This window comes from Carassius carassius, chromosome 46, assembly GCF_963082965.1.
Source record: "Carassius carassius chromosome 46, fCarCar2.1, whole genome shotgun sequence".
In the NCBI taxonomy this organism is placed as follows: Eukaryota; Metazoa; Chordata; class Actinopteri; order Cypriniformes; family Cyprinidae; genus Carassius; species Carassius carassius.
Window position 1 is genome coordinate 17,585,797 of NC_081800.1, and position 144,179 is coordinate 17,729,975.

At 39.2% G+C, this 144,179-nt stretch overlaps 2 protein-coding genes across 5 annotated transcripts; both read right to left on the reverse strand.

Moving 5' to 3' along the window:
• Positions 1–9,812: 9,812 nt before the first annotated feature.
• On the reverse strand, positions 9,813–116,468 carry LOC132129378 (zinc finger protein 385A-like). 4 transcript variants are annotated; one of them, XM_059540957.1, is made up of 8 exons: positions 116,299–116,468; positions 45,738–45,883; positions 37,940–38,050; positions 32,764–32,935; positions 18,402–18,731; positions 12,410–12,594; positions 10,715–10,807; positions 9,813–10,588 (listed from the first exon to the last, which is right to left on the reverse strand). In XM_059540957.1, exons 1-8 carry the CDS (start codon positions 116,303–116,305, stop codon positions 10,361–10,363), a joined length of 1,272 nt encoding a protein of 423 aa, XP_059396940.1. In that variant the 5' UTR covers positions 116,306–116,468; the 3' UTR covers positions 9,813–10,360. The 4 variants fall into 4 exon arrangements, with proteins under 4 accessions (XP_059396940.1, XP_059396939.1, XP_059396938.1 ...); XM_059540956.1 differs by having other exon boundaries at positions 116,293–116,468; XM_059540955.1 differs by lacking the exon at positions 116,299–116,468 and adding an exon at positions 93,548–94,056.
• Positions 116,469–128,512: 12,044 nt separating this feature from the next.
• On the reverse strand, positions 128,513–131,897 carry LOC132129513 (neurogenic differentiation factor 4-like). Its single transcript, XM_059541143.1, has 2 exons — positions 131,671–131,897; positions 128,513–130,336 (listed from the first exon to the last, which is right to left on the reverse strand). Exon 2 carries the CDS (start codon positions 130,328–130,330, stop codon positions 129,287–129,289), a length of 1,044 nt encoding a protein of 347 aa, XP_059397126.1. The 5' UTR covers positions 130,331–130,336; positions 131,671–131,897; the 3' UTR covers positions 128,513–129,286.
• Between the last annotated feature and the right edge of the window lie 12,282 nt (positions 131,898–144,179).

Genomic DNA, 144,179 nt, shown 5'->3' on the forward strand with positions numbered 1-144,179 from the left:
CATCTCAATGACACTGAGCCTCATCCTTTGTATATATTTTCTGTTTCGGATCCAATATCCTAAAGGACTGAAAAAGACACTGACCTTCCTGGAGTGCGTTGTCTTAAAAATTAAGGATGCAGCCGGACTTCCTGTCACAATTAAAAGAGTGTACAATTCAATCTGTGCATAGAGTCTCTCTCTCTCTCTCTCTCTCTCTCTCTCTCTCTCTCTCTCTCTCTTTCTCTCTCTCTTTTTCTCTTTCTGGGGCCTATTCCAATTTCAAATTTTTTTCCTTGTATTTTTTTAAACTCCTTTAGCCAGTGTTGTTAATGTTAAAAAGCACTGATTATATTTGAAACTAAAAGAAATGTATTAAACTATTTTAAAAATGTAATGTATTTTGTTTATCAGTAAGCTTTTAGTACAGGATTTTGAATCTTTCAATCCACGATTTGGTATAAAAGCGTCATTTAGAAGCATATGACTCAAACATTTTAGTATATGGCATGATAATGGCCTACTACCTAAAAAAAAGGTTCTATAAAGGACTATTTGACAAATGTTCTGTGAAGCTTAAGTGCCATTAATTCCAAAAGAGGTTCCCCTATAACAAGCAAAAGAACCACTGTTGAGCACCATTTTTGTTGAAGAAATTGTAAACAATCAAGGTGCTTTATGGCACCTCTTATGGTTCTACATAGCACCATTTGACAAAGGTGTTGTACACTTAAAGTGGTTCCCCTATGATTACGAGCCAAAGAACCACCTTTAGTGCTATTTAGCACCTATTGCTATTTTTTTTAGAGTGCAGAGTATGTACAGTACCAAATCAGTAATTTCTTAGAAATTATATTTCATTCAATAACCAGTTTTACAGAAAGTCCTGTGAGGCTGAACCACATTAATATATTTGCACTTGGATCTAGCTTTGAGATTTTATTTGACCATTGTTGTCCATTGTTGTAAGCTACACGTTGCAACCTATGAATGCTAAAGCAAATCTATAATTATGTGACTACATCCCTCCAGCTGTGCATGTCTACATCTATCAGTTTTCCCATTTAATCCCCACTTGGATTGTAGTCAGTTGTTTAGAGCCAAACAGACAAATGAATCTATTACAGGCTGATTCATTTGAGGCTTTGAGAAGAAAAGGACTACAACTGTTTGTGTCCGACTATAGTTTCTCTTGTGACGTGATGTGTATAGGGAGATTGGTCTAATTATCAGTATGATGCGCTCACACCTGAACCTGCCAGCTTTTGTTCAGGGGAAGCATCATTGGGAAATTGAGACAGATTATAATGTCTTCTTTATTGGAAACATCTGGAAGCACACGAATGTGCATGTACAAACTCCCCTTTCTGAATCTGGGTTTTAAGTCCAATGTAAGTTCGTGTTCCAAAACTATAAAACACAATCAATCAATCAATCAAAACAAACAAACACACACACACACACACACACACAAATAGGTAAAGATAGATAGATAGATAGATAGATAGATAGATAGATAGATAGATAGATAGATAGATAGATAGATAGACAGACAGACAGACAGACAGACAGACAGACAGACACACACACACACACACACACAAAACATTAATTGTCAATTTTTCAAAATTGAGATTTATACATAATGTGAAAGCTGAAAAAAATAAGCATTCCATTGAGTTGGCCGAGAAACAACTATTTGAAAATCTGGAATCTGAGGGTGCAACAAAATAAAAATACTGAGAAAATTAATTCTTAGCGATGCATATTACTAATCAAAAATTACGTTTTGATATATTTACGTTAGAAAATTTACAAAATATCTTTATGGAACATCTTTACTTTATATCCTAATGATTTTTGACATAAAAGAATAATCTATCATTTTGACCTATACAATGCTTTTGTGGTCCAGGGTCACATATGTTTTTATATTATTATATTTTATAGAACCATACTGTTAAAACCATGTCACGTGGAAGTATCACAAAGTTCATATGTTTTGCAACTATTATTTCCAAAATAAGGCTATTTTTTAATATATTCAACTTCTTTTCAAATAGCATGATGGTCACAGACATGAATGTGGTTCTTAAAATCATTATTTCAAGTATTTGTTTTTACATTAATTTTGACTTTGACAACAGAGATGCTGCCTTATTCTGAAGCTTTACCAATTTTTGTATCCAGAGAATAATAATTTATATATTTAATTTACATATTTTATATAATTGATATATTTTGCAATAATTATTTTCCTATTGTCATAATTTTCACAAGTTTTCGTAAAGGGATGCAACATTGTTTTAATCTATTTAAAAATCTATATGCAAAATCTATTTAATCAAGAGCCTGCATTTTGGTTATTCAATTATATGTAACCCTCATGCAGTAGCTACTTGAGGCAGCGCGAGCCTGGGATATTAATTTGTTTAGAGGAGTAGAGTTATTATATCATCCAATATAATTTATTTTTTATTATATATCAAATTGCACCCTTTCCTATTATCAGGATTGTTTGCTTTCCTTTGAAGTCAGATAGCAAGATACACACCTGTTCTGAATTGTATTTTGAGGTAGCGTCCTAAATAATCATGACTGGGGAAAGAAAAGCTGTCAAATGTCCTTTCAAACAGACATCAGAACAATAACCGCCCCCAACCCCCAGCCCCTCAGGGACGCGAGTTATCAGTTATCTGTTGCTCTCTCTCTTAGATGGGTGTCACACAGAGAGGTTGAAAGCTCCAGAGAAGTGTAGCCTCCAGCATTCACTCTACATGTATGATGCCACTGCTGGGATGTGGATGGGCTTCATAAAGCCAGGCTCTCTCACACAGATGCGTTCAACTGGAGCATCATGGCAAAGAGAGGCACATCTCTATGGGAATGATGAAGAGGTGTGGGTGAAGGGGTGGGAAAATCAATATGTTAGTATTTAGGCAGTTAGAGAACATAGTGAACTGCACAAATAATACAAGAAGTATTTGCACACAAAATAAAAATAACTTTTTTTATTCAAATATATTTTAAAATATGATGTATTCCTGTGATGGCAAAAGTTTATTTTTTTGTTGTTGTTGTTGCAGCCATTACTCCAATCTTTAGTGTCACATGATCCTTTAGAAATAATTTAGCTTTTTTTTCAATAGAAATCTTTTGTCTACACTTACAAGTATTATTATTATTTTTTAATCTTTTCCCAATCTATTTTTTTTGATTGATTTGCGCGAGTAGATTACATACAAAGTCAATGCAAAGACGCGATCAGACTATGGATCAGACGCATCCTCACGCGGGTTTAGAGACGCGATGCCCCGCGTTTGGCGTGTATTGCCCATAATACTAATCTTGTTGATCGTTATAATAGCATACGTTTTCTGTAAAGATACGAATCAAATCCACTCACCTGTCGAGTAAAACACAAGTTTACAGGAGCTGTCCTTGTTGCCCGAACCAGCGGTAGGCGGTAAACAGTAATTATGTTCTATAAATAAGTAACACCATAAAACGTGCAAGAAGAAGTAAATAAGGAACTGCTTGAAGTAAGCTAGTGGTTTGCTGGACGCTAGACACTACTTCCGCATTTGTCCACGACACTGTTGTCATGTGGTTTCTACGTCAGTAAAGACGTAACAAAGGGTAACTATTGTCATTGACAGGCGACTGCACTGCCCCGTCCGTGTCACTGTTTAAAATGGGAATTTTCTCATGATTTACAAGTAGATGAAAACATTAGAGATATTGTTAGTAATCAGCTGGACAAAATATATAACACTAGCCTAGTGGTATTTTACTTCAAATATCTTACAAATTGTACCTTTAACTGTGGGTCAGACAGTGGATTTCAGCTTTTTACAGTGGCACACTATGAGGGCTCAGTTTCCTTGTAATTACTGAATGTGCAAAGATTTTCGAACAGAAACTATAATTAAATCCCCTACTTGTTTGTGAATAATCTCAAAGTATACCCAAAGAACCTTATTAAGTTCAGCGCTGTCACTGGTGTGTTTTGATTTGTCAGCATAAGAATATTTCATTGGTGTCAAGTATGTGAAAGTGCATTAATCACCATACTCACTTTTTTTTCTGTCTCCTCTGCATGTCTTTCACCTTTCACAATTTGCTGTTGTTGGATGTATGTGTTATTTTGCTGTGTAATTACCCCCACAGACCTGTTAGGTTAGTGCTAAAATCTTTTGTAAAAGCACAGGCACATATTTCAGCTAATGGAGTTCCCCATTTGCAGAGTGCGACGCGTGAACCTTTCAAACCCTGACACCGTGTCCTTATGAGAAATGTGTGTCTGCCACAGCTTTCCTGTCTCCTCTTCTCTGCACCCATCCTCTCTACCCCAGTGTATGTACTTCAGCTGTGCTCCGTCCTGCTCTCAAGTGTCATGGAGAAGAGTATAGAACTAATGACACTCAGATTTCAGTTCTGAACTGCTCATGTTACTTGATTTTGGATGATACTGTTCTGAAATTTTGGGAACAGACTGGTTCCACTTTAAAAGGGTGGATATTATGAAAAACTGAATTTGCCTTGATCTTTAGAGATAAAAGAGACTACATAAAACTGAACTGAAAGGTTCTTGCTCAGTTCAAAAAGACCACTTTTTGCAACTGTACAATGTATAAAAAAACCCAAAAACCCTTGGACTGCTGATATTAATTAATTAACATATGATCATATAAATGTACATGCCAACATCTGGAGAGAGCTATGTGTTATTATTCCTTTTCAATAGCAGTTGCATGGTTACTTTTTAAATAATGATTAATGACACTATATTAGAAGTCCTTGCAGATTTTATTTTATTGATAGGCATTAATAAAAACAATAATCATTGGTGTGTAGCTGATGACACTGTCATTGTAGGTCTATTTTATATTACCAGTGTTTCAACATAGAACATTACATTTAACACAAATAATAATAACCACAAAAAAGTGCCTAAATGTTTATCATCATATAAACATTATTATACCCAATATTAATGTGATTCCTTGAAAATACAAATGTAATCTAGATTGGGAAATTCCACATAAACTGAGTGCGAACTACTTGATTGAATAATTTTGAATTATGTATCTAATTAAAATGTTATTCCACAAGGTCAGAGTGAGATCAAAGTGATAATGTGCTGTCAGGCAGTATCGACTAACCATGGACTGAAATGTGTTCACAGAGCAACAGATGAGGACGGGTAAACAAGTTCAGACAGACACATCCTGTCCCCATATTTTGTGTGATATGATGTATATTGGCATATTAAAGAAATCAGCATTCAAATTTTAAAAGTGCATTAAGTTTACAACTAAAACATGAACACATCACAGCAGGTGTTAGTTCATATAAAGCCTGTTTATTAGCTGTTAACTCAGTAATTGTTTTAGTATTTTGCAGCAGGCAGACGGTGTATAAAATCCACGGCGGACCCAGTCGCCTGATGCACTGTGAGTATATCAGTCCTACAGCGCCATCTAGTGCGCGAAATTGATTTTCCACAATTGTGAGCTGGGATGTAATTCCTCACTTTCTGTGTAATGTACTGTTGAAACAACGAACAGAAACGAAAGATTTACTTTTAAAATCCTGTAAAAATGGTACGTTTCCTTACTATATACAGGGAAAACTGTAAAATTATAAATTGACAGTGACAAAACATAAACTTACATTACCAGAATTCCCTGTGTGACACTTTACAATCAATGTTGTTTAAATAATTGTTTCCCAATATTTTTTTAATCAGTTATTTTTAATCCCTTTATTCACACACACACACACACACACACACACACACACACACACACACACACACACACACACACACACACACACACACACACACACACACACACACACACACACACAATTACCATAAGACGTATTTATTTTATTTTGTATGGCTTCCTTTGGCCTTGATAACAGCTTGCATTGTTTTTAGGTACTTTTCAAAAGTCTCTGTTGTTATTGACTTCCACATAATTTCTAGTTGTTCCCAAAGACACAGTTTTGATGAAACTTTTGTGCAATCTATCTTTGAATCAATCAAATTCTAATTATATATTTTTTAGCATTAGAAACACTACTGTGACTAAAGAGCTTACACATACTGATGTGGATTAACCACAGAAACATAGAAAAATGAAAATTTTTGTTTATGCTGTTTAATTTATTTTTAGTGCATTATTTTTGTTATGTGTTTTACCATGATGGTGTTTTTAAATTTCTTTTTACCACATGTGTTATAATGTTGGTTAAAGGATACAAAACTGAATGAAGCAGAAAAGTGCTGTTGGATTGAGTGTTTTTTTAGTGTTGTTGTTTTTTTAAACTTAAAAATGACAGGGCATTCTGTAATATGTTTATATTTTTACTGTATTTTTACATATTTTATCTGGCAACCACAACTGGAAGTTTATTTTAATTTTTTAGTTAATGTTTTAAATAATTTGACTTTTTTATTAATTAGAAAATTTCATAAAATATAGCTATGAAAAAAATAAGCATGAGACATCAGTTTTAATATTCTTTATTGATTTATAGACATTGATTTTTTTTTTCTCCCCGCCCCTGTGGTAACTCCAAGTTTCTCTGGTACCAAGTATTTCCATAATTTTCTGTGTTTGATTTAAATTACATCTATAATATTTTACATATGCATCTATTGGTTGATGTCCTTATTGCAATAAACAAGAGTAGCCAGTTTTGCTACGTATTGCTACGTTCCATCACACATACTGTTTTCCCATCTGACAGTTAATTCAAAAATAAATTTATTGGCAAGACGAGGTTTGACCGAAGCTTCTCTGTCCACATCCGTTCCTGGAGAGGCCTGGGGTGGAGTAAGGCTAAGGCTAAAATAGACTTCACCAACTAACATTACACCTGCCCTGAAAGGTTGAATAAAACTACCAAAGACAATTCTGTACAGTGACGACATTATTCTGACTACAGGATGAATGTGGTCTTTACAGTGTTGACAGATGGGACTAAGCGATCCTGCCTCAAGCATCAAGAGTGTATTAGCTGTGATGGCTTTATCACCTCACAAGGTTTCAATAGGGCACTGGACACCTAGTTTCAAACTACAGCATGTGTCAGTGCGCTTAGTGTTACCCCAAAATGCTCATCTGAAATCAGCTGAGAACACTGTCCACTGATTGTTTTAATAATTAAGTTTGGGATAGAAACAGCTGATTGCAAATGTGCAGTTTAAAGGAATGGGTCATCTAAAAAATAAAAACTTCATTTTATACTCACCCTTATGTAGTTCCAAACCCATATATTATTATTTTATTTATTTATTTATTGTTTTCCCCCACAGAACACAAAAAAAAAAAAAAATATATATATATATATATATATATATATATATATATATATATATATATATATATATATATATATATTTAAAGAATCAATATGCTTGTTTACAGAATGAAAAAAAAAACATTAGAATCAGCAATCAAAATCATTTCTGAAAATTCTGATATAAAAAAAAAACTACATTTTGTTTAGGTGGTAATGCTTTGAAACCAATCCAAAATATCCTGTAAAATATCTTGATGAAAACAATTTAACTGTTAAAAGTTTTTGCAAAAGTTGAAAAAAAGGTTAAATAAGAAAAAAAGAAAAAGAGAGATAAATTTGTGTAAACCAAAATGACATATGGGCTAAATGAAATTTCTAATTCGCTCTCTGACAGTAGGTGGCGCTTCCCACCCAAAAAATACAACAAAAAATAAATAAAATGGAGTTTCACTAATGATGTGAATTTCAATGTCAATTGTGAATTTCAAACTGCAATGAGTTTGCAGTTATTATTTAAATCGTTATTTCTTCAAAAGACTTCACATAAGAGTCATAAACACTTTCTTGCTTTTTTGTTCCCTAGTCACTAGAAACTGTTTTTTATTTTATTTTATTTTATTTTTTAGAAATCTCTCTTTCTTTGTCCTGTTGAAAAAGGTTTGAAATGACACAAGGGTGAGTAAATGACAACAGAAGTTAAATTTTTTGGTGAAGTATCATTAATTCGCAAGTTTCCCAGAACCGGAATCTATACGTACACACACGACACTGCACTATACACACCAACATGAAACTACAGCACCCATACTAGTGCCTCTGTAACTAATGAGAAATAGAGGTAAAGTTCCATCAAAGCACAATGGTGGGTGCTAACCACAGTTAGCTTGAAGTGATGGCATTATCATGACATTTCTCACACAATGCAAACAATGCCACGAACAAACAAAAAAGTGACTACACATTGTTTGTGTTCAGATATACCCCATCTACCACTCAGAGATGAGAAAAGACCCTTTAATATGAAGGGCCCGTCCCCGTGGGTGCCCCTTTCTTGTTTAAAACGCCCAGCTTTTGTACTGAAAAGGCTAATTTATCTCTGTGGAAGAACATGGAGGCCTATTAGCAGCCGTACAGATCCATTTATAAATTCTCTTCTACAACAAATGACAATTGCTTATTGCATTGCAATATCCAAACAATGTTAAGACAGTGTCGCACCTTGCTTATTAGTGGACCGTCACATATCTCCATCAACACGACAGGCCCTAGTTTGATGTTTATGATTATGTGTATTTTACATCCTCCAGATATGATTTCTACAACACGTAGTTCCCACCCGAGTGCAGGTTTTCAATTTCCATAGAAATTTTTTTTTTTCTTTTGTTAAATTTTTTTGTTTTTGTCAGAATTTCCACAATATTTGTTCAACGTAACAGTGTGCTATGAAAATGAACCCCCCAAAAAATAAAAACTAACTACATCAAAACAATTAATTGATCATGATAAAAGAACAAAAAAATTATATGCATTGCATGGCTTTAGATTCAAGACCTCTGTGACCTCCTCTGCGTCTTCTCTCTGTTCATTTTTGTAGACTCTTGGGCATCCGCTGGAGTGGCTGACCTGTGGTGTCCGTCCTTGTGGGATGCAGGCTCAGGCTGTCTTGTGAGACTGAATGCGGAAGTCAGACAGAAGGGGGCCGTATTGCTTTGGGTTGCATAATGTCTACCGAACATAACAGTGAAAGAATGAACAGAGTAGCCTGTATGTACTGTAAGTCCAAGAGTGTGCTTAGGTTTCCTGCCTTTCTCTGAGATTCAAAGTACCCGTCCATGTCATTTCAGGATCTATCAGCAGTTACATAACCCTCTATGTACACTTCTGAATATTTTCTAAAGTCAACCAGCTTGGATGTTCTGAACTAAACTATCCCTTATGAAACAAAAATAGATTGCAGTATATTGGAAAATATCATGTAATATATTAAGCATATATTCTTATATATATTTATTTTTTCCAATATATTGCAATATATTGAAAGCGGCAATCATTTGTATATTTTCCAATATATTATGTAATATATGTATCATCAATATATTATTAAATGTATTCAAATATATAATATATTAGAAAATAAAAAGGGAAAATAATATATTACAATATATCACAATATATTTTAAGAAATATATTGGTAAATATATTTTCCTTTCATAAGGGATGCTACACAATAGAATAAATAGATGTCTACTGATTTTCTAAAATCTAAGACAGGGGTCTTGGGGTTTTTCTGTCAACCGCTCCTAGCGCTAACGGATGTAAAAAGTGATACACAAAAGGAATCTTGAGTATCTCTTCTGAATCCCTCCTTTTCCCTAGAGAAATTTTACTGAATGAAGTCAGGCTTTTCGCCGCCGCCATCTAATCTTCGAGCCAGCATTCAAAAAGTATTGGAAATCCTTAGACCTTCTCCACAATCCCCTGCTCTGAGTCTTGTCGTGGTGGAACTGCAATGCTATTGCAAAGATGCCAAAGCCAGACAAGACTAGTTGAATACAGTGAATACTTTGAGAAGCATACTGATGGTTTCTCAAGGTGCATAGGGTTAAGGGTGCATTTTTTTCAGAACAACATTTATCTGTAGTCTTTGTGTGTTGGGTTGTGTGTTTTGGGTGTCCAGAAAGAACTCATTCCAGCATGTCTGGCTACCACGTGACTGCTGCTACCTCACAGTATGAGTAGAAATAGAGGGAAGGTACAAGGACGTCAGATGCACTCAGCGTACAATATTGCTCTATTCCAACAATCTCCGCATTTGACCATTCATAAATCACTCGATCCGAACAAACAGAGACAGAGATGGAAAGAGGGTTGGAACGCCAGTCGCACCCTCCTTCATGGATGCGCCCCCTTCTGCTTGAGTTAATAATTGACGTTATTGTTGATGGGCCGATTTTTGTCATTGCTGTGGTGTTTCACTATTTTTTTGTCTTCACAGTGTGCTTTTGGAGGTGAGGCTCCAGACTGGCTGTGATTGGACAAAGGGGGGGGGGGGGTGAGGGCGAAGTCAGTATGGTGAGAACAGAATAGGACCATGCGATGTGCGTATGGGCCCTGGAGCTGGTCTCAAGATGGTGTGGCTGAGAGGCGGACCCTGCAGGATGTGATGATGTGGATGGTGGGTGGGGGCTGCTGCGCGGAGAGCAAGCTGATTGGAGGAGGCGGCTGCTGCCATTGCTGCAGCAATAGCCAGAGGACTTGGCAAGAGGCCAGCGCCCAACGCTTTGGTGAGATCCTGCATGAAGAGAAAAATGCCCCAACAATATCATACTGTAACTTGATATCCATTCATCAAAGATAACTTGTTGTGTATGCAACAACATTTAAATTGTAACTAATATCGTAATTGTTTACCACTTACTGCAAAGTCAGCTCCCCTGTGCTTCTTGTGTCGGCTCAAAAGGGGGTTTGGCTTTCCTGCCACACCATCTCGGTGCCTTCGACTTGATATATGCTGCAAACATATCAAACATACAGGTGCATCTCAATAAATTAGAATGTCGTGGAAAAGTTTGTTTATTTCAGTAATTCAACTCAAATTGAGATATTTGTGTATTAAATAAATTTAATGCACGCAGTCTGAAGTAGTTTAAGTCCTTGGTACTTCTAATTGTGATGATTTTGGCTCACATTTAACAAAACCCCACCAATTCTTAACAAATTAGAATACTTCATAAGACCAATATGGCCATCTGGAAAGAATGTTTATTTACTCTACTTGTACTCAATACTTGGTAGAGGCTCCTTTTGCTTTAATTACTGCCTCAGGTCGGCGTGGCATGTAGGTGATCAGTTTGTGGCACTACTGTGGTCTGGAAGCCCAGGTTTCTTTGACAGTGGCCTTCAGCTCATATGCATTTTTTGGTCTCTTGTTTTTCATTTTCCTTTTGACAATATCCCAGAGATTCTCTATGGGGTTCAGGTCTGGAGAGTTTGCTGGCCAGTCAAGCACACCAACACCATGGTCATTTAACCAACTTTTGGTGCTTTTGGCAGTGTGGGCAGGTGCCAAATCCTGCTGGAAAATGAAATCAGCATCTTCAAAAAGCTGGTCAGCAGAAGAAAGCATGAAGTGCTCCAAAATTTCTTGGTAAACTGGTACAGTAACTTTGGTTTTCAAAAAAACACAATGGACTGACACCAGCAGATGACATTGCACCCCAAATCATCACAGACTGTGGAAACTTAACACTGGACTTCAATCAACTTGTGCTATGAGCTTCTCCACCATTCCTCCAGACTCTAGGACCTTTGGTTTCAAAATGAAATACAAAACTTGCTGTCATCTGAAAAGAGGAACCAGTTCTTCTTTCTGCTAGGTAAGCCTAGGTAAGACGCCTCTGACGTTGTCTGTGGTTGAGGAGTGGCTTAACAAGAGGAATACAACAACTGTAGCCAAATTCCTTGGCAAGTCTGTATGCCTTGACCCCAGTCTCAGTCCATTCCTTGTGAAGTTCACTCAAATTCTTGAATCGATTTCGCTTGACAATTATCATGAGGCTGCGGTTCTCTCGGTTGATTGTGCATCTTTTTCTTCCTCACTTTTTCCTTCCACTCAACTTTCTGTTAACATGCTTGGATACAGCACTCTGTGAACAGCCAGCTTCTTTGGCAATGAATGTTTGTGGCTTACCCTCCTTGTGAAGGGTGTCATTGATTGTCTTCTGGACAACTGTCAGATCAGCAGTCTTCCCCATGATTGTGTAGCCTAGTGAACCAAACTGAGAGACCATTTTGAAGGCTCAGGAAACCTTTGCAGTTGTTTTGATTTGATTATCTGGTTGGCATGTCAAAATCATCACAATTAAAAGAACCATTGACTTAAACTACTTCAGTCTGTGTGCATTTAATTTATTTAATACACGAGTTTCACAATTTGAGTTGAATTACTGAAATAAATGAATTTTTCCATGACATTCTAATTTATTGAGATGCACCTGTACCAATTTTGAAACAAATTTAATTTAGTATTTGTCGCTCATTACAATATATATGTAAAAACAACATGACAAGCATTTAAAAGAAAAAAATGATGAACACCATGACCCTCGCTCACCTGTTTAAGTTGCAGTTCTGAGTTGACCCGCACATTGCAGATCTCACAGTGGAAGGTGCGTTCCTGAGTATTGGGGTCTGTGGCCCCGCCTCCCTGCTCCCCACTGGGCTTTGGACCCAAACGAGGGTACGCCTTAATGGGGCCCAATCCGCTGCGGGCTTCCAGAATGGTTTTGTGTTTAGTGCCTAAGGAGTGCAGAGAAATACGAGTGTACAAAATCATATATATATATATATATATATTGTGTAAATTGTTATACATTTTTCAGGTTTCTTTGATAAAGATCAGAAGAACAGCATTAAGAAAAAAAAAAACAACGGAAATCTTTTGTATTATTATAAATGTCTTTTTTGATTATTGAATTTTGTCTTTTTAGGTATTTCTGATGTCTTTTAACCCCAATTAAAAAAATCTATAACATAATAAATAAGTAATAATAATATTAGTAACAACGATAATACAAAATTTAAGAATATTGTATTTTGATAAAAAAAATAAATAAATAACATTTACTTTAAAGGTGCCATGTGCAAAAATTGAGGTAAAAATATACAAAAAATGACCTACAGGCATCAAAAGTATGAGAAGAAATAAGGGCGATGATGTCATTAAAAAAATGTCAAGTTATAGTGCTGCAGAGATATCAACCTTAATTAGCAGTAGCATTACTAGCCCCGGCCCGACAGGTGTCGTAATACCAGTTTTGGCCATGGGAGGCGGTATGCGGGCAACATAACCACCAGCCAACCTGCAATACACGAATAACTCGCACGGCCTTGTGGGCGTACCTGAACCTGATGTCAATCGTGTGGAAAGTACAGCCCACTACTTCATTTCAGTTCAGGGAAGAGAGCGGAAGGATGACTTAAGCCCTTGGCAAGAGACCACCACCCGCTACAGGGAAACAACCGCGCTCGGAATCACAAATCAAATCCGATAAGAAAAGGAGCCGAACCAGAGTAAACATCGGCACTGCTTTCAATCGCTGGAGACAACTGATGGACCTGAAAGAAACGAGGTTCGACACCGAACTTGCAACATTTCTTTTGGATTGGTAAGTTAGATGCTGTTAGTATTTCGCTAGAAGTTTGTTTTATATGTTTGTGTATTTTTTTTCCGGGAAGTTATAACATAGAAATGTATCGAAGGCTGTTCTATAAACGTGCTAATGTTAGCGATGGCTAACCGTAGCTGCGTTTGATAATTAGCTAGCTATAACTTACCCTTTTTTTTATATCATAAGTAACCTGCTCTGTCTGTTGGTCTCCGTGTCCTCTTTGCTTTGTGGTTTTTCTGTACGTGAGAAAATTGATGTGTGGCGTGAAAGCGTGTGAAAAGAGTCAATTGCGTGTGTCTCACAGTGAATGCTTGAGAGTTGGCAGCTCTGGTTACGTTGGTTGGCGCTAGCTTGGTCAACATCAGCTGTCTGATGTTGACCAATGATGTTGACAGAATGCTGTCTGTCAAATTAATTTAATTCAAATAATGTGTATATACAACTCAATGTAATATGAACAAAACGAATATGAACATATTCACTGGTAAAGGTGAAGGGGAGTAGCTTGAAGTTGTCATGTTTCAAAATCACTTGACATCATCCAACGTTCCTCTGGAGGCAAAACGTCCTCTTATAGCAGCGGTTCTCAATTCCAGTCCTCGCGCCCCATTGCTCTGCATATTTTGCACGTTTCTCTTTGTTAACACACCTGATTCAGATAATCAGCTCGTTAGAAATGAACTCCGTGCATGAACTGTTTTTCAAATGTTCATTGCTCCCTACTCTCTGAGCAGGGGAAATCTGTTTACCTCACATCGAAACATTCATTCACTGATTTGTGCTGTGCAGCGTCTTTAAACATGGACAGCTGTGACATCATATACCTCTGTAAATCAATACAATTTAAATTCACGTCTTGCACACTTCAATGCACTTTGATTGGAACATATAGCTATGTTCACTTCGAACTGGAATCATGGCTGAATATCCCGTGATGTCCACTTCGCAGGGCACTTATGTTCGAATAGAACAAATGTCTGAAGCGCTAAGAGAAACGTTCAAAATGTGCAGAGCAGTGGGGCGCGAGGTCTGCAATTGAGAACCGCTGTCTTATAGGCTTCAGCTATGCTCTAGGGTTGTTGTGAAGGTAGGGGCGGAGCATAGAGACTGCCGTTTCTCGTTTGTTACTCTAGAAAAGACCAATTCACTTTATTGAGGCATACTGCCCCCATCTGGTATGGAATGTGGAGTATGACTTGATTTTTTTGCCAGATATGACAGATGGCACCTTTAATATAAGCTACCCGCTGTATTGTAATACCCAGTCATGACCACTAGGCTCTTGAATCTTCCACTTTGAGTTATCGTCAAGTGCAGCTGCTCATGCCAGGGATGTTTCTTTTTTCTGTCCAGTGTCCACATGTAGGCAGTCACACAATTCTTTTTTTGGAATGCTTTGCACTTGTGAATCATATCCTTTTTGAATTTCATTCAGGTTACATTACTGTACTGTACTATTCATTAATCAAGTAGGCTTATACTGCCTGGCTTTTTAAAATATTGAAAAACTTACATTTAAATTGGGCTGTCCTCATTACAACAAAGCTCATCATTTATCCGTTTCCTGTGATTGGAGCTGTGCAACACATGGTTCTCCTTAAATGTTTTGCCGTCATGTTCCTGGCCTCACAATGTCAATGAAAACACAGCTAAGATATGGACAAAAAACACGTGACGTCTACATGCTTGGGTTCATAGAACTAAAGTTTTTGTTTTGCTCTTAACATCAGGAATGTCCACACATTCTCTTGCCAAACCAAAAGCAAAATTAAATTCTCTCATATGACCAAAAGTTCATCTTAAGTTTGTGTTTGAACAGACAAAGCAAAAAATAAGAATAAAAAATAAGAATAAGCACGAATGGCATTTGTACTCTTCAAAAATGCACTCTGGCAATATTTAGTCTCACTGTGTAGCAGTCACTTGTAAATCCCATCTGAGAAATACAAAGATAAACAGGAATTGACAGCGGTGTCTGGACATACAACTACAGAAATAAAGTAAGCTAAAACACTCCCTTCACCTCTCAACTTATATATCTGTGGTTGTTAGCACAACATATGATTAGATTTTGACTGTGGTTTAGATAATTAATTTAGGGAATGGACTGTACTGATTCCAGATAGCTTGCTTAAACCCAGACTAAGACTTAAAATTTGCCCCTCCGTTGGCAACAATGCCCTGATATCACTCATAACTTGTGAAGTTTACTTTAAAACATGGTTGTGTTTCAAGAGGAAGGACTTTAATGTGTCTTCCCTGTATCCAAATGAATGTGTGCCTTTTAATTTTCAGACCACATAAACAGTTATCAAATACTTCATGTAAAGGCATTACTTTCTTTTGGCCTGGGGAAAACAGACCATTTAATCAACAGGCTCAACATGAGAAATTCCTAATCTGACCAAATAAACACACTGAAACTATGACTGCAGTTTTCCCTGATAAATAGAAAAGAGGAGATCTATAATAAATAGAGTTGTGTATACCTTTGCGGAAAAATCTCCTCAACATCCACCTTCATCTCTTCAAACAGGATTGTGTGTTGACACAAAGTAAATAATAGAGCAGAACGAGATATGCTCAGGCATTCGATATACCACGAGAAATCAAACACTCTCTGAAATACTACAAGCTGCACTGCAGTACAAAAACCGATAAACTGTTCGTTTTGTGCACACCAAGAGGGCAATTGCCACTGTAAATTTGTGTCTAAATCATGAGAGAGTGAAAGCTTCTAAAGATGCCTGTTTGAGAAGTTTAAAGGGATTTTCAGCAATGGATGTAATTGCTTGAGTTCCTCTGTGAGCTGCTTTGAGCCACGCAAAGCATATTTCTGCTGTTCACAGAACAAGATAAATCTTGCAGACTGTTCTTAAATTGTCTTAAAATAAAAATGTAATTTGAGCAAGTACTGAGAAAGACAACATTTAAAATGTAACATCTGCATGTGGAAAATTAAAGTAAAAGCTAAAAAAGGATTGTAAAAATCCTGTGAATTATATTATTTTCTTGTTTGTCTGCAGCTTTATTAGGAACAGCAACATCAGTAACTCTGATCTACAGTAACCCGCATCTGTGCCAGCCCTCACCTCATGTTTGCGGCTGACTGCAAATGATCATAATTGAATCACAACTATGTCTGGAAAAAAGACATCAGCAGTCCGGCAACAAGAAAAGATAAAGGTAAAAAGCCCAAGATGAAGCCTGTGTATCATTTTCATGTACATTCATAATCTTTTTTTGTCTGTTGACGACGACGTTGACGTGTTTTGATGTCAGTAGTAATTTCACCAGCAGCAATGCATCTGCCTTAATATTCTCTTTTAGTTTCCATGTTCCCTTATTTAAAAAAATGAACTGTGGTTTTACTATGGAAAAAATAAGGGTTCTTGTAGCCATGGTAACCACAAATTAACCATGCTTTTGTTTTCTTAAAATAATAATTAACAAAGTAGTACTTTGAAGATACTCTTTGCTGTTGTTACACGATCAAATCCTTGTTTAACATTGACCAAATATTTCATTCAAATATCCACTTAATCTTTCATTTTTGGCCACACTTTTGTGATAGAATTTCTACAGCCTCTATAATTTCTTCAACAAAAACATATGGACATCACAACCCTTACAAAAATGAATGGTTTTATCATAGTAAAATTGTTTAATTTGATTAGACAACTATATTAACAAAATCATAGCCATGAGGTAACTGTGACTGCTCTTAAAGGGTTAGTTCACCCAGATAGCAAAATTATGTAATTAATAACTTACCCTCATGTTGTTTCAAACCCGTAAGACCTCCGTTTATTTTTGGAACACAGTTTAAGATATTTTAGATTTAGTCCGAGAGCTCTCAGTCCCTCCTTTGAAGCTGTGTGTACGGTATACTGTCCATGTCCAGAAAGGTAAGAAAAACATCATCAAAGTAGTCCATGTGACATCAGAGGGTCAGTTAGAATTTTTTGAAGCATCGAAAATACATTTTGGTCCAAAAATAGCAAAAACGACGACTTTATTCAGCATTGTCTTCTCTTCCGTGTCTGTTGTGTGAGAGAGTTCAAAACAAAGCAGTCTGGATATCCGGTTCGCGAATGAATCATTCAGTTCACCAAATCGAACTGAATCGTTTGAAGCGGTTCTCGTCTCCAATACGCATTAATCCACAAATGACTTAAGCTGTTAACTTTTTTAATGTGGCTGACACTCCCTCTGAGTTCAAACAAACCAATATCCCGGAGTAATTCATGTACTCAAACAGTACACTGACTGAACTGCTGTGAAGAGAGAACTGAAGATGAACGGAGGTCTTACGGGTTTGAAACAACATGAGGGTAAGTTATTAATTACATAATATTGCTATCTGGGTGAACTAACCCTTGAATTTATTAATGTTTTTTTTTTACTAATAACTGTTTATTGTGCAACATGGTTGTTAAATCACAACTTCTGCATAAGAAAGGTATCTACAGTAGGATGTGTATTCTATGAAAAAAATATCTAATACTAAAATCTTCTATAATTTAATACAATATATATATATATATATATATATATAATATATATATATTTAAATAAATATTTATGGTTGGTTAATTTCCTAAATGCACCTGCCATTGGCAAATGTTTGCATTTTCAGTTTTTCTGTAATGAAAAGTGATTTCTTCAGCATATTATTGCTGCATATGATGTTGTGTTGTGGAGACTTGAAATGGCTTTTGAGAGTTTTAAAATAATAGCAGTACAAAGTCACAGGTACAGACTAGTGAGTCCCTTAAACAAGAAAATACACAGGGAGCATTTGTTATTATGTATAATTCATACACCTGTTAGCACTCATAGGAGACTCTTTACTCCAGTGACGGATGTTTTGTGTAATCAGACAGCACAGTAAGTTATTGAGTTTAGAAGTGCTGTCGCTAAATGAGTTTTCACCTTTATTGTGGGCCTCCAACTGGGAGAGTGAATTGACGGCCACTTTGCACAGTGAGCAGTAAAGTAGCTTCTTGGCTTTGTCCTCTTCGGTCTCAGGGTTGCTGGGAGTTACTGATGGTGCCCCAGGGGTCCCGGTGCCAGTCTGCTCTGGGTTAGAAGAGCCACAGCCAGGAGATGAGGAGGTGGCCGGAGATGGTTGAGGGGTAGTGGGGGTGGGCAGAAGAGGACAGGCAGAAGGACCGGGGGATTCTGGGGTAGGGGGAGCAGAAATGGCCATGGGCTCTGGGGCCACCGAAGGTCCATTTAACTGTGGAGCTGACTGTGTCTCATCTGCAAAACAAAACAAACAACAAAATAATATTTAAATGGAGTATTTATAGAAGTTAATGGCCTCTGCTGATTCATTTTTAAAACAATAACAAAGCTGCTATGCAGGAATTCAATAGTTTTCATGCCTCAGAAACGTGTTTTCCTGTAAACCTCAAACCAGGCATACAGTAATTCAAATACCTTGTCTGAGCAACCCCAGCTTTTATAGACCACACAAAAAAAGTTTGCAAAAAAATTGACTTTCGTCAAATAAAATTATATACATATGTTTGTATTTTTATGAGCTTTCACATGTTGTTTATTTTAATATGACAAGTAAAATGGGAGATGCTTAGCAATATGTAACCAAACAGTTTGGAAATGTTCAGGACTTAAAATAGTAATCTTTGTTGACAGAAACATGTTTCTGTTGACAGAGACTAGGGAGAAAAGAAAACCCATGATAACTACCTCAGATAAGGCTATTTTATGTACAACAAAGTGCAAGAAACATTTTTTTGAAAAAAGTCTTATGCTCAAAAAGACTGCATTAATTTGATCAAAATGCAGTAAAAACAGTAATATTGCGAAATGTGTCTCCAGTGTCACATGATCACAGACATCTTTCTAATATGCTTATTTGGTGCTCAAGAAACATTTCTTATTATTATTAATGTTGAAAACAGTTAGGCTGCTTAAAGGGATAGTTCACTCAAAAATGAAAATTAGCCCATGATTTACTCACCCTCAGGGCATCCTAGAAGTATCTGACATTCCTCTTTCAGACTAACACAATCGCATTCATATTCAAAAACGTCCTGGCTTTTCCAATCTGTATATGGCAGTGAATGGTGACCTTGTTATTGATGGCAAAAAAGTGCATCCATCCATCATAAAAATGCATTGGTGTTAGAGCTTACGTTGTGCCTTCCGCCATGCCTGCATTATACTCTCGAGCACCTTGTCGTGAACGCGCCTGCTTGAGACCGGAAGCTGGAGATTACAGTTTATACATTTTTAAAAATGTATATTTTTCTTTAATAGGCAACCAAACGTTAGTTAACCAGACTAAATTTTATTATTCGCTTAGTCAAAACATTTTTTTATATATATATATATAAAATTAACCAGGTCACACAGATCTTTAACGGTTGTAATACATCAGGAAGAGTGAAATATAAAATGTTAGAATACCAATTCAAATGGAAGACAAATATTCTCAGATTATGTAATCCATATGAAACATACAGGCACATGACTACTGCAGAGATGACGAGTCAGTGTCGTCGACTTCATCTCTTAAATGAGAACAAAGAAAGCACTAGTTTATCAGTGAATTATTAAATTGTTAATGTATACTCTTTACTGTTTTTTCCCGACACATTCGTAATCATTACTTCTGCCAGTGAACTGTGGCAAGCTTTATGCGTGCACTTGAGCATTTATTAGACTATGTATGCAATTAAAGGGCCATATGATTAAAATGGTTTATTTATAAATGTGCGATTAGTCGGCTAATGCTTCAAATGAATGATTACTAGTCGACCAAAAAAATCTAGTCGAAGGTAGCCCTATTTTTCTTACACTAACGCATCGTTTCGCTTCAGAAGGTCCTTTTTAACACCCCAGCGCCCAGAGGTGGAAAGTAACGAATTACATTTACTCGCGTTACTGTAATTGAGTAGCTTTTTTGTGTACTAATACTTTTTAAAGTAATTTTTTTAATCTGTAATTTTACTTTTACTTAAGTATATTTAGTTTGAAGTATTGTACTTCGCTACATTTTAAAACACATTAATTACTGAGTAAAAAAAATAAAAAATAAAAAAATAAATCGCTCCCTGGAAACTACGGCATAATGGGCAGGAGGGCAAACTGGCGCTAAAATCACAAGAAAGATGCAGACGGACAAAACAGGCGTTAGTGGTGCAGACACCGCTGAAAACGAAACCCCGTCATATTCTGAAGTTGAACTCGAAGGAAATGAAGTGAACCCCTGGCCATATGTATGCTCTATTATGCAGTGTAAGCTGTACTTGTCTAGGAAGACCAAACTAGCAGCTTATAAAATCTCGACAAGACATCAACCCTTCGCAAGAATGTAGAGGTAAGCTAAATAATTGCATCGTTGCATTGGTGGTTAAAATGAAGCTTTGACATTTTAGCAAGAGGTTTTGCACAAATTAGCTAAAAAGACCGTGGTGAGGAGTGTGCTATTTTTGTTTTAATGATGTGCGCGCGCATTTATAGTTCGTTCTTTCACTGTGTGATTCAGTCTCCTAAAATGCATTTAGAATGATCACAAAATTGAAGATATAGGGGCAGAAAATTCACATATTTATATAATTTCATATATTAAATCAAAATCACACAAAGAATGCCATCGTTTCCTCCAAAAATCATCATGAATATATACATACATATATATATATATAACAGTTCAGTAAACAAGTTAATTAAGAGACTTGCGTTTTAGACACCATATTGCCTTTTTAGCTCTATTCCTACAACAGAAAATAATTCCAAACACAGCCACCAAAGCAGTTTTGCGTCTCTGAGCAACGTGACAGTGTTTCGTTCCTGAATGAATCAACCGTTTAAATGATTCGGTTCAATCGCAATGACTCACTTATTAACAGTGACTTGCTGACACATACTGGCCATTTTAATTTCACATTTAAAGTATCTTTTGATTTTTTTAAATAATTAATTTCTTATCATTTCAAATGAGTATTCAACATTTTATGTCTTGTATATCAAAACATTATTCATGCATTTGTAACTGCAGGTTAAATGCATTCTTGTCCTGCACTAAACAGTGTAATACATCTAAATGCCACTTCCAATGAATTTTCTGCATTTCCTCTGCATTAAAAGATGAGTTTGTTGATACTGATTTGCCTGGTAACAACCCAAATGTTTTATTATTCTAAATAACTGATTCCTTTAATTAAAAACAACTAGTTTGAGATTAATAGACCTATCCCAGGGGTGTCAAACTCAGTTCCTGGAGGGCCGTAGCCCTGCAGAGTTTAGTTCTAACCCTGCTCCAGCACACATATCATGTAGTTTTCAAATAAACCTAAATGATTAGATTAGCTGGATCAGGTGTGTTTAATTAGGGTTATATCTAAACTGTGCAGGACTGTGGCCCTCCAGGAACTGAGTTTGACACCCTTGGTCTGTCCCATTTTGACTCCCTCCAACTGTTAAAATGTAACTAAGTAATTTTTACTCTGAGTAAAGTTTAAATGAGCTACTTTTTACTTTTACTTGAGTAGATTTTTAGACTGGTACTTTTACTTGTACTTAAGTAAAATTTCATTAATGTAATGGTACTTTTACTTGAGTAGAATATTTTTGTACTCTTTCCACCTCTGCCAGCGCCATGTAAAGTAGTTTTATGATGGATAGATGCACTTTCTCAGCTTTAAAAACAGGGGCACCATTCACTGCCATTATACAGCTTCAAAGAGCCAGGACATTTTTTTATATTGCAATATAAATATATCATGGGCTAATTTTCATTTTTGGGTGAACTATCCCTTTACATTTTTCTATTCAACCTCATTTATCTGAAACATAAATCTTTTGTAACATCATAAAACATGTCTTTACTGTCAATGCATTCTTGCTGAATAAAATTATTAATTTCTCTCTTAAAAATATATCACAGTCCATGTGTCACTGAAAATCAAACCCATGAGCCTGGCATTGCTAGAAACCATTAGTCCATAAAGAGAACATGTTTTGTCAATCACCCTATTTGGTACATATAAAAAAAACACTCAAATTGGGAGTGGGGTGTTACACAGTTCCGGCTGTCATTTTCAGTTTAAATAACTGACATCCAAAAAATATCCAGCATACAGATTATGACAAGGAAAAGGTATCTCTTGGGGGGAAAAGTAAGCAGTGACTTCACTAATGTATTTCCTTACAAAGATTATGTATTTTTTTGTAATTTTACAAACATTTAACCACAACGGCTTACATAAACTCTTAGTCATTCCAATTCAACGTCCCTCCCCTTAAGAAACACAGTGTTCAGGGTTTTATTCACCATGACATTTGAAGTTTAACAGCCTCTGCTGTGGTGGCAAATCCTGAATGGCAGGTTGATACGACCTGATAAGAAGCAACAAGACCCCTCGATTTACAGAAAATAGTCCTCTCTCTCTACATTGGAAGTTTGCAGGACGATTTCCTCTAGATGAGAGTGTGCTCTATATTTCTTTGGGTTTGAGCTCCTGTCAGAGCCTTATAAAGATCATCTGGATCAAAGTACAAACTGCTTTTTTGAAAGATATAGGATGTTACATAAAACTATGTGACCCTTCAAAAAAACACCAAATATTGACCAACGCATCATCCAATAGTTATTATAGCATTAGAATGGATGGACCGGACTATGTGTCTTGTACTTGATGCAAGTTTGGTTCTGAATAGCCTGAACTTTTAACTCTGAGTTAATATTCCCAGGGCTCTTTTCCACAACACACCCATTCCTTTACAGGCCCCCACCCTCCAACAAACACACATACACACACACACACACACACACACACACACACACACTCACACACTGTGCGTGTGTGGTTAAAAAAAAGTGGGTTTGGTCATGTGCTTGTGGTTTGAGTTAGTAGATTGCAGTTTGGGGGTGGAGGAGAGTGTGTAATGGGGGATTTCAAAATTCTCCATCCTCTGGATGCCATCCACCACCATAACTGACATGCCCTCCATGTTCGCTGCAATGTGTTCCCGTCTGCCCTCCATTTATTCTTGCTCTGCATATTTGAAAGTGCAGTTACACAACATGCACTCTCAGAGGACTCATCTTTAATGCTTAAATTAGCACATGCCTTCCTTCAACTGCTGGAGTCAGCTGCTGAAAATACTAGCTAGTAATGATGTAAATATTTTCAAGAAAGTTCAGAGGTCCAAAAGAACCCCTAAATATTATGTTCTGTTATTGCTTTAAGCATGCAATTGTTGCAAACCAATAGTGAGCATAAAATCATGGGCATCACTTTGTATTTAAAAAGCAGTGGGGACACTGCTAGTTATGATCACCAAAGCTGCATTTATTTGATGAAAACATTCAGTAAAAATAGTCATATTGTGAAATATTATAACATTTTTAAATAACAGTTTGCTATTTTAAATTTTTTTTAAAATTGCATTTTCTTTTTGTGTGATGGCAAAGCTGAATTTTCAGCAGTCATTACTCCAGTCTTCGGTGTTACAAGACCAATCAGAAATCATTCTAATATGCTGATTTGGTGCTCAAGAAACATTACTTTTTATTATCAATGTTGAAAACAGTTATGCTGCTTAATAATTTTGCAATGTTTTTCTTTGAAGAATAGAACAGAATTTATTTGAAATATAAATCTTTTTTAACATTATAAATGTTTATTAAGTGAATTAATTATTGCTATGAAATATATATATACTACTTTTGCTATATATATATATATATATATGTGTGTGTGGGGGGGGGGGTGTACATAATCATTTAGGGAACAGTTAAACATTCAAATGAACTTAAAATACTTAGAATAATATTTTAAATATTACATCTGCCAGATTTTACTTTTTAGTATCACTTATCACTTTAAACGTGATCTTCTGTTTTCTAATTCACCATAATATAGGATTTGTAAGACTATATATGTACTGTATAGGTATGCAATAATACAGTTAGCCCATGGTTTAATACATACCTCGGTTTTTCAGCCACAGTTTTCTGTTTGGTTCGCTTGTCACATCAGTGTTTGCAATTTAAAATGAAATGTAATTTTTAAAACAAATTAACAACAAAAACACTCCTGTATGCTTCAGTACACTGGAGAAAGACATGGATTATTATAAATATACTTAACATTTATTTTTATATAACTATTTTACCCCAAATAATCTGGATTGGCTATAATTGAGCACTATAAACACATGTAACATCTGTTTCATTCATACTGGAAGCCAGAGGGTGCACTCACGCAGAAACTCCACATATGCATCACAGAAGTAAAAGAACCTAGACACTCCAGAAAATTGCTAATTGGAGAAAAAGCATTGGAAAAAGGCATCCAGCTATCACTGTAATGTGTATGTGGCCGTACCCACAATGGAGGTCCACTATGTCCAGACCTTGGTATTTTTCCAATAACAAAAGCTGCTTTGGTGCTGCAAGGATAAAAAGCAGAGATAACAGATCTTATCATCTAAGATGACTTAGTGGTCTTACAGCACTCATCAATGTCAAAGTGTTTGTGATGGTGGCCAATAAAATTAAAGTAGGCAGGGTTTATGTTCACAGGTGCTGAATGTAAAAATTCCAGCTTTTAAGTAGCTAAACCAAATATTTCATATTTGTTTTACGATATAAATGTTAAATGACCAACAGAAATATTCAGGGATGTAAGCTAATAAACTTTTGTATAATTTCGCTATTTAGAATCATGTACATGATTAGGCTAATGTACTATTTTGTAATTGTCAATGTGACGATGCAAGAGACATTAACAAATCTGTTTTCATCATATTAGGCATAGGATTAATGATGTCTGTGCACAAATTGTGAATGAATTTAATAAACTCAGTAATAATTATCCTGGTAGGCTGTAACTGAATAAAAAAACATTTTGCGACAAACTGCAACAACATAGTTTATCTGTGTTCTTCAAGCCATTTTGGATATTTAAATATTAATTAAGTACATTTATAGTATAATCCATTGCTAATCGATATAGCCTTTTTTTACAACAAATAAAACGCACATAAATTATTTAAAGGCAAAACCAAAAAATAGCAATTCACAAGCATCTATTGAACCATGAATGTTGTATTGAACAGTTCAATATTATTAGGGCTGTCACTTTTGTGAAAAAATCATTTTCGATTTTTAAGACATAAGTGTTCATTGAATCGATTGTAAAATCGATTTACCATGTCTAAAAAAAAAGACATTTCCTTTTTCAACGCCAAATAATGGACGAACATAAAGAGAGCACTGAAAACGCACAAGTCAGCAATATTTCTTATTTATTGGCATGAAGTTTCGTGCAGAATAACAAACAGCAACAGGAGTGCAACATTCTCGAAAAAAAAATATGCAGAGGATACTGCTGCCATTACATAAACGAAAAACATCACTGCAGGCTTCAACCCGGCTGCATTTATGATTTAGGCAATTAAAAAATCTCCAATATTTTAAATAAGAATTCAATCCATTTCAAACAACTGTTCAAAAAATGAAACTTTAAATTACTTGAAGTTGAGAACAGGCCTTGTGTGTAGGGCTGCACCATCAGTAAATGCGCATCTCGTCAGTAAAGCTCTAATCAGCGGTAAATTCCATCAGGTGCATGATTTCACATAGAAGCAGCTGTTACTACACAGAGTCGTTGTTAACTGACTAGCTGCGCAAATAAACGCTGAAAATGAACGTGGATTTGCACAGCTAGTTAACAACGGCTCTGTGTAGTAACAGCTGCTCTATGTGAAATCACGCACCTGATGGAATTTACCGCTAGAGCTTTACTGACGAGAAGCGCATTAACGATCGGCCGATCGTGATCGGTGCACCCCTACTTGTCTTGTGTGTTTTTTATTGAATGAAACCGACACTTAGGGCGCTTTCACATCTCTAGTTCGATTCATTTGGTCCGAACCAAGGGCAAACAATTATACATTGTAGCATTTTTCAGCTTTTTTGGTTCCTTTTCACACCACACTGATTTCTTTGGTCCGTAGTACCAGTTGAAACGAACCAATATGCAGTCACATGACAACATCTACATCACTCATTGGCAATGACGTATTTCCTAAACTGCTTTTCGATTGGTCAGAATTTACGTGCGGGAAAATTCCAACATGAGGAAAAGCCAGCAAACACCATGGAGACAACACGACTGCGCAGGCTGGTTTTGTACCTGGCCATAATCTATTACATTGTTTGTATACACCACAATATGTAAAAAATACATTTCTAAAATGAAGCGCGGATGCGGCTTGAAAACAACGTTCTAATGCACTGCAAACGGCGAGCGGGAATCACTCGTAACTTCAAGCGGAGGCGTGCATTAATTCTTCTTAACTCTGACATGCTCATGGTCATCTTACCAAATTTCTATGAGGCTCCGCACCTCCTCACTACTCCAAGTTTGTCCACGAGCTGCCATGCTAAAGTGCAAACTGTCAACAAACACTTCCTCATCCCATAATGCACAACGCAGCTGACTACGGCAGCTGGTTTAGTCCAAAAATGATCAGTACTTTTTGCAGTTGGGTCTGTTCGAGGTCGGATCACATTCTCACCACAAACGAACCGCTCCAGAGTTCGTTTGAAAGCGTACCGAGACCACCTCTTCAAGCAGGTCTCGGTAAGCTTGTTTGGTCCGCTTTTGGTGCGCACCCGAGTGCGATTGCTGCTTTCTCACCTGCCCAATCGAACCGTTCCAAAGGGGGAAACGAACTTTGGTACGATTCAACCGAACTAAATGAGGCAGGTGTGAAAGCACCCTTAGTCTAGGCGGCACTAGGCAGGCATAATGAAATGCGCAAAAAGGCTAGGGCCATTACAAATTTATTGGACAGGAAAACAAGTCGATCAACATTTTCGGGGTCCAGAGCAGAGCGTTTTTTATTCACTATATGTCCAGCTGTTGAGAAGACGCGCTCCTATCCCAGGGACACTCCGGTACTTCATTGCCAGCTGCGCAAGGTGAGGGTATTACTGCCAATCTTCCACCACAAAAGCCGGTCGCTATCAGCTGGTAATGGTGGCTCCTTCTCATAACTCATCATCTCCTGTAAGAGGTCGCTTTCGACATCACTGGGTCTTATAGGCGCGTAAAATTGCTGTTATTTTCTGTCTAGCTTTTGCAATGCCTACATGAACTTTCGGATTTCTTTATTTTCTTTATCTGCTTTTTTGTGAGTTTTGTTACATCTATATTTTTTAATTGTTTAATTCTTTTAAAATTAATAGTGTACATATTTGGTTAAAATCGATTCCCTATTTTCATTTTCGAATTTTTTTTTGGTTGGTCCAATCGATTGTGCAATCGATTTTCGAACGAAAAGTGACAGCCCTAAATATTATATTGAGGATTGTGGCATCCCTAAGGTATCACCAGCAGGAGTAGTTGTTGTTGTTTTCTGATTTAACTGTGATACAGTGGTAGTAAAAAGCAAATGGGAGGTGAAGAGCACATCAAAGCAACCACAGCAAACACAAAATCTAACAAGTTATAACAAATTCTAGTGGGCTGTCACTTAATTATAACACACAACAGCTTGTAAACTCATGCTGGACAATTGGAAACAGCTTCGTATGTATTAGTTTCATCAAGTGGTTGGTGCTAAATCGGCCATGACAGAAAGCTTAAATGATGCCTGTGTGTTTAGCAGAATTATGATAACTTACAGACTCCACACACAAAACATGAACCCACAAGAACAATCTCCCAGTTTCCAGACAGTAAACTAAACCCGCTATTAAAGCTGCTCCGGTTTCACAGTCGCTGACAGCTGTAGTGGAGAAGATGGTGTGTGAATTGGTGAAGGAGGGGTCTGGTTGTGACCCGTACAGGTGGATCAGATGCTCTAGAGGTCAGGTAGAAGAGGCCAGCTTTTACTCCACTTCTACCCTGCCCATCATCAATGATTAATGATCCCTGAAACAAGACGCCTCATTGAGCTTTGGGACTTATTAATTACAGAGTCGGGAGCATTCATTTGCCTCGCTCACAGTGCTGTTTACCAGATGCATCTTCCATCCATTACAGCAGCCCTGTTTACCAAACCATTCTAGTCATTTTTATAGAATCTGCATGTTAGAGTTGTGATTCTGCCAGTGTAGCTCAATAGAACAGTGCTGTCGGAGATGGAGAAAGATCTAGCTGGAAATTTAATGGCACTTCAAGCTTATGCTATGAAATAAGGAGACCTAGACGAGTGTCCTGCAGCCTTCTGTCTCTATACAATCTCCAGATGTGTAGAAGACTGCTGGAGATGTATGGCTTCATTAAACAGAGTGACTGTGCAGAAGTGGATCTTAGGGACAAACAAAGTGCTAAAGCAGTTCAATGACAAACCTCCCGCGCATTCTGCCAAGTCTCCATAATTTTACAGGCCCTGTTAGCCGCATTAAACCATAACAGATCCTCACTGGGATAAAAGTCTTCCTACAACAGGAAATGTAAAAAAAAAAGTTAAATATAAAGAATAAGCAAACATCATAATTAGACAAACCACAGCTGAAATTCCTTGTAAAAAAGCTAAGAATGCATCACAAACTATATTAGGTGGGTATTGATTTTCAGCTTAAAGGGATAGTTCACCAAACAATTCATGTCTGTATTTATTTAATCAGGAATACAGTAGTGTGAAATATTACTGTAATTTAAAATATTTGTTTTCTATTTTAATGATTATAAAGTTTTTACTGCAACTTTTGATCAATTCATCCAGGATGATTAAATGTTTTCATTTCTAAAAATAAAAAATATCTGCCCCCAAACTTGAACAGCTGTGTATAAAGTATATATATTGGGGGGTGAATTATCACTATAAATTATCACTGGTTCAGAAGATAGTCAAGGAAACATGCAGAAGGCAACTGAAACTCTATAACCACTGTAAAGGTGACTCCATAGGCCTGAGTATTGTACATGCTGGGATTGCAATATCCGGATGGAACAGCAGCTGTCAGTACTCTAGGGGTTGGCAGCTCAATGAAGGCTCTGTTGTGAAACTAGTATTATGGGAAGGCATTAAAACAAAGCAATTGACGGGATATACAAACAAGCAAGCCACTGGCTTGCTAAGGGTTGGGGTCACTGGAGTGAGCTTTGGATGGAAAACACATTCTTTCATATGTATCTGGTTTCACATTTAGATCATGGCCAGTTTGTCTTGGCTCTCTCCCGCTGGAATTCTTTCTAGGCCTGAGGAGTATAGACAGTTTTCTCTGGACAGGCAAATCCCTCAGTGAGAGACATGGCTATACTGTACTCATTCATCCTCAGTGACAGAGACAGTAAGCAGGACATGGGGGAGGTGGAAAAAGGCAATCATTCTGTATATGATACTGTATGTTATTTATGTGAAACTTAAAAAATGAACATGTATTTTTTGGATTTATTGTCTCATTTAAATGTCTTTACTCAAATTAACGGCAATTTTCCTTATTCCTAAATATCTGCCATTATTTTAACAATTACCTGTATGGTAAAGGTTTCTATTTTAAAAGATTCTGCTCTTTTGAGCCTGTCTAGTTATCAGAATTCTGGAAAATGTATCATGGTTTCCACAAAAATATTAAGAAGCACAGTTTTCAACATAAAATAATAACAAATGTTTCTGCATATTAGAATGATTTCTGAACTATCATGTGACATTGAAGACTGGAATAATGGCTGCTGAAAATAAAGCTTTGCCATGACAGGAATAAAATACATTAACAATATATTACAACGGAAAATCGTTCTTTTAAAATGTAGTAATATTTCTGGTACTGTAGTTTATGATCAAATACATGCAGCCTTGGTAAGCGTAAGAGACTACTTCCAAACTAAAATCTCACTGACTCCAAACTTTTGAAAGGTATTGTATTTGGATTAAATAACTATACAAATGGTTTCAATATTATGTACTTCACAATGAGAATTGTTCAATGAGAAATGCAAAGTGTTATTTGTCTTGAATTATTGACAGCCTCACATGAATATTAATCTCACACTCATGAGACAAACAAGGCTCATAAAATACCTTAAAGGGGTCATAAGACATTGCTTAAAAAGAACATTATTTTGTATATTTGGTGTAATGAAATGCGTTTAAGCGTTTTAAGGTTCTAAAACACATTATTTTCCACACACTGTACACTATTGTTGCTCCTCTTTGCCTGCCTTTATGATTTTGAATTTAGATTTTTACAAAGCTCATCGTTCTGAAAAGCGAGTTGTATGTTGATTGGCCAGCTATCCAGTGTGTTGTGATTGGCCGAATACCTAAAGCGTGTGACGGAAATGTTACGTCCCTTACCATATTGTCTCATACCGTGTGATGAGACAAAAACAGTACAACCCATTACAAAAGAGGCATTTGAAGCATCCAGTGGGGACATTACTGATTATAATGACTTATACACTGCTCAAAACTCGCATTTGGCAAATACTTTAAATATGAAAATGTGCTTACAGGCTGTGAGTCAGCATTATTTGTCAGAACCCCAGCATTGTGGGCTACTCTCCCAGGAAACAGTCCTCCACCACTGTAAAATGTGTTATACACATCTGAATTTTTGGTTTGAACTATTCTGGAACAGTGTTGTAAATGCAACTGAACTACTGATTCCACATTCTAGTTGTGTCCTCTTTTTGACAGCCAAACAAAGTAGTTTGCTTTCAATGAAACAAACAGTGTCTTCATGACATGGCGGTGGTGGCATCAGTACTACAGCGAGATTTAAAAGTTACGCTTTCTTTCTTTGCATGAACATTTGGCCGGTGTTATGCAAATCTTCTCACACAGTAACGTAGACGTGGAAGGGTGTTTAAACCTGCAGTTTTAGGAGCGCGTGGACGAGTCTTAACTTTTATAAAGAATATCTCTTTGGGTTTGAGACTTTAGTGTTTGTAACTTTAGGGATCTTATCTATCCACAAACAGCTTGTAACAATCTAAAGAGAAAGGAAAACTTGAAATCGCATAATCTGACCCCTTTAAAATGCCACTCTCAGACCATAAGACTGTGACTAGGGTAACAATCAACTAAGCAAACACTTTGAGAAAAAAACACATCCTGATGTCACTAAACAGTAAATTATTTAACCTTACAACAAACTCAACAACAGTGTAAATTGGACTGGTATCCATCTAGATATCCACAAATACATACAAGAGAGACTTATGGAGGGGAAAGCATTTTAATGGTGCCGACTTACAGGGAACTTTAAATAAGAGCTAAAAACTTGCTCTTAAGAGAAGATAGACAACGAATCCATGGTTCTTCAGGTGTCTTTTTTAATTATTTTTTTATGGATTTCTTTTGCCGTTCAAGAATGTAGTTTAAAAACTGCAATCCAAAGCGTGTTTTAAGCCAGTTGTGTTAGATGTTTTTTTTTTTCTTATTTCTGACAGTTTGATCCAGATTGACATTGGCAATAACTGGCGCATGAAAAGAGCAGGGAGCACAGGCATAAAAAGACCGGGGAAAGAAAACCAGCAAATAACAGGCACAAGAGGGAGTCACCCACCCTTTGGCAGTATATAATCTTCATCATTATGATCTGCCAATGTTTAATCACTTCTCATTAAAGCAAGATCAGCTGTGATGTTTCCCTTCTGCCCTCTTATCTAATCCTCAGACCTCTGAACTTTTTTATATCCACGCTATGTCTCACCAGCTCTCACTCACTGCTCATCCTCTGCTCCTAATCCCAAAGTTTATTCTGATACAAAGACAAATGGGCTTCTAATACCAAATAGTCTTGCACACAGCTCCATAAACACATCAGCTAGGCTTTCCTAATAAAGCAGTGACGGTCAAAGTCATGCCACTTTAGTAAAATTAGACTGTGAATGAAGTGGTCCATGTTTGAGACCTTCATCCAAACTTCCCCAAAATGTTTCAACAAGATAAACAAGTAATGCATCATATTTCATACGCTGGCTATTATAAATCTTGTGCTGGGACTGAGGGATGTTGTTTTTGCCTCTTTCTGTTATTGTATGATTGGGGCTGTAATTGCCCTGTGAAAGACCCCAGACCTTCAGCATTGGAAATGTTCAATTGGCTGCTCCTTAAAGAGTGAGGTCGGACCACACACTTGGAGAAGACTGAATATTTGTGGCATCTTTATGTCCCAGTTTTGACTCATAGGGTGAATTAAGTGTCCTAGCTTTTCAGTCATATCTTTTGAGGATTTTGTAGCAGAGTAATGTCTCTTGTGTGCAAACATATTTTCTTCTCAAATGTTCTTTGTGAGTGAGCATAGAAGACCAGATGTACATGTTTTACCATAACACTATTTAGAAGCTCTTACCTGTTTTGCTGGGGTCAGTATCAGAGATGGCCGGTAAGGGTCCCGTAGGTGAGGGTGACGAGACGGGTCCGGGAGGAGGTTTGTCACTGTCTTGTGGGCGGCTCTTGGAGGTCTCAATGCCTTTGACTCTCCTAGCATGACGGTTCCCCTTGTAGTGGGCTTCTGCCTGACTCTGAAATGAACACAAAGACTACATTCTGTAAGCTCATTTTTCAAAATCCACAAGGGGTTACACACAAACAAAAGCTACAAAGTTTTTAAAGCTCAAGACACAGGTCGTATTTGACATCTGGCACTGGATGTCCTGTCCAGGAGTCATAAAATGGTCTTATTCCCACATGCTTGTCTCAGGACACTGATGTGGCATGGCTTCTATTTGCTGTGACTAACACTGTGTTAATGTGCCTGCTTTTATTTGTGCAAAAGCAAAGAAAATAAATTAAATAAAATGTTATTTCATTTGTATATTAAATAGTTGACAATATAAATTTAGTTATTATTAAATTTATATTATTATATGTATATAATATAATAGATGTAATTGTTATTGTTGTTGTTATTTATAATACTTTTATGTCTAATTTAAGCTATTTCAACATTATTTTAAAACAATTTCATTATAATCATTTTACATAATGTAGTTTTACTATTATTATTATTATTATTATTATTATGTACAATTTTAAGTTACTATAATAGTAAGTTATTTTTATATTATTTTTATAAACTTAAATAATAATAATGTATAATAATAATTATAATTATTATTATTATAAATTACATAACATTTTTATAACATGAGACATGACAATGAATATGTGGTCTTTTTCCTTGATTTTACTATTAACACTGTCAAGAAGAAGAGACACAACTGAAAATGTGTGGTCAATGCATAAACAGCACAAAACCAATGGAAACAGTTGACCACTGCTCTTATCTGCACAAACAATTCCACTTCTCTGATGTGCCACAATCTAGTCCAGTCATCAAAAATACTGACTTGACCTCTAGCAGGAACACACAAAGAGATATTTCCAGACACATTCACTCAGGAGCTGTCGCCTGTAGTCTGCATCCTTGTTACTCCCTGTAGAGGGCTCCCAAAACAGTGATGGCTTTAGAATGCATCCCATCAAGACAAACTATGATGATTATTAAGTTGCTGGATTATCTGTTGTGTGAAACCAAGATTGAGTTGACAACAGTTGCAGCAGGCACTGGGAGCAGGACCAAGAGACTCATACCAGAGTGTCATCCAGGGCTCAGACACTCACAACATTAGAAGAGGCATGGAACCCCAGCAGAGATTCATGGGAACAGAAAAGAGATTAAGACTGCTATGATAGGCCCTAAGAGACAGTTAGGGAACACTTGCAGTGAGGGAATGGCATTAGGTTGGCCCTTCCTGTCTGTTGTGGCAGGTTGTGGTTTGTAATTGGTGATGACAGAGCCTTATATGACTGGTGGTCTGTAATCGAAGCCTTCAGGGGAGCTGCCTGTCTAAAGCACATAGGAAATTGATGAGGATGTGGGAAGGAAGCACTAAAAGAGCACTGATCCCTTGGATTAAGGAGGAAAGAGGAGAAGATAGCGAAGTGGCTCTGGCAGAAACCAACAGCAAGCTCAGTGGAAATGGGGCTAAGCACAGGTGGAGACAGAGATCACACAGATAAAATGAATGTAAAACAACATTTATGAGTTAAGAATGTAAAACAGATCGAACTTGCAGAAGAGTGAAGATGAATGCAGAAAACATTAACATTAACATCCAAGAACAAATGAGAAACACGAGTAACATGGTTTACAGAGATGTCAATACTGGAGATTCCAAATATTTTTTTAACAGTCTGTGAAAAGGACTGAGAATCAAAAAGAATTTAACTAGCAACAGCCTGTCTGATAAAATTCCATTGGTTGCACTTTATTTTACAGTACGTGTACTTACATGTACTTATATTGTACTTACAGTGTATTTATCTCAGAAAGTTCTGGTAATACAAGGTAACTACATGGGGTAGGGTAAGGTTTAGGGGTAGGTTCAGGGTTAGCACCTAGTTACTACATAGTTATTGTAATTACTATAATAAGTACATAGTATGTTCACGGGGAACAGGACTGTAAAATAAAGTGCTACCATTCCATTATCATCCATACAGTACATAGTACTTGTTTTTAACAACCAGCTTGTATCTAAGTTGTTTTAGCCAGTTCAAAACTTTAAGATAAGCAGACCACTTTTAGCAATCCAAACTCAATTTTCATGTTCAAACTATTTGAAACCATATACTGAATTCATTGAAATTCTCAGTGAATGCTTTCTTAATGGAGTGACTTACAAGACAGAGGATACATTATGTGTAAAGAATACCTCAGCCAATAGATATGAATACAAATCAAGTACCAAGCCAAATCAATGAGATTGAAGTGCTCTTATGAAAGCAGTGCTATCTATAAAATAAGGATATGAAGAAAGTTCTCGCCCAGATGGCACAGAGTTTTACAAGACAGATGAGATGATTTTGAGAGCACAAGAAAAATACTTTAATCACAATGATGGAAAATAGGGAGAACAGAAAGAACTTTTCAAAGGACAAATTAGGACACAGATTGTCCCAGTCTCATCAAACCACATGTGAATGGTAAGTAACATCAAATACGCCAAAATAAAAATACAATTACAACAACAAAATAGGAAAGGGCTGCATAATGAGGATTGACAGCTGTGGCTATTCCCACAGCTCAACACGCACATGGAAGGTTAATTTGCCCTAGTGATGGAAACCCAGTTAGTTAATGACAGAAATTGTACGACTGCGGCGGGCTACTGCAGCTCTGGCAGGGAGAGGGACGTGGAGTCAACCCTGTCCTGCAGCAACAATGACACAATATGGTGACATCACTTCTGCAGCATGGCAAGGTTATACCTCCATCATGCGCTAGAGTGAAAGGGACAGAGCGACACTGGCAGCGCAGCATACAATGCTGAGTCCCTAGTTTGATGAATGCATCAGATAACACACGCTGGCAGCCAATAGTCTGCTTTTTCCACTATAAATGTCCTCCGATATCATCACTGGGGGTTAGGAATCTATGAATCCATAATGAAGCGTGAAATGATGATGGGAATGAGGCGAGGAAATAGATATTTTCAAGGAACAAAAGCATTGCTTTATTCAGCATAGAGTAGAGGAAGAAAATGTAGACCCATTGCTCTGTGTAACCATTTAATGAAATATGGCATTGTATAATTTAATCTCTTAACGTAGCTGAATCACTTCCAGTGCTTCCACATTATTCTGCTTCAAAATGACAAAAATCATAATTGTCGATTATTCCCTTGAAATTGTAATTACGATAATTAATTACGATTAAATGATGTTTATACCATTGTTTGATGCAACTAACTGCATGCCGTATTTTTAACCTAACCCTAAGCTGAAAACAACTGATAAACTCTAACTGATAAACCTTTAGTGCTTTTCTATAGTATTAGCCTCAAATGTCAACTATACATCGGATTGGTTTGTTCTTTAAATTATACAACAGTAAAAATATGTATGGTATATAATGTTATACTAAAACTAAGATTAAAATAATGGGAAAAACCCTTAAGATAACATTTAGAAAGAAAAAACGCATATTAAGCACACCAAATAACATAAGTGGACATAAGTGGATGCTTTGAATGATTACGTAATTGTGGCAACCATCATTGTAATCGTGATTAGACATTTGATTTATTGTGCAGGGATGCTCTGATTAATTAGCCGGAGATCATATTTTATGACTCTAGGGTTGTCGAGCAATTACATTTTTGAATCTAATACACTCTAATCAGAAGTGGCATGAATGCAGTTACAATTTCATAAATAATGCCATGAGAATAATGGGTTTTAAATGGATATTAAAGGAATATTTCACCCAAAATTTTAATTCTGTCATCATTTACCCACCCTTAAGTTGTTTTAAATCTGGATGACTTACTTTCTTCAACATAACAGATCATTTGAGTCATGTCTGTGTTTTTGTTTATTTTTTTTCTTCAAACTATTTAAATCAAAGGTAACCAAAACAGTTGGGTTACAAGTAATACAGGTTAGAGGCGACATGAGATTCTAATGAGTAAATTAACATTTTCAATTAAACAAAAGACATGTTTGGATGGCACTCTGGGATGTGGAATATATAGCTGAACTACAAACCGTCTCGGAAATTTACTGTGAACCAAAATTAGATGATGAAAATAACTGTAAACGTCAATCTAATCTTCTCCTCCATGAAATATCACCTCCCCTTCAACTAACTACAACTCTTAAGTCCATGTGTTTCACAGAATTGCTGAATTGTCTCAAATTCTCTCTCCGTAAATTTTTAAAAGCGAGCTGGGCTAACAGCTAATTTCGCAGGTCTCTGAAGGCAGGCTAGGCCTCTCCATCTTCTCCCTGTATTTCATTGTCTGTGGCTGTGGAGGAGGCCATACATCTGCTCAACTGGAGGGCTGAGATTACAGGCTCACACCAAGAAAGCCACTTTCTGCCCATGATTATAGTTCTCCTCTGTAAAAAGAGAGCAGGCTAGCAGGGCACTCCCAGGTCCTGCTCTGTTACTAATCTCACAAATGTCACAATGTCTACCACAGCTGCATCTGAATTCAGACCAGAATATTTCAGGCTAAAGTTTCTCCCCCAACAAGCGTAGCAGCAATTTGGTGCATAAACAACTAACATAATTGCTTTCATTGATGCGCGAGGAATATTGGAACGTCGAAATGCATGATTCGGATCTTGCAATAAATGACTGTGGCAAGTCTGAAATGGAAAAGTTGAGCTTTCGTAGGAAGTTCTTGCTTGTGGAGAAATCTTAATTAAGACTATGTCAAGAGAGATTTTCTTAAAACTAATTTTAATCGTCAAAGGAAAGGAAAAAACACTTCATGCTGTCAGCTTGCACTCTGACGTGCTTTGCAGACACAGTACTTGAAGAGGATTTGCCATTGGCTATTTCCAGACTAGAAAGCAGAGTGTACAAAATATCTCAGCAGTATAAACATAGCTCTCACCTTACATAGAAAACTCACTCTAAGAGCACTATATACAATTTAATGTCTTCAATAAAAAAAGCCATTGGAGCAAGACACCAAACATGAAGTCAAACAGTCCAATATCAGATACCTTACCTCAGAGTTGAAACGGATCTGACAGACATTACAGGAAATGATTGGCCGTTTGGTCTTCACCAGTGGGACTCCAAAGGTGTGGTTGATCACTGCCTTCTGAACAGGATCCATCTGAATACAGAACGGGAGAAAGAGAAAGAGGGAAAGGGAAAAGAGAAAGGACATGTGAAACTAAACTCTGGTCTGACTCCCATTAGACAGAAAATGTTGTTAATCATGATGATGGAAAGATCTAGGTGACAGTATAGTGGCAGTAGAACATGGTTCAGGGCAGCCATATTGTTTTAAAGAGTCAGGACACCTGTGAGATCAAGTCAGTACGAGCAGCAAATTTCAGCAAATAATATATAATACATATATATGGATTAAATCTAACTAAATATGATTATAAATATAATGGTAATTAAAATATAATTAAATAAAACTTGATTATTAGAAATATATATTGGTAACACTATAAAGGTCCCTTAAGCTAACGTTATTTAATCCACAACTAACATTAAGTAACAATGAGCAAATGCATTTGTTACAGTACTTTAATATTAGTGTTAATGTTAGCTCAGGTCTATTGAACAGATACAACTTTATTCATTGTTAATAATTACTATTTCTTATAATATAATTACTTAAACATTATTTAAACAATTATTCAAGCCACATATTATATTTATGTTCATAACACAAATGCGCACAAACACACACACACACACACACACACACACACACACACACACACACACACACACACACACACACACACACACACACGTTATCCTTCAAACTGTTTCTATTAAATAAGTGTCCACCATGTAAGAGGTCAGATTTTTAAATAAATTTAACTGGCTATCCTGAGTACCACATCCTATAGCGCCAATGTCTAAGCCTCCGTTTTTGATCAGCTTAATGTACAAAGCATGATGGTCACAGTCCAAAAATCTTTTGGCTCTGTGGTCTGCATTCACTGCTCTATTGTCATATGATTCCTATCATTATTATTTGCATGAAATAGTTTGAATATTTTGACATTTTATACAATATGATTCAGCTCATTTTCATGCATTTACAACAAATTCATCAACACTGTCTTTCTGACAAACTTGAAAGTGCCATGAGAAAATGTTAGAAAGAAGTTAGAAATGCTAGAAAGAACCTTTGTTAAACTTTTCAAAAACACTTATAATGGTTATGCTTTTTACTCCAGCTTCTAAAAACAATAGTGTAAGATGGGCCAGTGTGGAATATATTTTCTTGGCTGGAAAAGACAGGGATAGGCTGAAATGAATATTCTTAGTCAAACAAAAACATTTTTAGAATCTGCAAATGGATTGTTTCCAGACAGCCCACCATCCCGATTCCCACCCCTACCATTTGTGGGTTGCACCGGACTTCCTCAGAATCATTCCTCTTATCTCTTTTAGCTTGGGCCCGAAAACTTGTTTCTGTTCTGTGCCACAGTAACCATCGAGTGCCCTGATGCCGTTGTGCATGTGCAAAGTCCACACTACATCAGTCAGACAGGCACTGGATTAGCCTCAATGATGTTGTTCTATGGCTTTGCCTTTATGAATCTCCAGAGAATTAAGTGAAGCTGGCAGTTAGCTGGGTAATCAGAACACTTCCAGCTAGAACACCATCAATAGATACAACTGTCAGTAGTAACAGCCTCAGCAATGAAACGGACAAGGGAGGGGCTCCGACAGGCTGCACGGAAAAAATATCAAAGCTCTGTGAAGGCCTCTCATAAGAAAAAGATTACTTTTAAAAGCTCATGTCTTTTTTTAAAAGTCTGCAGGCTGTTATTTTAACTCAGAACGCCCTTCTAATCAAGATTTTATCAATCAGGAAGTTAACATGCATCTATCGACCAAAATCCTGGGTGTTGGTCCATCAGGCTTCACATCTTGAAGTAAAAATAGCACAGCACTGAAGTGGTCTTCTGCTGGTGGTGATTTATTTCTCCAAATTTCTCAGACTAGAGATATCTTGGCTCATGACTATCCCAATAAATTTCCTTCAACACAAATTATGTTATGATACAGTTTATGATGGTGCTACAATAACCTAAAGAAACCACCAAACCACAGCTGAAAGACGCCTTAAAGGCATAGCTCAACCCGAAAATGTATTTTCATTATCTATTCACCCTCATCTCATTCCATGGCTTATTTTCTTCTGCAGAACACAAAAGAAGATATTCTAAAGAACTGTTTTTGTCCATACATGTTTAACATTTTCCACTTTTTTAAACTTTCATTGTAAGTCAGTAGGTTCTTAAAAGGATAGGCTTTATTTCTTATGTGGAACATAAAACCATATTTTATATAACACACAAAAATATATATATATTTGTTTTCCATACAATGTTAGTCAGTGGAATCCGGTTTTGTTTAAAGGCCGTTATGTGAAATAGTGCTTGTTTTATCAATGCCTCTCTAACATGCTGTTTTTATGTTTTTGGCAGACACTGGATCTATGCTAATTATCAAAGTGAGCAATTAACAGTGCATGTTACATTTATCCATTTGGAAAGCACAGTGTCTGTGAAATGACAACCCGTTGCTCCCTCTGGAAAACCACATCCCACAGACTGATAACTGTAATAAAAAATAGCCAGATTCTTCTCACTATAAAAACATATCTTTTAATGACCCCTTAAAGGAATAGTTTACACAGAAATGAAAATTATGCCATCATTTACTCACCCTCATGTGCTTCGAACCCTTTATGATTTTATTTTGTCTGTGGAACATACTGTATAGTGTTTGAAAGACCATTGTATAAAAGTGGGATCCAATGTTGTTTTGGACCCCATTAACTTTCACTGCATGGGCAAAAACACATGAAACATTCTTCAAAATAAAGTCATACCAGTTTGAGACGGGTAAATGATTGTGGGTGAACTATACTTTTTAAGAAAATATGCCCATGTGTCATGATGTAATTTTTTTTATTGTCTAATTCAATTCCCAAGAGTCTCCCTTTACTTTCAAAACAAGATCCCATGATATTTTTTTACAAACCATGGAGTGTTTCAGTATGCTGAACACTGCAAGACCAAAATGCACTGCATTCAAATACAGATGAAGGTGCAATGCCAGGTAAAACATCCTACAAAGCTAATGAAAGCTGTTCGATGTCCAGGGCTTTACACAGAGAAAAGTACCCAGCTTTGTTACGTCTCTGCCTGAGCTAGCTGGAGGACACTCACCTTCGTATCTTCAGAAGCGCTTGGATCTCTTGGCTACATTGGATTCTTTGTGAGGAAGCTCGTGTTTGTGTGTGAGAGTGTCACTCATCCAGAAAGGATCCTAGCTATCCCACCACACCACCTGATTCTCCCACATTCACAAGCTTCTGGGCCCCCTTCTTTTGATGTCAATGAGCGATTTGTGCGTTTGCAGGTCCAGGATATGATTACTTGATGTCTTATCTTCCTAGTTTTGCTTCTTCTTTTCCAACAGTCCGTCGTCGCTCTTGCCGTTATGGTTTGGTTTCTTGTTCTCCGTTGTTTAATCTCATCCACCTTCCTTCCATTCCTCCCTCCATCCTTCCTAACACTTCACAGCAAGCCAAGACTACGTTCCTGGTTGGATGCTCTCTCTTCATTTTCCTCTGCCTCTTTTTTGCTGTTCTTTCCTTTCCTTCCCATTTTACTACAATAATATTTTTGTCTTCCTTTCCTATGCTCTCTTTCAATGATCTCCTTCCTCTTTCTGTTTTATATGCTCACTCGCTGACTGCTCACTTTGCCCAGATGCACTAAGAATGTCATGCACTCCCTCCGCTGTTTTTTTTTCTTTTCACTTTCTCACTCCCCAAATCACTTGCCTCCACTCCCTCATTCTATCAAAAGCACAAGCTGCAGAATTCAGCCCTCCTCCAGCTCCCCCATCATGACGGTCCTCTTGCACTTGCCAATACATCTAAAACACATGTGGATCCAATGCAGCGTTGACCCAGACTCAATTAATAAAGCTTCTAAAAATATTTGAACACATAATGCCTTGTGATTAAGGTCGGAAATTACAGTTTTTTGAGGGGTCATCAGAGGTAAAATGCATGCAGTCAAAAGATTTCAACTCTAAAAGTCCACGTGGAGTTACATTACTCAGCGAGGAATATTGGCAAGCTGTGAGCATAAACGTTGCCTTTTGCGAGTGAAAGAAAGCGAGGCTTTTCTCGAAAATGGCTGCAGGTGAGCTGCAACAAGTTGGTGCATGAGTTGCCTGATTTAACATCTCCAAAATTCCTGATTCTGCAGAAAAAGCGAGTGTCTTGGGGCGGTTTTCTGCACTTCCACACCACAACCAGCTGCTTGGCATAAAATATTCAGGTGCATCAGTGCCTGCAGGCACATTGTCTCAGACAGGCAGGTAGAGGCCAAATCACATTAAAGACAAATTACAGCTGGAGCCCCGCTCTATCTTCAGCTGATCAAAGCATCTGATATTGGTAAAATTTACTCAGGAAAGTAACTATTTGGCCAAACCCACATATTTTTGATTACAGCTATGATCAAGTCATTGCATTCCCACAACGATGCGATTCCAGACAGAAAAACTTGAGCACAGCTGACACACTGCATGTTTAGAACCAGTGCTGGGGAAGCTACTTTGAAGCTGTATACTTGCCAGGCAAAGCTAATCATAATTTTAATGACTTTAAAAAGTAGTTTTTAGCAACCCTCAAACAAGAAATAGTAAAAAGTAACTACATTACAGGTACATAAGGCGTAATATGTTTTTATAAATTAATCAAATTTAACTCTAAATAAAAAGATTTAATTATCCAAGAATATAATTTTTGAGTCAATCAGACCTGTATATTTGGTGTAACAAAAAATATATTTGGTTTGAATGAACAAACATAACAGCGACTTGAATCAGTGAATCATTTTATGAATCTGTTGATTTAATCAATCTATTTGACCTAACAGATTCATTAGAATGAATTGCATTTTCCAGTGCTACATATGACTCAGAGAACTTCTTGGGATGAACTGATTCAATGAACTGAAACACAACAAAGAGAGGACTGTTTAGAGCAAACAATTCACTAGAATGAGTTGGACTTTCAAACAATAGTATATATGAAAGAGTACATTTGATTATCATCATAAGTTCTAATTTAATTTATGAAAATTCTGCTAAATTAATAAATAGTGATTAACAATTTTTATATTATTTATTTATTTTATGCATTTGGCAGACGTTATAATATTTTATAATATTATAAAACGAATAAATATAAATTTAAAGTGAAGCTAGGGTTCTGTTCTGTGTATGCTCAACTTTAATTTATCATATTCAAATGTCAAAACGTACTTTATTAAATCACACAACTGATGACTGTTTAATACCTCAGTAGAAGCCTATATATTATGACCTGTGTGAGGGAATTCTTATAAATGTCTGCATGCCATTAGGCGATGGCGTAAACACTGCAGTGTCCTAGAGAGAGAGGTCAGCCTGTCCTTCCAGCCTCTACAACATCGCCCCTTACTGGGCATCAGGAGAACTTCCCCATCGGACATCCGGTCACTCTCACATCGAGTCTTTAACCATTGTGATTAATAGCCTGCTGCAATGCTAAAACTGCCTCAATCTAAAGATTACTGCTCAGTGTCTGAATATATATAATAAATGGCATTAAGTACACGAGACAGTAGTTAAGCTCTTAGATGCTGACTCTTTCATGAGCTCATGCATGTTTCAAAATATTTAAACATCCCTTGGCTTTTACTAAAAAGATAATAATGTGGCAGAATTGGAAGGCAATATGTGATGTGGATTTATTGAGCTGGCATGGAGAGAGTGTTTTTTCCTTCTCAGTGTTACGAGACTGTGCCAAAGGGCAGGACATCTTTCACACTGGCAACAAGTGCAGGCAAATACAGGGAATTTTAGGAGAGAGAATACATACAGTACAACAAACACTTCAGACATGGCTGGACCACACGACTAACCTTTCCCATTCAATTTGCTGACCAGCATCCTCATTTACATAACAGAATGCAATCTGGGAAATGCACGGAACAGTATCGGAGTAAAAGTGCTGAGAGAGTGAAACGACCTGCATGCTAATCAAAATGATTAGCTTTAAGTCACGATGACATGAAAGAACTCATACAGCATTACATTGTCCAACGGACAGCAGTCAGGCAAATTTCAATATACAAACCAACCAGCTGTTATATTTAAGGTTATCCTTACATAATCAGATCCCTATTTGAAAGTAATGATGAGAATGTATTAATGTATTACAATGTAATAATACATCAGATCTAAATGGTGGAGAGGAATATTTTCAGGAAATATAGTGCACATAAAAATGTAATTGTTATCATTTACTCACCATAAAGTTGTTCAAAACGGGTATGACTTTATTTTTTGCTGTAGACATAATTTTGTGGAATGTTGTTAGCCAAAATGTTTTGGTGACCACTGGTTTGGTTTGGAATGTCATATGGGTGGGTGATTAAAAATGACAAAATATTCATTTTTGGCTGAACTATCCCTTTAAATATGGCTTTAGAAAACTTTATGATATTTGTATGTGCTTTAAATAGCTTGACAGTTACAATCCCTCACTGCCCACCCCACCTTGTGTTCCACAGAAGAAAAATCAATAATAGCAATAAGGATCTGGAATTACATGAAAATGTTTCATTTTTTGCTTGCTTTCAGTATTATTCCTGCAAAGCAGTATCACTTTTTATTTATTCAAGTATATCCGAATATTTAAAAGCCATTTCCTTTCTTTATTATTTGTTTAAAGGTTTGAGGTCAGAAATATTTTGTAATGATTTTAAAAGAAGTCTCTTCTGCCCAGTAAGGCTACAATTATCTGACCAAAAATACAATAATATTGTGAAAATTATTACATTTTAAAATAACTTTCTATTTCAAAATAATTTACTTATTCCTGTAATGGCAAAGCTGTTTTTTTTTTAGCATCATTACTTCAGTTTTTAGTGTCACATATTCCTTGAGAAATCATTCTAATATGATGATTTTGTGCTCAGAAACATTTCTTACTACTATCAGTGTTGAAAACAGTTGTGCTGATTACTTTTTCGGACTATAAGTCGCACCTAAGTATAAGTCGCATCAGTCGAAAAATACGTCAAGACGAGGAAAAAAACATATATAAGTCGCACTGGACTATAAGTCGCATTTATTTAGAACCAAGAACCAAGAACCAAGAGAAAACATTACCGTCTACAGCCGCGAGAGGAGCTGTGAGCACTGAGCTGTATAGAGCGCCCTCTCGCCGCTGTAGACGGTAATGTTTTCACTTGGTTCATTTCTCTTGGTTCATTTCTCTTGGTTCATGTCAAATCAGTTTTGATAAATAAGTTGCACCTGACTATAAGTCGCAGGACCAGCCAAACTATGAAAAGAAGTGCGACTTATAGTCCGGAAAATACTATCATTTTGTAAACTATGATGTTTTTTTTATCATTCTTTGATGAATAGAAAGTTCCATAGCATGTTTTTGAGATAGAAATGAAAATACTGTCACCTTTGATCAGTTTAATGTGTACTTGCTGAATAAAAGTATCAGTATCTTTAAAAAAAAAGGGTAGTGTATTTGTCCAAATGTATTTGTTACAGAATTCACCAGTAAGAACAGAACAATGTGGGCCTTGAACAAGTTAATTTGATCTGGTAATTCAAGATCATTTATGTGTAACTTTTCATTTTCTGTTACTGTATTGTATTATACAGTAACAGATAATGTTGTGAAATACTGTAGGCAGCACTGTTAACAGAGGTTTTCAGTGGCCTAATCTCACCGCATTGAAGTTGTGGAAGAGCCCAACACTGTGTGGAGAAGGAGTCTCCATTGGAAACTGTAGAAAGGGCTTCATATCCAGATGAGGCTGGATGACTGTGGGTGTCCGCAGAAATGTAGGGACAGCCCCTGTTCGGTTGATGCTTCCTGCAGAGACAAGAAAAATAGAAGTTTAAGAAACCGAATGCACTAATTCTTCCTTTAAAATTTCCAAATGAGCTTAGAATCCTGTCACCGGGTTAAATTTTTTACATCAAGCCTGAATAAAGTGCCTTTGCTCACATTTTTTGTCAGCGCAAAACTCATCAGAGAGATGTCAACCTTTGGTTATGAAACAGCCCTCTCTCTCTCTCTCTCTCTCTCTCTCTTTCTGTCTCCCAATCCACGTCACTGAGTCTCTGTTCCCTGCCAGCATGTCTTCTCTTATCCTTTACAGCACGCGCAACCTCTTGCATGAGACCGTGCGAGGACCCTCTCATTAGTATTAAGCTTTAGCGAGCAGTTACTTTAAGCTGCTTAATTTCTGCTGCTGGATTTTCCTTGCCTCAAATTCCCTGCAGTCTTAAATCTGTTCCCTTCTATCTCTCTCCCTCTTCCTCATGCTGCATGTCTCCTTCTTAATCTTGGATGATTTTTCGCCCTTCTCTGCTTCTATTTCTAGATTGCTCATCAAGCCTCCACTCTCTCCTGATTTCTCCAGCTCTTCTGAGTGCAGTTGAGATGGTTTCCTGACGTAGGAGATGTCATTACACTGTGCTGCTGTGGGCACACATGTCAGGATGCGCGGGGAGAAAGAATGAAGGAGAAATTTTTGATTTGAGAGATATGCTGTCTCAGCTTGGTCACAGCTGTTCCTCCTGCTGGAGCCTTAGGCCTGGCCGAGCCCTGGCATCATTAACTCAAATTAGGCATGCAAGACTCCTCACTGGCTGCACAGCACACAGGGAGATAAAGAGCGAGAACAGCAATAATAAGGAGGCAGACTGGTTGTAAGATTGCTGGTGAGAAAGTGAGAGAAAGAGAGAGGAAGAGGGAGAAAGTGCCAGTGGGCACTGCTGGTCCCTGATGCAATGCTCAACAAATGTCACATGACTCACACTCTAAATACTCCCTTTTGCTGCAAACAGTTTTCTTCAAAAGTGCCGCAGTGTGCCTTAAAGAGACAGTTCATCCGAAAATGAAAAATGTGCATTTTAATCATCCTCAGATGTTGTTATTTGTTCCAAGAGAGAGACACGAAATAATTTTTATATAGTATATAGTTATCAGGGGATTTCAAGCTCCTACAAAACAGCCATAAAAACCATAGACACCAAGACACCATAAAAACACCATCAAATCATAAAAGCATACAAACACCATTAAAGAATAATAAGATATCAAGAAAGAGATGCTTAAGACTCATTCACTGTATTTCAAGTCTTCTGATGCCATATACACTTAAATTCAAATCATTATTTATTGCCCTCCATCATCACCACAGCAAACATAACACATTCGTTTTAAATTTATGTGACACTCTAGACTGAAGTAATGGCTGATGAAAATTCAGCTTTGTCATCACTGGAATAAATTACATTTTAACATATTAAAACATGAAATAGTTATTTTAAATTCTAATAATATTTCATCATATTTGCTTTAACTGCAGTTTTGATCAAATAAATGCAGCCCAGGTGAGCATAAGAGGCTTCTTACAAAAATATTAGAAAGCATTACTATCTTGTAGTTCACGTCTCAAATTCATTTTGGCATGCCATGTTTGGATACTATGAATGCGATGCGAGCTTAATTAAAGAATATTAATGGATTACATCTTTTACATTTCAATGGTTTTAAAGCCATTGTCACTATGTGAATGTAAAGTGATTAAAACAACAAAAAAATACACTTTACATAATGACTGTTATGAGTCTGGTTCTCCTCTCTGTCTCTCCTTTCCTTTTCCTCCCTCTGCTGGTCATTACCTCGCTCTTTCCCTTTCCCTCTTCAGCTGTTTCTCATTTGTAGCCTTTTCGCTGATCCTTTCCACCTGTTCCCTCTCTAACTCACTTGCTATTTAATGTCCTCTGTTTTTCTTGCCAGTTGTCAGATTATTTCATCGGAGTATGATGCTGGTGGCTTTCTACAAACCCTGCTGTATCCGTCTTGTCTTGTCACAGTCCTGTCTACAGTCAGGTTCAGGTCAGCTACACCTTATCACTGCCTATTAACCTCTCTTCTACTGTGTCCAGCCCTCCCGCTGTCGAGGATCTACCTGAGCAGCGCTCAGAGCATTGCGGCCGCCCAATACGTGGGAACGAGAGGTCAAGGCTCCGCTAGCCGGTCTCCCTGTTAACCTGCTGCATTCCTGCCGTTCACTAATTCAGAGAGAGCCCTTGACCCATTCATCGAGGACCCTCTACGGAGACCGTCCCGTGATCTATCCTTTGTTCTTAGCCATTTGCCGTTTCTGTTCTGAGTGACCTTTTCCCTGCATAACCTGCAGCAACCTGTGTTCCCGTTTTACAGAGACTTGTGTCGTCGCTCTCTCTCAATAAACTCTTTCATTGCACTTGGATCCTAGCTCTTCCTTATTACAGAATAATCCGACCATTATGGATCCAGCTAAGGAAAGAACCATTCACACGGCTGTCGAACTGCAAGGAGCGATGTTAGGAAGACATGATGAGGAACTTACCGCTACTCGTCGTGTGGTCGAGACGCTGGCCGCTCAGCTATCTGATTTATCCACCCAGGTTCAGCTGCTCCGGAGAGCTACTCCGCCCTCTCCTGGGACGCCTGAGACACCGGAGCCGCGTGTGAATAACCCCCCGTGCTATAGTGGAGAGCCCACTCAGTGTCGTCCGTTTCTCACGCAGTGTGAGGTGGTTTTCTCTCTCCAACCAGCTACCTATGCCCATGAGCGAGCCCGGGTTGCCTATGTCATCTCCCTTCTGACTGGGCGTGCACGCAATTGGGGAGCAGCGGCGTGGGAGGCGAGGGCGGAATATACCATGCGCTTCGATACTTTCAAGGGAGAGATGTTGCGGGTATTCGACCATTCGGCCCATGGTGAAGAGGCCTCCCGTCAGCTTTCCTCACTCCGTCAGGGAGGACGATCCGTGGTGGATTATTCCATAGAGTTCCGTACTCTCGCGACCACCTGCGGGTGGAACGAAACCGCCCTCACGGCTCGCTTTCTGGAGGGACTGAGCGCTCAGGTCAAGGATGAGGTCATTGCCCGCGAGCTACCTACGAGTCTCGACCAACTCATTGATCTCGCTATCCGGGTGGAGAAGAGGTTTGATCAACGCCGCCGCGTCAGAGGTGCCGACTCCACCTCCCGTTCTACGGCTGCAGCGGCTTCTCCTCCCCGCTCTACTCCGGTTCCAGAGCCGATGCAGCTGGGCGGTCTGCGTATATCAGCGAAGGAGAGAGAACGGCGCCTTATCCATCGACTTTGCCTGTACTGCGGATCGGCCAGTCACTTTGTTTTGAACTGCCCCGTAAAAGCCAACGCTTGCCAGTAGAAGAGGGGGTACTGGCGAGCGCAACTTCCTTGATCTCCTCGTCCACGTCCTGCACATCCATTCCTATAACCTTGAGCTGGGCTGGTACCACCGTTTCATGCAAGGCTTTAATAGATTCTGGAGCGGAGGAGAATTTCCTCGACGAAGCTTGGGCACGTAGACAAGGTATTCCGTTGAGGAGCCGTAAGCAGACCACACCCCTTTTTGCTTTAGATGGTAGTCCTCTGCCCAGTATCGACCTTCAGTCTATCCCGTTAGCTCTAACCGTTTCTGGTAACCATCATGAGACCCTTTCCTTCCTAATTTTTCATTCCCCTTACGCCCCGGTAGTTCTAGGTCACCCCTGGTTAGCCAGACACAATCCTCACCTCGATTGGTCTAGTAATAGTATTCTGTCATGGAACCTGTCTTGCCATGTCAATTGTCTGTTATCCGCTAATCCTTCTGTCTCTCCCATCTCTGTCTTTCAGGAGGAGCCGGCCGATTTGACTGGGGTCCCGGAGGTGTATCACGATCTGAGGGCGGTCTTTAGTCGGTCCCGGGCCACTTCTCTTCCTCCACACCGTCCCTATGATTGTAGTATTGATCTGTTGCCCGGTACTTCGCCCCCTCGTGGTAGTTTGTATTCTCTAACGGGTCCAGAACGCAAAGCTCTAGAGAGTTATCTGTCAGACTCGTTAGCCGCGGGAACAATTGTCGCATCGTCTTCGCCTGCAGGTGCGGGGTTTTTCTTTGTAAAGAAAAAAGACGGCTCTCTTCGGCCCTGTATCGATTACCGGGGGCTAAACAAGATTACTGTTAAGAATCGTTATCCCCTGCCGCTTATGGCATCCGCGTTCGAGCTTTTACAGGGGGCTAGGGTCTTCACTAAGTTAGATTTGCGTAGTGCCTATCATCTGATCCGCATAAGGGAGGGGGACGAATGGAAGACCGCTTTCAATACCCCTCTTGGGCACTTTGAATATCGGGTGCTTCCATTCGGCCTCGTCAACGCACCTGCAGTCTTTCAAGCGTTTATCAACGACGTTCTGAGAGATATGCTTAACGTTTTCGTCTTCGTTTATTTAGACGATATTCTGATTTTCTCGCCGTCTCTCCAGGTTCATGTCCAGCATGTTCGCCGTGTTCTCCAGCGCCTCCTGGAGAACCGTTTGGTCGTTAAGGCCGAGAAATGCACGTTTCATGCCCACACCGTCACCTTTCTTGGTTCCGTAATCTCTGCGGGGGGGATAAGCATGGACCCCGGTAAGGTACAAGCCGTTACCGAGTGGCCCATTCCTGAGTCGCGAGTCGCGTTGCAGCGTTTTCTTGGATTCGCCAATTTCTATCGGCGCTTTATACGTAATTTCAGCCAGATAGCCGCGCCCCTTACCGCTCTCACATCGAATAAGACCAGCTTTAGGTGGACTGAGTCTGCTCAGCGGGCTTTTGATCGTTTAAAGCATCTATTTACCTCCGCGCCCATTCTCATGACCCCTGATGTATCCAAACAGTTCATAGTCGAGGTTGATGCGTCTGAGACGGGTGTTGGGGGCGTTCTTTCTCAACGTTCAGACTCTGATAATAAGATTCATCCGTGCGCGTTTTTTTCTCGTCGCCTCTCGCCTGCGGAACGGAATTATGATGTGGGGGATCGTGAACTCCTGGCCATTCGTTTAGCGTTAGACCAGTGGAGACAATGGTTGGAGGGCTCTACCGTTCCGTTCATAGTCTGGACTGATCATAGAAATCTAGAGTACATTCGTTCTGCCAAGAGACTCAATGCGCGCCAGGCACGCTGGTCGTTATTTTTTGCTCGTTTCGATTTTACTATCTCCTATCGACCTGGCTCTAAGAACGTCAAACCAGACTCCTTGTCTCGTCTATTTGACCCCTCTGGCGACATCCCCACGCCCCGGGAGATAATCCCTCCGGGGCGAGTGATTGGTGCAGCTGTATGGGGTATAGAGAGGCTCGTTAAGTGCGCACTGTCCCATTCTATTGCTCCGCGTAACGTTCCTAAAGACCTCCTTTTTGTCCCGGTTTCCGCTCGCTCGGCTGTAATTCAGTGGGCCCACTCTTCCAAATTAACTGCCCACCCCGGCGTTAGGGGCACGTTAGCTATGGTCTGTCAACGATTTTGGTGGCCCACTTTAGAACCCGATGTACGTCGCGTCGTGGCCTCTTGCGCTATTTGCGCTCAGACTAAGTCTGGTCACTCCCCGCCTGCCGGCCTCCTTAGACCACTTCCTATTCCTTCGCGTCCTTGGTCCCACATTGGCCTTGACTTTATTACCGGCCTTCCTCCCTCGGCTGGTAATACTGTTATTCTCACGGTGGTAGACCGGTTTTCCAAGTCCGCTCACTTTATACCGCTCCCTAAGCTCCCCTCTGCCAAGGAGACCGCTCAAGTACTGGTATCTCACGTTTTCAAGAATCACGGGCTTCCCTCTGACGTAGTTTCCGATAGGGGACCCCAGTTCGCGTCTCAATTCTGGAAGGAATTCTGTCGTCTGATTGGTGCGTCCGTCAGCCTCTCGTCAGGTTTTCACCCCCAAACCAACGGGCAGGTGGAGCGCACTAACCAGATAGTCGGCCGGTTGCTGCGCAGCCTGCCGTTTCGGAATCCCTCCTCGTGGGTCGAACAATTACCTTGGGCAGAATATGCTCACAATTCGCTCCCGTCCTCTGCTACTGGTCTATCGCCGTTTCACTGTTGTCTGGGATACCAACCCCCCCTGTTCTCCTCGCAAGAGACCAAGTCCAACGTTCCCTCCGTTCAGGCTTTTATTAAACGCTCTAAGGGTACATGGAGACGGGTGAGAGCATCCCTGTGTCAGTCTAGGGCTCGTACTCTAAGCAATGCTAACAAACGTCGCGTCAAGAGTCCTAGGTACGTGTGTGGTCAACGGGTGTGGCTTTCCACTACCAATTTGCCTCTCCAGGCACCGTCTCGTAAATTAGCTCCCCGTTTTATCGGACCTTTTCAGATTTCCAAGGTCATTAATCCTGTCACGGTAAAGTTGAGGCTTCCTCCTAAGCTCCGGCGCATTCACCCGGTTTTTCACGTTTCCTGCATTAAATCAGTCGTTCGCGTTCCTTCTCGTGTTTCCGTTCCTCCTATTCAGGCCGTTGGCACGTCTGTCTACACTGTACGCAAGATTCTTGATATGCGTCGTCGCGGTCGTGGCCATCAATTCTTAGTAGATTGGGAGGGTTACGGTCCTGGGGAGAGAAGCTGGGTACCCTCCCGGGACGTCCTGGATCGCTCTCTCATTGATGATTTCCTCCTGAACCGCCAGACCCCTCCCTCGGGAGCGCCAGGGGGCGCTCGTTGAGGGGGGGGCACTGTTATGAGTCTGGTTCTCCTCTCTGTCTCTCCTTTCCTTTTCCTCCCTCTGCTGGTCATTACCTCGCTCTTTCCCTTTCCCTCTTCAGCTGTTTCTCATTTGTAGCCTTTTCGCTGATCCTTTCCACCTGTTCCCTCTCTAACTCACTTGCTATTTAATGTCCTCTGTTTTTCTTGCCAGTTGTCGGATTATTTCATCGGAGTATGATGCTGGTTGCTTTCTACAAACCCTGCTGTATCCGTCTTGTCTTGTCACAGTCCTGTCTACAGTCAGGTTCAGGTCAGCTACACCTTATCACTGCCTATTAACCTCTCTTCTACTGTGTCCAGCCCTCCCGCTGTCGAGGATCTACCTGAGCAGCGCTCAGAGCATTGCGGCCGCCCAATACGTGGGAACGAGAGGTCAAGGCTCCGCTAGCCGGTCTCCCTGTTAACCTGCTGCATTCCTGCCGTTCACTAATTCAGAGAGAGCCCCTGACCCATTCATCGAGGACCCTCTACGGAGACCGTCCCGTGATCTATCCTTTGTTCTTAGCCATTTGCCGTTTCTGTTCTGAGTGACCTTTTCCCTGCATAACCTGCAGCAACCTGTGTTCCCGTTTTACAGAGACTTGTGTCGTCGCTCTCTCTCAATAAACTCTTTCATTGCACTTGGATCCTAGCTCTTCCTTATTACAATGACATAACTTTCATTTTTAAGTGAACTATCCATTTAACTGGCTAAGAGGAAAGTTTGTCTGAATGGCACTATGCCCCTCAGCCACATAAACAAGTCTAAGCTCCACCGTCACTGCAATACACTTGCTGACATAATTCAGGACATGTGTGACTGATCCAACGAGAGAGGACGAGAGGACCCAAACCTGTTTAGTCTGTCCACATGCCAGCTGAGGAATGGCACAGATTTGTTGACAATAAGAGAAAGATGTGGAGAGCAGAGAAACACAGGGGTAGCAGAACACAGAAGCACCCGAAGCGTGTGGGGGACAGTTGTCCTTGCAGCAGAGTCAAAGTGTGTGTGACAAAACACCACAGCCAGCATGCATAAATCAGGTCCAATCTGCTTCCTGCCCCTAGTGTATAATTACCTCATTCAATTAAAGAACACTTTCCGGGCCCGGCTCACGCTGTAAATCGTTGTGACAGGGTAAGTGCATGCGACTGTGTTTGTGTGTGTGTGTCATGCATTTATAAAAATGGGAATAACATCTAATACTTACTGCTTGGATAACGTATGGCACTTTAGCGCATCTTCCATGAAAATTAAACCAATAAAGACCAGCCCAATGACATCTGAGATCACTGGCTTCAAGCAAGCGTGTTGATTGGACACTGCAAGCTACCAGATCCTCCGCTGACAAACAAAGTACCTTGATGATAATGCCAGAGGTCTTAACAGCCTCATCAAGCCTATGTGGTGCAGGGGGAGATGTTGTTCTGCCACTGTATCTGAGTCTGATTCTCCTAACAAGCTGCAGGAACCTGATCAGGCTGGAGAAGGGGGAGGAGGACCGGGCTTTGGTAGTCGTTTTAAAGCCAGTGACATGCTAGGAATCCTGCAACACACGCCGGGCCTGTAATCACCACGTTTAAAGATCCTGCGGTGCGGGGGCAGCCAGGGACCGAGGGACAGCTGTGCACGGGGATAAAGGAGCTGGTGTGAAAAGAATATTTGGGAAGAGGATTTGGGAGAGAGTGATCCAGGGCTGTGTGTGGATACGGGAGAAGTGCGGGAGAAAGAGTGGGGGAGGAGGGGTTTATAAATAGAGAGAAGGGCACAGGAAGATCAAAGGCGAGGGAAAGCGATTTAACAAATTCAAATGATTCGGAACCTGTCTGGGCCTGATAAATGGAATCTCAGGCGTGCTTGCCACTCTCTAATACTGAAGCTTGGCAATCCTATTTCTTAGGCCGTGTGTTTGGCATTTTCTGAAGGCTGGCGTAATTGTGAGGAGCGCGGTGGGAGATAAGGATGAAATGGTTTGAGATAAGGAATGATCATGATGAGGTCAAGGCTGACACAGCTATGGAAGGAAAGGAGGGAAGATTTTTGCGATGGCTGAAAAATAAAAGAATGTTATTATCAAAAGATGCATAAGGCACATCTCTTTAGCTGGCCGGTCACCTTCAAACAGGGCGGTCAGTAGTTTAATTGGTTGCAATGGAAGAGAAATTGGTGACTTGGTTTCTTCACGTGCAAAGAGGCGCCCAAGGGAACAGCACAGCGTTTCTGGCCTCAGGCTGCTCCCCTGGGGAACATTATTGCAAATCTGAATGCATACAGTATGTATGGGGTACAAACTGGTCTCATTAATTTGCTTAGATTTTTGCTGAATTCAGTTCACCGTAATAAATACTACTTTAAATTATTACATAATTTCCCTGTTACAAAAAAAGTTACATTTTTTTATAATCATGATACTCAAGAAGTAACATTATTTTGCAGCCTTTCAATAGCATGATGTGAAAAAAAGAACTTATATATATAAACTTGAAAAGAATGTGTAACATGGATTATTATTTTCATTTTTATATATTATTATTATAAATATACATTCAAATTTAATTGTTAAAAGACATTTCCAATATTTTGTAAATTATTATTATTATTATTATTTTGGCTATACTGGGCAAAAGGGTTGCAAATGTAAGCTAATAATAATAATATTAATTTGGGAAAATATAATAATAATAATAATATAAATGAAATATAATGGGTTTTTATGGTTATTATTTTATACATTTTAAATAAAACTGTTTTAAGACATTTCCTAGATTTGCTAAGAGGGCTCAAAAAAATCCAAACCACAAATAAAACGGAAAAGTAAAAAAAAAGAAAAAGTACTAATGATTTATATGATTGAAATATCCTGTTTTGTATCCTTTTTGTGGAAAGTGCCATATACATCATTCATACAAGTAAAAACTAATAGAATACAAGTGAAGAATAAGGGGTGCAATGGTTACAACAGCAAGACATGAGAGAAAGGTTAAAAGAAAGAAGAGGATGGCTGGCTTTGGAAGAATACAGATGTCCCCTGGCAAGCAGCAGTGGCCCTAAACAAATTGGAGAGAGAGAGCGAGAGAGAGAGAGAGAGAGACTGAGAGAGTGCCAGGGTCCCTCAGAGCCCCTCACTGAGCACCTGTCGAGCAGATGATCCAGAGGAGAGTGAGATTGGAGCAAATGCAGATTAATGATGTTTCGTCCTGTCTGAATCCACTGCTCTCTGTCTGTGTGTCTCTCTCTCCAGCTCTGTGTACTTAAATCATGGCCATCCTGATGAGCTTCAGACTAGCGCCATTAACTGGGGAGTAATTAACCAAAAGTAAGCCTCAGGTCTTGCACCCACAATCACATGATCGTTAAAAGGATCGTTAAAAAATAGTATATAAACTTCCCTAAATTTACAAAAATTATGAATAATGTCTCTTTCAAGGGCACAAAAATGACATTTGGGATTCGTCCATAATTCAGTCGCAATTCTATTTGGTGCCACTAGTGGTGCAGAAATTGCTCCACGTAAGATTAAGTGCAATTCAGTTGCAAAATGTAAATTATTATTTTTGTATAAACAGAATTTCTTATTACAGAAAAAGCCCAGATCTTTCCTCTAAAAGCCACCTGCATTGCATATTCCAGAACACAATGTGCTGTGTAATTACTGCTTGTATTACAGCAGACAGGTGCCATCAACCATCAAACGAAAGCTATAAGCAGGAACAGTTGGTGGATATTAGAGGAAGTACTCCGCATGGGACAAAAACTGTTTGTACGTTTTCATTATTTTGCTTTTGAATGTGCAACTCCTCAGATGTTTTAATTATTAAAGTATGCGGTGACAGTGCAGCACACTGTGTTTGCAATTCATGAATATGTGTCACAACAGCTTTTTAGACACAGTTTTGTGTTACATTTACATTTGTTTATACCACATTTGCGGAAAATAAAGTAGGCTAGGTATATGCACTGATTTTTTTCAATATTGCCAGTGACAGTTTTGTCATGCAATGCTGATGCCTGTGCATTTTTTTGTGCCAGGAAGAGATTTAATTAGCTGAAATCTAAGAAGGCCAGACAAGAAATTCTGGTGATAAGGTCAAGGTTTGTCTTCAAATGTCTACAGTTGTAAATTAGAAAGAAAACAATTAAATCAGCTTTCCAAACAAAGTTCATCATTTACATTTATGCATCTAGCAGATGCTTTTATCCAAAGCAACTTACAGTGCATTTAGCCTATACTAGTATGTGTGTTCTCTGGGAATTGAACCCACAACCTTTTGTGCTGCTAACACAATGCTCTACCACTGAGCCCCAGGAACACTTTTCTCACTTTTCATCAGAACTCATCACTTCTGCTGATGGAGGAAAAAAAAATCACACGCTGTCTTAATTTATTTTCATTCATCTGTATGCTGACAGACCGTCTGGTTGGGGACCTGAGCCTATGTCCGTCCTGTCCTCAGCTGTGACCAAGGCAGCAGAAATTACTCATTCATTTAACAAATTTAGGTCCAATTACTGTGATGGCAGTATAGCACTGCTCGCTATTCCAGTCCCGTCTCAGAACGGCAGGGAGAGAGAGCCTGTCCTCATCTGACCGCCAAAGCAATCTACCATCAAAACCAACCTCAGGATAAAAACACACACAAACACAATCTTATCATTGAAACACAACCACAAATGGCTTATTGGTTTTACTGCATAAAAAGTGCCAACAGCAATACAGTAAATGACACAACGTGCATCTGCTAAGTGTTGCTTCCTAAGCATAACCAGTTGACAAACCAAAAAAAGTCTACTGATTGCTTGGTTTCTTTATCAGTATTGGCTATTTTAACAAATTGGCGCATTTAGTCAGAATTTAAAGCTGGAACTATAATTTTTTTCTGTCTCTCTTAAACATTTTATACGCTTCAATCGAGTGAGTGGCTGGTCACCAGCTGCCTCTCAGCCACTGGCTGGATTTCGTCACTGAGCACATGAAAGTGGCTCAAGGTCTATGGAGAGAACTACTCATTAAGATTCTCATTTAATTAGAATAAACACACTTCTCAATGCTTCTACACTTCGCCTGGCTTCCTTCAGCCTAAACTCGAGTGCGTCAACAAATATGAGAGAAAAAGCATAAAGCTCAATTAACCAAACATTACTATTGTAGTTTCACAGTCCAATGTCAAAATGATAAGAAATGAATAAGAGCCCATGATCTTGTTATGTCTGGAATGAAATATTAGCATAGTGCTTATAGTACGTGACGTCACTTCCTGTTTGTTGTTGGCGGCTGTACTGCGTTTGAGCTCCGTCACTATATTCTTTTCATTGACTATTTTTAACTCAAAAAACAATTTTATACATCATCGTTTCCGTTTATATAACGTGTGACTATATCCTCTATTGTATTCTACAACAAAAACAATCAGAGCGCCTCGCTATCACTAGTTTTATTTTGATCTCCCGGGTCCGCTATTAGCTTTTAGCCCGTTAGCATCAGCGGCGTGGTTGCAGCTAACTGCGCTAACATTGCTAATACTCTATTCACACACATTACCACTGCTGTACTCACTGTTACTTGCTTTAATGGCGGATGAATGTCTCCACTCTGTGCAGCTCGAGCTCGAGGCCGTGGGAAAGCAGATTCGCGACCTGGAGGTAAGGCAGGCCCAGCTGAGAGAGCGGAGAACCGCGCTGGAATCATCCCGGGCTGACGCTCACAAGTCCGGGGTAAGTATACAGCGATCTGTTAACAGTCCCACCACGTCTACTCCGTGTGTTTCTCTGCACAGGCCCGGTGCACCCAGGACGCGATCTTCCCAGATGTCCTTCACTGCGACGCCGGGACACCACGGACCCTGGGTGCATCCACAGCGAAAGACGCGAGCCGGGTCCCGGGCGACGACTTCTCCCCCTCCTGCCTTCGACATCTCCATCCGGAACCGCTTCGCTCCCCTCCGCGAGACAGGACGCGACGCTGTGATCATCGGAGACTCCATCGTCCGACACGTAAGTGCTACGTTAGCCGAAGGTAAAGTGCACACTCATTGTTTGCCTGGTGCTCGTGTTCTCGATGTTTCTGCGCAGATACCCGCGATCCTGAAGGTCGACGAGAGCCCCAGAGCGGTCGTGCTTCACGCCGGGGTTAACGACACCACGCTGCGGCAGACGGAGACGCTGAAGAGGGACTTCAGCAGCCTGATCGAGACGGTTCGCAGCACGACGCCCGCGGCGACGATCGTCGTGTCAGGACCACTGCCCACGTATCGACGAGGACACGAAAGGTTCAGTAGACTTTTTGCTTTAAATGAATGGTTGTTGTCATGGTGTAAAGAACAGAAACTGCTATTTGTTAATAACTGGAATCTTTTCTGGGAGCGTCCTAGGCTGTTTCGCGCTGATGGATTACACCCCAGCAGAATCGGAGCGGAGCTGCTCTCTGACAACATCTCCAGGACACTTCGCTCCATGTGACTAGTAAGACAATTCTCTAATAACTATTATGATGAGTTTTGTTCCACCCGCTTAAATGATAAAAGTACTTGTGCTGTAAAAACTATTAAGACTGTGTCTGTTCCCCGAATAGTGAGGTCAAAATATAATGTAGGATCTAGAAAAAATCTTATCGTAATTAAACCAGAAAAATGTAAAGTAAATGAACAAAAACAACTTTTAAAGTTTGGGCTCATAAATATTAGATCACTCACACCCAAAGCAGTTATTGTAAATGAAATGATCACAGAAAATAGTTTTGATGTACTCTGCTTGACTGAAACCTGGCTAAAACCAAATGATTATTTTGGTCTAAATGAGTCTACTCCACCAAACTACTGTTATAAGCATGAGCCCCGTCAGACTGGTCGTGGAGGAGGTGTTGCAACAATATATAGTGATATTCTCAATGTTACCCAGAAAACAGGATACAGGTTTAACTCTTTTGAAATACTTTTGCTAAATGTTACACTGTCAGACATGCAAAAGAAATCTAATGTATCTCTTGCTCTGGCTACTGTGTATAGACCACCAGGGCCGTATACAGAATTCCTAAAAGAATTTGCAGATTTCCTCTCAGATCTTCTAGTTACAGTTGATAAGGCGCTAATCATGGGAGATTTTAATATTCACGTTGAAAATGCAAATGATACATTAGGACTTGCGTTTACTGACCTAATAAACTCCTTTGGAGTCAAGCAAAATGTCACCGGGCCCACTCATCGTTTTAATCATACACTAGATCTAATTATATCGCATGGAATCGATCTTACTGCTATAGATATTGTACCCCAATGTGATGATATTACAGACCATTTCCTTGTATCGTGCATGCTGCGTATAACTGATATTAACTATATGTCTCAGCGTTACCGTCTGGGCAGAACTATTGTTCCAGCCACCAAAGACAGATTCGCAAATAACCTGCCTGATCTATCTCAACTGCTATTTGTACCCAAAAATACACATGAATTAGACGAAATTACTGACAACATGGGCACTATTTTCTCTAATACATTAGAAGCTGTTGCCCCCATCAAATTGAAAAAGGTTAGAGAAAAACGTACTGTGCCATGGTATAACAGTAATACTCACTCTCTCAAGAAAGTAACTCGTAGTCTTGAACGCAAATGGAGAAAAACTAACTTGGAAGTTTTTAAAATTGCATGGAAAAACAGTATGTCCAGCTATAGACAGGCTCTAAAAACTGCTAGGGCAGAGCATATCCACAAACTCATTGAAAATAACCAAAACAATCCAAGGTTTTTATTTAGCACAGTGGCTAAATTAACAAATTACCAGACGCCACCTGATTCAAATATTCCACCAACGTTAAATAGTAATGACTTTATGAATTTCTTCACTGATAAAATAGATAACATTAGAAATACAATAGCGAATGTAGATTCTACAGCGTCTAACACTTCAGTTTCATCCATCGCCCTCAAAGATAAACTGCAGTGCTTTACAAATATAGGACAGGAAGAGCTAAATAAACTTATCACTGTATCTAAACCAACAACATGTTTATTAGATCCTGTACCCACTAAATTACTAAAAGAGCTGTTACCTGTAGGCGAAGAACCGCTTCTCAATATCATTAACTCGTCGTTATCTTTAGGTCACGTCCCAAAACCATTCAAGCTGGCGGTTATCAAGCCTCTTATTAAGAAACCAAAACTAGATCCTAGTGTACTGGCAAATTATAGGCCTATTTCAAATCTTCCATTTATGTCTAAAATTTTAGAAAAAGTTGTGTCTGCTCAATTGAGCACCTTCCTGCATAAAAATGATCTGTATGAAGAATTTCAGTCAGGTTTTAGGCCCCACCATAGCACAGAAACTGCACTTGTTAAAATTACAAATGACCTGCTTCTTGCGTCAGATCAAGGCTGCATCTCATTTCTAGTCTTACTTGATCTTAGTGCTGCGTTCGACACCATAGATCATGACATACTCATAGATCGATTACAAAACTATACAGGTATTCAAGGGCAGGCTCTAAGATGGTTTAGATCCTACCTGTCCGATCGCTACCATTTTGTTTACTTAAATGGGGTGTCATCTCATTTATCATCAGTAAAATATGGAGTGCCACAAGGATCCGTCCTAGGTCCCCTTCTATTTTCAATATACATGTTGCCCCTTGGTAATATTATTAGAAAATACGGAATAAGCTTCCACTGTTATGCTGATGATACTCAGCTATATATTTCAACGAGACCAGATGAAACTTCCCAATTATCTAAGCTAACAGAGTGTGTTAAAAATGTAAAAGATTGGATGACAAATAATTTTCTCCAATTAAATTCAGATAAGACAGAGATATTAATTATTGGACCAAAAAACACCACACAGAATCTTGTAGATTACAATCTGCAACTAGACGGATGTACTGTTACTTCCTCTACAGTCAGAAATCTGGGTGTTATATTAGACAGCAATTTGTCTTTTGAAAATCATATTTCCAATGTTACAAAAACTGCATTCTTCCATCTTAGAAACATTGCCAAGCTACGAAACATGTTATCTGTTTCTGATGCAGAAAAGCTAGTTCATGCATTCATGACCTCTAGACTGGACTATTGTAATGCACTTCTAGGTGGTTGTCCTGCTTCGTCAATAAACAAGCTACAGGTAGTCCAAAATGCAGCAGCTAGAGTCCTTACCAGGTCAAGAAAATATGATCATATTACCCCAATTTTACAGTCTCTGCACTGGCTACCTATTAAGTTCCGTATCTGTTACAAATTATCATTACTTACCTATAAGGCCCTAAATGGTTTAGCTCCTGCGTACCTAACTAGCCTTCTACCACGCTACAACCCATCACGCACCCTAAGGTCACAAAACGCTGGACTTTTGGTAGTTCCTAGGATAGCAAAGTCCACTAAAGGAGGTAGAGCTTTTTCACATTTGGCTCCCAAACTCTGGAATAGCCTTCCTGATAATGTTCGGGGTTCAGACACACTCTCTCTGTTTAAATCTAGATTAAAAACGCATCTCTTTCGCCAAGCATTCGAATAATGTATCTCTTAAATTGTGAGTGTAGTTGCATCTGCATTTTTATTCTTTAGCTTGGGTTAAACTAATTTTACTTTGTTGGATCAGCAGCTATGCTAATGATGTCTCTATCTTGTTTCTATGTTTTGCCACGGGATTTACATCCCGTGGCAAAACGGGATGTAAATCCCTTTACATTTTCTGTAAAGTTGCTTTGTAACGATTTGTATTGTAAAAAGCGCTATACAAATAAACTTGAATTGAATTATAGTATACTGTCTACTATTTGCTTAAAAATGTATGTGAAACAGTATGCAGTATCCAGTGCTAAATATTTTATGCACTGTATGCAGTCCATGTATAAAGCATAAGCAATGGAATGAGACAAGACTTTACAAGAACACTGGCTGCATTTAGAATGGAATGCTAGCATACTGTTTATTGCATACTGTAAAGTATATACTGTATTTTAAATAATGTTCTTTTGATAACATGGAATATAAGCTACTGTGCAGAATATAAGGTCAATGCCAAATAAATGTTAAAAACTGAAACCGTGTACAGTATGCAACAGCATGTTTTATATGTATAGTCCAATGTATAAAGTAAAAGCAAAGAAATGAGATGAAAAAAAAAGTGTATGACAAGACTGTACAAGATCATTGGCTATGTCTAGAATAGAATATTATCATATGGTTTACTACAGTGTGAAACATAAAAAATTAAACATAACTTAGAAAACCCTCTAAATATTTTATCATTTTTACACTGCTGTCACGTGACTTCACTATTTTGCATGTAAAGAAAATTATCACCTTGGAAATAACAAATGTGGTTTTCACATGTTTGGGGAATTAAAGAAATAAGGATAAGATAAAAACCAACCTCAGGACAAAAACACACACAAACACGATCTTACCACTGAAACACTTGGCCAAAAATACTCAAACAAATAAATAAACATTTCTTCTTCTTATCAATGTTTAAAAGAGTTTTAAGAAAAACATTTTAAGAAAAAGTTGTGTACACATTTTTGTCAGGATTCTTTTATGAACAGAAAGTTTAATAGAATATCTGAAATATAATTTTTTGTACTTTTATAAAGGTCTCTAAAGTCGCTAACTATTGATTAATGCAATGCATCCTTGCCGAATAAAATTTTAAGCTTAAAGTAAAAAATACTGACCTCGCACTTTTAAATGGTAGCGTATATTGACAAATAAATCACATACTGTACACATTGTACATGCTGTATACCACAGAAATAGTATGAGCAGTTTGCTAGTATGCTAGAGTATTCCAAACATAGCTTATGAGTATAGAAGGCAATATACTGTAACTGTCTCAGCCCTTTAAAAATGACACATGTTAAAAGCAGAAGTGATTCTCTGCGGTCACTGGAACCGTCTGGCTGCGTCACATGCTATATTTTGCCACAAGGAGGTGCTACTGTGACCTTGCTTGCTGACCCTTCCACAGATATCAAACAGGATATAAGTCCCTTTTATCCTTTTTTCACAGCTCTTAATCAATTAGTCTCCCCATCTCTATCTTTAGGTCCTGCAGTATCAACCCCTCCCAAAGGGCTTCTGATGTTAAGTAGATGTTTTGCAGGGAGATAAAAACTTCTCCCTAACTGCATGTGCTCAGCAATTTCATGCCTTGCTATATGTGCCACGATTGTGGTCCGTGTGTGCGTGCCGAGAGTGAGGTGAACAAAGAGATGATTGACTGTGATAAGCATCCAAGATGCTACAGCGGGAGGCCGGTATGAGCCCCAGCATGTCTGACATTAATCCCTCACATCATTCCTACACAAACATACATAAACACACATTCACGGCTGCGCACTTCCACTCCACGGTGCTCTGTTTTGGCTGAATACTAAGAGAGATGGAAATAAGGTTACAAGAAAAAAGTATGAAGCTGCTAAATGATTTATGTTTGTATGTGTGTGAGAAAGAGAGACGGTAAAAAAGATGAAAACAGATAAAGAAGTGCCCTGCCAGACCTGTGATTTAAAACGTCTCCACAAATTATACGCTTGCACCATCATAATGGCCCAAATTATATTTACGGGCGCCATAATTTCAGTATATTATGTTGATTTACTCCAACCTGAATTATAGATTGAGTTGTCGTGTGTGCACATATTTAAAAGGTCACCATATCAGTTCTAATCTAACCACGGACTCTAAATTAGATTAAATCAAAGCAGGTGTTAAATGAGCTTGTGTGGAATAGGGATCTGTCTGATTTAAGCTCTTCTGTAAATGGACACAGACAAACTAGACACTCAAAGCAAGCCGTCAAGCCCCCCTCACCTCAACAAGGCTATTTTATATGTAAAGAAAATACTTGTACTAGATTCTTTGTAGCGTGAAAAGTTAAATTTCAAAATAACTAACCAGTTTTCAGAAGGGTATTTTTAGATAAAATACAAACTTCTTAGGGTAGCTAGCTAAATGCTATATAGTTTTAAATATATATCAGGTAATATTTCATTCATAGCATTAAATGTATAACTATGAAAACAAGAAACATACAAACTTATATAATGGTATACTAATGTTCAAAAGTTTGGCATCAGTATTTTTTTTTAATTGAATCTTTTTATTTAACAATAATGCATTAAAACACATATTTCAAATGAATGCTATTCTTTGTAATACTGTATTCCATCAAAGAATCAAAGAAAAAAAAATGTCGCCATTTTCACACACATTAAGTATATATAAAATGATAATAATTAGAAATGTTTCTTGAGCAGCAAATCTGCATATTAAATGATTTCTTAAGGATCATGTGACACTGAACACTGGAATAATGCCTGCTAAAAATTCAGCTTTGAGATCACAGAAATAAATTATATTTTTTAAAATATATTATATTAAAATTATAATAATAATATTACTGATTTACTGTATTTCTGATCAAATAAAGGCAACATTAATGAGAATAAGACACTTTTCAAAAAACATAATAATACATATTACCAGCTCTAAACAAAACTATCATCCCACTGAACTGCTATTTAGCTTGTCACTAAAAATGACACAATTCTGAAAAATCTGAGCTAATATTAAAATGTTATTAACATTATTTTAGTTAGTTATTTCTCAACACTGCTTTATCCACTACTAGCAAGTAATTTTCCTGAGTACTCACACAAACAAACAGATACAACCACACACATGGCCTATTTTCAGACAGCAAGGTTTCCAGTGGCTAAATACGGGGGAAGTAATGACAGGCAACGTGTGTAATGACACCCTGTTGAGATAATAGATTGCCCAAGACGAAAAGCCCTAGAACAGACTTTGCTTTGATCTTATAAGCAGGTGAATCAAGGATTTGAGGCTTTAATTACCCATTTGTCTCTCACAGAAAAGTGCTGAGTCTGTCTGTCTGTTACAGGCCAGATGCAGTCATGCTGAAAGTACCTTTGCTCCACTCTGAAACAGATTAAAGTTGGAGAGAAGTTCACAGGTGCTTTTTGTCTTCATCTCCCCGTCTGCGGCCTCAGTGTTACCTCCTCCTCACAGCCCAGGGCTCCGTGCATGTGTTCCAGACACAGAAGCAGATTCGCACCCTAATCCTCTGATAAATCTGGTCTTGGTTCCACTGTGGGGCCCAGTAGTGGTTCTTCCTTATAGTGGGAATCAACAAGAGGCAGAATGGCTTCTGGGAGAAGGGCTCTGTACACTCAGACACATTTCTTCTTCAAGTCCAGACAGGAACTAAAAGCTGGCTAGAATACAATCCACTAACCATCAGGCAAAACTCAAAAGAAAAAGTAAAAAAAAAAAAAATGTCCTACGTGAAACCGATTAAAAACACTGCAGAACGACCTCGCATATTGCTGCATAAACAAAGAGTATTTATTTAATTATGCGAAAATGCCTTGAACAGCTAACGTTAATTCAAAAAAAAAAAAAAAAAGTAAAAACTTTTTTTTTAAATGGCATGTTTGATCTGGCACAGAAAACAAAAATAATGACTTTATTCAACAATTTCTTCTCTTACGTGTCAGTCAACACGCGTTCACAAGAGTACCATGATGCATGCAGGTGATGCTGCTCACGCAGGAGCTGACATACTGACTTAGAACCTGGATGCGCCGCAGCTTGTTTGCAAGCAGAGGAATGCATGTATACTGTACATCATGGTACTGTCATGAATGCATCAAAGATTGACATGGAAGAAAATATATAGTTGAACAAAGTTATGTTTGCTCTCTTTGCACACAAACAGTATTCTCGTAACTTAAAAAAATGGTTCAACCACTGATGTCACATGGACTATTTAACGATGTCCTTACTACCTTTCTGGACCTTAAACGTGGTGGTTACATTGCTGTCTATGCAGGATAAGAATTAAGAAAGCTCTTGGATTTCATCAGAAATATCTTAATATGTGTTCTGAAGATGAACAAAGGTCTTACGGGTTTGGAATGACATGAAGGTGAGTAATTAATGACAACATTTTTGGTTGAACTATCCCTTTAACAGACAGAACCCAATTTTTTTTTTCATTCACTAACTTTACAAACAACAAAATGAGATTATTCACTTAGGCTAAATGTTTAACAAGATTTAAAATATTTAAAAATATATGCAATTTAAAAAGTTTATAAAATATTTTTAAATCTAAATTCATCATAAGCTCTAATTATATTGCATTTATATAATTTATTAAATATTAAAAAAATAATAAATATAAGATAACAACTGACAGTGATCAATTTGAACATTTAGCATTACCATAGCAGACAAATTTCAGAAGCCAAAACCTATTCATTCGTTGTTGTAGTTTTTTTCTTAATTATATTATTATTACATTACAAACTTTAATGTTTAATTTAACATAATTTAAAAAATATAAAAACATTCAATATTTAATGTTGTAAATTAACAATAATTGACAGTGCTTTTGAATTTTTTTTAAAAATTTTAAAATTACCCTAACACCTTGAATACATCTGACTCATGATGAATCATTCACAAAATGCAATCAGAGTGGTTATTGCGGTGTATTATGTAGTACTGTGATATAACTCATTTGGTCTGTTAAGAGATGTTTTCATCAAGGGAATGATTGTCTAGCTTTACAGAGATAGCAAATAGATGTATTGAGGTCAGTGTCAACAGTATAAACAAAACCTGCTTATTACTACAAGAGACCGAACGACCAACAGACGAGAGCACAAAGAGACCAGCCAAACAAGTGCATATCCTCTCATGCGAAAAGATCACAGACATGATTCTGCATAAAACAAATATATACACATGTGCAAGCGTGTGACACCGGTAATGTACTCTTTCCTCTTACTCCATAATGTTAAAGCGCTGTGAAATTGGCCGATATCCTAAGGACACCGCTGATTCACTTTACATTGGCCTTCATTAATCTCTCACCCCATTCCTCTACCTCTCCACGTCCTTTTATCTCCTCCTTTGCTATTCTTCCTCGAATTTCTATCATTTTCTTCCCATTGTTATAAATCGCCCATGTTTGGCTGAAGGCCAGCTTGATGGGTAAGATGATCTGTTTTTATCCATCTGTAATCTATGTGAATGTTCCTAGCTGTAGGGCACACCGGAGTCTTTGATGGATGGTAGGATGGTGTGAAGTGCTTATGGTGAATTTGAATAGGGGATATATGCTAGAAAGAGAGAAAGAGGAGAGGAGCAGCTAATGATTTAATGTGCCTTTTATCCATATCCTCATTGGCAATTACATAAAGAGTCCAGCATAACGAAATGCTACCCTGTTCAACAATTTGATCCTTAATCAGTCTCAAGTGTCTTTGCCCTGACCCTCTGAAAAATGTGAAAAATCTTTAAACTGGCCCTGTGCCCTAAAAGTGCAATAACCGTCTTGTGTCCTCCACCACAAAAGAAACACTGCATCTTTGACCAATGCTGTGGAACGTGGTCACTCCCTTGCTTTATTCACTTACTGAACCTCCCCTGCAGCAGTTCCCCATCCATCCTCTCGCAATCTATCTATAAACTTCCTTAACCAGCCCCCCACCCAATAAAGGTCTGGGGTGTACACCCAGGAAAAACAATGGCTGCCCTGTCTATCTTACCCACATTCTCAAAGCCTCCTGCCCTCAGGTATGAAATCCTATCACTCAGCACAAATGGCTGGATTAGGTCAAATTCATTTGTGGAGGGAGAGGAGAAAGAGGGCTGGGAGATATCTGCACAGATAACAAGAAGGAACATGGGTAAGATGATCGTCCGCTGCAGATTTTATTAGAAGTTCCTGGAGGCCTCCACATAAGCCACTGTTTCTTTAAATAGGAAAAAAAAAATGCAGGACAGGTCTCGGTAAGTCACAGGACATGAATAATGAATAAAGGGTTTGCACAGCGAAGGGAAGGTTCATATCTGTGGAGTGCTTGTGTGTTTTTAGTGCCATGATAAATGAGTGTATCTTTCGCTGTATCCATGTACCATTAGTGCCATCGTTCCAATCACTTTAAGTGCTCTGAGCTCTTCGAACATTAGTTTCTTACAATACTTACAATACTGTTCAGAAGTGTTGGGTTGGTAAGATTTTTTTTATGTTTCTGGTAAGTAGTTTCTTATGCTTACTAAGGCATTTATTTTATCTGAAATACATTTAAAAAGGATAATAGTGTGAAAAACTTAATTACAACTGAAAATATGTTTTTTTGTTGTTGTTTTTTTAATCTTTAACATTCTGAAAAGCTGAGTTTTCTTTTACAAGATGTAATACAATTTCAGGTGTCCCCGTTTCTCCATGAGGTGTCCCCAGATCATTTATTATACCATTTTGAAAATGCCTGTTTTGAATGGAAACCAAATCATGTTGTTTTTGAGCATCAATCTTTAAATGCTATTTAGCTGCTGTTTCCCGCCCCCTTTTCCAGTATAGGGCTGTGCCTTTACAGCTCGTGCCTCGGATACTCCACCAAATCAAAACATCTGTTTGATATTGATTATCCTATTGTGCCATAAAATTATTTGCATGCAATTTAAAACCATATCAGTGTAACTTCTGATATAGGGTTTTCAGAGCGCACACATCCAAAGCATATGCACAGAAAACAGCACATGGCACGAATACGAAACTAAGTTCTTTTCATGTCTTATTGCACTTAAACTGTCAAATACTAAATAAAAAAACTGACATCATGTTATCAGACTATTGTGTGGTGTCATTGCAATTATTTAAAAGCTCCCGAACAAGGCAGAGTGTCCCTGAACTCAAATTATAAATATCAAACAGATTTGAAGCGGCACTGCAATCAGTGAACGATCAGAACGATCAGTGTATGTAAATGAATAAAATGATCAAATTTAAATATAAGTATATTAAACTAGTTATGCCAAGCTCTATTTTACTAGTTATGCCAATTGTATCGGGTAGAAAGTAATTAAATTAAATTAAATTAAATTAAATTAAATTAAATTAAATTAAATCATTATCCAGTAAATCACAAACAACTGGAAAAATCTTATAAATTAATTGGTTTAAAAATACTGGGAACCCTGAAGAATATAAAAACTCCTTAAACTTCTGTAATCCTGTAATGTAATGTAATTACTTTAATTTAATTTAGAATTATTTTATAGCTATTATTTTAGTTTTATTAATTTTCATTTTGTATTTATTTATTTATTTTTCAACAGCAACTAGGAGTAGGTTAAAATAATAGATAAAAATTCTGAAAACAAAACTAGGTCTGTAAAGAGGGGTGAGGTGATAGAGTCAAAAACTTTGAGAAACTGCATTAGAAACATCTCTACAGTCACTTTCGATAAATTTTAAGTGTTGTATAAGTATTAATTTAACTTTTTTTTTTAACTCAACAACTAAACTTTTGAATTCTAAAAAGTAAATGATAACTGGGGCAGCAAATACCAAAACGACCACAAAGCACCATAAAAATCTTATGATTTTAAATTCTTCTGAAGCAAAACAACATCTTTGTGTGCAAATTGCAAAACTTTTGAAAGTATTTTTTCTAAATCATTCATTCACAAATAAGACTGATAAAGTTGTCATTCAACTCTCAACCTGTAGTGTTTAAAAGCCCACTATCCTTAAGTGTAAGATTATTCAGAATATAGCACTATTTCTACAATACTTTTATGCTTCTTTTGGGTAATTTTTAAAGCTTAAAAGCTCCAAAAGAGTGACCAGGTCCTGTATATTATTCAGAATTTCTCCTTGTGTGATCCACAGAAGAAATAAAGTCATACAGTTTTTAACAACATGAAGGCAAGTAAACGTTTTCATCTTTTAGTGAACTAATCCTTTAAAACCGAAAGAAGCAGACACTGAGATATACAGAGATGAGAGTGAAAGAGAGAAAGAGAAAAAAAAAACAAGCAGGGAACTGGGTTAGTCTGAAAACATTCTCTTTGAACGTAAAGGTCCCATTCTCTTTGAAAGTAAAGGTCCCAAAGGTGGCGTGTGAAAGAAAAAGCAGAGGAAGACAGAGAGGGGAATCCTGACCTGCTTCTATAAATCTCAAACTTCAACGCCACTCTCCCTGAATACTGTCACCTAATATAACTAGCTGCAGAATAGTTAAATTCTCAGAAGGAAGTGTGTTCATTTAAAATTCTGACTGAATCGCACAATGAACAGTGAGAACCAGCTATTAAGTCATCCCTAGGCTACTTGTCTTCATCTAGAAAATACATCTACAGCTCCAGGAAGGTCTAATCCACATTTAACCTTGAGTGTGTACTATATATATATATATATATATATATATATATATATATATAGAAGCACACATTTTCTGTAACATGCTTACACCCAACAAATGTGGACAGGCAGTCCATATATATATATATATATATATATATATATATATATATATATATATATATATATATATATATATATAAAGACTACAGCTGACTTTGCAAGAGCAAGAGAAGGAGAAAGGTGGAATCCTTACATGTCCTCAGCTCTAAGCTCTTCCACTGTGTTGTTTCCCTCTCTCTGATTTTTTACAGTGTTGTTTCCTCCTTTCTTCTCTACATTTTTTCCCCTCTTCTCTTTAAAGTTTTAATTCCTCTTTTCACTCTTTTTTACAGTTCAGAATGAATCAGTGATTATTTTTTACTGTCCTTATTTTCCTTTTTTTCTCTTTCCCTTTACTCTCGTCTTTTACTGATCTTCTCTGCTCTTTTGATTAATACTTCTATTGATACTCTCCCTTTTCACCATTTTGTTTCCTTACCTCTCCTACCCTAATTTATACAGTTTTTTCCCCATCTCTCCACTCCTCTTTTCAGAGTTGGCTTCCTCTCCTTCACTGTCATTAACACTCCTCTTCTTTTTTGTTTCATCTTCTCTTCTTTTCCACTGTTTTGTTTCCTCCTCTCCTCTCCTCTCCTCTCCTCTCCTCTCCTCTCCTCTCCTCTCCTCTCCTCTCCTCTCCTCTCCTCTACTATATTGTTTCCTTTTCTTAACCCTGCACTACCAGTTCTGCAGAAAAAGAAGGGAAGCAGAAGGAAAGGTGAGTGTGACGGAGAGCTCTACAGAGGTGTAAAAGTGGAAGTTTGCTGATGCCGCTTCTTTTATTGTTATTGTGCAGCATTTTTTTAATGAGTCAACTGCCCTCTCTCTGCCACATTAAGGCCTGATTGATTGTGGCATCCCATTATCATGTAAAAGAGCCCGGCTTCATCTTTGAGCTGCTGACTGACAGCTGATATCATCTGAGTAATTGCACTGGAGACACACACTCACTCACAGTTTGGAGGAGCTCACAGAGGGAGCAGGAGATGAGAGATTTGGAATTTTCTGGATCTGGTGTGAGTAAGTATGGAGGGGACGGTGAATCTTCTCTTCAGTCGGCTCCACCATGAAGAGTCTTCTGGGATGAGAGCTGTGTTTTGTGCACTGTTGGACTGTGTTTTAGACTATTACACAACACTGTGCAAGAACCCTACACACACACATGTACACACACATACACTCAGGTGGGCGGTAGAAAAGAAAGGCTAAGCGGGCAGCAGAAAGGTTACATGTGGTGTGAGCCAGGAGAGGAGGAAAGAAACTGCAGACACTGAACCCAACAGAGCGCAACGTACAAGAGTTCAGGGAGCTACTTTAAAATTTGAGGAGCTTGTAGCTTTAAGCTACAAGCTACAAGCTTTAAAGATCAACAACAGTTAAGCAACTCTATTGAAAAAGAAACAACAAAACTACTAAAAGTAGCAAATTATACTACAGCTCTTTTCAGGAACGACAATATATTTTTAAATAGAACTATATAAATTACATATGTTAATTATATGATAATTTTGATACATTAAAAAACATTGTTTAATCAAATATACAGTAAAAACAGTAATATTGTGAATTATTATTATTACAATTTCAAACAACTGTTAAAATGTCATTTATTCCAGTGATGGCAAAGCTGAATTCATAGCATCATTACATCAGTGTTTAATGTCACGTGATCCTTCAGAAATCATTCTAATATGCTGATCTGCCCAAGAAGCATTTCTTCTTATTATCAACATTGAAAACTGTTGTGCTGCTTAATATCTCTGCGGAAAATATTAGATTCTTTGATGAATAGTACGTTCAAAGGAAACATTTATTTTAAACAGATTTTTTTCTGACAAAGCAGAAGTCAAATTTAATGTGTCGTTGCTGACCTTTCTACATTATTTTGTAAAATCACTGTATATTACTTTCTATATTATTGAAAAAGACCTAAAATGATGCACATCTGTCTGCTCAGGGATTGAATGAATCTTTGAATTATTTTAACTGATTCACCGAAATGAATCACCTGAGCAAACAGTTCACTAAAATAATTATATTTTCCAATGTGTGCATCCAAGATGTCCATCCCAGCGCATCCAAGATGCAGGTGACTTTGTTTGCAGTCTGTCAGTCGTATAATGTAAGTGTATGGGAATCACGGCTTTGAGAGTCAAAAAAACATACACAAACAAAACCAAATTAAACCCTACGGCTCGTGACAATACATTGCTTTGTAAACACACAAAGCGATTGGTCTGTGCAAGAAACAACATGATTTATATGATTTTTTTACTCTCAAAGCCGTTATTCCCATTCACTTCCATTATAAGACTGACAGACTGAAACGGTTTGAGTTAAAAATCTTCATTTGTGTTCTACTGAAGAAACAAAGTCCTACATCTTAGATGCCCTGGGGGTAAGCAGATAAACCCAAAAATTTTGGGTGAACTATCCCTTGAAGGTGACACATTTAAATAAGACTGCAACTGCGATGTACGGAGACTCATTGCAAACTTAGATGCTGCTGTGGTCACAATTGCTATAACCTTAACATATGTCCATATTTCTTCTCTACCCCTTATTCACAGACTACCATTCCGTAATGTGAAATTAAAAGAAATTAAATAATTAATGCACCCAACCTGTATGATTTTCTTCTTTGGTGTTCATCAAATTAAATAAATACAAATAAAAACAGATAAATAAATAATTAATAAACAAATAAAGACATGAAATAAATACTTAAATACAAAAATAGTAACGAGCAAGTTACCGCGTTATTATCACATTAACTTATTAATTGATTAATGCCGATAATTATTTTATTGCACTTTATATTATATTCACGCCATCATGCAGCACATATCAGAAGATCTGCATTCTGGCACGGTTAGCACTCACACTCACTGGTCTATATATAACTGAACTGTGCTCTTTCCCACCTCTTCCAACCGAGCCAGGGACTGCTAAATGAAGTGATCACTCTAGTCAAATGAACCAGGCTTTAGGGGTTAAGATTGCCTAGAGTGAGCACATCCTAATTATTCTCCTGTTCGGGCACACACAAGTCTCTACCCGCACATCATGTGTTGTCCCGCACCACACTCTGCTGTGATGGGTCCCACGAACATGCAGGTCTCTAATAGGTAGATGTCTGTTATAATGTTATTATCGAGACTCTGGATTTACAATAAATATTTTAACTGCTACTATGTAAAAGGAATACTGCTGTAAAAAAGCACCTTATTTGTTTAAAATGTGTGCAAACCAATGTTATTGCACTTTTTTTCATATGGCACTACTTTTAAATGAAAAAGTGCACAATACACTACTTTTGAATGCATAATTAGTTTTGTGCATAACAATGCGATTAATTGTGATTAATCGCAGAAAATCATGCAATTAATCGCGATTAAAAATAAATAAATTGTTGCCCAACACTAGTAAAAAACAAACAAAAATTAAAAATACATACAAAAATAAAAACAAATAAATCAAATAAATATATACAGAAAACAAATTACTACATAAAAGCAAACCAATAAAAATAAAGACGAATATAAATAAATAAATACAAACAAATAAATAATGCTATCAGTCATCAAGTTTGAAGTAAAATAAGGGTGTGTAAGTGATAACAAAATGTTAATTTTTGGGTGAACTATCCCTTTAAGAGCTCTTCTAGTTGTGTCAAAGATAACCATGTTTACTGTTTCTCCGCCTCTCCACCTCTCCTCTGCCGACACTCAGATAGCCATGAAATCAACTCATGGGGATTAAGATGATGCGGCCACATGTTTTTCATAGCAGAGAGGATATTAGCCAGCACTCCAAATTTACTGCAATGAGAAGATGGCAGTCCTTTAAAACCTCATCACTTTACACTGGGCTTGAGCTGGTGTGCGTTCCACCTGCACCATGAAGGACACTGAGGGCAAAGTCATTCATTGAAATCTCACGCTTGTGTGCCGCTCAGTGATGTCGATTCAATCACGCTGGCCATTAAATTGATCTGTATGTGTGATCAGTCTTGCGTGGGTCAGACAGAACAGTCCATCAAGTCCCTGGTAATTCTCACCATAATGGCTTCCCACCACAACTGAAAAGATCAGTCCTTTCTTTTAAATCCCTGTGTGTTTATATCAAACATTTACAGTTGCTTAGAAATCACCTTCATGCCATTCAATTGATATGACTAACGAGGTTTATCTGCTACAAATAACCTTGAAGTAATTCCCTTCTCAGCCTGGGTGGAACAAACTGAAGAAGTCAGAGTTTCTGATTCAGTGAATATTGATGTGTACCTCTGGCCATCACTGACATATGCGGGCAACATGGCCGCTGATCCACAATAATGCCAGGCTTCATTCAAAAAAATAGGCACGGGAATGGAGATAAAGTCAGTGTTTTCAAGTTATCCTGGTCTTTACTCATTCTGCATAAGAATCAATGATAAGGCACTGATTTACAGTTTTGTTCCCCCAGTATTTACAGTACAGTTTTTTTTTTTTATGAAAAATGCATCTCACATCACATTTTATGACTTTTTAAAAAAAACTATATCATAGGAAAAGAAAAATAATTAAAAATAGCAGAAAATAATATGATTAATTTACCCATTTATTTTTATGTTTTGAAAAGGAAATGTATGTGTTTAAGTAAAACAGTAATACTGTATAATGTTATCACAATTTGAATATAATTTAAAAAGTATTTTATTCTTGTGTCATTGCAGTCTTCAGTGTCACATGATCCTTTAACAATCATTCTAATATGCGAATTTGGTGCACAAGAAACATTTTGTTTTATCATCAATGCTGAAAACAGTGATATATATTTTTTTTCAGGATTCTTCGATTAATAAAAACTTTAACTTTTGACCAATTTAATTTATCCTTGCTGAATATAGTGTTTTTACAAAAAAAAAGAAAAAAAAAGATTAATAATAATAATTAAATAGTAGTGTGTGTATATATAATAACTAGTGTACTGGAAAATGTTAATACTTTTTACCTAAGGGTTACACCATTTGACATTTTTAGTCATTAAATAATTATTAATATTTTTATTTTATTTTATTTTATTTTTTTCAGAAAATGCCACAAATGTTTTCAAAAATGTATGAAACCAACTAGTTTCCCACGTGTTTTAAACTAGATTTAGAAAATTATTATTCTGTTCATTTTTTCAAACATCCTTATTTGTCACTGACCCATAAATATTTCTCTCTTCTTTTTTTCCATTCTCATCTCTTTCATCTCAATCCTCCGTGTTGATTTTGGTTTCTCAATGGTCTCCCTCCACTGCTATTTAAGGCTACATCCTCTCTTTGGTAGCACAGGACATACACAAGCACATATCAGTTATTGCACCTTGGAGGTCTCCCTGGCTTTCTGGCTGGACTGTGGTGCATGTTGTCAGAATGTGAGATGCGCATTTTCCGTTGGAGTGCGAGTAAAGAGCTGGGTATAGAGGGGAGAAATGGTGGCAGAGCTCCCAACCGTTAATTCGGCTGGGAATGAGGGAGAGAGAGACAGAAGGGAGAACGGCTGCATGTAATGGAATGCAGCTCTGCAGTGCTGTCTGCTCACTGTGGGGCACCAGGACAGACCGGTATGATGCTTCTACAAAATGGATTTCGAATCATGAGAGCCCTCAGCCTTTTCTTTTGTCCCCGCTTCTTATGTGCATTTTCACCCCCCCTCTCTCCAGTTTTTCCCCTCCCTTCATACTTGCCTCCATGTCTGTGACTGCGGCAATGAAGGGCAGTCAACTGGAAAATCCACTGACTGTTTCTGGCAAAAATAGAGGGGATGACAGAGAAAAGATAGATGGCAAAAGAAATTAAAAAGTGAGAGAAATTGGATGGAGAGAAAGAGAATGGAAACCACATCAATAGCAGGGAGAGGGATTTGAAAAGAAGTTTTGTGCAACTGTAAGATGGGAAAGTTCAGTTTAGTTTCATACTAGTTTAGAATGTGACCATTTAATATCCAAATAAAACCAAACCCCATGTAATATTAAATAAATTCCTATGCAGTATGGCGGCCGAAGATAAGCGAGACTGGGACCAGATGCTGTCCTATGAGCTCTTCGGTATCCGAGAGATCCCTCAGGACTCCACAGGCTTTACGCCATTCGAGCTGCTCTTCAGCCGACAACCCCGTGGTCTGCTTGACATTGCCCGAGAGGCCTGGGAACAACAGCCAGCGGTACACCGCACCACCATAGAACACATGCGCGAGATGCGGGAGCGGATCGACCAAGTCATGCCCATCATCCGGGGACACCTTGTCAAGGCACAACAGGCGCAGCAGCGGCACTACAACCGGGTGGCCCAACCACGGGACCAGGCCCCAGCTCTCGGCCTACACCAGCTCGCCCAGAAGTCGGAGCTGCCACACCTGGTCAGTCAGTTTCCGGATGTGTTCTCCCCCCAGCCTGGGCGGACCCACGTCTTGGAGCACGACGTCCGCACACCACCAGGGACCATCGTCCGGCAGCGGCCCTACCGTGTCCCGGAGGCTCGGCGACATGCCATCGAGGAAGAGGTACAGGAAAGCTGAGGTTAGGGGTAATTGAACCATCAGGCAGCCCATGGTCCAGCCCCATCGTCATGGTTCCAAAGCCAAACGGCACCCTCAGCTTCTGTAACGACTTCCGCCGCCTGAACGAAGTCTCAGAATTTGACTGCTACCCAATGGCCCGTGTCGACGAGTTGTTGGACCGCTTGGGAAGGGCCAGGTTCATCTCGACTCTCAACCTCCCCAAGGGCTACTGGCAGGTCCCCTTAACGGAACAGGCCAAACTGAAGATGGCCTTCTCTACCCCAAGTGGCCACTGGCAGTACCGGGTCCTTCCCTTCGGCCGACACGGGGCCCCGGCCACGTTACAACGATTGATGGACATCCTCCTCCGGCCGCACCAAGCGTATGCGGCAGCCTACCTAGACGACATCGTCATCCATTCAGAGACTTGGGAGGACCATCTTGAGTGGCTGCGAAGGGTGCTGATGGAACTACGCCGGGCTGGCCTGACCGCCAACCCCCGGAAATGTCATCTGGCCCTCGCCGAAGCGAAGTACCTGGGGTACCAGGTGGGTCGCGGCCTTATTAGACCGCAAGAGAAGAAGGTGGCAGCTATCCTCTCCACGCCGCGGCCCACCTCCAAGACGCAGGTACGGGCCTTTTTGGGGTTGGCGGGGTACTACCGCTGCTTTATCCCTAACTTCCCCTCCTTAGCTTCTCCTCTGACAGACCTGACCAGGAAGGGGCGGCCGGAGATGGTCCCGTGGACCCTCGAGACGGAAGCAGCCCCCACGACGGAGCTGGTCCTCCGAGCCCCCGACTTCAACTGCCTCTTCCTGCTGCAAACGGACGCATCCGACACTGGGTTGGGAGCCGTCCCATCGCAGGGCCACGACAGTAAGGAACACCCGGTGATATTCATAAGCCGAAAGCTGACCCCTGCGGAACAACGGTGGGCAGTTCTGGGGATCAGGTATTACCTCCTCAGCCGCCACTTCACCCTCATAACCGACCACGCTCCCCTACAGTGGTTGGCCCAGGCCAAGGAGATGTATGCCAGGGTGAAGCGGTGGTTCCTCCAGGACTTCAGCTTCACCATGCATGTGAACCGTTCAACAACGCTGATGGACTCTCCCGGATATGGGCAGCCTTCGCAGGTCTGTCAGGGTTTTATTTTTATAATAATATTTAATAATAATAATAATAACAATAATGTTTTCATAATAATTTAAGTTAATACTTTACAGGTTAAAGCAAATAATTATGACATTGCTACATGGGAACATGGGTTTCATAGTTCTGTTTAATAGTTCCATAAGAAATAAAACCTATTATTAAATAAATGTCAATGCATTTACTTGAAATATTTTAAGTATTCATTATTTACAATAATATTCCTAAAAATATGTATACATACTTAATAAATAAATAAAATTTATTATTATTATTATCATCATTATTATTATTAAATAATATATTTAATATTTCTGTTTCTATATTTATTAAATACCATTTGGATTATTTTTAGGTTAAAACAAATGACCTGAAGGAGAAAATAACATTTTGGGAAAATCCACTTGTTTCACAAATCTCCTGCACAGTGGCACCTGAGCGTGCTGCCATATTTGATGAGATCTGATAAAATGGCACCTTGGGTTCACTGCACCTGCCAAATGCTGAATCAGAATTACACAGCACTTCCTCTTCATCTGCTCCATCTAAGATCAATTAATATTTGATAAGCCAGTACTCTTTTAGCCAAGATCATACTGGCCAAACCTCCCACCATCAGAAATTATATGCATAGGATAATAGGGTCTGAATCTGGTGAGTTGGAATCTGAATGAAATGGGATGAAAATGGAGCAGGTTTAGGGTTTACATAACATCCTCTAAAGGGGTTAAGAGGAAAAATAAATTTGTGCTGAAACTCCACACACAAAAGTGGCACGACTTCGCCCTTGAGTGATCGTCAGCAAGGCAAATGCCTAAACATGTCATTTTGTACCCCGCTTTCCCTTTCCTTCTCTCCCTGTCGCATCAGCCTTTGAGGCTCCACACTGTGAAGGTCGTCCTCCCTGCAGCTATGGATTACACAGGCGCGCAAACACAAGCAGAATTGGATACCGTCCTTATGGCGAGGTCTGCCTAATGCTGTCCACCTCCACCAAGGTGTTAATGTTAACAAAACATTGGGATTCACCCAAGACTATTAGAGTCAATGACATATGTGACCCTGGACCACATAATCTAAAGTCTTGAGTTGCTGGGCTATATTTTTAGCAATAGCCAAAACTACATAGTATGGGTCAAAATTATAGATTTTTCTTTTATGCCAAAAATCATTAGGATAAAGATAACGTTCCATGATGATATTTAGCATATTTCCTACCGCAAATATATCAAAACTTAATTTCCAGGGTCACATATATGTCCAGGTCCAGGGTCCCATATATGTGTGTCCGAAATAAAAATAAAGAGAGAGAGAGAGAGATAGATAGATAGATAGATAGATAGATAGATAGATAGAAAGAAAGAAAGAAAGAAAGAAAGAAAGAAAGAAAGAAAGAAAGAAAGAAAGAAAGAAAGAAAGAAAAGAGTGTTGAGTCACTGATCCATGAATATGCTGCGTTTGCCAAATTCTACAACACTGTTTTTTATTTTAGTCAGCCGCTCTGATTTTGGGAGAGTAAATTGACTTTATTGTGTTTTTTTGCACAGCATGGATGTCCTTATGTAAGTGTTCTGAAGTTACGTTTCTAAGTACATAGAGAGTGACAGAAAATTAAGCCCAAAATAGATGCATTGTGGGAGAACTCTACCATCAAGCACCAGAGAGCAGTATGACTCATGCCAACCCCATTCACGAGTAATATGGTTTCTCTCTCTCTCTCAGCTCCGGTCCGTATCGAAAAACACCCCTCAGAGCTGCAACTGCACATCTCACATGTACTTCAAAATCCCCATTTTTTCTTCCTACTCAAGTTCAAAGACACTTATCACCTTTCATCATTTCTCTATATATGAACAACAGCAATTTGGGCCTCCAGGGAGAGAAGGCATGAAGGGTCTTGATTAAATGTTTATGACTCCTTAGAGTAAGCTAGCGGCAGTCCTCAACTGCGTTCTGTGATGAGCTGAAGGTGGACAGGGAAGGTTGGTCTAGCACAGGTTCTCTCTGCTGTCCACTTCCTGCTGTGACCTTAATTTGTTCTGTCTCGAGTCAGTACACTCACTGGGCAGCTGATGCACCTTCAGGGAACAAAAGAAGAGCTTAACAGAAGCTAGCATCCTAGCATGCTGACGTGTGTGTGTCCAAAGCAAAGAGAGGACCCGAAGTAGAAATGACAGAAGAAGAAAAACAGGGAATGAGGTTTGTGTGGAGGAGGAACAAAGCGGGATTCATTTCCCACAGCTTATCCGCTGATGAAGATATGTAGTGGTGTAAATGCTGTGATTATTGGGGTGCCACAAAGCTGAATCACTCCCATCGCCCAATATAGCAACACTTATGTGGAGATAGACAACAAAAACACAGGAATGTTGCAGCTGGGACCTTATTTAGTGCCTCTTTACTGATGCAGTACTGTATAATATGCTCTTTAATCCAATCCGGTGCCAGTGCAAAGATATTTTGTCCTTAATTCCGTGAAAGGCCATGTATATGAGATCAGTGCTAGCCGTTTTGTAGTGAGGATTGTGAATTCTCCAGTGGATCTTGCTGTTGTCTTCGCTCTGCTGCTGCTTCATTACATTTGCTAAGCTAATTTTATGGAAATGGCCCACGTCTTTTTCCTCAAGCCGCTTTACCGTTTTTTCATCACAGAGTTCTCACAACATGTTTAAGTCACAGGCTGCATCTCAATAAGACCATGCAGGGGAGCACAGTGCTGCTGTTTGAGCAGTCAATGGACCAGTGATGGAGGGCTTTGAAGAGGAACCACGAAGCCCAGGTCTTATGTGCTTTTCAAAGACTACTGTATAATATAAACTTCCTCTGCATCTCAAGTGGAAGATCATAAACACAAATAATTTAAGTGAATGAATCATATCAATGAACAAAACATTTATTTGAACAAATAAAATAAATATTTACTATATATTCAGTAACTCACAAACACACATTCACTTGTCGCCATATTTACTGGTATAAGGAATGATTGGCTCTTTACAAAAAAAAAAAAATGGTGTAATAAAAAAGGCAAGTGAAAGTATCAGTGAATGAATCTAAACAAATTTTTTGGTAAACTGATTCAAAAGAATCAAGTCATTTAGTGAAGAAAAGAAAAGAAAACAAAAGAAAAGAAAACAAAACAAAACAAAACAAAAGAAAAGACAAAAATTAGAACATGATCAGCACTCAAATAAATTCATAACATTTTCTATTTAATAAAGAAGAAAAAGGTTTTGACACTCTGCCTCTGGATTAATCAATGTGTATAATGAAATATATTAAACAGAAAGTTATTTATATTATTTGTGTACAGACAATCATGTTCTTTTTTGATTCATACTAATGTGCAACTATCTATTAAAAAGAATTAAATTAATAAAAATTCAAAACTAATGAGGACAGTGTCATTAATGGAAGAAATTATTTTTCATTAAGAAACTAGTGTTTATAATTCATGGATATACATACGCAAGGAAGCTGAAATATCAGCCATACTGCTTGGAAAGGTTTCGTTACTCATCGATGGACCCAGCTAGCCATGTGGGCCTGGTGCACCTAGCCAAATATCTGCAGAGGCATGTGCACAGAGCGTACACACACCAGAGCATTTGCCTCATGGGCAGGGGCAGGTCTGAGCGCAGTCCCTCCATATCCTCTACCCTTTGCCATATCGCAAAATCAGGGAGGAGGGGAAGCAGAGAGGAGGTGCAGGTGTGCATAGCATAAGCTCCTGACTGGCGCATCACTTTTTTTCACCAAGGAAGCTAGCTACCTGCTAGCCAATGACTCTGTGGCACGCATTCAAACACTGCTGTAAGATCCACATTCACACACAGACACATGTTCTCCTTTAATCTCCCTCTAACACACACACACAACTTTCAAGCAGGTCTGAGCCCAGCCTGCATAGCTGAAACTGCCTCCAAAGCCCATTAAAACTCTTTAGCCTCTTTTAATGATGGATTTACAATAAACATTCAGTAATTTGGAGCCTGAATGAACATAATGTGACATTTGGGCACATAACTCTAGACGGTCTAGAGGGTCAAGCTAGTCTCTGGGCCAAAGCAATCACACTAAAACAGTTTGTTCCCACAAGCTGTCAGACTGATCAACACCTTAAGGCCAATTTATACTTCTGCGTCGGGTGCGCGTAGAAGGTACGGCGTAGCATACGCATTGACGTGTACCATACGTCGTACCCTTCGCCGTACCCTGATGCGCACCTCCTCAAAAATGTAACTACGCGTCGCGGCGACGCGGACCGCAAGATCTGTGATTGGTCGGCTTGGTAGCATCGCATTTCCGGCTACGCATTTCCGGCATGTTCTTCTGCACCGCCCGCCATTTTTAAATTCAGAAGTTCAGGTGAAAGTTCAGTGAAGAAAATGGAAATGGACCAAGTGACCGAGCGATTAGTTTAAGAAGTGCGGAAATACAGCCATCTGTATGACTCGTCTTCTGCAGAATACAAAGACTGCCAGATGGCAGCGAATTCGTGGAGAGAGATTTCCTCCAACGTCGGAATCTAAACACAGTGGAACATTAAAACCCGCCCCCGCCAACTAGCGTTTCGGCGGTGCAACTGCAGAGCAACGCAGACATAACGCAGAAGTATAAATGCTCACGACGGCGTCACCTACGTGCGTAGCCTACGATGTACACTACGGCGTACCCTCGACGCAGAAGTATAAATTGGCCTTTAAGGGTAAAAAAAAAATTGATGTGCATGATTTTAACTTTAGGCTGAATCTTCCTCCAGGATGTGTCTATGGGAGAACCCAGGACTTTTTTGTTTTAGACATAAACTAAGTAAAGATTATCTTCTTTATATGTAAAGATAATATGAAACTAAACTGATCATATTTACTTTCTTAATAAAAGTTTTATTCTGCCTCTGAAACAACTCTCCTTTTTGGCTGACATCATGCACTCTGGTGTAGGTAAAGCTCACTTTTCCCTGTCAAATGATTGAAATTTTGATGGGTAAAATAGTCCCATTTTGGTCCTAAATGATTAAAAAAAAAAAATTTTAACCATTCAAATCTTTTTGTTACTGTAAAAGTTGTACAACAGGAGGCAACATTATGGCCACATATCATAATAAATTGAAATGTAAGAATAACAAAGATCTGCATAAACACAAAAATACCAGCAGGGAGACACTAAATAAATAACATTATTTTTACATAAAATGCAACTGCAACTTTTAAAATAAGATTTTTTTTTTATGTGGTAGTGCCCTTTACTCATAAATGGTAAGTTGATTCATATTCTTATCCTTTATACTTTAGCTTTATACATTCTTTGTCAGTGCATCAATAAAATCATTTTCCAAATTTACCATAAGTATACATACTGCCTTGTTAAAATATATAAAGAATAAAGACAATATATTACATTAAATTTGTCTTTTAAAATAGTTTTTTCCACAAAATATTGTACTGTAACTAACAATTAGTGATTAAAATTTTTAATAATCCAAAAAATATGTATAGTTCAAAAAGCAAGAATTTCCTGGATATTCTGCTTCTTTTATGCCCCAAAGAGGAAAGAAGAAAAAAACTCACATCACACATGTATCAGTTGACATGAGAATAAATACAGGCTGACAGGAGTGTCATTTTTGGATGAAGTATCCTTAAGGCATATAGCAAGACACATTTGTCCAGAGTGACTTACAAAAAGTGCTTCAGTTTCCATGCATGAACCCATCCAGAAAGGGTATTAAGATACTCAATAGTCCTGTCAGTTGGCTTGGTTGAGAGATTTCTCCCTCTCTGCTGCAAGCTATCACATCTCTAGCCCTCCCTCATTTCCCCCTCCACGCTCCCAAGCATCAACCTTCCAGAATTTCAAGAAGAATTGATTTTGTTCCTCTTTTTTGAAACATTAACAACAGTGGGAAACAACCAGAATCAGAATCAGAATCAGAATGAGCTTTATTGCCAGGTATGTTCACACATACGAGGAATTTGTTTTCGTGACAGAGCTCCGCAGTGCAACATAACCGCGACAGAACAAAAAACACAATAAGGAATAAAAAATACAAAAAAATACAAATAGGTGGGTAAGGATTGACAATATACAAATTGACAATGTATGGCAGGTATATTAAAATGAGCATTTATGTATGTACATGTATATTATGTGGAAAAATTTTAACTGTACGCTAAGTATGTGTGTTGGATAAATAAGTGTATGTGTATATAAATATAAATAGTGTAGTGTGTCCCACAGTTATTATCAGCTGTTCATAAGATGGATTGCCTGAGGGAAGAAACTGTTCCTGTGTCTGGTCATTCTGGTGCTCAGTGCTCTGTAGTGTCGACCAGATGGCAAAAGTTCAAAGAGGGAGTGTGCTGGATGTGAGGGGTCCAGAGAGATTTTAACAGCCCTTTTGCTCACTCTGGATAAGTACAGTTCTTGAATAGATGGGAGGGTTGTACCGATAATTCGCTCAGCAGTCCGGACTACCCTCTGTAGTCTTCTGAGGTCAGATTTAGAAGCTGAGCTGAACCAGACAGTTACTGAAGTGCAGAGGATGGATTCGATGATGGTGGAGTAGAACTGTTTCAGCAGATTCTGTGGCAGGTTAAACTTCCTCAGCTGGCGAAGGAAGTACAACCTCTGCTGGGCCTTTTTCACAATGGAGTCAATGTGAATGTCCCACTTCAGGTCCTGAGAGATAGTGGTGCCCAGGAACCTGAATGACTCCACTGCAGTCACAGTGCTGTTCATGATGGTGAGTGGGGGGAGTGCAGGGGGGTTTCTCCTGAAGTCCACAATCATCTCCACTGTTTTGAGCGTGTTAAGCTCCAGGTTGTTGAGAGTGCACCAGACAGCCAGCTCTTTAACCTCCTGTCTGTAAGAAGACTCGTCACCGTCCTGAATGAGGCCGATGAGTGTGGTGTCATCTGCAAACTTCAGGAGCTTGACAGAGGGGTACTTAGAAGTGCAATCATTAGTGTACAGGGAGAAGAGCAGTGGGGAGAGAACACAGCCCTGGGGAGCTCCGGTGCTGATTGTACGGGTGCTGGATGTGTATTTTCCCAGCCTCACTAGCTGCTGCCTGTCTGTCAGGAAGCTGTTGATCCACTGACAGACGGAGGTGGGCACGGAGAGCTGAGTTAGTTTGGGCAGGAGGAGGTTTGGCATGATCGTGTTAAAAGCCGAGCTGAAGTCCACAAACAGGATCCTCACATAGGTCCCCAGTCTGTCTAGGTGTTGCAGAACATAATGCAGTCCGATGTTTACTGCATCGTCCACAGACCTGTTTGCTCTGTAGGCAAACTGAAGAGGATCTAGCAAGGATCCAGTGATGTCTTTCAGGTGGGCCAGCACCAGTTTTTCAAATGACTTCATGACTACAGACGTTAGAGCCACAGGCCTGTAGTCATTTAGTCCTGTAATTTTGGATTTCTTTGGGATAGGGATGATGGTGGAGCGTTTGAAGCGTGAAGGGGCTTCGCACAGTTCCAGCGATCTGTTGAAGATCTGTGTGAAGATGGGGGCCAGCTGGTCAGCACAGGATTTCAGACAGGCTGGTGTAACGCAATCTGGGCCTGGTGCTTTTTTCCTTTTCTGCTTCCGGAAGACCTGGCGCACCGCATCCTCGCTGATCTGTATTGCAGGTGTGGGTGAGAGGGGGGATGCAGGAGGTGTGAATGGTGAGAGCGCTTGATTGGAGAGGTGTTCAGGGTGGGTTGCAGGAGTTGTGAAGGGTGTGAACAGTTGTTTGGAGAGGTATTCAGGGTTGGTTGCAGGAGTTGTGAATGGTGTGAATGGTTGTGTGGGGAGGTATTCAGGGCAGGTGATGGGTGTTCTTTCAAACCTGCAGTAAAACTCGTTCAGATCGTCTGCCAGTCGTTGATTCTCCACAGTGCTGGGGGGTGGTGTCTTGTAATTGGTGATCTTCTTTAGGCTGACGTTGATTCTGCGTCGCGATCCGCTGTGTAATGCCAGTGTAATGCCAATGTAATGCCAGCTGTAAACATCTACAGACCTTCTTTCTTTGAATGGCAAAAACTGTATTTAATCTCCTCAGACACACACATACACAGACACTTCTCCGTCCCTCAAAAACCTGTAGATATAAGCTTCATAATTCATCCAGCAATCCAATTTGTCAGGGATTTGCACTCAAACTATTGATAAATGTGTTCTGTTTGTGGAAGGATGTATGTATTTATCATCCGCTCTGGTTGGCGTATTTCATAAACTGCTTTATTCAAAGGATGACCCCATCGCTGGTATTGTATAGTCAGGCTTTTATGATTTGTTTGCTCTCTGAGTCCTGTCTATACAACAAAATAAACCATAAAGCAAACAAGGAGGCTGTGTAACAAAGCCAGAATCCAGTCGACTTGTGCATCACACCAAACACATATACCAGGAGCATGTTTTGTTAGAAAACACACCGTGTTATAGGATCCCACAGACGGTCACGGCTGGCTGTGTACTTCAAAGTGCAGCTCTACTAGACACCTGGCACTAACACGCACTATGCCTAAACCATTAGAGAATGTATTTGGGACAGCAATGAGGTGTAATGCATGTGTGTGTGTGTATGGATGAAGATACAGTTGGGACAATTTCATTCAGTCTGCTGGGCCTCACAGCCAGTAATGCATTTCCGCCTCCCAGAGCTCCTGTTATAGGCAATTCATTAGTGTCTGTTACACCCACTATTGACAGTCTACTAGCACCCAGCCAGTCTGTATGTCCGGCTAAGAGTGATGGCTGCATTTGACGGGGAGGGGGGGGAGGTGGACGGAGATGTAAGCGCTTGCATCGTGTGAAACTCAAGTGCAGTTAACCTGCCATGGGGCGAAAAAATTAACTGACCTCCTACGATGCACACAGCTGACCTGTCTGGGAGAAAAACACACACATGCTGTTTTAGTGAGTTATGATTTCCCTCCTCGTGGCTAATTTATTACATCATTCCCACATTTCTTCAAATGTTTCCTGACTCGTTCTGTAAGATATTGTGGGATGAAATCTCACCAGCTGAGACAAAAACAAAACCATTTGTGGAGAACATAAGGTTTGATTAGGTTATAAAACAGGAAGTGAATGTGCAGTGACTAACCAGCAGTTGCTCAGCCAAACCACTAGCAGGTGTTTAGCTGTAATGGGTGTGAAACTGCACATAAAATCAAACTAAAGTGTATCTGAGGAGCAAAAAACAGCATGGAAAGAACAGTTTGACTTTCTCCAAATTGAACAACATAGGTGTGACAAGCTCTGCATGTTTAGCATTACACAGTTTGGCTGTGGCATTTAACAAGTTCTGCAACTGCTACAAAAGACTGTGGAAGTGATAAATAAAACATTATCTAAAAAATAAAATAAAAAAAACCTTAGCATACTCAGCAGAACATCCATGTAGTCAAAACTAATTAAAAATATCATAGTGCTTTAATTAAAGACTGGAGAAAGCTCTCCGTTAGCATTCCCATTCAATTCCATGACTGTTCTTGGTGGGCACATTCAGCCCCAAAAGAACACAACACAAAAAGGCACTCAGAAGGGAAATTATGAAATTATGGAAGGGAAACAATGGCAGAAAAATGATGCTCTGACGACACAGATTATCTGAAGGCAATGAGAGAAGGCATACAGCAAAGACAATATCATAAACTAAATCTTAACCTATAAAAAAATATTTTCAGTAATTGAAATAAAGCTAGAATTAAATACAAATTAAATTTTGGATGAAAAATTGCAAACATAATTTAGAAAATTTGAAATTATGTCTTGGCAACTAGCTGAAAACAAAAACAAAGATAAAGTTATATAGAATTATTAAAAAAAAAATACAATCACTAAATAAAATTACTAAAACTTTAAATTAAAAACAAAAAATTAAAGCTAATTTAAAATATGAATAAAACTACAATATTATGTAAATAATACTAAAGTAACACTGCACAATAAAGGGACAGTCTGCTGATACATACATGAATGGGAGAAATCATAACCCTTAATATTCCCAGCTCACAATTAAAAGGTTACATTCTTTTGCCCACATAATGATGTAGTTACATTATTGGTCAGCAGGGGCAAACTCTCTAAACATCAAACCAGCCAAACTCTGAACACCTGGCTGGCTAAAAAGATTTAAAAAATATGCTATTAACCAGCAATACTTATTAGCTAGAAGCCATGTTGCTCAAAACTAAATAACCAAATCTGCTAGTGTTTTCTACAGTGCAGTACATCATGATTAAGTAAAGTACACTTAAAGATGAGAGTCTAGATTAAATTAGGCTATAATGTGCAGCATTCGGACTGGGCTTTAGGGGATAGATCTCATAAATGCTGTGTCATTCTCTTCTAGCCATGCAGAGGAGATGGAAAAAAAGGAAAAATGCTGAGCTTCTCAAACAAACACATTTTTTGTTTCACAACCTCAAGGGACAGGTGAGAGTTAAGGTTGACCGTAGCAAAAGAGAGGAAGAGAGAGAGCAGGAAGACAGAAGATGAGGGGGGAGGGGATGTATGACAGATAACCAGGTAGACAGGAAACGTGAGAGGACGCTGTATCATAAAGACAGATGTGCTTGCAACAAATATAAGGTCAGAAATGCAGAAAGACATAGAGGCAAGCCAACACATCAGACGACCCTGGGCACTGTGCTTAAATGTCACAAAATATAACAGATCCCTCCAGGGGAAACAAATAAGGGACGGCATGTGTAAATACAGAGAAATATTCTCAGTCCTTCCTTGTGTCTTGCACCAAGCTTAAACATGGCTATTAAAGGAATACTTCACCCAAAAAGGTAAATTTAGTAACATTTTGCTTTTTTAAATTTCTACTGTGTTTATTTTGTGAACATTTATGGGTACAGATACTTGTCAAACTCCAAAAATGACTAAATATACTATGAAAGTCATTTTGATACCTTTTGTGAGAAACCTACCAAAATCTCAAATTACTTATAGAAATAAATATTTCCCTTACTCTCAAATCTCATTCACTTTTGTGAGTATTCAAATATGGTTCGTGAAAGCATGTTGTGCCAGGTTTAATATTAGTAGATTCTATGTCAATCCATTTATGCCGAAAAAAATAACAATAAAATCTGACTTAATCGTTAAAATTATCAGAAAAAAAATAACAAAAATGATCTGCAAATAAAACATTTCCAAATTCAAGATTCCAAAATCGCCACCTATGGGATAACTGATGCTAACCAGAAATGGAAGTTTTTACTAACATTTTGGAAACTTGTTTCCATTATTATTATTATAATTTTTTTACATAAACATATGTGGATGCAACCCAGCAAATGGTGCTAAATCCTAAAAGTGACTGATTGTGTTACATGAAGTTGAACAGCTGTAAAAGAACTTGGAAAGCTGTGGTACAATGATTTTAGGTAAACTTTTCCTCACATAAAGCTGCATTAATGAAGCTCAAACAACATATCATGGTGCTAGCAACCCCAAGGTCACGGGTTCGATTTCAAGGAAATGCAAAAACTAAAAGTACATACCTTAAGCCAAATGCCTAAATGTAAATGTAAATAAAGCTACTGTACAGCTTCAGGTAAATAGAGCACAAGTGACATAAGAACCCTCATGAACTATATTGAGGGTGAGTAAATAATGACTAAAATTTCGTTTTAGGGGGTCTATTCCTTTAAATGAATTGGCTCCGAGGGCTTTACTTATCTGTATGTGAGCTCAGACAGGTGTGCAGGTGTGCATGGAGAAAAAGGGGGTACGTTCTGGCTGGCTGGCCACAATGGAAACTCCATACTGGCCAGGCGGCAGTGAATGCACATCGCAGTGCTGTTGCTCAGGTTACTCACCTCTCCTTTAGCAGCCAACCCCACTCTTTGTCTCAGTCCTACCAATGAAAACACTGGGGACCAGGCGGTGTGCCACGGCTCCACAGAGTCAATGTGTGTCTGTATGTGTGCATTTATGGCAGTGTATAGTCTGTCATGTGGGGCTCAGCGGATCTCCGCTGTATATAATGCAGTACATTTATGTCCCATTATCAGGGTCAGCTGTATCTACACCACCACTAGGAACAAATGTCTCAACCTGCTCCCTTTTCAAAAGCACACACACACGAAAAGATATGAGACAATTCAAACCCATTTACAATTAGAACACTGACATCCAATCAGAATCCATCCGACTGTAAAGAGCTTGAGAATTTAAAGTGGCAGATTACATAACTGCAGTGTTCGCTAAACAGAACGTTATCATGCTTTGGTGTGGATGTTAATACAGTTATCATTTTTGATGTTTTGACGTTTTTGAATAGGTTTTTAATATGAAAGAGCTGAAAGCAGGTGCAGAATAAAAAGGAGGAAGGGGATCTGGTCAAGGTCATTCAGAGTATATTTAGATAAGGACTGTAAATGAGTCATCACACTAATCTGCTCCAAAAATGAAGTTCATAAAAGGATTGTTTTGCATCACACTACAGATTTAATAATGTAGTGTGTTGTCTGCCGAAGTGTGTGACATCGTTTTTGTTTACTATCTGCAATCTAAAGTCACCACAATAACAAAAAGTCTTTGTCTTAAAATACTAACAACAAATAAATTAGTAACAAATTAAGATACAGGTCTGCATTATAGCAGAATTTATCATTTTGCTTTGCATGCAGCAAAGCAATTTTTTTTATCATATGCAGATGTGTCTTTAAACATGAGGTCAGAAGCACCAAAAATTTTAAATATTTATTTATATTTATTTATAAATGGTCTGAACCTTATTTAAAAATTGTATATAGATGGAAATGTGGTAATGAACACAGATGCTTACAGAGTGCTTGAAAACATTCCTGTCAGACGTGACTGATTAGATTGGATAGATGCAGCTGGGTTAATGAAGCCATCGGCCCATCTCTCCGATCACAAACATCATTTCTGCCTCTTTTGATGGGAACAGAGCAGCACGTCTGTGGTTGTCTGTTTGTTTATGAGACCAAATTCAAGTACTCCATCACAATTCTGCAACCCCTCACACAAAAAAATAAATAAAAAGAAGAAAAAAGTTGACCATTTAAATTCTGAGGATTAAGATAAAATTTGTCAATTCAAATAAATGAAATGAATAATTTAATAATAAAATAAAATAGAATAATTTGATAAAATAATGCTAATAAAAAATACAAATTAAATAAAAAAAATCTGACATAACAAAAATGAGGATGAGTAAATCCTCAATATTTTCATTTTCAGTTGAATTATCCTTAAAAAGTCTTTAAAAAATAGGCATAAATGATTTTTATAAATAACCTTGTTTAACTTAACAGCACATATTGGACATATATAAAGCCTCCTATTCTGAGAACATTTCACAAGCCAGACCGTTCTGCATGCTATAGATAGTAAAGACATATATTTAGCAAACGTGAGGCTGATTATGGTGCACAACCATATATTGTAACTATAAATCCTTTCTGTCTGTAGTAATAATGGCATATGTGCGTGCACACACACATACATATAGAGCAGACAGATCACAGATTACAAGCCCTATAATCATTATGCCTGACTCCCTGGAAAACATGCCCCGAGGAAAATGCCGGAGAGAAGTGTAGCAGCCCGACTGTTAAATTAGCCCAGGCATGCGTTAAACAATGTGGCCTCAACTGGTGTTCCCTCACATAGCCTTACACAACCAAACACACACAGTGACAATTTTACAGCACAGTAACACACAGGTATGTTACAGGTAAACTAAAAAAGACCCATCATCACGATCTAAAATACCTAAAGCTAAGACACACAATGACAACTGTCCGACAAAGTTGTATTTTTGAGTGCAAAGGCTATATTCACACAACCCCAGCAGGAATATGAGCTGGCTCAGATGCTGCAGCCTCTAGTCACCACACACGCACACACATACACACACACACACACACACACACACCCATATCTACAGCCTAGAGCAATGGAATGAACTCTCCAGAAGCACCCAAAAGACTGTAAAAAATTCTAATGCTCAACATTAATAACCTGTCATGGTTGTTTATAGGTTTAATTCCAGAACTGAATTCAGAGCTTATGATATATACAATTATAAATTCCGAAGAAGATTTAAGGCTTGCAAATTCATAAATGCACAAGATATCAGTACCATTTCGGTTTTCGGACAAATATTAAAGATTATTTTTATTCACTGTATAGGTGGTTTTTTAATATGTAATAATGCAAGCTCATTTTCTATATTTTTACATTTAGATTACCTTTGCCATCATCTAACACACATTTGAAGTTAGCCTTTAAAAACAACAATAAACAGTGTTAAATGTATTGTAAGTTTCAGTAAATTTCCAAAATAATGTGATGTTGTGATGCCTAAACTCATTTGCAGCAAATTAACTTGTAAAATTAGTAATACATTTTTTTGTGTGTTTTTAAAAAAATATATAATTTAATCATATGAATAAAAAAAAATTATATCTGTTATTTATTGTAATCGGCCATAACATTAAAATAATTAGCAACATATCAGTACTGGCCAGAATTCCTACAGAAGTACATCCCAACTGCATTCATGTTAACAATAAACAAAAGATCTGCACAAATAAAACAATGGTATAAGCCAACAAATCAACATACACCTGGTCGTTTTATCCTGTTATAACCTGCCATAAAGTACAACTACGGAAGTTCAACTTAGGAAATTGTTCATTTGATTTCTTTAGATCTTAAACCTTTCTGTTTTCATATTTGAGCCTCAAAATCCCTCTGAGAATGGACAGCGGGAGTCTGACCAAGGGTGAACACTGCTGAACACCCACTGTTACAACACTGACCTTCAGCGTCAATCCAAATGCATCTTGAAGAAACCACTATGATTCAATACTTGCACATCAGGTCTACGCAAGTTGAAAAGAATGGCAATAAGGAAGTTATGAGCTAGAGGCTCAATCCAAAAGTTAATGTTTCAAAATCCAGATTCAACTGAAGTGCCGCAACACTTAACACAAAGCTTTGAAGAAGAAGCGAAGGAGAACTTACCCAAGATCATCCTAAAAGCCTCGCTCCTGTAATCAGGACCAGCTTTCATCGAATTCTAATCCAGGGGAACACAAGTTTGTCTTCGCACTCCTCTCTGCGTCTCTCTTCCAAACCAGAAGTGAGTCAAGCAGCCAATGCAGCGTGAGAGAGAGCATATCTGTTGTCCATCCTGTATCTTGTATGTCCACTCTCTCCAGGTGAATGAGCAGTATTCTGAGGGGAGGGATCTGCAGGTCTTTTGCCGTCTTCTCTCAGGTGAGTCAGAGGGCAATGTGGGGGAAGGTCCCGAGAACGGGGTTGGGAGGGGGGTCAGAAATGCCAGAGCCCTGGTCAGTTAATGAGCCGAAATCCCTGTAGGTATACTGGGATGCACCGTACTTCTCTACAGCAGACAGAAGATGAACAGTTTCCCTTCAACAGGAACATTTCTCAGATACCATGAAGAAATGCCTCAGTAACACAGTCAAGCCGGTGTCTGTGCAGCACTCTCTCTCTCTCTCTCTCTCTCTCTCTCTCTCTTTTCTCTCTATCTCCCTCTCTCCCCGCTTCTTGTTTTTGGGGTTGGTTATAACCTAAAGGCACCTTCCCTGTCTGTGCTCTGATTGGTGGCAGTCCCAACCAATTGGAGAGGCAGCAGCCGTTTGTCATCCTGCAGAGTGGAAAGCATGGAAGCATTGCCCCACTCTCTCTCTCTCTCTCTCTCTCTCTCTCTCTCTCTCTCTCTCTCTCTCTCAATTTTTCCTTCCATCTCCTTCACTCTCATAATTGGTCTGTTTATGGCAGTTGCGATAGTGGTGGTCACTTCTCCATCTCTCACTCCTCTTCTCGCTCCCCTTGCGACCCCTGTGATGGTGAACTGGTAAGGGGATTAACTTCCTCCCTGCACCTCCCTGAGGCTCTCCTTTGAGTCTTTCTGTTGCAGGAAATATTTGTTACTAAAGCTTGAGATTTGTTACTTACAGATATGAGAAAAAAGAATGCGCGTTCGGAAGAGATTGAACAGAGAGCGACAGAGCGAAAGAATCAGAAGGAGGAGGAGGAGGGGGAGATTAAACTAAATTCAAACTGACAAAGGGATGAGGAGACATGGAGTGACACTGAGAAAAGACTGGAAGGAAGAATAAGAGAGACAGAGAAATTAACAAAGAGAGAGAGACCAACACAAGCCGCAGTCTTATTAAGCACAACTGGGCCAATTTCAAAACGTGTCATTGTCGGGTTGAAATGCACCTCATAAACAATTTAAAATTGAACATCTTCGGTTTGAAAGCGATTCGGCTTGCCTTAGACAACAACGGAGCTTATGGCAGCCTTTCCAATGGAGGAAAGCCATGCTGCAGGGGTAAATCAAACATTTAAAAAAGGCTATAGAAGAAAGGAGGCATCAAAAATGAATTCTCTAAAGCCATTTACTAGCACATACACTATGCATGCTTGAGCTAGGGGCTAGAAAAAATTCTATCTTTTATTTTGTCTTCCTGTTTGTTCATTTTCCCTCCTTTCTCTCTCTCTCTCTCTCTCTCCTCTGTTGTCTCTGGCTTGTGCAGTAAGTCAGCGAGTGGGGATGTGAATACTAAGGAGGCTGGCTGACACTCTTGAAAGTGCGCAATGCACAGAGACAGAGACAGAAAATTAAGGAGGGTGGGGGAAATTGGACATATAAGCTCCATTATTATAAAACTACAGGTGCATTACACACAGACTCGCACATATGCCGTCATCTGATCCGAGAGGGCACTCATACACTATTAGACCAGCAGCTGAGCAAACAGCTCATAATGAGGATGGACTCGTGTGTGTGCCCTGATACACCAATGGGTAAACACAATGATACAGGTAAGGACTTCATACTGATCTTTGCTGATTAACTGCTCATCATTGGAGCTTTGCTTAATCATTCACTTTGTAAAGGTCAAGAGGACATGGAATTTATTTTCTGCAAAGGCATTCTAGGAAATTAAGTGTTCTTATAAGACATTTAAACTTTTTTTTCAAACATGGTTATCATGCCAAATTTGTTCCCACAAACTTTCCATTTCCAATTAAAAACTTAATTCATTGGGATTATATTAATTTCTTGTAAATACCAAGTTAAATTACAATGGAATTAAAAATTAAATGCATTTTCAATTAGGCTTCTTAACCAGCAACCTCTGTCAGTCAACCAGTAATTTTTGCTAGTAAACAACATAACGATGGAAACCAGCATAAATAATATAATTTTTAGGGGTATTCGACACAATAAGCCAATAATTATGTCATGGACTTCCGGTTAGGTGAGCATGTGAACAGTAGGGTGCTCTCGCCTTCCCACACATTTACGCTAAAAGTTTACTTTTACATTAACCCCAATAGTCTAAAACAACATAGTGTGCTATATTAAGTTAATACAAGCTGGCACGATGTCAAAATCGGGAAAGAATGTTAAAAAGAGCACCGAAGGAGAAGCCTCAGCCGCATGCAACAACACCTGCGTTACTAGCATCGCGAGCTTACTGGAGGACCACAGAGCTAGCTTATCCGCTGATTTCAAAACTGCTTTTGCGGCTTTAGAGGCTAAACTGGACTCTACACAGGCTGTGGTGACGGAGCACGGTCAACGAATTGACTCTTTGGAGTCTGGAGCTGAACTACAGAACCAGAGAATTCAGGCTCTGGAGGACAGGTGTGCAGAATTAGCCGAGAGTAATGCTAGGCTAAGGATGAAGACGTCAGATCTCGAAAGCCGCAGCCGCAGAAATAACATTAGGATAATCGGACTCCCGGAATCTATTGAAGGTCCGCGGCCTACAACCTTTTTTGCAGAACTCCTCGTCGAATTGCTCGGTCAACAGACCCTCTCATCACCGCCTGAACTGGACCGAGCTCACCGGGCGCTCACTGCTAAGCCACAACCGGGGTCGCGGCCGCGGCCGGTAATTATTCGTCTCCATCGGTACCAGATAAAGGAGATGATTGTACGGGAGGCACGCAAGAGAAGGGGCGATCTCCAATATCGAGGGTCGCCGGTACACATCTATGAAGATTACACGCCGGAGGTCCTCGAGCAACGTGCTAAGTACCGTGACGCCATGTCAACGTTATACAACCTGGGCCTCAGACCATCTCTTTTATTCCCGGCCCGCTTGCAGATTACGTTGCCCAATGGAGCTAAGAAGAAGCTAGCTTCATCTGAGGAAGCCGCGACCTTTGTGTCAAACTACCAGCAGAGACCAGACACGGAGGCTAACTAACTGACTCCAGCGGGACTATCAGCTGGCTGCAATAACGTTAACTGTGTTGACTAGCCTTTTTTTGTGACAGATCTACTCCGCCTTAATGCGGGTTATAGACCCCGAGCCTGGACTGACAATGTTGAGCAGGTGAGCTCCCAGTTAGTTTTTGAGTTAAACAGCAGTTATTTAGCAGGCTAAAGGTCTGTGGCCCAGTGGATGACATTCCATAACTCTGGAAGGGTAACGTAAACTCTGAAGATGCTGGACCAGAGGCACAGTAAACTGAGTTTATATTTAATTCGGACACTTTATATGGTCGAGTTTGACTTTTTTTTTTTTTTCCTTTAAATTATTAATTGAGTTATATAATTATTATTGTTGAGTTGATCTTGTTTGGCGATTATTTTTTTTATTTTTTTTATTTTGTTATTTTCTCTCTCTCTCTTCCAGCTGCGGGCTAATGGTTACAATTACAAATGTGGTGATAGGACATATATTATAGGCCCCTTTTAGATGTTGGACCAGAAACAGAGTTAACTGAGTCAGTAGTGTGCTTGGACACTTTGCGTTGTAAATTTTTTTTTTTTAAATTTTTTTTTTTTTTTTTTTTTTTTATTATTCTTCCTTATAACTACGGGCTAATGTTCACATTGAAATTCGTTGTTGTGGTGATTGATATACCATGTTATAGGCCCCTGTCAGATGCTGGACCGGAGATTATGTTGTTAATTCAGTTAATAGTGCCTATATATTTACTTATTTTCGATTTGATTTGTATTTATTTATTTATTATCTCCTTTTTTTAATTTTTTTAATTTTTAATTTTTTTTTTTTTTTTTTTGAGTTAATAAATCCAATTCAGGCACCTCTTAATTTTTATGACTTAGTCTTATAATCATATTGTATATATTCGTTTACACAGTTATAGGATATTCTTGGAGCAAACTCTGCTGCTTGCTGATATAGTATAAAGTACACAATGGCTGCCATTTTATTTGTATCTTCGATTTTGGTTATTGGGGTTTCAATTAGTAATTAGAGATGTGGGTTTGAGAGGAAAAGAAAAGAAGATCTGATATGGATAGGGAAGTGCCTACGGGTAGAGTAAGTATGGAAGGGACGAGGTGGGTGGGGAGAAGTTTTGGGGTGGGTCAAGGGGGGGACCTAGATTTTTCTTGCACATCGATCTGGGTAAAAGGAATGAAACAATGTAGGATAGCCAGTGTTTTTCATTTTGGGGAACTTTTATTTATATGCTTATTATTTTTGAGGACTGTTTTAATTATTTGTTTTACTCTGAAGTTTGTTTTTGCACAGATAATTATTTGTTTTTTCTCTATTTGTTGCTCACATCCTAGGGTGTCTCTGATACGTTGCAATTGTTCGCTACGCCATGGCTGGAGTGACTAAAAAGGGGGCAAATGGTGGGCAGGCAGTGAGGATTATTTCATTAAATACCGGTGGGTTGAATGCTCCGACGAAACGTACTAAGATCATGACGCATGTTAAAGATTTGAACGCCGATATAATATTTCTGCAGGAAACACACTTGTGTGATTCTGACCACCGAAAATTAAAAAGGCCCTGGATCGGACAGATCTTTCACTCCAAATTTAATCTGAAAACAAGGGGTACAGCAATATTGTTAAGATCTAGGATTGACTTTGTACCCGATACTACAATTACAGATTCGAATGGCCGTTATGTTATCGTCTCGGGCACACTCTACCAAAAACCAATTATCTTAGCATCTGTTTATGCCCCTAATTGGGATGATGACTCTTTCATGAAATCATTTTTGTCTTGTATTCCAAACTTGAATTCTCACTTACTGGTGCTAGGAGGGGATATGAACTGCGTTATAGATCCGGTACTAGACAGATCTAATCCGAAACCTGTCCCGCTCTCAAAAATGGCAGCAACTCTCTCCACCTTCATGGACCGGTATGGCTATGTTGACCCCTGGAGGCTCTCACACCCCTCTACCAGACAATACTCTTTTTTCTCCCATGTGCACCGTACATATTCACGTATAGATTACCTAATAGTAGACAGGACATTTATCCCATCAATTTCCTCCACCCAATATTCACCAATAACGGTTTCTGACCACTCAACTGTTATTTTGGACCTCCTTTTTGACCACAAACCAAAGGGATTCAAATTTTGGCGCCTGGATCCTCTTTTGTTAGCTGAGGCGGACTTTGGCAAGTATATGTTAGAGACTATTAAACTTTTCCTAGACACCAATCAAAATGACGAGACCTCACCTTCCCTTCTCTGGGAAACCCTGAAGGCTTTTGTTAGAGGCAAAATTATATCATTTACTTCTCATACAAATAGAGCTCGTAAGGCTCGACGAGTGGAGCTGGAGAAAGCTATCGCAGACTTGGACATCTCACTCTCTACCAACCAATCACTTGAATTGTATAAAGAGAGGATGGTACTTCATACTGAGCTCGACCTCCTCTTGACAAAGGAAGCTGAACAAAATCTCCTTCGAGCGCGGGGATACATGTATGAGCATGGGGATAAAGCCAGTCGCCTCGTGGCCCATCAACTAAAGGCCAAAATGGCCTCAAATCAAATTTCACAGATAAAAGACGAAGCGGGCTTTCTTACATCTGACCCAGAAACGATCAATGGTATTTTTAGGAAGTTCTACGCCCAGTTATATAAGTCAGAATGTTCTTATGACGAAGCCCAGTTGTCTCAGTTTTTTGAAAAATTTACCATGCCCAAAATATCTGATTGCGATCGTGAGATGTTAAACGCTCCTTTGCATCTTTCAGAAATCAAAGAGGCAATACAGTTAATGAATAATGGTAAATCCCCCGGACCCGATGGGTACCCGGTCGAATTTTATAAGAAATTTTCAGACCAACTAGCTCCATTATTATTAGAAATGTTCAATCACTCATTCAGCCTGGGCTCTCTGCCGCCCACCCTTACACAGGCTGCTATTTCTTTGATTTATAAAAAAGGCAAAGACCCCCTGAATTGTACATCATACCGCCCAATCTCGCTCTTATCCGTAGACGTTAAAATACTCGCAAAAGCTCTGGCTCGCAGAATGGAGTCGGTTATGCCCTCGGTTATAGCGGAGGACCAGACGGGATTTATAAGGGGGAGGCACTCGTTCTCTAATGTCAGAAGACTTCTCAGTATCATTCATACACCGCATTCTCCTTCAGAACCGGAGGTTGTTGTGTCTCTTGACGCTGAGAAGGCTTTTGATAGGGTGGAGTGGCCCTACCTGTTTTCCACCCTTCAACAGTTTGGTTTTGGGGAAAGTCTTATCTCTTGGATTAGGTTACTCTACTCCTCCCCCTGCGCATCAGTTTGTACTAATACCCAGCGCTCGGGGTACTTTCCTCTCTTCCGTGGGACTCGACAGGGATGTCCGCTTTCTCCACTCCTATTTGCAGCCGCTATTGAGCCACTTTCAATTGCCTTGAAGGCAGAGGAGGGAATTAAGGCGATTCAGAGATGGGGCACAGACCACAAGGTATCGTTATACGCCGACGACCTTCTATTGTATATCCGCGACCCTCAGTCCAGCATCCCATGTGCTCTCTCAGTCCTGAAGTCCTTTAGCGAGTTCTCCGGTTATAAATTAAACATCTCAAAAAGCGAGTGCTATGCTATTAACCAATTAGCTATGGAATTACCCTCGTCTTCAGTCCCTTTTAGAAAATCCAATTCAGGATTCAAATATTTAGGCATTGCAATAACAAGGTCCGTCCGAGCTTTGCGAGAACAGAACTTCACTGCCTTAACGGCAACAGTCAAGTCCGATCTTCAGAGGTGGAACCGTCTACCACTATCCCTGGCCGGAAGAGTACAGTCTGTTAAGATGAATATACTTCCCAGATACCTATATTTTTTCCAATGTCTGCCTATCTTCTTACCTAAGTCATTTTTACTGCCATAGAAAGCATTATCTCCTCATTTATTTGGGCTGGCAAACACGCCAGAGCCAGTAGATTACTATTGCAGAGGAGTAGATCCCTTGGGGGTCTTGGCCTGCCTAGTCTTATTGGGTATTACTGGGCTGCAAATGCTCATAAGATTATGCTTTGGTTTACCTCGGCTCAGAGCAATTGGTGTCAAATCGAGGCCAAGTCATGCTCCTCTTCTTCGCTCCAGGCTCTAGCTTGCAGTAGCCTTCCTTTTTCCCCATCACTTTATACATCTAATCCTGTAGTAACTGGCACTCTGAAAATCTGGGCACAAATTAGACGTAACTCTGGCTGGCTCACCCTCCCTCAGACAACACCTATTTGCAATAACCATCTATTCCTTCCTGCTAAAATTGACCCTAGATTCAAGTTTTTTGTTAGCAGTGGCCTCCGATATTTTAGCGATATGTATGTGAACAATTGTTTTGCTAGCTTTGAGCAATTGCGCATAACTTTTAATTTCAGCGGTTCTGACTTTTTAAGATACTTCCAGTTACGGGATTTCGCTAGGACCCACTCCCCTCAGTTCCCTCAAATCCCACCTCCAAGTGGCATTGATCTAATCATTAAGGCTGAGAAGTTGTCAAAAGGCCATATATCTTACTTCTATAATCTACTTACTCCATCTTTTGATTCTGTTGTAAACAAAATTAAGACCAGCTGGGAGAACGAACTGCAGATTTCCCTGTCTGATGACTTTTGGGGAAAAGCCCTTCGAGCAGTTAATTTCTCCTCCAGTTGTGCTAGGTTCAGTCTCATTCAATTTAAAGTGGTGCATAGGATTCACTTTAGCAAGGCCAGGCTTGCCCAGATTTATCCGGGGGGCTCGAATGAGGGATGTAATAGATGTTCTCAGACCCCTTGTGACTTGACCCATATGTTCTGGTCATGCCCCAAATTATTCAACTTTTGGCAGTCATATTTTGATGCAATCTCAAAGATTCTGGCTTTGAAGATCTGTCCTTCCCCCCATTTAGCGATTTTTGGCAGACCTCCGGACGAACTTAATTTGACAACAATTCAAATAAATGTAATAGCTTTTACCTCTCTAATTGCTCGTCGTAAAATTTTGACTCTATGGAAGTCACCCTTACCACCGTCGTTCAAAGCCTGGCTATGTGACACGTTGTTCTTCTTAAAACTTGAGAAGATAAAGTTTACACTCAGAGGCGCTACTGACAAATTTTATTCTCATTGGAAACCACTATTAAATTATGTAAACCAGATTTCCGTTAGGGAAATGTCACTGTAGTGGCATATTTAGTACGTGTCAGCATTGGTTCCTACCTCGTTATGACTCACTGTCTGCCCGCCACACCATAAGCTACACTATATGGGAAATCGATTAATAACCCTCATGATTCCTGCTAATCCATGAACCCTAGCAGCCTGGCACAGCGTCCTAGGTATCGGCAACTAACCTCTAACTTAAATTTTTTTTTTTTTTTTTTTTTTTTATCATTTAATTATTTTAAGTTTACTTAGTCTTTCTATCCTACTTATTTGGTTTTGTTTGTATGTCTGACTGGCTATCATGAGGGTGGGTGCTAGGGAGGGATATGGGATAAAACCATAAAAGGACTGTTATTCTGAACTGTTTATTCTTGAAAATATGGCATGGAGACTTGTGTTGTGTCATGTTGCAGATGTTGTTTAAATGCTTTTTCCAATAAAATATATGGAAAAAAAAAAATAATTATGTCATGGCTGATAACCGAAAACTGGCACTATGGCATATATACTGTACAAATTATACACATCAAACTCAAAATCATTTTAAATGCTAAACTTTGGAATCAGAGCATTAAAATGTAAAGTACAAAAAGTGTACTGTACTGTGAATGTGATTCGGTCAAGATTCCATTACTTATAGGCCTAATATAAAAGCAATTGTTATCATACTTTTTGTATACATTAATTCCTTTAATTCCACTGTGTGAGCTCATGTGCTGCCGTTCTCAGCGCTGTCAAAATAATAGTCCGGGGCACCATCAAAATAAAAGTCTCGAACACATATGGTCATTTTTAAATCGTCATATCGTCAGACCAAGAAATCGACAATACACGATATTATCGTGCATGGGAGGGGCAAGAGAGAGACTCTTTGTTCTTGTCATAGCATAACTATTTAGTGTTTTAAACAGCGCAGGTGCGAGAGAGATATCATATGGAATCATCAATAATAGAAAAAATATAATTTCAAACAAACTGATAAACTAACGGTTAAAATCAATAGTTTCCAAACAATATTGGACATAAACGAACATGTTAAATATAAAGTTTTTAAAACAGGTAAGTTCATATATTTGGAGTAAAGTTCAACTGAACTGATGCATCAGTCATACAGCACTTCGGACCATGCGCCCCATGACGAGCCCGACACACCGCCACAGAGACAAGAATGAGATGCATTCTAACATAACTGTGGCATTAAACTCAGTGAGGGCTCGTTTAAAATATTGAATATATATAGGCCATTCAGATTACTTGTTAAAGTGCAATGAAATACCTTATATCTGCATAAGATGTACATCTGTTTGTGGATGGAGACTCCTTCACCGGCTACAGGCTCTAGACAGTGTGCGCGTGTGTGAAATGCGGTGCTGAAGTGAAATAGCTGGGCAGTTTTATAGCCAAATTATAATAGGCAGCCCAATAAAAATAAAAATAATAATAATAATTCTTATTATAATTTAATACATTAATAGGAGAATGAGCCAAATATCGTCTTGACTATCGACAGAGACATCTGCTATTGTCGATTTCTCTGACTGTCAATACATGATACTATCGTCTATCGGCACAACCCTACTTTGCAACTTTACAGATCTTCTTTATGCACCAAGAGCTTGTAATGCTCCAAAGACAAAAAAAATTTTTTTTTAAATTGCATCATATGAACTCTTTAACAGTGTTATTAAATCATTGATATTATTTTATATTATTAGGATACAATTTAAATGAGCATTGCATGATGGCAAAGGTAATCTAAATGTAAAAATTTGAAGAAATGAAAATGCACAATCAAATGTTGACTGGTCAATAAACCAGCATAAAAATTCACTCATCTAACCTGGGCTGCATTTCCCAAAAGCATTGTGAGTCTAAGTTGATCGTAGAGACCATTAATGGCAATGGCTTCTACGATCTAAATATGCTTACAATTCTTTTGGAAAACACAGCCCTGGTCTTTTCACTGAGGCCATCTGAGCCTGTGAAAGTCAAAGCACTGATAAACAGGTTGATAGGACAGTGTGCCAGTGTGGCTATGCAGAGCTCACACAGCAGTGTGACCATGTATATGTGTTTCATCAAAAGAGGGGATAGGGTTACCTCATTAGTTGTGTTGGGATCAATAATTCAGAGCAGGGCCTTGTTGAGCTCAATGGTCCAAGCGCTAATGTGCTGTCTATCTGCTCATGACTGAGACCCAGCAGGACTTTAATGGATGTCATGATGAGAGGGTGAAATCCAAGACTGGGGATCCTTTTTCACCCCTGGTCTGGGATGCACACACATGTGTCTGTGTAAGTCTAGGATGGGTATGGTCACAGCATGAGGAGAATGGCTATCAAAGAACAGGTGTGAAGAACGATTGAGCGTCAAGAGAAAGAGCTGAAGATGACAAGCAATCAGTAACTTCCACATTCCAAAACTGTCACTCAAAAAAAATCTGTGTTTGACTGCCTAAAAATCATTAATGGCACTACTGCATAAAAGTAGAGAGGAAAAAACATTACCACATTTTTTTTTCTTTTTTTACTGAAAGGCTTATATATATATATATATATATATATATATATTAGGGGTGTAACGGTTCACAAAATTCACGGTTCGGTTCGATACGATGCACTGGTGTCACGGTTCGGTTCGGTACGGTTCGGTACATTTTAGATACAGCAAAAAGAAAAAATTGGCAGATAAATTTCCTTGATTTTTAAAAAAAAAAATTATTTATTAAAACTAACAAAGTATGTTTTTTTTTTTACATTGAACAATGATGGAGCTATTCTTTACTCATCTTCTATAGTGTTTTCTTAGCAGCATACTGTATAAAACAAAAACAGCTCCTTATAAAAAAATGAAAATGTTATATTATTGTAGTAGTTATGAACAAATACAAAGATGTAACTTTTTTATGGAACTCTATAACTCTTTATATTGAGTGGGTTTTTACTCAATTGGTTCTCTATAGGGCTTATGTTTTTTGGAACAAAGCAGGAATTACGGTCTGTCTGAAATCGTGAAGGAATATTGTAACTGGGCTCAATTACTTTAAGCATGTTCTTAAAACCTACGTTTTCCACTACAGTGGGCCTTTCACACAGGACGCGGTATGCGCGGCGCTTGCCGCTGGGTTCAGCGTTGCCCTTCAGATACAACGCGATTTGCGCTGCGCTGCGCTATGGCGTAGGCGGAGTTTTAAAAACTTTTAGCGGGAGCTCTATCATAGTCTGTTGTTCCTTGAATGGAGATATGTCTCCATGACACAGCTTTCCTGACGATGTCCCTATACTACCTCAAACTTGTATCATACAGCTCAGGAAATTCTGACACACACAGTACTGTACTAGCCGTTCATTCCTTTTGATTTCCGTGCTTGTTTTGGATCCTATTGGTCGCGCTGGTAATCGTCACAGAGCGCAGCGGCAAAAGTTGAACTATTTTGAACTTTGACCGCGGCGTGCGCGCAAGCACGCAAATGATGCGCACCGATGCGCTTGCGCTTTGGTCGACGCAGCAACAAAACGTCCTTGCGCGGAGATGAATGGGTTTTATAGCGCAGCGCCGAGCATACCGCGTCCTGTGTGAAAGGCCCATAAAGGCGCGCGCTCACTCAGTACGCGCTGAAGGCTCGTTGCAAAATGGCTAATGCGTTTAACAGACCAGAAATAGAAGATCCTCCAATAACCAACAGGTCTGGTGTTTGGGTACACTTTGGATTGGCCATTTTGCAACGAGCCTTTAGCGCGTAGCTACTGAGTGAGCGAGCGCCTGACTGAGTAGCCTAACATAAACATATAAGTTGGTGTTTTTTTCTTCTTCGGGGGTGTCAGGGGCGTTGCCTGTTACGTCGTTTGGGTTATTGGGCTACCTTGTTGAACGCATATCATTATATTTCACAATTTATTTATTTTTTTCCAAATATAATTAATTAGTCCAACGAACCGTTCGGTCCATAATGCATACCGCGTACCGAACCGAAAGCCTCGTACCGAACGGTTCAATACGAATACGCGTATCGTTACACCCCTAATATATATATATATATATATATATATATATACACACAGACTTAACCGCTTCAAACTTTAATATATATAAGCAGTTAAGTTGGTGTATTATTGGCTCTTGATAAGTTGAGGGAGGGAAAAAAGATACCACCTCAATAGAGACATACTTTAAAGAAACTGAGCCCTTTGGAGAGCGCTGGAGTCCATCATGTTCAGAGGCCTTCAAGAGCATTGTCCACCACCTTTTGGATCTTTGTTTTGGCTCTTCAGCTGATGGAGATAAGGAAGTAACTTACTTGCAGTATGTACAGTAGAAAGAATGCAACATGAACTACAAAAAGCTTACCAAATGGCAGAGGAGACCTCCTTGAAAAATTATTAATGGAACAAACAACGTTATGACAAAGGAGTTGTGCAGCACAAATTAAGAGTGCAGCACAAACAGTGAAAGCTTGGGGAAGAGTAGGTGTAAGTGCAACAAAAGTAGGAACTAGCCCCGAGAGATTATTTTTAACACGTTATGTAAGTGTAGGGAGGAGGTTAACCCTAAGACTGTTCCACCTGTATTGCCGCCTGTTGAGGGGGGAAATCCCTGGAGGGTGGTAGTAATGAGGGAGGGTGACACCTCTCCTGTAGGGATTTCAGAGAAGCTAGCATGTTTTCTTGCCAATGAGGGGAAGTCTATGCAGGATTTTCAAGGCCTGGTTTCTCCTTCTGGTCGCAGTGCTGGTATTCCAGAGTCAATAATTAGAGCAGTGGGAGAATTGCAGACAAACCACTAACAGTAGTGCATATAGAAGATTTCGTTCTTTTTCTGGTTCTGTTCCTACTCCCCTAGGAGAAGAAACGATGGATGGACCAAGCTCGTATGATGATTGCAGAGTGCAAGTGCTCTAAGAGAGAGAAGAAAAGAAGAATTGTGGAGAGCTTAAAAGGGCCTGCTATTGATGTAGTAAAAGCGATAAGATTTTCTTGTCGTGATGCTAATGCTCAACAGTACATAGAAGCTTTAGAAAGTACATTTGGAACCTCGGAATCAGGCGAAGATTTGTATTTTGCTTTCCATCTTCTCCACCAGTGCCCAGGTGAGGCACTGTCCGTTTTCCTTCGTAGAGTGGAGAAATAATTGAATAAGGTAGACCAAAGAGGTGGATTGTCTCCACAAATGGTGGATAGAGTGAGAGTAGAGCAATTGATTAGAGGGGCTGTTGAGTCAGACATGATGCTTTTACCGTTAAGGCTACAAGACAGAAAATTACAGCAACCTACCTTCTTAGCTTTGTTAAATGAGATCTGAGAAGCCAATGAGAGTGAAGTAGCCAGACAGAAAACCAGGACTACTGTAAATTCAGTAAAGTGTCAGGAACAAAAGTTCAGCTTTGCAGTTGTGGATGAGCTAAGAGCAGAAATCCAGGACTTAAAAATCAAACTAGGTGTTGAATCTGTAAAGATTTCTCCTACTTTTTGGACACCAGCATCAAAGTCAAAGTCCTTAAAGGAAAGTATTGAGAGCCAGCGATACACAGGAACTGAGGCCGTAAAACAACAATTACAACAGTTGCAGCAACAGATAGGAGTACTGAATGTGAGCTATGACAGTAGATCAGCTCCAAAAGCAACCCAAACCTGTCTCTGCTCTGTCAAGGACCAGATCTGCCATTGATCGGGAAGATTTTATCTGTTAGCACTGTGGAGAGGAGGGACACATCACCACAAAATGTACATCTGTGGAAAACCTTCATTTCGTTATTCAGAAACTTATTCGATCATTAAGGAAGGTTAAGAGTGGAAGGAATGATGCATCCAGAGACAGTCCTAAGGCTGGGACTCATGATTGTCATTCTGCAAAAAGTCAGGTTGATGTCTCAGAAAAGAACCATCTTTCAAAGGGACTGGTGGGTCCCCCCTCTACTGTTTCAGTGTAGATCAATGGGCATCCCTGCAAGGCACTGCTAGATAGCGGGTCTCAAGTAACAATTGTTTTTGACTCATGGTATTCAAAATACCTCTCTGATGTACCCCTTCAGCCTCTTTATGGGCTCTCTATTTGGGGACTGAGATCCTCAAGCTACCAATATAAGGAATACATTGTAATCGATGCCTCCTTTCCTGCAGTTTTCACTGGGGTAGAAGAGACTATCTCCATTTTAGCTTTGGTATGCACTGAACTACAATAGTTTCAGCAAGTCCCTTTGATAATTGGGACAAATGCTAGTTTTTTCAGCAGGTTAGCTGCCTTAAGTGAAGATCCACATACTTCTTAAGTATTACGTTCCTTCCAATCCAGTGCAATTACCCTGATGCATGCTTAACTTCCACGCCAGAGAAAACCACCAACAATCCAGAGGCAAAGGTTAAATGGGATGGGCCCCATGCTCTTATTGTTGTCCAAGATGTGAAGTATATGTGGATTGTATGATGGAGTATGAGAAACCTATGAAGAAGGTATGTTTGTAGTTGAAACCACTGCAGATGATCAGTTACCTGGGGGTGATTCATTCCTCCTGTGGTGCTGCCTTCCTCAGCCATAAACATGGATACTCTTTCTTTTAATTGATTTTCCTGTGCAGTTTTGGCTCTTGTTATTGGTGGTCTCATGTCTTCAAGCCTACCACTAGGAGCATAAATTCTCACACTGTCTCCAACTGACAACAGGTGATCTCTATGAAGAGTCCTCATCCGTCCTGTTCCGGTTTGCGATCTCAGTTTGTATACAGGCAAGTTCTTCAACTTTTCTGTCAAAATATAAGGCACAGGATTCCACCTGTCCTTTAATTTATGTTTTCCTGTTTCCGTCAGATTTCTTTTGAAAACACGATCTCCTTTTCCAAGCAGATGAATTTTCACTCTTTTGTCATAAGGTTGTTTGTTCCATTAATGATTTTTTAAGGAGGTCTCCTCTGCCATTTGGTAAGCTTTTTGTAGTTCACGCTGCATTCTTTCTACATACTGCAAATATATATAAATACACACATACAGTATATATTTTGAAAATATTTACATGTATTTACATTTATATATTTATATTCAAATATATTTAATAGATAAAAATAAAAAAATTCTGAAATGTATATGTGCTTTTGTGTTGTACTGCTGTAATCCTGAATTAACAGCAGTCTGTTCAGACATTTCAACCAAATAACGAGTGCAAGTGACATAACCCTACCTTTTATGCACCACTTCATAAAACAATACTTTAAGATTGAGAAACTTACATTTTAGTCGAGGTATTTCCAGTTGAAGCGGCTGTTTTTGCTCAACAAATGGAAATTGTTCCAAGCGAAGCCATACAATGCTGCCGAATAATTCAGTGTCTCTGAACGAATCGGTCGAGGGATTGAACGATTCAATGATTCACTGATTGGGATCCGGAATAGCCTGAGGCTGTCATACTAATTAATTGATATAAAAATATGGCAGAAGTCCTAGAAGTATTATTGTGGTATGCTTTTCTCATTCAGATAGTCAGATTTTTACTCGAAGTGTATGTGTGAACAAATTAATAAATCGCTCCTTCACTTGTCGCCCCCTACAGGCTTAATGATGTAAACTGCAGAAAGATCGAGTCACTGAAAAATCATTTTATAATAAAAAAATATAATACTCTGAAAAAGTATGAAATCAGTTTAGGGGTGACCCAGAATAGTCAACGAATCGATGCTTTGAGTGTTGTTGATTATGCCATTTTGACTATATGGGAGAGCTCAAATGTCTGATTTCACATAGAACTACCGGTTTTCTCCCAATAAGTTAATATACAGCCTATTATGATAAAGCTGTAAGAATCTGAAAAGAAAGAAGCTTCAAATTAATATTCAAAGAGCGTGTATAAATCCAACCACCCCTATAGATTTATGTTTCACTTTCCATAGCCCGTGACCGACAGAGGAGCATTTTGGCGGCAGGGATTTAAAACTTTACCAAGACTCAAACTAACATAGGCAGAGACTGGATATTTTTGAACAGGTAGGGTACAAGTGATTTCAAAACATTTCAGCCGGTGTATATATATCGTGGATATATTATTTACCTGTTATAAGATGCATTTGGTTTTGAGTCAAGCACTTCATTGTAGTATACGCAGTGTTGGGAAGGTTACTTTGGAAATGTAATAGGTTACAGATTACAAGTTACCCTGTTTAAAATGTAATAGTAGTGTAACTTTTTCAATTACTTTATTAAAGTAATGTAACTAATTACTTTTGAGTACTTTTTGATTACTTTTCTAAATTTGTGAAAATTAAAGAATAATGAATAAAAGCATATACATCAACTCAAATACAGTTATCTAATAAGCATGTGTCGTATTCTGTGTAATAAACTCCTGAAACATTGGTGTTTTTTTTAAACTGCTGTCTCTTTGTATATGATGATAGTTTTCTCAAAATAAGTAAAATGCACATGAAGTGACACAGAACAGTTCTAGAAATTATGTTTATGTGTTCGTGTACTCCTATATTGAGGCGGCAGGGGTTGAAAACACTGCGAGCTTCAGTAGGCCTATGTGTAGTAAATGAAACCATGTCTTTGCCATTAATTTATAGGAGGGGCGGACTGGGAAAAAAATTCAGACTGGAAAATTCAAACTCATATAAACAAATTCACGGACAAAACTATTTTTTGTATGGACCTGACATAAAAAAGGTTTAAATCTTTAATTTGGGGACATGCAAAATAATTATAAGTTCGCTCCTGAACTGTACCTTCACTTCCATTTTTCTCTTCAGTCTCTTTATTTTGCCCTGTTATCCATCTCTCTCATGACTTTAATACTCAAGATTGAACAAAACTATACTTTACAATACAATACTCTACAATACTACAATATCTTTATAGAAAAATCCTACTACTGTACACGAGTCATGTTTTCCTTACAAAAATTGACCATGCTTTTTTTAGCCTATATACAATAACCTTTTTTTTTTGTTTTGTTTTTTGCAAATGGATTTGTATTTATTTTTAAATAACTCAATTTGTAAAATCATTTTAAATTTTTGGTTACCACAGTTAAACAATAGTAACTATTTTCTCTGGATTTATAGAAATATATTAAAACATTAATTTTCGTAAGGGTTGTGTTGTTGTCTGTCAGTAGCTCCCCCTAAACCTATAAAAATAATCTGATTGTTTTTCAGCTAAATTACTACTGTACCATTACAACTGATAATAATGATGTCCTTTATATAGTATTTTGAGTGATGACTGATGAGCAACGTGCTGCTTCTTGATTAATTAAATAAAAAAAAACAAATAAAAAAAAGCATCTTTACAGATGAAACTGACCTGAAACCCTGAACAGTATAGTTCTGCTTCTCTGCTCCAGCTGTGCGCTTCCAAAGTCCTCTCTCTCTCTCTCTCTCTCTCTCTCTCTCTCTCTCTCTCTCTCTCTCTCTCTCTCTCTCTCCCTCCCTCTCCCTCTCTCTCTCTCCCTCCTCTCTCTCTCTCTCTCTCTCTCTCTCTCTCTCTCTCTCTCTCTCTCTCTCGCAATGATTACTCGGAGTCTGATCCAAACCGTTTGGCGGAGGCGCGGAGAGTGCGCGAGTCATGACTAACACTTCCTGATTTATTAGAGATTTAATTATCAAACGGCGGATTCGCAAATGATCGCTTTAGTACATTCGGCAGGCAATTATACAATAATGATATTAAAATAGCGGGCAAAATCGGCTGCCAGGCCACCGGGAATTGTCCCGGTTCTCCCGGTGTCCAGTCCGCGCCTGATTTCCACAGACACGCAGAACGTGCAGGAGTCATATATTGCATTTTTGGGGCTTTATATTCACAGACACTAGTCCATGTCATGTTTTGATTCAAGTGTACTGACCTACTTTTGGTTTAGTCATCCAAAATGTGGCATATTCCGTCCGCGTTAGGCATTCCGTTTTTATGACTGGATTCTACGAACCAGACTGTATTTCCGCATCCCGGAAATTATTAGGGCGGTATGTCTCAGAATAGTCAGTGCAATTTGGGAAAGAAATCAGTTAAATCTGTATGTGGATGTGTGTAAATATTCAAATGTAATCCCCTTTGTAATCGTTAAAAATTTCATAAGTAACTGTAATTTAATTACTAATTTTTTCTTAGTAACTGTAACTAATTACAGTTACATTAATTTTGTAATTAAATTACGTAACGCCGTTACATGTAACTAGTTACTCCCCAACACTGAGTATACGGTCATATCTCTTCAGCACACAGCACGAGCAGGTCAAACTACAATGCAGAATATTAATAACTATGACTGTGACTGTTATATACTATTATAATGAGAAGATCATTATACTAAAATGTTATGAATTTTTAGAGTTTAGCTGCCGTGTTTTTGCACATTGTTTCGTGAAGAACGCGTCCACAAAAGGAGTTCGCATTCGGGCCCTTTTTGCAAATAGCCTTTAAGTCTTAATATTAACGTTATGCTGTATAAATAACGAAGCGTATTCTATATGACATTATGAGTTGAATTCCATTGATTAAAAACTTGCTATCAAATGCGTCACTCTACTGGTCATCTTCAGCCCGCGCAGCTCAGAAATGCAGAACATTAACTGCTAACATTTTAGGCTAACGTTATAATGAGAGAACTATTGTAAGAAATAAAATAAAAATAAAAATTATTTGTTATGGTTTCGCCGACGTTAAGTGTTAGCTATCTGTTCATCAAAACATAAAACATTACCCCGTTTATATCTGCAAGGTGTTCATTACACGCTTTCTCTGTGTGTTAACATCAGTAATTATGTTAGTCGAATGTCTGACTTGATCAGTCGAATATCGGCAAGACTCGAAAATTACGATTCGACTATGAAAATCCTTAGTCGGGTACACCCTTAATATTTACCATGGTCAAAATGTACAAAACTGTAATTCTCCATATTTTTAATTTGTAGATTGTAACACTGGGCATTTTAATGATCCATTAAGCAGTTAACTAGAAATGTTGGAAATGTTTTTGAAATCTGGTAATCTTTTTGGACTCTTTAATCTGTCTATATCCCTGCAACCAAACAGAGGACACAGAGAAAGATAGTGTGTGAGAGAAAGGCTGGAACACCTCCGCTTTGCCACCAGTCAACCATAAAAGCCTACTGCCAGAATAAACCTGCACTGCGACACACTCATACTCAGAGGACAGGCCCTTGACTCCTGCTCTACAGTCCATTTCATTGTTATAAAGCTCCTCACTGTGTAACCCCAACAGCAGAGGCAAAAGCGCTTTGCTGCCCTCTGCAAGTTGAGAATTGCTATAACAATGACAGATTTACATATTAATTATATAATTAATTAATTAATTTCAGCATACCTGCTATGTCATATTTTGTCCTCCCTCTTAAAAAGTACCAATTACACAGAGAATTATGGTTTATTTAGAGAGCTATTTTTTATAGAGCCTCGGGGAGTCACATCCCCAAACATACACACTTCTGTAGCGCAGCAGCCTGGACCACCTCCAGACTGCAAACCAAGCCTTGCAAACTATGCCTCTCAAGCAAGCGCCAAGCCACCTCCCGCAGGGCAAAGCAGGGACACAAACCTGGGCCACAAACAAACCTGGATCTAGCATGCAAAATTAAACACCACACAGGGCCAGGTTAGATGCAAAGACATCAAGAGCCAGAAAGAGAAACTGAGCTTTCTGTGGTGAGATTACTGCCCAGCTGCAGGGAAAGACTCCATGTGCTAGACTGGGCCTAAAACATTTTAGGGACTCTGTGAAGGCTTCCCTGTCTGGCTGGAGGCCCGTGGATATATTGGAATATTGAGGTTCTATTTTTATTGTGTTTAATGAGAGACCGGAGCACAAGAAAATTAGATCTGGACTCTGAGTTGGCCAGTTCAGCAGACATATATACAGTATATCTAGGGATAGGGTCAAAGCCCAGTAGTAAAAATCTGTGTACTAACAGATCTTTCTGCATAATCTGGAGGGGAAAAGGACGTATATAAATAGAGCAACAGTGTATAATGCATCATATCAAATGATAATCAACTGAATATTTTAAGCATCACAAAAGTCAGTTGATAACAGTAAAATTTCGTGGGCAAAAAGATCTAGTCAATGATTTAGCAATGTACACTGACAAACTAAAAATTGGTGTACGATACACAGAAATGGTGTAGGATATTTTCCTCTCAAAAGATACTGAGACAACTTGTGTATTCTTTAAATCACCATTCATAAAGTATTCAATTATTCAAATCTGCACCAAAATCTGCAGCAGCTACAGTTATCATTATATCTCGCATTATGTCTCAGGTACATTTCATACAGGGATTTCTGGGATGGCTTAATGGGGAATGTATTTCACAACCTATCTCTAAGATTTTCCTTCCTCTCTTTTCTTCCTGTTAAACTGATCATGACTTTCATGTATTGAGGGAGCTGCAGTGCATGTGCCATGTGCTCTGAGAACACACCGATCATATCTACAGCAGTGTGTGTTTGCGGACGGGTGGTGAATTTAGAGACTGCGCTGAAAGGTCAAAGGGATGTCCAGGGTCCAGCTCACCATATAAAAAATAATCTAGACCCAAAGCGCAAGTGCAAAAAACATAAGCTATATGAGTCGGAAATAAAATGTATATTAATAAAGGTGTGTATCTGACATTTAAAAAAATAATTGATCACATTGTGTCGATTCGTTCAAGTAACCGTTTATATATAGTCAGCATTGTCTCCAACATATATGAAATTTAATTTAGTTTGAAAAATGGAAAAAAACGCATGCCTATTGCAAGCTTAAAGGGTTTTATTTTGATATTCATTAAATATGCCTGAGACCTTCACAGTTCCGTTTCAATGTCCTTGAAAAGCACAGAGCAAGCAGCCGCCATATGAGTATCTGTTTGCATGACAGTGGATGATCACACTAAAATTAGACTATTGATCAAGAGTGGATCCATATCAGTTAGGTTCCTGTGCAACAAGAAGGATAGATTTCTAGAAAGCTGTTGGAGGGATGAGACATTTCCAACTGGATTGCCTCTGTGCTTTTTCAGCTGTGCGTATGAGAGGAATGTTGAAGTTGACTGTCACTCTCTCACACATAGAGATGCTAATTTCACACCTTTGGCAGAAGACAGAGAACCTCCTAATATCATGTCTACACCCATCTATCTCAGCAAATATCCAGGCTTGTACATATAAATGCTTACACGTATACATGCTTACATGTGCACACATCCATCTCAAGAGCTTCACAATAATCTCATTTATGACAAAGCTGTGTCAAAGGCATTGTGTGGAAAAATCACATGAAAGTTACTTTCTTTGTCAAGTCAGTTTAACAACTGGAAACATTTGTGAAATAATAATAAATAATATAAATAAACATTATTACTGTTATTAATGTTATTTATTATTTAAATAAATGAACACACATATTTTTTTTCCTGCAAAGTAGATTGCCTCAGTCCTAAAAAAATATGCTGACCTCCGAAGCTAAGCTTCTTTTTATTTTATTTCCAAGTACAGATATTGTAAAGAAAAACATTTAAATGATTCTTGACAAGTTTGTTCTTTTCTATATCCTTCATATTGGTAAAAAGTAAAATCAAATGAGCAAAGGTGCATTTCAAAGGTCAGTCCAGGCATATGATTTGACAGAATATAGTTCATTAACGGCTGTGGGCAATATTTCTCCTGAAATTGTTATCAGACTCAATGAAACACTGATTAACACAAAGCCTACAGGCACGTGCACTTTCTCTCTCTCTCTCTCTCTCTCTCTCTCTCTCTCACACACACACACACACAGACACACACACACACACACACACACACACAATACATCTATTACTCTGCTTTTTAGGGGCTTGTATGTCTCAGATCAAACTCATTTTAAGTTTTATTGGTGAGAATAATGAACACTGTGACAAAACTGTTGAACGTCAGCTTTCTATTTACTAGTGAGGAAACAAGAGAAAGCATCAATCTACAGAAAATGCCAGTTCAAATATCAATGAGAAGAATGCACTTATTCATTCGAAATACAATCTTTTTAATGACAACATTGACATGACTAAAGTAGGAAGATGCTGGTCACAGACTGTTGTAACTGCATGAGATATATCACATCTCCCAAACTATTAATCTATGTCTTGCATTCTATGTATATATATTGTAAATGCCATAGTACATGAATAATTTTAACCCTGAAAATATAAATCAGCTTTAATGTTCTGGCTTAGTCTGTTAGTATATACACATGAGTACACATCAATGTTGTACATTTCTGTCCATGCAGCAAAAAGGATCTCCAGGGAAAAAGTTTGCACTCAGATGTTTTCACTTGAGACTGCAAAAAGAAATAGATATTAGTGGATGTTCTTACCCGTACCCCACATTAAACCCTCTTCCTCTGACTGTTTCCCGTCCTCTCGTCTCCTCTTTCTGCCTCCTAGGGTCTTTCCACAGAAACCTTCACTGGCATCAACAACAGAGCGTCCGGACTTGATTTTTTGAGGCTCCAGAGATATTTGGAGCCAAAATAGTCCTGATGAACTTACGGGAGTGTTTCCTGCACAAAGGATCACGCAGACACAAGCATTTCCCTTTTTTAGCCCATCCCACTTTCAATCTCACAACACTGAGAATATAGGACAAGTGCAAGAGATTCCAGCAGATTATCACACCAGGACCTTAATAAGTAAGGACAACTGTGTGAGGAAGGGGAGAGAAGGAGAACGAAGAGAAGGATGGGGTGGGTGAGAGAGAGTGAGAGAGAGAAAAGTCCATTGTCAATGATGGATGGATTGGGGTGGAGAGGGAGAGCGGTATAGGCTGGGCAATGTGAGATACATAACTGATAGCTGGGAAGATGTAAACATCTTTAATTTTTCCCAGGAGTTGAGTGACCAATCCAACTGGAACATCCAGATCTTATTTCATAATATGGGCAACTTTCATTGCGTCATGTTGGTCATTGCATAACAAACGATTTTTACATTAGAGCTCCAAAAATGATAAATGGAACCACTATGTTTTGCTCACTGACTCACTATGTCAATGGTGCCACTCAAGTTTGGGAATTTTGCAACTGGGAAAGGATATCAGGACAATTCTGCAGTTAAAGACAAAGCCAATGTAAGCCATGTAAAGTATATCAAATCAATTCCATCCATTCGAGATTGTACATATGAACACTTTAATATGTATACATCTCAAGAGCTTCACAATAATTCAACTTTGACAAAATTTTGCCACATCCATCCCTTAAGTATGTATAAAAGTATTTAATTCTGTGATGCCAATAACAGGGTTATAAAAACTAATAAATAATCATAATAACAGTTATGATGATAATATAATGATTATTATAATAAATATTATTTAATATGTGATATGTATTTGATATTTGTTTGTTTATATTTTTAAAAACAAAAAACATTGTTTTTACAAATGATATTGTGATAGGTAAATATAATAATTATTAGATTTATTATTATTATTATTATCAAATTAATTGTTTAATTAATATTTGTTTATTTTTCTTCCAATAAATAAATAAATAAAATGGAACCACAATCGTCTGCCTTTTACTTCTGAAGTTCTTGCAACTGGAGAAGGATATCAGGAAAATTCCAGTCATGTTGGAGCTGCGGCACATGTATGGAGCTGATCAGGGCTCAGTTCTGCTCTGGGTCATGTCAGATCTTCAGTGTCCCGTGCAGTAAAGGAGAAAGTCAATGGATGAAAGAAACATTTACGCAATGCAAAGTAATTCCAGTCAGTTCCATCTAGAGTGTGGCTTGGAAGAAGTATTTACTTTGTGGTTTTGTACAAGCCACGCACAAGGTTGAGGCCATTCAACAGCTGATGGTGATGTATTCCCGCTTAACATCTAGGATGAGTCCTGAGAGAGCGACTGCAAACGAGTGACAGCTCCGGTGTGGGGTCCTGCCTAATATGAATATAGCAAATGGCATGTCTGGTGTGAAACTCTAGACTGAATATCAAATGACAAAATATCACCATTCAATTCAATTCAATTCAAGTTTATTTGTATAGCGCTTTTTACAATACAAATCGTTACAAAGCAACTTTACAGAAAATTATGTTTCTACAATATTTAGTAGTAGCTAGTAGTTTGTGCACGTTTGACAGGATTTTAGAAAAATAAAAATAATAATAATAATACAAGACGTAGTCAGCTAGATGATGAACTATCAATATTATTAATTAATAGTAATTATAGGATGCAGTCACACATGTAGCAATAATTGTTAGTTCTGTTTGTTGATTCAAGGTTAGCATCATCTGGGGTCCTCTGAGGGTCAGCATCATCTCTTCTCAGGTGTTCTGGATTCAGACTGGAGCTTGTGTAAATCCTAGAAACATAGAAGGGCAAAATATAATGCAAAACATAGAAACAAAATAGAGACATCATTAGCATAGCTGCTGATCCAACAAAGTAAAATTAGTTTAACCCAAACTAAAGAATAAAAATGCAGATGCAACTACACTCACAATTTAAGAGATACATTATTCGAATGCTTGGCGAAAGAGATGCGTTTTTAATCTAGATTTAAACAGAGAGAGTGTGTCTGAACCCCGAACATTATCAGGAAGGCTATTCCAGAGTTTGGGAGCCAAATGTGAAAAAGCTCTACCTCCTTTAGTGGACTTTGCTATCCTAGGAACTACCAAAAGTCCAGCGTTTTGTGACCTTAGGGTGCGTGATGGGTTGTAGCGTGGTAGAAGGCTAGTTAGGTACGCAGGAGCTAAACCATTTAGGGCCTTATAGGTAAGTAATGATAATTTGTAACTGATACGGAACTTAATAGCACAAAAGAGAGAACAAGCAGCCGCAGTTCTTCTCAAAGTCTCAGAATCACACAAATAATTTCTGCATGATCTCAGTTTCACCTTGCAGACAGATTATCATATTAACAGCAGAATTTGTTTGTGACACACAAACTAACAGTCACAGGGAAGTTACTAACAGATGAAGGGCAGAGAATGGTTGAGGGGTCACTTTTTTTAAGCAGTAAGCACATTTCAGCAGCCAGGCGCAGTAAGATACAGTTACAGAGCATGGTGACAGCAACAGGGCCTCTCCCTACCCACATAAACATAAACAGCTTCCAAACACTCACACCACAAACCATTAATGTTGTCTGCCACTCACTATGATCTCACTTTATGGTGTATGTATTGGCTTACAGTTCTTACTTGTCTGGTCCAAATAAGAAGGGACACAACTTGCTGAGACCTCTATAGGCTGAAGTTTGTGTAAAATGTGTGATGATGTGCAGCTTGTGGAAATCTAGATTTCTATCACAGAACTATGTGTGCAGCATGTAGCAGTTAACTACATTAAACAGGAATCTTTACAGGGCTTGTTAAGGATTATGCATGACTTGAGGTCTCCATTCCGAAGCAGTGTGGTTTTATAGCATAGTCTAAAATAGAATTTTGTAATTGAGTTAAATGCAAATGGCACAGCACTCATAAAATAACTTATCCAAAAATATTTTAAAAATATATATAATTTCAGGAGTTTTGTTCCTAGAAAATTGCTTTTTTAACTTTTATCAGATATTTTGTTAGCATTTTTTCAAAAAAGCTCTAAAGATTAATTTTCTCTTGCGTCATATGAGACTTTCCTACGTGTCATTAAGGTTTTAAAACAAGAAACCTTTTTAGTAAAATTTTAATTTGCGCGTGTTTATGTTCGTCCAGCAGAGGGAGACATTACACTACTTATTTTAATGTGTGCCATGAACTTTACTAGTTTTGGTGTACATTATAATTTTTGTGCGAATTGTTTATTAATTTAATACAGTATAATACATACTTATAATCTACATCAGTAACATCACAAATTTAGAATTGCTGAGCGTGTAAGTAAGGGGAAAAAGAGAGAAATAGGCTAATAATAAACTAACTGTTTTGAGTACAGGCACTGTAACAAATCCACTGCTGCTTTAATTAAAAGTAATGAAGATACACTGAATCCTCTCTTCGGTTGGCCAAGGCAGGTTTTGTGCACTGTCCTAGTGAGAATGAGCCAGACGTAGCCTGCTGTTTCTACTGTCTCAGAGAGCTGGAGGGCTGGGAGCTAGAAGACAACCCCTGGTGAGTTCCTGAAGCACACCTTTATAATCTATGGCCATTGTTATTCTGAGCACACCTCTTATTGTTTATTTCTCTATGTTACTAAACCTGAGATTGTAACAGTTGCCTTTGGGTGGAAAAGGGGAAAAGATTTCACCACTTTTATTGACTGTCCTTTCATTAAGGTCTGAACATCCCAAGCGTTTCCCCAGTTGTGCCTTTCTTCAAATGAAAAAGACGTCTGACAAACTCACAGACATTGAGTATTTTCAGCTGGAACAGGAGCGGCTTCGAATCTACATTGTGTGAAATGCATTTGTGGTGTACAGTCATGGACAAAAGTTTTGGCAGTGACACACATTTTGTGCTTTGCAAAGTTTGCCGCTTAAGATGTTGTGGTGTGCATTCACATTGTTTCGAGATTATTTTGTAGAGTGATCAGATGAATTTTAAATAATTGCTAAAAGCTTCATTGGCCAAAAAAAAAAAAAATAATAATAAAAAATTGCATTGTTTTTTGATCCTGAATTTGATGTGAATGAGTACTAGTCAAGTAAAATCACCATCATACTAAATAGATTGTACTGATTGCTATAAAAGGAGGGAAGAAGCGTTTCCAATCATTGTGTTCTTCTTAGCAATGGTCACCATCAAAGAAACCTGTGCAGCCGTCATCACTTTGCGTCAAAATGGCCTCACATGAAAGGAAATTGCTACAAAGAGTATTGCACCTGAAAGAACCATTTACCGGATCGTCAAGAACTTCAAGGGAGAGGTTCAACTGCAGTAAAGAAGTCTTGAGGACATCCCAGAGCATCCAGCAAATGCCAGGATTGTCTCCTCCTGAGGAGTAAGACAGAATTGGGTCCCCAGCAGTGCAGAGGTTGCTCAGGAATGAAAGCAAGTTGGTCTGAGAGCATCTGCACGTGCATTGAGGCCAAGACTTTTGGATAACATCCTGGTGTCAAGAAGGGCAGCAAAGAAGCTACTTTTCTCAAAGAAAGACGTCAAGGACAGCCTGAAATTCTGCAGGAAGTACAAGGATTGGACTGCAGAAGACTGGTGCGAAGTTATTTTCTATGATGAAGCTCCCTTCTAACTGTTTGGGACATCTGGAAAATCGATTGTTTGGAAAAAGAAAAGGTGAACGCTACCATGAGTCCTGTGACGTACCAACAGTGAAGCAACCTGAGACCATCCATGTGTGGGATTGCTTTTCAACCAAAGGAGTGGGCTCTCATAAGTCTGCCCAAAAACACAGCTATGAATAAAGAATGGTATCAAAACGATCCATGAGCAATTTGGTGATGATCCGTGCATTTTCCTCATGATGGAGCACAATTTCACAAATTAAGAGTGATCAAGAAGTGGCTTGAAGATCATTACATTGAAATTTTGAATCCATGGCCAGGCAACTCCCCAGGCTCTCAATCCCATAGAGAACCTGTGGTCAGTCCTCAAAAGGCAAGTGGACAAGCAGAAGCCCACAAATTGTGATCAACTCTGAGAACTAATAAATCAAGAATGGTCACCATCAGTCAGGATTTGGCCCAGAAGCTAATATCCAGCATGCCAGAGAGAACTGCAGAGGTTATGAAGAACAAGGGTCAACACTAAATATTGACTCATTATATTTTTTTAGCCATTAAAACTTATCTTATCATTACTTTTCAGTATACCATAGAAAAGTAATCTATAAATACTGAAGCAACAAATGTTGCAAAACACAAAATTTGTCACTGCCAAAACTTTTGGCCATGACTGTACACACACATATAGTAGTCAACCAGCATAATATGGCATGTTCATTATAGGTTTTTATGTTTTTTTCTTTTCTTTTTTTGGGGTACTTTTAATAAAATGTATATGTATAATTTAACTGATTTCCTGTGACCCATTTTCCTCTGAGGGGGAAATCGGTTAAATTATACAGTGATGTTAAATAATTTTAATGGTATGCTGTGTTTGAACAACACCAATAAATATATAGATATATAATTATTATTTATATATTTTTCCACTGATGCCTACAGCTTTGGACTCTTTTGAGAGGCAGTGTGTGAATTGGGAAACATTCCTGTACCATCTTTGACTCCACCTTCAGTTTCTGAAAATAATGACCACAGGTTTTAGTGGTTTAATAAAATATCTAGAAGTATTCAACACTATTCTTGATCAACATGCCACATTTTCTCTTTTGTGAGACCTTCTTCCATCCAAACTTGACCCTGGGCAGATGGCCCTGAGACCCTCCCTCTCAATACCAACTGTTGCCCCATAACATCTGTCACTGTAGATGGTATGGAGTTGGGGAGAACTCTGGGTAAAAACCAAGTCTACAACTGGAGGGCTCAGTGAGCTCTGGTACTGAGGATTGTCAGTGTTTTGAGGTGCAGAAAGTAAAGAAACAAGGTCTGTTAGGAAATTTGTTCTTCGGTGAATCCTGCGCCATACTTTGAAATAAAATGTGAGGCATTCTTTAGTGATAACTGTGTAAACAGCTTTAGTTTGTGTGTATGTGTGTTTGGGATGGGGTTGGCGAGGGATTAGAGATGCTATCCCATCTCCCCCTTCCTATGCCCTGGATTACTGTCTAATGCAACACTCTGGACACTGAGCCCGATCAACTGCTTAATTCTCCTTTATCCACTCGCAACAGAGCAAATAGAAAAATAAGACATAAAAAAAAAGATGATGTAACACTCATGTAGAGGAGAAGCTCAGAAGAGATCCCTTAAATTTTCAAAATAACAATGGTCTTACCATTTTGATTTCGCGGAGTTGCATCATTTTGTGGAAGTTTCTTTTCACAACTTGTAAATATTGAATTGTCCAGCAGCTCCCCGCTCCTGGCTATATGCATGCAGGCATTATAGACATTTTGGATTTGTTAAGTCTGTTAATAGTTCAGTTAGCATTAACAATTAGTTGTCTGCCTTTCAGCTGTAGTAATTGTCATGCCTACATCACATGAGCAGCATAAAAATATATAATATTGGTGCACAGTCCATCACTTCCTGTCTGATCACAGGGAATGACAGGTGTCCACACTCTACACTGACTGGGGCTTTGCCTCTCAAAATGTGGCATATGGACAAACTGACAGATGTTCCCAACAGAAAGTTTACAACCTGAGAGCGCCATTGGGGCCCATCTGTTGCTGTGCGCAGGTCCTCCCCCTCGGCTCTCCTCATCTTACACCAGAAGAGGCTCCGCCACACACCCCTACCTCACCTCCGCTCAGCATCCCCTCCTTTCATAATTCAACTCCCACCCCATTCAGCCTTTATGACACACTGAGCCAAATTAATGCTGAGGGACTCACCTGGAAGAGCGTAGATTAGCTCATGCAGGGGCCAGACGACCAAACAAAGACTTATTCTACCCATGTTTAGAACAGACCGACTGTTTAACATTTGATTTATTTATTTATTTATTTATCAAATGTATGTAACAGCCAGTAATTAACAAACCATACATGTATGCATACTAAGGTTTATCTACTCTTAAATGAAAATAGAAACTTATTCCTGTCTTGTTATTGTATTTCTATTACAGTTTTTTTTTATTGCTAAATGACAGTGAGCACAACTGGAGCTACATGTGCAAAACTCTAACTACAGTCTGCACTAGCAACAGTCACCTGAGCTAAACAGTTCACATCACCTGCAAAACTCATTCCAAGCAACACAACTCTTAACACATGGCTCAAAACAGACTCAGTGCAGCCAAACACTACACACAACCCTCATTGAGATAACACACACTGTCACTCAGAACACACGGAGAGGAAAAACACTAGCATCAAACACCAATACAGAAAATACTCACTTTTCATCTTTACAGTTTGAACTATTTCAGTGACATACAAAGTCATATTTTCTTCAAAGAAAAGAGTGACATTCTTTCACATGATTTATTTACATTTTTAGAACATAACAATTCTTTAAGGTAAATGAAAATTAGCAGTTTGCTTCAATAGTCTGTAGTAATTTACAGAATTACAGTAATGAGGAAAAAAGGTAGAAACTAAAAGTACATACTGTAATTCGAACAAATAATTGAGGGGCTAATCCTGAAACTGCAATCAGCAGTGTTTGAAAGGCACAAGGCTGAAATCTATTCTGTTTTGAATGTGTGGTTCACAGTTTTGACAGCAGTGTGTTAGCATTTGAACAAAGTGCTGTAAATCCACAGTGTTGTGCAGGTTGTGGTTAAAGTCGTGGGATAAGTGTGTAGAGTTTTGAAAACTGTGTTCAAGCAATGAAAAACGAACTAGAGTTTGGTCCACATGAACTGCTGCTGTGCAGACTGTAGTTAGAGTTTTGCATATGTGACTCCAGTTGTGCCCACTGTCATTTAGCAATCGAAAAAAACTGTAATGTGATAGTAGTAGAATAATTCTAATGTTAGTTTTAGCATTATTCATTAAATTAATAACTAAATTATATTATGTAAATATAGAAACTAATTATATTGCATATAAAATGTATATAATATTAACTCATTAATCAGTATAATTTTGTAATGGGATGTTACCCAAAAATGAAAGTGCTGACATCATTTACTCACCCTCAAAACGTTCTTTCTTCTGCTGATCACATAAGAAGATATTTCAAAGAATGTGGGTAACCAAACAGTATCTGGTCCCTATTGACTTCCACAGTATGGAAAAAAGAATAAACTAATAAATTACTATTTCAAGCAAGTCAATGTGTGTGTGTGTGTGTGTGTGTGTGTGTGTGTGTGTGTGTGTGTGTGTGTGTGTGTGTGTGTGTGTGTGTGTGTGTGTGTGTGTGTGTGTGTGTGTGTGTGTGTGTGTGTGTGTGTGTGTGTGTGTTATATGTATTTTCTAATTTGGCCAAATTCATCAGTAAACATTTTATTTATGCCAACAAGTTGATGTTAAACAGATAACATAAATCAGTATTGTTTTTGATGGTCAGAATAATATTTGTTGACTTATTTTGTGAATTGCCAAATGAATAGTGCAGTTATGAAGTGAACATATAGCTCTTTAAGATTTTTCCATACAGTGACCCACTCTGAAACCTCCATCATGCTTCACCATTTAGACTTATGAAGGGCACCTGTACATTCAGGCTTATACTGTATAGCATATATAGATGATTACACATCTCTCAAATCTCTTTGTGACCTTTCCCCTCCCCTTTTCCATTTCTTTCTTACTTTTCCCATCCATTTCTCTTTTACTCTCCATTACTTTGCTCTGCAATGAGTGTGAGCTAACTGCAGGCTCTATCTCACACAGTCGGGCCCTCCTACTTTGCTTTCTTTTTGTGCCTTTTTCCATAGGGACCCCCATCTGTCCCTCCTCTCCAGCCATTGTGGGGGCTCAAAGCCGGGCCACCTCCACAATACAGTGGGCGTGTAGAGGGGGGAGACAGCGTAAACATGACAGCATCCCCATCCTATTAGAAGCTCTTTAACTTTGACAACCCAGCACTCTCACAAAGCTCTGAGTAGACTAGTCTTGCCTCACAATGTCACTTAAATGGTTTGTTCCACCCTTCTGTGAACTCTAACCTCCCTTTACCTTTCCTCTGCTCTGGATCATCATTGAATTTGGCTCTCGCCGTCACTCTTTAGTATTATCTGAGCTCACTGGGCAGGTGCACACTGTCTGCTGTTCTGGAAAATGTCTGTCTGTCTGTCTGGCAATCAATCTATCTATCTGTCAAGCAATCAATCTATCTGTCCATCTATCTGTCTACATGTCTGTCTGTCTGTTCGTCCATCCATCCATCTTGTAGATTCATTATTTTTTTATTAATTATTATTCTTTCTCCAAACCTCCTCCTCCCAGTTTCCTCGTCCAGTTGCCTTCTAGCATAAGTCACCTATCAGTTTCATTGTACTCCTTCTCTGTACATTGACCTCCCCATTCTCTGGCCTATCCAGTGTGTTTGTGCAAGTGTGTGTGATGTGACTCATGAGGAGGAGGATCACAGCGTTAGCTGAAGCTTAAAGAGAGGGGATTACGGCAGCACAGACACTGATTAAAGCCTTCCAGCCTCCTATGGCCCCATTAATACAATCTTAATCACAATGCTTTATCCCCATCTCCCCCCTATGGATCAGGACCTTTCATTTAGTGGGAGACTGCGTTGTTTGGCCAATGGATTAGTGCCAGAGAGACAAAAAAACTGGGGAGGAGTGAAAAAGGTTTCAGACTACACTTTTATGTCCCTTCATCCACTCCTCCTCTATAACTCGCATTTTAAATTCACGACTACACGCAACTTATGTAATTACCTTGTGCAGAAAAGGAAGATTTGCGATTGCCCCAAAAAGTATTTGAACACTGTATAGCCACACTTTAAGAAATATGTGATTACATGACTTGCAGAGAATGTCTTAAAGTGATTTTTTAGTGGATGTATGAAGTCAGATCCCCTCAAGTTCACACAGGTTTTTAGAGTTACAAGTGTAGTTCATCAACTATGTTCAGATAAGACTAACAATCATACATTTCTGTTAAGTTCTACATACAATATGTATTTTGAAGTATACTGTTTTATAAATGTAACATTTTGTGAATTGATAAAGTTGAAAGGTGTTTATTTATATAAATGCTACTTATTTAGAAATTTTATTCATTGATGCAATGAAATTAATACATTTCTTTTAGCTTAAAATGGCTAAAATGTATTTGGGCCACTGCATCCAATAATCATCTGTCTTATTCACCTGACGTGGTCACAGGCAGAATAAATCCTTTGAGCTATGGCTGTATTAGAATAAGATTTAAAATTAATTTATGGTCTTTTAGGGTCTAAACAAACATCACACTAAGATAGTAATATTCTTCTAATATTTTTTATTTTTTTACTTTGTATGGGTATTTGCTGTGGCATAGAGGTCACAGCAATGACCATCTGCCCTATAGAGAAATGCTACAATCTTCACATGCCTTTTCATTATTGCTAGCACATTTCTCTGTGCCTTCTCATCTATTTTCAAAAGATATGTCGACAGCAGCTGACAACTCTGAAATCGTTGTCTTATTTCAGCCCTGCTGAGTTCTGCACAGACGGCTGATGTATTTGCAAAGAACAATGCCAAAGACAAAGAATGTTAAAAAAATTTGTATAGCTTGTATAACTTCTATGGGCAGTAAATTGCATTGCTGCATGAGTACTTGCAAAGCCACAGTTAAAGGGACATACAATCAGCTACAGGTTAAAAGTCATATTTAGATTTAATTTCTCATAATTTGATCTCACTTTTACTTTTTTCCCCGAATGCTCTTGACAGCACAGCTTGAAAGCCTTCACTTAACTCCATCTATTCTGTCCTTTCCTCATCTTCGGCCACACTCACCGTCTCAGTGCGTGGAACAATGTGTCATTCCAATGCCCAGCAGACCCACAAGAGGACAGGGAAAGGGGTCACTCAAGAATAAGGCCTTGTTCACCTCCTCTGTTTTGGTCTACTCCCTCTCCCACTTTCTCTTTTCTCCCTCGCTCTCTCTCTCACTAGTTTGGCCCCAGCTGTCCATCGGCCCCCCGCAGTTCTCCCAGCTGTCGCGGCTCTCTGAACGAACAGCCTCACAACAATGCAGGTCAGAGGTCAAGAGAAAGAACACACTGCACTTACAATAGACCAGTGGTGCCCGCTAAAACAATCGCTCCCTTTTTCTCCTTCACTTCTCTCGCCTTGCCAGGGCTGGAAAAGACAACCTTTAGAGTGGTGGATGAGGCGGGGTCCACTTCAGGCAAAACACCCTCTGAGGCACCCATTCTCATCTTAGTGCCGCTTCCAACAATAAACACACGTTCACACACAGGTTCTCTGGCTTGTCACCCCATCGTCCCTCTGTTAGTCCATTTGGAGAGGCATCGCATTGTCCGGTATGAGCACAGAGCTAAAGTCAACGATCGCCCTGTACTTCAATGATTTAAAGGTTTGTGGAAAAATGCAATGAATGTCTGCAAACATTTTCACCCTCTTTTTTCTCCCTATACATCATTAACCCCCTTTTTGTGTGCTTGTTTTGTTTTGTTGATTTCCCCAACCATTTTGACAATGAAAAGGCTGGGAAAATGCAAGTGAGAATGAAAGGGGATCCCATGACACAGTCACCTGTTCCACAGCTATGTGTTCCCATGGCTCCACATGCTCCAATGAATCCCATGCCCATCATAAGACTAATATTAATCAGTAAAATGGCTATTATACATATGATTCTATATGATTATTATATCTATGATCACCTTACAAATTAAGTGATTTGGTCATACATTAGAGAATATTCAGCATGACTATGAAATAAAGATCAAGCATAATGGTGAAACTTTTGATTATCAAGACAAAATTGCATTATTATCTAATACAATGTATTTTTTTATTTCTGGTTTCATTGTTAAAATTATTATTCTAGCTGGTAAAATGTTTCATTATGTTTTCAGTTTACATTATAGAATCTCTAAACAATGATAAACAATGATAAAAATGCAAAATGAAGAAACAAATGTGTCATATTATATAAGAATATTTATTTTATTAAGTGCGAAACAGGTAAATATATACAAATGCTTCAGCAAAATGACAAATATTGTGGAGAATGACAAAAATACATTTTACTGAATTAATTCCAATAAATAAATTAGATACTTTATGATAATTGGTAGCAGTGACTGGCAGTGTACCAAAAAAACAAAAAACAAAAACAGTGCTGAGAAATTTTTCAAAACATACAATTGTCATCAAAATAAATATTAAATACAGTCATAAATAAATGCATTTGTTATGGCAAATGTAGTGTACTAAATTTGTCCTTTTCTTTTATTCTTCCTATTATAATTTTTTTCTTGTGTTCTGTTTAGTGGGAAATCGGCATCTGGTTGAACAGTGCCAAAGATAGTAAAAACCTTCCAGTTTGTCTATGTATCAGTAGAGATGCACTTTAATGGCAAGTGTACCAAAGTCATCATCCAATTTGAGCTGGAGAACATCAAGTTTATACAGAATACAACCCCCAAACAATTGAAAATAACATTTAAAGAAGTAACAAATTCAGTCATGACAAAAACAAGAATAAATTAATGAAAAATATACATCTCTTTCTCAGTACTTCAGGTGCCACAAGTAGGTTGCGTTTCAGATACTCTCTCACTGACTGCTCTGGTCTCTTAAGGGATCAGACAGGGTACATGCAAAGGGCCTCCTTAAATTTGCTGCGCCCCTGGAAGCACACTGAGGAGCAGGAGGCAGAATTGCTGAGAGTCTGTGGAGGTGATATCTGTTTATTCACTGTAAATGCTGCTCATCTGTGATGTCACAATGTGCGAAGGGGTAAACGGCTCAAAAGCCATGTCTAAAGGAAGCTCAAAACGGGTGCCTGGGAACAGCGGGTGACCCTGAGGAGCTGGAAGACCAGCTAAAGAGGAAGGTGGGTAAGGGTGTGAGGAGATGTAATGGGTGGCATGGGTCGGGTGGGGGTTAAAGTTCCTCTCAGCCTCATGTGGTGACGGCTCCCGCTTGAGGGCGAAGTTGCCGCTGATGCTGAGCGGTGGAGTAAGAGGGCCATCATAAGGTGGCGTGCCGCTGCTACACTCGTTGGGTGAGGAGTTCTCATAGTTAGCCCCCTTGAAGCCCTTCAGATGAAGCAAGTGTGTGGCCTCCAATGAGCCGTAGGGCGGACTGGGAAGTCCCGGTGTGGGATAGGTAATGGGGTGACCCTGAGGACCACCAACTCCTGGAACCCCGCACTTTTCATCCAGGTTGTTGATCAGCATGGATGAGGGTTCAAGTTGGAGGCAGCCAGCCACGAGGTTGCTGGTAGGTTGTGAAAGCCCCTTGCATAGCATCTCCACAAAACCAAGGCTCTCTGTTGACTGGCCACTCTCCAAAACCTCCGACAGCGCCCAGATGTAGTTGCGGGCCAGCCGCAGGGTCTCAATTTTGGAGAGCTTCTGGGTCTTCGAGTAACAAGGCATTACGCGCCGCAAGCTGTCTAATGCATCGTTCAGCCCATGCATGCGAGAGCGTTCCCTTGCATTGGCCTTGACTCGTCTGGCATGGAAACGCTCTTGTCTGGCTTTGGTCATTTTCTTCTTTTTAGGACCTCTTCGCTTGGGTGCCTTTTCACCGTCGAGACCCACCTCTTCCTCTTCCTCCTCTTCCTCCATATCCTCACTCCCAATCTCTACAGGTCTCCTGTGTAGCGGATAGTGACTAATCTCAGGTGTCCGGTCACCATCCGGTGAGCTGAGGTCTTCCTCCATCCATCCAAGGGAGTTGACTAGCTCAGTCACATCCCCTGGTTTTCCATAAGGTTTGGTCATCATTGTGATCTGAGGGCATATGATAAAGATTTGTGAGTACATTCAAATCAAAATTAAGCCTTATTTACAACTCTATTGGTTTAGATATTCAGAGCATGACTGAATTGTGCACCTCACACTAGTTAAGACCCTCATAATGGAGAGAATTGACAGACAGCAAGATTATTTTGATGATTATTATATAGCTTACAGCTCTATAATTCCATTTCTTCCCTCAGTTTTAATGCTCCATCTAATGGCAAAGACTTTCTGTATGAACCCTTTGATTTCCGCAGTCATTTTGGAGATGCTGTCCAATCTGGGACACTACTGGATTTAGTCCACAGATAAAGCACTCGGATTTAATTTGAGGGAAGCCTGTAAACCGGAATCAACAAACACAGGACCAAGCCACACTAATACTAGAACAGTGTTGAATTTGATTTGTTTGAAAGACATCTGCATTGTCTCTAAATATGAGTTTTTGTCACAGAGATTTGTCGGCGTCCTAACAGGTATTCTTGCGCTGATTAATAGCCTATTCTATTTGTTTTCTTTTAAAACTAGAGCGCGTTTTTTAGCAAAATGTTGAGATTCTAAGTAAAGTTACATTCAACTGTGCCGTTCACAAACATTCGTGGTATTCATGCATTGGTGCATGTTTGATATTCCTTTATAAGTAGCCTACAACACAAAAGTTTGTACTAGCCTAATGAATAGAACAAACTTGGCACACATTTCGACTGAATTTATTTATGTGATGATGATGATGATAATAATAGCAATAATAATAATAATAATAATAACAATAATAATAACGTCTAAATTAAATTGTTTCCTGAAAATAAAATAAAATGGTATCTAAAAATCTAGATGGAATCTAAAATTTTCTTCTAAAATGTTTTATATATATATATATATATTTTTTTTTTTTTTTTCACAGGCTCCTATGTTTGCGCTCAGTTATTTTACTTAATGGGACAGAAAATAAACTATTTATTGCCATTAAAGTGAAATTACTGAAACTACCCATAGGAGCCTGATGAAAATGCTCACTTTAGAAGAAAATTTCAAACGTCACTTAGAGGCTTTTGCATCTGAACTCTACATATATACACACAGATTACCTTTTCATTCAGATATTTAAAAAAACAATTAATATATATATATATATATATATATATATATATATATATATATATATATATATATATTTTTTTTTTTTTTTTTTTTTTTTTTTTTTTTTTTTATCTGAATCTTGTAATAAATCCTGAAATAATAATCTATTCGATTAATACATGGATTAGCCTACTACAATATCTTTAAAAAGTAACTTTAGTAATTTATTAAAAACAACAACGTACCTTAATGTAGCACCTGGCGTCGCTTCAATAAAAGTTTTAAAAACGTGGTCATAAACCGTGAACGCACTGTTAAAATGTTTAAAAGAATTGGTGTAAAAACAGAAGAACAAAGTTCCAGACTCCCCGCTGATGGTTTGTGTGTGTCAACAGTCCGTCTGCGCCAGTGCAGGTCCGTTAGCTCTCCATTAGTGCGTCAGAGCGTGTCGTTTGCCTAACTGAGGCGCATTGACTCCCGGCTTTGACTTTCTAGAGATGCTCACAAGCTCCGCCCACAAGCCCCCTACCCCCTCCAGCTGATCCGAACGCGCGTGGCGCGCTCGTGGCCAAAAGTTTCACGACTTAAGTGTGTGAATTTATCCCCGAGCTTTGTCTGAGTGTTCGCAGTTCTGTGAAGGGCACGTTGCGGCTTCCCTTATACATTATCCTTATAAACCTTGTAAGGTGAGAGGCTTTGCAATGCATTTGTTTTTTGCTGGAGAGAAGAAGATTGCAAATGTCAACAGTATTTAGGTCAATGACCCAAATATTTTAATCTATTACGTTATTCAAAGTGCAATTCAATGTAGAACACGTATTTCAATTGTTATTTTATACTGTAGGGTTATAAAATACATGTCTGGAGGAAGTTTCATTAAAAGGCTTTACATTTTTGAAGCAAGAAATGTTGGCATAATATTTTATTATTATTTAAGAAAAAAAATTGTTTTGTGTTCAGTCATGGTTTATACTAATTAAGTAATCAATTTAAGTGGTGTAATTAACATACAGTGATTAATTTTAAACTTTAAAATATAGAAAAAACTTTTAGACTGTCACCTTTATTAATAATAATTTAAAAAAGAGCTAGGCTATTTTTTATTATTGAATTGTTGGCCAACAGCACATTATTTTCGTTTACTGGATTGTAATAAACCAGTTGATTTGTAGGTTTTTCCTAATTGAATATAGCCTATCATTGAGACTCTAAATTACTCTCCGCTTTTCTTTCGTGACCTAACGTTTCTGCCCCAATAAAGCCCGCTCAGTGCTGTATTAATACCCCTGAGCCCAATTTGGTTTATGGCGAGGTCAAACGTTGGTCTTAACTCTAATTACAGTAGTCTAGTATACAAAGACGTGCGCGCGTCCCAGTAAATGATTGTGACAGCTTGGTGCAGTGTGAGCAGGTGTGTTGTTCACCCGTTTCATTCATTCGCTCCGTCCGCTCATTAGCGCCCCTCTGCCCACCAAAACATAACGCTCAATAACTGCTGGATTAATCAAGCCAAAACGGTTTTGTTTCGCTAAGACAACTCACTCAGCCGCAGTGGCGCCTGCAGGTGTACAGCTGTACGCACATTGCGTACCATGAGCGCTCAGACTGACCTGATCCAGATTTTCGAGATATACGCACTTTCATGAGATCGGGTTAGCCTACAACAATTAACTTGTTGGCTATTTTATAAATGAGAATACAACGAATTCATGACAATGTTTTAAATTCAATCTACCCGTAAAATGTATAGTGAAAAGTACTTTAAAAGCATCTGGAATGCAATAAAGTAATTTTCAAACTGCTTTTAAAGCATTTGCTGCATGAAATAAAAGGCTAATAAATAATTCACATATCAGACAAAATTGCGTTGCAACAAGTCCTTTAAATTTGAAGGTATTCAGAATAGAGCAACATACAAATCTGAAAATATAAGCAGCTATACAATTACAGGAAAAAGCTTTACATATATGCCATTATAATTAGAGTTTTATTTTTGAATTTTACATAATCTAAAAATAAAACTCAAATTATAATTGGGCCTGTTTTAGGCTTTTCCTTATTTGAATATTTTAGACATGCATCAATTATAGTGATAAAAAAAAGACAAATCATTGGATGTGCCTTTAGAGAGAAATTGTCTAAGGTTACGTATGTAACCCTGGTTCCTCGAAGGAACGAGACGCTGCGTCGAGAACGAATGGGGAACGCGTCCAGCGTGGCGTCTCTGAGTAACGTGTATAATCAGTCCAATGGAAGGGCGAGACGTCATAGGCGGGTGACGTCAGAGACCAGGAAGCATAAAAGCATGAGCGGTGAAGCCGGTAATCAGCCTCAAAGGATGAAGCAAGCGCCGGCCAGAGATGCCGGAAGTGTGGCACTGCGACACAGCGTCTCATTCCTTCGAGGAACCAGGGTTACAAACGTAACCTTAGACGTTCCTCTTCGGGAACGAGAATGCCCACGCCGCCCGAGTTTCAAATCTCTGCCTAGTGTGGAAGAGCACAGCTAAAGCAAGAGAAGGAGCCTGACAGAATTCGGGGACAACCCGTCCAATGGCCAAACTTCAGAAGGAGTGAGTCTTGACCCCCAGGAGAGGGGAGATCAGAGGACTCGAGGCTTAGGATAACATCCTGATCACCGCTTAGCATAAGCTTCCTCTGGCCGGAGGCCTCAGCCTCAGCGCACCATGGAGGAAACATGTAACCAGAGGGTTTCTGCACACTGACTGGCCGCCTAGAGGGGCGCGGTAGGCCACCATGGCCGCCACGTAGACCTTCAGGGTGGAGGGGCTCAACCCTGCGGAGAGCCTGCAGGAACTCCAGCACTGTACCATCCTGGCAGTTAACTGGGTCGAGCTGGCGGTCTCCGCACCAAGAAGTGAAAAGCTTCCACTTCAAGGCGTACAGTTTCCTCATTGAGGGAGCTCTGGATTGGAGAACGGTCTTACAACCTCGGTTGAGAGACCGGATGCTAAGAGTTGTGCCTCCTCAGAGACAACACTTACAGCCTCTAAGCTCCATGCGGGGGCACACCCTCCACCTGCGAGAGGAGATCGAGGGTATTCTCCTGACGGGAACCTCCCATGGAGTGCTGTCAAAAAGAGAAATCAGGGCCAGAAACCATACCCGGCCCGTCCAGAACGGGGATTCTAACAGCACCCAAACTCCGTCCTGGCGCAGTCTGTCAGGAACTCCCAAGAGCAGAACAATCGGGGGAAAAATTTACAGATGAAGCCTCGGCCATGTCTGTACTATGGCGTCCAGCCCCAGTGGAGCTGGATGAGTCAGAGGAAGCCAGAGGGGACAGTGCGATGTCTCTCGAGTCGCAAACAGATCCACCCGAGTCTGGCCAACATCTCCAACTCTGCTTCATCACCTCAGTGTGAAGCCGCCATTCCCCGGGCATCGGCCCCTGCCTCAACAGGATGTCTGCTCCCATTTTAAGATGCCCAGGAATGTGAACTGCTTTGAGCGAGAGGAATTCGTCCTGGGCCCACACAAGGATCTGGTACGCTAGTTGTATAAACGGCGTGAGTGCAGACCTCCTTGGTGGTTGATGTAAGAGACCACCGCTGTGTTGTCGGTGCACACCAACACATGGTGACCTCTTAGGTCTGGGAGAAAATAACGAAGTGCACGAAGCACGGCCAGCATCTCCAGGCCGTTGATGTGCCATGTCAGATGGCGACCACTCCACAGACCACGGGCAGGGTGGCCACTCATGACCGCACCCCAGCCAGTGAGGAACGCGTCCGTCGCTAGCATCACACGGCGATAAGGAGCTCCCAGCACCGGGCCCTGGGACAAGAACCAAGGCTTCCTCCACATATCCAAGGCATGTAGGCAGCACCGCGTGACCTTTAGCATGCGAAGTGGGTTTCCCCTCAGGGAGAACCCCTTGGTCTTGAGCCACCACTGTAGGGGTCTCATGTACAGCAGGCCAATAGTATTCACGTTGGACGCAGCTGCCATCAGACCCAGCAATCTCTGTGACTGCTTGACAGTGAGTGACCAGCCTTCTCTCACTCTCGCGACTGCAGTGAGGATCGACTCGATCCGAGCAGGTGACATACGTGCCTGCATCGTGGTCGAATCCCACACCATGCCCAGATAAGTGGTTCTCTGAACTGGAGAAAGCACACTTTTCTTGGCGTTAAGTCTTAACCCCAGCTCTTTCATGTGAGCGAGAACGACACCTCGGTGCCGAACCATCATCTGCTCAGATTGAGCTGATATCAACCAATCGTCAATGTGGTTGGGTCGTGAAAGTGTGGGGTGAGAGTGCAAGGCCAGTGGAAGATCCGTATTGGTAGGCTTTCGCCCCCAAAAGCAAACCTCAGGAACTTCCGATGAAGAAGGATGGAGATAAGTGCATCTTTTGATAGATCGTGACACACCAGTCCTCAGACTTGGCCTGTGCAGGCATGCTAAACTTCAGTCCCCTGACTGAGAGGTTCAAAAAGCACAGATCTAGAAAAGGACACAACACCTCATCCTTCCTCGGAGGAGGGACCACCTCGATGGTCTCTGTCCTCAGAGAGAGTCTACTTCTGTTCCATTACCAGAGCCTGCTTGGGGCCCACCAGAACTGGATTCTCTGGCCTCTTACTACAGTGTGCAGGACCCACTGAGACACATTTGGCAGTAGTTTTCACGCTGCAATATAGTCTACTAAGGGAATCAGCCTCTCAAGACTGATCTCTGGTTGCATCAGAGCAATAAGCTCGGTGCCCTGAAGTGGCGCACCAGCAGGAGACAGCGAACTAGCTGCTCTGGAAACCTCCCAGGAGGTCGCGAGCCTCTTAGCACCGCTACGTTTCCAGGCGGTAACTGAGAGAAGCACTCGCTGGAGACCACTGCGCCCTGGAACACCGGCAGGGTTGGCAGATCGATCTCCTGAGGGCACTGAGGAGAGACGTGCACCGTGTAATGCAATGTACACCGCTCTTCCCCAGCGGGGCCTGCCCTCCGAGGTCCTGAGCCGCAGCATCAGGACTCTAGTAAGTGAAGTCTCCTAAAAACGACGGTCCTCAGACCCACATCGTCTGCTAGGAAGACTAGACCACAGCCTGCTCGGGGCAGGACCCTGTGAAGTACACTTGGCAGGGGCTCCCACACCGCCATGTGACCTCCTAAGGGAACCAGTCTCCCGAGACTGGCCTCTGGTGCGCCTAGATTCACTAGCTTGATGCCCTGAAGCGGTGGACCGGCAGGGTACGACCGTACTAGCTGCTCTAGAGACCTCCGTAGAGGTAGCGAGCCTCTCAGCACCGCTACGTTTCAGGGCGGTAACTGAGAGAAGCGCTCGCCGGAGATCGCTGCGCCCTGGAACACCGGCAGGGTTGGCAGAACGATCTCCTGAGGGCACTGAGGAGAGAGGGGCACCGTGTAATGCGGTGTACACCACTCTTCCCCAGAGGGAGCTGGCCCTCAAAACGTCCTAGGCCTAGGCGTCAGGACGTTTTGATGAAGGCTATCCCGTGAAAACAACGGTCCGTAGAACTGCTTTCCACTAGAAGCCTTCAGCCTGGGAGCGTCACTTTGACTCTAGCGTCTGCGGAGTACAAAAGTGACACCCCCGGCACGTGGGGCTGGAACACGGTTGGGACTGCTCAGCCCAGCAGCCCCTGACCGCCTCAACCTCCTCAGAGGAAGAGCGGTACACACGTGTTCTCACACAAGAAATCACATCCCTAGAGCCCCTGTACATCTAACTTCACATAGTCAGATAAATATGTCATTTTATTCCTTAGAATTAAATGTAGTCAGCAACCAGACTAGTCAACACGGTCTGGTGTAGAAAAAACTCACATAAAAATGAAAAATGTTATACACGCGTTGCCTCGGCAGCGCTCATGTCTTTATATATATATATATATATATATATATATATATATATATATATATATATATATATACATATATATATATATATATATATATATATATATACATATATATATATATTATTTTATGCTACTCAGTCACACAAACAACATCAATCTCCTCAGAGAAAGATGGATGCTGCAGCGAGCTGTCTCAGAGGGCGAAGAAACCGCAGCACTGGTTTCCAAGCCTCTAGAACGAGCTCTAGATCTAGTGAACACGGGTGGAGATAGGACGAGCCATCTCCAACCCATTCGCAAGATCATGTGCGATTCCCGCTATCGCAGTCGCCACCGTGCCTCAGCACCAGCAAGACCGCGACCGCAAGATCGCATGCACGGACACACTCCTCGGAGCGTGCCCAGTGAGAGCGGAACGCTTAACAGCGAGAAAAGCACAATCAGCCCCCTGCGAGCTCCACTCTTCATTAATACTGCTTATGTTAATATTAGGCATAATATCCTTGTGTGACTGGTGCTTGTGCAACTGGCGAGCTCATCGACGCCTTTCCACATCAATCTCCTCAGAGAAAGACAGGCAGCGCGTCGCACCCTCTCATCAGGCAGAAAGTACCGCAAATGTGGGCTTCCGACCACCGAGAGCGGGCGCCGGATCTGGTGGCTAAGAAAGAAGATAGGGACTTGCCCGTCTTACATTCCTTCCAGCAGATCCGAAGGCGAATCCCGCGAGCACAACCACCGCTCCGCCTCCTCAAAGAGAGCCTTCTGAGAGTGAAGCAAAGGCTTGCATTGCAGCCGTCAACTTCCTCGAGAGCTGACACTGCGCGCTTCACTCTCAAGCAGACAACACACGAGCTGCGTGTGTCCCTACCTTTTTTTTTTTTTTTTGGCAGGGAAAACTCTCACCCAAAACTTCTCTCGATTGAAGCTTTGACAATGTAGTTTATCAGTGGACAAACGACACTAAATAAGACTCACAAACAGATAGCGACTGACACACACACAGAGCGCTTGCTGAAGACACAAGGCTGATAACCGGCTTCGCCACTCATGCTTTTATGCTTCCTGGTCTCTGACGTCACCCGCCTATAGTTTTAGTTTAGGCCTATATATAAAATTCTATGCATTTTTCAGCATTTATGAAGTTTTACCCTGTTAAATTTATAAAGTTTGACTTTGTTTTGCAAAATGGGGCTACACATTATGTGTTTATACACAGTAGGGGCTCTATTGTAGTAGTGTGCTATTAACTGTGGGTCTTCAGGTCACACGTGTCCTCACACTGATCCCATTGTATGCACCAAGTGTGCACATCTGTGGCCAAGACTAGACAGTTTTCTCACACTCTCTCTGCAAAAACTTTTGGTAACACTTAAAATTAATTTTCGTTCTAAATGTATTGTAGATCAGAGAATGACTATACTTTTAAATAGTTTGAAGTGGAAAAATGATCCACAGTGATCTAATGATAAAACACAAATTGTTAAGATTTTTTTTTAAATATTGTATTTATCATTTATCATTGCTAGCCAGCATTTATAATTGGTATAGAGGTTCTCACTTAAATAGTTAAAAGTTTAAGTCAAGCCGGACACTGGTGAACTAACAGATGGGCTTAAGTGATGCGTCTGCTGCACCAGCGCTCACGCGCCAGTCGCCCTCCTACCATAATCTCTCGTGCGACAACACAATCAACACAATAGAACAATATCCATACCGCTAGTTCACTCGGGTGATGCTTCTTTCCTTTCACACAAAGGAGGAAGGTTTCCACTTGGCGGCATAGAAATGATGTTAAAATCTATGCACTGATGAAGATAGGAAGCCTTTGCTATGGTAACAATCAACAACCAATGTCCAATTAATCATGATTAATTTGAAAGAAAACAGCCACAAACTTAAGTAAAAAAAAAAAAAGCTTGAATATTCTCCTTTTAAAACTCATTTTCAAGTCACTGAGAATCTATTTCTGAGAAGTTGGCCTTCAGATTTTCGGTTTGTGTGAAGGTCATAGAAAGGTTAATTTATACATTTACATGCTGTCCCACATGAACCAGGGATCACATGTGTGTCAACAGTATGTACACCTATAGTAACTGTGTCATGCTTCCCCAAAGATCCCAGGGTAACTCTGCTTCTCCACAAAATCACCTCCCACGAGTGTTTCACAATGCTGTGTCACACCTGCAACCTGTATTGGGAATTACTGTGTTGTGCCCAAACTCTGCTCCCTTGTGCCCTACAATCAGACAGCTTACTCAGGGACCAAGGCCTGCTGCATTTTCTAGTCCACCTCAACCAGAAGTGAACACTACAACCACAAGAGACCATTTACTACTTTTTACCATCTGACCTGAACTCTGAGAGTTTCGTGAGGCTTTCTTAAGTGTTCATGCAGTGGGTCTTCATGGAAAATCGGTGAATGCAGAGCCACGAGACCAGCGGTATACTCAATAGACAACCTCCTGTTGAGACAGTTTAGAGTTCAAATTATATCCAGAAGAACAGCACACAGAACTCCCATGACCTCTTTTTTTGTTTGGAGTGACAGCTTCACTCCCCTAACCCCCTCTGCGGTCCCAAGGAATTGCGTTTCTGCACTTATTCAGAAAGCACTGATTGGACTTTAAGATATTTCACAAAAGTGAATCATTAAAACAATACGTTTAACAGCCAAGTGATAATTTTAGTTCACAAATTACAGAATTTCTCCATAAAGATTGTTATTCAGAAGAGTTCAGTTCATTGACTGTATAGTTTCATAAGCCGAAAACACTTATTTTAATTTCATTCTATTACGGTTTCTTTTTTTAAATCAAATAAATGCAGTGTTGGTGAGCATAAAAGACTTCTATAATAGGGCATTTTTCTAGTTTTTAAAATAATTAGTTCCTATTTGTTGTCGTCATTGTAGTGATCCTAACTATATTTGTGCCACATAAATATCACACTGTTTTGAAAGAACATTCCTCACAGTTGATTTAACCTTAGGCTTCAACTGGATATATGCAAAACAATAACCAATAAAAAAAAAATATGTGTATGATATTTGTTTTTATATATATATTTATAAAATTATATCTGACAAAACCACATAGGAAATGTTTTCTGAACTAGATTTGAAATTATTTGTCACATTTTTGTCACATTTGCGAACACCAAAAAAAAAAAAAAAAAAGGAAAAAAGCACCACATCTTCAGCAGATACCTGGCAAGCAAAAAAACAGACTAATCAAGCGCATCCACCCCCTGTCAACACATCAACGACAGTTAGTAGGACGCGTCTCCTTAAGCACACCAGCGATGACTTAGCAGTTGTTTACTCTAGCTGGCTTGTTGTGATGCTGTTGTAGTTCCCTTGGTTGAGAGTCCTTCTCTGTGCCAAAAAAACCCCACACACCCACAACTATTGCCACAAGTGAGTTATCCTTTTTTGCAGTCCCAAGGGACCTGTTTGGAGTGGGAAGGGGGATTCGTTCGCCTCACTGACAGATGGGTCCTTGTTTCTGTCTTTCTCTCCCTCACTCCCTCTCTCCTGAGCTCAGACACAGACACACTTGCTTAGACTGAGATTGAACGAATACAATAGGAATTAAAGCCATGCACATATGCTCCCTCCATGTCTCCTGAAAGCTGAGCCCCTTGTAATAATTATAAAGCAGGGGTCTGTTTGGGTGATGGGGGCTTGGCTGTTGGGGAAAACTTAGATAAAAATTTGGACTTAATGACTTTTTCTAACTTTTTTGTTGAAAGTTGAAAAACTATTCAACCGAATAAAGTTTCGAAATACAAATATAAATGTTCAGTGTCACTGAAATAACCAGTTTTTGCCATGGAAGAACCTTTCAGTTTTTTAAATAACCCTTTTTTGTCGTAGTGTGAAGAATGTTTTTCCGCTAGATTACACTAGTGTCTTCTGTAAAGCCGCTTTTTAATTTAACCAATGAATTTTGCAACATCGACACTGCGAGTTAACTGATTTAAATCAACATTGAACTGACTTGAGCTGAATAATGACACTATTCTTCTATGGCCTTTTTTCTTTGCTTTTTTTAGCATTATTGGTGAATTTAACAAAATCAACATTGTTATTGAACTGAACTGAATCAACTTTGAACTGACTGGGGCTGAACAACAACACTATTGTTTTCTGTGGAGCTGCATTTCACTGAACTGAACAAATTTCATAATTGAAAGGTTTAATGGATGGTCTTCATCTGTTCCAATAAGAAACCTTTGTTTTTAAGAGTGTACATGTCCAAAATAGATTCTGTAAACTGAATTGTATTCCCTTAAGTGAATAATAGAGAGTAAGAGTGTGTCTGTGTTTTAAAAGATATGTGTTGTAAAGGTAATCCCAGAGCTCCGGCCTTATCTGCTGCTAACTGGAGCTGAATACAGTAGTTCTCTGGGATGGATCCTGAGGGACAGGAGAACAGCCTAACTCATGCTCTCGGATACTGGGGAGAAGTGGGGCCGAGTTTTATAGCTGTGGACTTTTAACCTCAGTATTACTCTCTTCATCAGCGCATTATTACTAAAACCATTCCTTTTCTCTATTAAACACACTGAAATCATGGCCAATGAGGAGCGAGTTGGGGGAAGCAGGGAATATAAGACAGTCTGCCGGTTTGTGTAAATCAATCCCATATTATATCAAGTGCCCACTGCATAATTGGAAGCGTAAAATTGGCCATTTGCACAATATGCCACCTGCAACCCCTTTATAGGCTGTGCTGCTATTGAAACGATGGCTGGAGAGTGTCCACGCATCACCTCTTGCAATTTTTCTAGCGATTGCTTGGAAGGCACGTAAATTCCATTCTGTTGGGGAATTTTGAGGGTCATACTGGCTATTAGAGCCAACCGAGGATAATGGAAACATTCGAATGAGCTGAATACAATCACTTATAGTTCCAATTAAGGTGGTCAGAGAATTCCTCTCAAACCACATTTTATCAAATGAAGTGTTCATCCAATCACAGTCCATCCTTTTCCTGAACCCCAACCCTGTTGGGGTGAGCTGTGAGAGACGAGGGAGAGGGGGAGGGGGGTTCCATCTGCTTTGCTGGCTGTCCTTTGGGACGTGGGCATACCCCAAGGGTCTGTAGCTGGGAAGTATAGAGGGAGGGGAGGATGGGAGGGAGTGAGAGAAGTTGAATAGATTGCACCCATGCACTAATCAAAGGCCATAATCAGTATGCTCAAACACAATAGGCAGATTTTGCCCATTCCTTATTCTAGCTTCTCCAACAAACCCCATCATTAGAAGATTCATATGTGTCATAAAAAAACAAATGCAACTGGCATTTTGTAATTAATGACATGAGTGAGCAGATTTGCAGGTTTCATTTCAACAAATTAAAAGATTTTGGAGTGTTTGGCAGGGGGCCACAGATTGTGTGCGATCAGGTGCATTCAGCCCACAAGTGGAAAAGTCTGATTCCCACTGTGGTTTACAGCAATATGACACACGAAGGTGATGTGGCTTGATTTCATTTTTATAAATGAATTTAAATGAAAATAAATCTAGTTTAGCAAAAAAATCATGTTATTTTCTCTAAAACATTAATTGAAATAAATAAAAATGATTTTGAATATCATCAGTAAATACAGCTACTTTATTTTCCCACAGCTTCAGTAGAAAATACAATATGCATTGGCGCAATGCCAATAAGCTGACATTTAAATCAGTCCAATGTATTGGTTTTTGAAGTATTTTGCCACTTTTATACAGACTTTTTGATGCAGAAAAACAGATGCCAGCTGGAAAACACTACAGTTTCTGATTAAATGAGACGAGAAGTGATTGTTTGTTTGCTGCATGGAAGACAGAGAGACAAAATAAAAGGAATCAGGTTGCATCAGGTTTCATGGTTTCTCGTCAGCTTGGACTTGTTGAGGGATGCCTGGATCTGAAAGCCACGGGTCCATGTGTGTACCCCGGCGTTAAGCATCCCATTGATTGAACTGCTCCTCCAGGGCAAAAGCAACTTCAGTTTTAGTTAACACCCCTCTAGCCAACTGCAGGGCTTTCAGATTGGCTGGCTGCCTCTAAGCTGCCTGTCTTCTAGGCTTATTGTTTCCCGAGCCCTACACAGTCAATATTAAGCTTGGCTAATGTGATATAGAGACAGCTGGAGGAGCCACAGATATTACCATGACACTACAGAGTAAGGGGTGTAATGCCATTAAAAATAAATCAGGTGGTTTGATGATTTAGCATGGTCCGGGGATTCTGTAAGACATTAGGTGGGGCAGTTGCTATAATTCTATTACACATTCTGGGGGAACCTCTGAGGAACAATTGATTCCCTTTGCCTAGTTCAGCATAATTCAATTTCTTTTCATCAAAAGCCTGAAAAGAGAGAGGCAAAATTTTAAGTTTACTTTTCCAATCGGGAAAAAACAGACACCAGAACGATCAATTCTGTGCTTGTGTTTAAAAACAAAAAAAAAACTGATGTTGTGAAGATCTTTCACCAAAAGTTGGTTAGATGTCTACAGAAGACATACTACAGAAACTATGGAAAATAAACAACAACGTAAAAAACATAAATAAGCAGAAGATTTAAAACATTTTATGTAGATTACTAGGTTAGTTTTTGCTTAGATTATTGCACAAGCAGAGAATAAGAGAAACGTGAGGGCCAAAAATGAACCTCTTTAATCAGTTGTAAGACTTTATGTTAACTCGGCAGACTAGCTTTGTTGACATCTACGTCTTCACTGAGAAAACACGTGAGGTCAAAACCCTATCTCACGGCGGATTCGTAGGCTACTAATTCGTACGAATTAACCAAGTGGCTAAATCGTACGATATCGTACGTACGAGCTGGGTCATATGAATTCGTACGATTTGTTCATTGCATTTAATAAAAGCCCATCAAGACGAATTAGTACTAATTT

Excerpts from the sequence above, each read along its gene's own strand:
- LOC132129378 (XM_059540955.1), bottom strand. The coding sequence starts at position 93,596 with ATGAAAGCTGGTCCTGATTACAGGAGCGAGGCTTTTAGGATGATCTTG. Across the intron at positions 45,884-93,547 it reads GGCTTTTAGGATGATCTTGG|GAAGCATCAACCGAACAGGG; the intron begins GTAAGTTCTCCT and ends TTGTCTCTGCAG. Across the intron at positions 10,808-12,409 it reads CAGAACTGCAACTTAAACAG|CATATATCAAGTCGAAGGCA; the intron begins GTGAGCGAGGGT and ends ATATGTTTGCAG.
- LOC132129513 (XM_059541143.1), bottom strand. The coding sequence starts at position 130,330 with ATGATGACCAAACCTTATGGAAAACCAGGGGATGTGACTGAGCTAGTC.